Consider the following 112,551-nt stretch of genomic DNA (forward strand, 5'->3'; position numbering starts at 1 on the left):
TCAGCCATTTCTCCGGGGAACAGCCACGTTAGGGTTGTCACTTTTTCGGAATGCCCTTAAGAGGGATGAATCAATATAATTTTAATTTAAAAAAAAAAAAAGAAGAAAATTGGCCAATCGTTTCTTCTCTCTCATTTCTATCCTTTCTATCTACACCCTCTTTGTATCCCTTGCCTCCATCTCTTTGGCCTCCGCATTTTATTCTCCGAGCCGTAAAAGGTACCTCCTTTTCCATTTCTTCCCCTAGTTTTTATATATTGGTTTTGTGGTTATTTAAAGTAGATTAAGTAACGCTCATGAGGTTTTCCGTGTAGACCTTTAGTTTGACGGTGTTTGAAGGTATGGTGAAGCTTCCTCATGGATTATCGTTGAAATTTTAGATGAAGCTCTCTGTTTGGATATATTGGCTCTGGAAGTGAAGTCGTTGCTCGTCTGTGTTGGAATTTTGTCAAGATCTCTCGGGTGGAAAGCATGTTTAGGTGAGCTAATTTTAGGGTTGTATGAACTATTGGCATGTTGAGTGATCTCTTTGCTTCGAGAATGGTGGAGGGTGTTTTGAAATATTTCCTTATGACAACTGACTACAGTGACAATCTATTACCAGATCTGAACTCCTTTTTTTCGCTTCATTGCTTCTTCATACAATTTGCCCTTTACAGTTCTCGTCGGTGGTTGGTTTATCTCCTTCATTGTGGTGGCTTTTTATTTAGCATTTTGGTTCCGGTTTAGTTTCAAGCGATCTTCCTCCTCATCACAGTGGTGGTAGAGCTGGAAATTTTAATCATTGTCCGCGGGCCCCGCCCCGTTTGACCCGCCGCGGGGCGGGTGCGGGTCGAACCATTTGAAATTTTTAAATCGCGGGTGCGGGTGCGGGTCGAGATTATTTTGAGCGGGGCGGGTGCGGGTCAGCCGAATTTGAATCGCGGGTACCCGCAAATTAAAAAAAAAAAACATTTTTGAAAAAAAAAACATTTTTTCGTAAAATATATAAAAAACAATAAATATTTATATAATTTTAATTATAAATATATTTTTTTAATAGTATTTTTTAAAAATAACTATTATATAAATAAAAAATAATTATTTTTAATTAAAATAATTATTATATAATTAGAAAATAATCATTTTTAATTAAAATAACTATTTTTAATATAATTAATATTATCCGCGGGTTTGGCGGGTTACCCGCGGGTTTTGGCGGGGCGGGTGCGGATATAAAAGTTTTTGTTTGCGGGTTATGCGGGTCGAGTTTTTGAATCGAAAAAATGATTCGACCCGCGGCGGGTCGGGGCGGGTTGACCCGCGAACCCAGCACTAAGTGGTGGCAACGTTTCTTTATGTCTAAGGTTTCCAGCTTCTGGTAGACCGAATTCTAGATTCCTCTTCATTCTACTGTCTAAAAAGGGGACCATTTTAGGGTTTTTTGTTGAACTTTTTCGTTTTAGGTTCATTATTGTTCTATTTCTTTACTTTTTTTTCCTTTGTCACAAAAAAAAAAACCAAAAAGTTTAAATATGAAGACTTTAAAAATCCTTTTCTTAGCTTTCAATTTTTTTGAGAATTTTTTTCTGAACTTTCTTTAAGACCGAAAAAAATTGGATAGATATATACAAATCAGTTCCAATTCAAAAGGGGTGGAAGTATTAAGTAGGGTGTTCCAAGGATATTTTCCCACTTAAAAATTCATCTTTAAGGAGATTAATTTCTGTTTATTTTCACTATATATAGTTTCATTTTATTTTAAGAATATCTAAAATAGTTTCCGATTTTTTTATTCATCATGGCTTTATTTCAAAATGTATCAGGTGTGATTTAATCTTGTTAACAATAATATCATGAACTTTTGACTAACAGACTTAGGCCTGGGCAAAATAACTGGAACCGAAGAACCGAACCGAAATACCCGAAACCGGAACCGGACTAATACCCTCAAATATCCGAACGGTTTTTATATTTTTATACCTGAAATAACCGAACCGGAACCGAACCGAGAACCGAACGGGTATCCGAATATATAAAAATATTAATTATATATACATATAACATCAATAAATATATATTTTTAATTTAAAATTCTATTAAAAGTATCTGAAAATAGTAGAGGATAACTAAATTATTATAAAGTATCCAAACTACCCGAAAGTATCCGAAACTATCCAGATAGTTTTATCCGAAATATCCAAAGTAATCCGAAATATCCAAATTTTTTATCTAAATCATCCTAATTATTTGATATTTTACCCTAAATAACCGATATTTTATCCAAATTATCCGAACTACCCGAACTATCCAAATCCGAACCGGATCCAAATGAGAACCGAACTTTTTCCGGATATTTTCCGGTTCCTACATTTACTATCCGAACCGAACCGAACCCGAAACTATCCGAATCGAACCGAACCGAAAATAGGTCAAGAACTAAATGGATCCTCTAGCCCCTATCCGAACTACCCAAAACCCGAAATACCCGAACCGAACCGAACCGATACCTGAAATGCCCAGGCCTAAACAGACTTATGGCTGCTTATGTGCTGTGGGGGAAACTGCGAAATCCAAAACTAAGGTGGAACAAAATAGTGTAATTCAACAAATGAACTAAGTTGCAGAATCATCTTGTAAGCATATAACTAGAATTTTTCACTCTATAGTATTTTCCACCAAGCCTTTCAGTACACCTATCACCTATGATAAAGAGTCTTATCAGATGCGTGATCATAATTACAATCACATAGCATAAAATGATGTATGAGATGGATTTGACGAAGATGTTGACAATAAAACATTTAACACGATTAGTAAACTCTTCATCATGATGGCATACCATTGACCTATTTTCTTTGCGAAATATTTAACTATCGCGGACTTGACATTTCCTTTTTTTTCTTTTTTTTTTTTTTTGAAACTCTAACTTGACATTTCCTATTTGTGCAATTAGTGACTGAATCTCTCCATATTTCTTAATTTACAGATAAACGTCTTGGATTTGAAATGGTAAATGTATTCCTAGAACCAATAAGTCATTTTAATCTTACAGTTCTTTGTTTCTCTCACAGTTCACAACAACCAATCCACCATTTCATTCTCAACTCATAGCTCATAGAAAATGTCAAAATTATAACTCAATAACCGTATCAATATATTGTATTTTCCTAGTCACATCGAAAACTGCATAGGTGCACTCTTCAAATATCACCACAAAGTATGTATAGGTAGAACCAAAACAGAGGAATAAACAGAGCAAAAGATTTCAAAATAATACGTTTATTGCTTAAATCATCAAGGTTACAAACGTTTTCCATATATAGCTAAAGCCGAAGGATCTAGAGATGATACAATTGTGATCTCAGCAGCTGGCCATTAACAAAGGAGAGAATCTATTAGCTATCTGGATTGACTGCTGTATCGTACGTTGAGCACAACCTCCTTGTGCTCTATCTTTTGTGAACGTTGGAGGTTTGTCTTGTAGCTGAGACTTCACAATGGGCTTGTTATGTTGATGAACTTGAGGTCTCTTGTGTTGTTGGACTTGGACTACATTAATATCCCCTCGCAAACTCGTGGTGGGCGACGACACAACACCGAGTTTGGAATGCAACGAGTAGAAGGCCTCTTGTGGTAATGACTTAGTGAAGATATCAACAAGCTGTAACGAAGCAGGCACATGCTGAACGATCAATGTACCTTTAGCCACTTGTTCTCGAGCAAAATGGTAGTGAGTTGCAAAGTGCTTGGACTTTTTATGTAACACCGGGTTAGCAGTAAGATGAACCGCTGATAAATTGTCACAGTATGCTTCAGCTGATTTCATAGAGGGAAAGCCAAGCTCCTGCAACAGATCTCTGATCCAAGAAAGTTCTGCAGCAGTGTCAGATAAACACCTATACTCTGCTTCTGTTGATGATCTTGAGACTGAATCTTGCCTTTTAGCTGACCATGAGATGAGGTTTGAACCAATCATTGTACATAAACCACCTGTAAAACGTCTTCTCTCACTGCAACCGGCCCAATCACTGTCACAGAAAGCTTTAAGAGAAGAATCTGAGTCTGAGGTAAAGTGTAGACCCATGGTAAGAGTACCCTTGATGTATCTGAGAACTCGTTTTAGCAAATTGAAGTCAGCCACTGTTGGTTTGTGCATTCGCTGACACACTAGATTAACTGCAAACTGAAGATCAGGTCTTGTTAAAGTCAAGTACTGAAGCTTTCCAGCAAGACTCCTAAAGTATGATGGTCCTTTGAAGTATTCTTCTTGGTATGGAACCTTGTTTAGTTGCAGAGGCAATGGAGCAGGCATAGGTGAGCAATCAATCATCCCTGCCGTGTGAAGCAAGTCTGATGCATACTTCTCCTGATTCAGAAACATACCAGTGGGCGTGTATTGCACTTAAATTCCAAGAAAGTAGCTCAAAGGACCCATGTCCTTCATTCGAAACTCAGAACTAAGAGAACTCAATAGCTTCTTTAACACATCAGGGTCATTACCGGTTAATACCATGTCATCAACGTATAATAGGATAAAGATGATGGTAGTACCGTGATGATATATGAAGAGAGATGGATCTTTAACACTGCAGATGAACCCAAACTTCAAGAGAAATGTCCTGAATTTGTCAAACCAAGCACGTGGAGCTTGCTTCAACCCATAAATAGCTTTGTGCAGGAGACACACATACTCTGGATGCACAGTATCTTCAAAACCGGGAGGCTGTCTCATATAAACTGTTTCTGCTAAGTCACCATGCAAGAAGGCGTTTTTAACGTCTAATTGCTTGATATCCCAATGATTAACCGTAGCTGTATGCAGCACCATTCGAACTGTTGCTGTTCTAACAACAGGACTATAAGTTTCCAAGAAATCAACCCCTTCTTCTTGTTCATTTCCTTTAGCGACAAGTCTTGATCTCAGCTTCTCAACTGTTCCATCCGCATGTAATTTTACTTTATGAACCCATCTACACCCAATGACATGATCATCTTTAGGACATGGAACCAGACTCCATGTTTGTGTCTCATGACATGTGCCAATTTCTTCAGACATAGCTCCATTCCAACCAGGGTGACTAAGAGCCTCAGCCAAAGTTGTAGGCTCTTTAGTAACACTTTTGACTGTATGCAACACATATCTTGGGTTCGGTTTTCTGATACCATCATTTCCCCTCGTAACCATAGTATGAGTGTTGTCTTCTGGAGGAGGGGCAGGTACCTGAACTAGATTTGGTGCAGGCTCTGGGACAGGCACATGATCTTGTGAAGGAAGAGGTGGAAAATCTTCTTCTGCATACTGATAAGGAGCCGGGTTGACTGGAGGTTTATCAACTTGTCTTCGACTTCCTGTTATAACTTCTTCTTGGCTTGCTTCAGTAACAGTTTCATCTTCTGAAACAACAGTCTTCAAACCTTTGTACCAAGCCTCTAACAAAGGTGTGTTTATCTGCTCACTACTTGACTTATATATATCAGAGAATGGAAAATGACCTTCATCAAAGAGAACATGGCGACTTATGTACACACGTCCAGTAGGAGGTTGAAGACACCGATATCCTTTATGTTTCTCTGTATAACCCAAGAAGACACATAAAAGACTCTTAGGATCAAACTTGTTTTGCGCATACAGTCGGAGATATGGATATCATGCACATCCTAACACGCGAAGGGCTGAATAGTGAGGTACAACTCCATTTAACTTCTCAAAAGGACTTGTTGTCTTTCCAGTAGCAGAGTGTGGAAGCAAGTTTGTCAAGAAATTTGTTGTGAACAGAGCTTCAGCCCAAAGATTCTGAGGTAGCTTCGCTTCAAACATCATAGACAACCCGAGTTCAAGCAAGTGACGATGCTTTCTCTCAGCCAAATCGTTCTGTTCTGGAGTATGCGGATAGCATAAGTAGTGTTTGATGCCACACTGTGCTAGATGCGATGCAAACTCTGTGTTTACAAATTCTCCTCCTCCATCACTCTGAAAAATTTGTATCTTCCTTTCAAACTGATTCTCAACCATGCTTTGAAAGGATTTAAAAACGGAAAACACATCTGATTTGCGCTTAAACGGATAGAGCCAGCTGAATCTCGAGAAATTATCAATGAAAATGATATAATATCTGAAACCTTGAACATAAGTTACAGGAGCAGGACCCCATACATCACTATGAATCCTTTCTAATGGTTTCTCAGACTGAAAATTTGAAATAGAAAAGGGTAACTTGCAGGTTTTCCCTAGCTGACATAACTCACACATAGTCTTAAAGACTTTATTAACTGAAATTGCTTGTATTGAAGATATATATTGAAGAATTTGCTGGTGAGGATGCCCCAATCTCTTGTGCCATATGACATCACTTGCACACTGCTGCCTAGATGAGTAGAACGCAAGAAACTGAGGGTTCTCTAACCGGTACAGACCTTCACGCTTGCTTCCTCGACTGAGAAGTTGTTGTGTCTTTTTGTCCTTAACAAGTACATCACGGGAGTCAAATACAAATTCACAGGGATAGTCATCAGTCAATCTCGATACAGATAGCAGAGACTTTGTTATTGAAGGACATACTAGTACACCATTAAGTGGTAAGGTACATGACATAGATGGTAATGCAATGGAGCCGACATGAGTGATTGGGAGAAAGTCTCCATTACCAATCTATTCCAGAGTAGGGTTGTGAGGATTGCAGATGCTGAGTGGAGTTTGTAATGTGATGTGTAGCAGCTGTGTCAGGGTACCACTCATTGCCATCAAAGTCTGAGTCTTCTGTAGTTCTCATCACTGCATTTGCCTGAGGTAGCTGAGGCTGAAAATTCTCATCATACCTATGATAACACTGGAAGCTGAATGACCAAACTTGCCACATATCTGACATGTAGGACGGGACGAACTCTGCTGCTGTCCACGGCCACTGTTCTGACCAAACTGCTGATAGAAACCCCTGCCTTGGTTGAGTAACCTCGTCCCCTGTAGCCTCCACGGTATTGACCTCGACCACGACCAGAGTAGCCGCCTCGATTTGTATAGAACGCCTGGTGCGGAGTGATCTCAGAGGACGCTGTGTATGCTTGAACTTTGTCTTCAAAGGAGATTAGCTTGGACATAACATCATCAAGAGAAGGTGCCGGTATAACATCCATAGAGTTCTCAATCACAGTGCAGATAGACTCATAATATTTTCCTAATCCGTTTAAAACACCAAAGATCTTCTCACTTTCAGGAATCGCAGAGCCAATAGAATCAAGTTGATCACACAGAGATTTGATTTCAGATAAGTAAACCGCCATAGTTTTACTACCCTTAGACATAGTCTGAATCTTCCTCTATAAAGCTAGCTTCCTAGTGGCCGAAACCCTATTATACTTCTGTCCTAGAGCAGACCATACCTCTTGAGACGAATGGAGACCATAAACAGAACGAAGCGCGTTTTCGGAGAGAGTACCATAAATCCATGCCATGATGAGTTGATCTTTCTGTACCCACTTGAGAAACTCCGGATTTGCGGCTTCCGTGACTTGATTTCCTTCTCTGACGGTAATGGTTTGCGCAGGACGAGGTTGACCACCATTGACGTAGCCGAGAAGCAACTGAGAAGAGAGGAACTGCTCAAACTGCAGTTTCCACAAGAGATAGTTGTCATCCTTCAGCTTGAGTGTGACACACTGATTGATGGTGAGATTTGACGCGGAATGAGGGTCAGGATTGCCTTCCATGGCTCTGATACCATATAGGTAGAACCAAAACAGAGGAATAAACAGAGCAAAAGATTTCTGAATAATACGTTTATTGCTTTAGTCATCAAGGTTACAAACGTTTTCCATATATAGCTAAAGCCGAAGGACAGAGATGATACAGCTGTGATCTCAGCAGCTGGCCATTAACAAAGGAGAGAATCTATTGGCTAGCTGGATTGACTGCTTTATCGTACGTTGAGCACAACCTCCTTGTGCTCTATCTTTTGTGAATGTTGGAGGTTTGTCTTGTAGCTGAGATTTCACAATGGGCTTGTTATGTTGATGAACTTGAGGCCTCTTATGTTGTTGGACTTGGACTACATTAATAGTATGCTACTGTCCAAAATATATAGAAACCAAGTCTAATAAACCCATACGAAACAAAGAGTAACATCAATAGGATATATATATATGATTTATTTTATGAGAAGCCTCCGGATAGTTATATTTAAAAATAAACAGTTGTAAACTCAGAAGAACTATGCGGTGTTTAATTTAAAAGTAACGAAGAATCAAAGATCGGTTCAACCTAGCAAAATCGGTCCCCAGGCTGGTCGCTCATGTTAGCAGCGTTGGGTATCTCAAAGTGCCAGAGCCTACCAGCTGAATTGACTCTGTACTTCTCGCATAGGAACTCGTTGGCGTACGTCTTCTCCACTATGCGGTCAACATCATGAAGGAAAACGTGCGTGGTGCCCGCACCCTTCCGGTTACGTGCCATGATGGCTGCAGAGAATATAGCTGCCATCCTCCCTGGCGCGGTTGGGAAGTACCCTTTTGGTGCGTCCACCATGATCAGATCCCATTCGGTATCATAGAACTCATCAGGAAGTGAAGTCAAAGCCAATGGACACTTTTCGTTGTAGCGGATCGGGAAAGCATTGGCAGGTAAACACTTGGGTTCGGACCGGTAGGTCGCGAGAAGATTGTCGGCTTGAGAAAGTTGGGTCCGATACTGAACATGGTGAGCCCTCAGGGACGGTGCATCCTTTAGGACGGCCTGGATCCACTCAGGATCCTCCTCAAGGAACACAGTGGTGCCACGTGGATTGAGGGAGGCCCACATGAGGGAGTCGTGCCCGAGGCCAAAGACAAGAAAATTGCAAGGTATACGTTCCTTAAGGACGTTTAAAGAGATAGATATCTCCTCGAAGGATTGTTGAGGAACGGTCTGTGAGGTCGCGTAGTGGACGATGGATTGAAGCTGGATTGGTGTGGTTGAGTATTCGGCTATGGACCGCGCCGCGGTTTTTGCGGTGGAACATAAAGATAGAGTGCTGTCCGTAGCTCGGATGATACTTGTGATGAGCAGTGCGCCACCTAAAAGACCAGCTAGAGCAGCTATGATAAACCATGGTCGCTCTAGAAGCGTGTGCTTTGCTCCTTTCCACTTCTCTGGAATCATGTTTTGTTTTTTTTTAGTTTTTTTTTCTTGCGTTTGGCTAGAGAGGGTGATTACTTGATCGAGTTATACAAGGTGGATGGGATCGGATGGAAGGTGGAGAAATAATGGTAAGGGGAGAAGGCAACGAATATAAAGCACATTGGTCTCAGCATGCACGTTTGATTGTTGAATCATCATTTCTTTTCATAAATCTTAACTGGTCAGATATCTTTGATTATTGCTTTAGTTAGTTGCCAGTTTGGAAAAACTAAAGAAGGTTACTTTTAAGTAAACATTTACAAAACCTGACATTATAAATAGTAAATCACATAATTTGGCAACTTTGTGTTTATGGCAAAAATATCGTTACCGAAAAATTATAGTGAAAACAACACTCTACTAGAGAAATTTGGATGCCAAAGATTTTATTTACAGCTCATGTACGAAATTGGATTTTTTCATATTTCCTTATCTTTATAAATGAAATAGACAATTAATTATATCAATGTATGTATAGGAGGAAAACAGATTTTTGACCCTTTTAAAACATTTTCATATATGATTTGATATAAAATTATGGGTATAAAAAATTATAGACATTTTGAAACTATTATATTTTCAGGGTCATATATTATATTAACGTATTCTATTTGTTTTTGTTATAAATGTAAAAGTTGATAGTTGGATGACTTGATGTCAAGGATAACTTTAAATTCTAGTGTAACAAGTGGATTTTATAATTTTAGAGAAACTTCATTAGATGAGAAACTATTGTATGATGTTTAATCATATGATTAATTGTTTTATAATTTTTTGAAACCTCTCTTATTTATTTTTTTAGATATTAGAGCATCTATAATAGACATTCTATAACTTAAAATATGAAGTTTCATATTTTTGTTTGCATTTGAGTACTTACAATTACACATCACTTTAATAATTCTTAAATATTTTTTTGTTTATCGTATTAATTCTTAAAAAAATTATATCTAATAAAAATTTAAATTTTTATAAATCTAAGTTTCCAAATAAAATTAAATAAAACTTTAAAATAAAATCTAAAATATTTTAAAACTTGATTTAGACAACAACAATACAAAAGAATTTAACAACAAAAAACTTTTCAAAAATTACATGAATACATAACTATTACACAAATTTAAATATTACAACAACACTAATAGTCAGGTAAATTTGATCCGCAATCTCCAAAATCTCCAAAATATTGTCCAATTTTTTTTTGTGTAACAGAAGATGATCGTTGTTGTTTTGATGTTTTTTCGTACGATTATTTCTTATTCAGATAGAATGTAGGGAAATTGCCACAAATATCACATTCATAATACCACGAAACACTTTTCATGTCTACACTAATCATTTTTATCCTCATTTTTAATGAAAGGTAAAAGACACTTATACCCCTAGGGTTAACTAATCTAAACTTGGGGTTTATAGTTGAAGGGTAGGGTAAAGTTTTTGGAATGTGAAATTTAGGATTCTAATAAATATATAAATAAATAATAAAATAATTTTTAAAAAAATTTTAAAAATAGTTTCAAACATAATTTTCGAGTTTCAAAAAAACATTTTGAAAAAAATAAAAAAAATTCAAATAAAAAATTCAAATAACGAAAAAATTATAAAAAAGTTCGAATTTGAAAAAGTATAATTCGAAAACATAAAAAAAATATATTTTTATTTATTTATTTAAATAATAATTTATGGGAAAATTATATGTTTACCACTTTCATGCTACCAATTTTCATTAAGTGGCAAAAAACTCTTATGTCCTTGTTCTTTATATATATAATAAATAAATATTTAAATAAATAAAAATCTAAAAAAATAAAAAATATTTTTTTTAGTTTTTTTCGAATTATACTATTTCGAAATTCAAACCCTAAACCCCAAAACTCAACTCTAAACCCTAAACCACCAATCCTAAACCCTTTTTATTTTAAATACGAACCCTAAACCATCAATCCTAAACCTTTTTTTTTAAACATCAACTTTAAACCCTGAAACATCAACTCTAAACCCTAAACCCCGAAACATCAATTCTAAACCCTAAACCTTCAACTCTAAACCCTAAAACATCAGCTCTAAACCCTAAACCCTAAACTTTCAACTCTAAACCCTAAACTCTAAATGCTAAATCCTAAACCCTAAAACCCTAGAGTTGACGTTTTAGGGTTTAGATTTGAAGGTTTAGGGTTTTAGGGTTTAGGGTTTACATTTAGGGTTTAGATTTGAAGGTTTAGGGTTTTGGGGTTTAGGGTTCGAGTTTCAGAAAATATAAGGTTTAGTGTTTAGGGTTTATGTTTAGGGTTTTGAGTTGATGTTTTAGGGTTTAGATTTGAAGGTTTAGAGTTTAAGGTTTAGAGTTGATGTTTTGGGGTTTAGAGTTGATGTTTTAAGTTTAGATTTAGGGTTTAGGGTTTACCTTTAGGGTTTAGAGTTGATGTTTTACGGTTTAGATTTGAAGGTTTAGGGTTTACCTTTAGGGTTTAGAGTTGATGTTTTACGGTTTAGATTTGAAGGTTTAGGTTTAGGGTTTAGAGTTGATGTTTCGGGGTTTAGGGTTTAGAGTTGATGTTTCATGGTTTAGGTTTAGGGTTTATAGTTGATGATTTAGGGTTTAGAGTTGATGTTTTAAGTTTAGGTTAGTTAATCATAAGTTTTGTTTTGGTCAAAATTAATCAAAGAGTTATAAATGTCTTTTATCCTTCATTAAAGATGAGGGGAAAAGTGGTTAGTGTAAACATGAAAAGTGGTACTTTGAAAATGATATTTTTGGCAATTTCCCATGATTTATTATATATATAGAGAATAAAAGTATAATAGTCTTTTACCACTTAATGAATAATGTATTTTTGAAAATGTCTTTTTAGTGGTGGTAAAGATAAAAAGTGGTACCATGAAAGTGGTAAACATAAAATTTCCCCTATTTTAATTTCATCTGCTATGACTTATTTTTTAAAATTCTCATATACATTTTTGTCTAATTTGTTTGTTTTCCTAAATGTTTTATTGAAAACTAGAGTCGGCCCGCCCTACAGGCAGGAATTTATAATAAAAGCTATTTTATATAAATTTATATTAATTTTATAAAGCATTTAAAATCATTATAGATTGAAAATGATATTATAGACAAACAAATAATGATAAAAATTTTGAGATAATATTATTATTTTTAATAAATATTTTTAGTTTGAATTAAAATGACAGTATCTTTCATTATTCACAATTTTTTTGGAGAATACAAAATTAGCAAAAAATAATTCAGAAAATGTAACAATATATATAGAGCTATTATTTATATTTCAATTTGACATAATTAAAATATAAATTTTAAATAAATAATACTAAATTTATTTCAAGAATATTTAAGTTTTGAAAAACTTTTACACAAATTATTTATTTCATGATAATAAATTAGTCTATCTCCAAACTAAATCATTTAAATTTAAAATATAATATAAAATATAATATAATATCATTTAAAATCATGGTCTTTCATTATAATAAATAGTTTTACTTGTTATGTTTTGTAACTTATTATATCTTTTGTTGAACTCTGTTTAGTAACAAAGTTATTTGTTAGGAATGTTTCTCATGATATTTTAAAATATTGTTTGAAAATAATATTTTGTAAATTAATGAAATAGTATACTTCTCTAGCAAATTTTTACTTTAGTTACATACCACTTTCATATCAAATAATTTATTGGAGGAAGTTATAGTGAAGGAAAACATAACTAAAATGATTTTAATATATATTCACCACTTGTTTTTGTTATTATTATTTAAAGTTATAGGTTTATCTAACTATTAAGAAAAATTTCATTTTCAATACTGGTTTTGCCTCTATCATAATAATAAATATAATAAAATTATTCAGAAAAGTTGATATTCAACACATATTTTTTTTCTCTCGGATATAAATTTGTTTCTGAATAAATTTTACACATTTCTGTGAAATCCATTGTTTTAAATTATGCAAAAAGTTAGATACCCATCATGACAATCCAATACTGAGAATTGCTATTTTAAATATAAATGTTTGTTTGAATCTTGTCACGTACTTGAGAAATATTATGATAAACCAACAAACTCGCTGGACACTTAGGAATGTTCATGTATAATAGCACTTAGGAATGTTCTGTCTAGTCATCTAGGTTCTCTGTTCCTTCTCTGTTTCTGATTGAGTCAAGCATTTTGTGTTCTATCAAATTCACAAACTTTGAGATCTCAGCTTTGTTTAATATGTAAAACAAAAAGTTTGTATAAGAAATCTAAGGAACAATCGCAACTGAATGTAACACTTTCACTATAATCCCATCTACAATTTTGTGTTTTGTTTTAATCAAGATCTGCCAAATTGCTGGAGCATGTACATAACTTGACGCTTGCCATTCTCAAGGAGAATCTTCTTAAAAAAAGCAGGGCATATTTTTATCTTTTGACATTTTAATAAACTTGAACAGCTTTTCATAACCTTGAAGAGAAAACAATATATGAATTGGAAGATGATTCAGGGACTAAAAAGCATTGGAGCTTGGTTTTCCCACTTTGGTAAACTCAAGCTATTTGGGGATTCAAAAGACCACCCTTTTAACTATTTTTCAAACTCTACACGATCGATTATATTCAGCATAAGCATAGATATCTTGGCAATAGGGTAAGCCTGAAATATATTCTCCATGAAGTTTGAAAATGACTCGTAGAAAGTAAAACATGTATTTTTCTAAATAGCATCAATTGTGCCTGCAAAATGGAATAAATGGCAATGCTCCAAAATGAAATAAAGACATACATTTTTAGACTGAACTTGAGTTGAGCTTCCACCGTTCAAATCATCTCTTAGACCACCGTTGCCGCCCTGATAAAACCAAGATGCACAATGTTACTTTAACATACAGAAAAGCGGCATCAAATGTAGATACAAAATTATATCGACAACAAAGTCAGAGATACGAAGACGCTGGCGCTCGTCGAAGATGGGTGAGATTGTGAAAGTCTGATGCTTCGCAGTGTAACTGAAACTGGCCAGGCTGAGCTGGAACGTGTATGTCTTGCTAACAATGTCGGTAATAAACAGGGGAGCTGAATATCATATGGGTTCGCAATACCTCCAGCTTATAAGACAGAGTATAAAAACAGCTTCGTCAGCCTCATCACCAACGCTTAACTCCACAGGGTATCAAAATTCAAAATTTTCTAAATGAATAAACAGAAACAAAATAGTCTTACATTAACAAACAAAAACAAAAACAACAAACGAAACCAAAATCATCTAAATCGTTCTAAATTAGCATACGAAACCAAAATCATCATCCATCAATAAAAAAATAACAAAAAAAAAACGGAGCCAAAATCATCTAAGCTTTTTAAATCAATAAACAATACCCAAATCATCTTACATCAACAAATAAAAACCAAATCAATAAACGTAACCAAAATCATTCTGCTGTAAAAAAGTTTCAAAAGTTATTAGGATTTGTAGGGATGATGTTCACGGGATGAAGCCATACCTTTTTTATAGTTCAGATCCACCACCTGTAAGAAAGATAAGAATCATTGAATGATTGATCGTGGTGCAGTGGGTTGAAAGAGTTAAGAAATTTTTAATGGCGTCGAATCAATGCAACTTGTAACGCCTTCGAGGATAGGAGAAGAACCGCAAACGAAACGACATAAAACCGCAAAGGACGCAAAGACTACTCATGAATACTCGTCTCTTACAACCTTTCAGAACATCTATTTTTGGTTTATCGTAATCGGAGTTTGCAGGAGAAGATGAACCCTAAAGTTGAGTGGCGGCTCCACGTTGAAAAAGTTTGTGACTACGGGGCAAGCTTTAATTTGTTTATGCCTGGATAAAATTATGCAAAACCCACAAAATAATGGTGTAAGCCCAAAACCAAGCATAACAAATTGAATGATTTTTAATGAAGGGAGACACGTGTCGTCGCGACGTCGCCCGACTTATTGACGTGGATGCTGAGGTGGCGCAATAGGAGGGAGACAAACATTTTATATATATATATAGATTTATAAGAAAGTTGAAAGAAAATCTAAATATGAAGTTTATCGTATGCTAATGCAGTATTTTTTTTACATCTATTAAAATCTTGATAATTAAATAGATGAAAGGGTCTAAAAAGGGTCACTTTCATCTATTTAATTATCAAGATTTTCATGGAATTTAATTGGTAATGTAGAAGATAAAAATTGACATAACATAAAACAAAAAACTTAAATTTTAATTTATAACTAGATCTCGATCCGCGCAACCGCGCGGATTTTTGTTTTCATTTATTTTTATATAAATATTTTGTTTTCAATTCTAAATTGGTAGATATTATAATATATATGTGTCTATCAATTTTTAAAACATAATAAGTTTACTGTATATTTTTTTCATTGAATAGATTGTTTCAAACTTTCACATGTATTTGTATCTTCTTCTATATATATATTTTCAGATTATTATCTATACTATTAAAATAGAAGTCATGACTTATTTCATGTGTGATTTTTTTATTTGGACCATCCTTAAAAATTAATTAAATTTTACATAACTTAATTATAATATCTTTTTATTTATTTGAAATACTAATAAATATCTTAAAGAAATGTCTAAGAAAATCTATCAAATATTTTTTAGAATCTTTTTAAAATATATTTTCGAAATTAGTTAATGAAAATTTTAGTTAACTCAAAGTATAATTAGAAACTAAATTTTAGTTTAGTTTTGATTGCAATTTTTTTTATTAATTATGTAAAATTCTTTTAATATTTTTTATTAAAATAACAATTTTAAATTTATTTAATTTTCAAAATTAAATTTAAGATGTATTTTAAAAGATGTTTATAAAAAGAAATATTCATTTCTATTTCTAATTTAAAAATATAAATTCTTATATATTTACCACAGAAATTATGACTTATTTCATATGTGATTTTTTAAAAATTTAAACCACTTAAAAGTCACACTTTTAAATGATTTTACCATGTTTAACTAACTTATTTACACATTTTTTCATAGATGAAACATTTGATCTTTATTTATATCGTATATGTAAGACTTTACTCTACTGTTATTAACGTCTGTATACTCCCATGAGTTAAAAAACAATTGGGTTTATTATTTAAACAACTATACCAAACTGGTTTAATTAATAACTATATACCAAATTCTCTATTATATAGGTTCAACTTAATTTAATTTCCACATATGTTTCAAATTTAGAAATAAAACAAAAATTATGCAAATCAGTATTTTACATAATAATGTTTTCAAAATAAATTTTGTTACAAAAATACAAAATTTATAAATTTTATAATAGTAATATTATACGCCACACAAATATTATTATAAAATTAGATAATATACAACGCCAAATTATATTAATTTATTGATATATTTTATTGTATAATCTAAAATATTTTAGTATTAAAAAAACTCGCACGGTCGTGCGGGTCAAGATCTAGTTTTATTATTAAAATCGTAACTATATATATATATAAATATTAGTAAAATATTGTTTTATTGTCATATTCAAAGATATTGTAATATTTCACAAATTTAAAAAGTTTTTAAAAAATTAAACTTTTCGCTTCATAGATTTATATTATCGAGTAAATAATTAAACATTAAGTTTTTGTTTAACTTTTAAAATAAACTATATAGTTTTAAAAAAAAATCATTGGTTTAAGGTAGTAAATATTAATCATTGTTAGATGATATGATTTTTGTTATTTAAGAAAAATCTTTATAATTTTAAAAGTTAACATCGGCAAATATTTAAATATTTAGTATATAGAGGTATAGTATTAAAACATTAAATTATATCTATTTAATTTATACTATCTATAAATCCAATGGATCATCTATTGTTTGAATTCAATTATTGATAGCCCAGTAAAAATTTCAGGTAGGCCCAAAATTTAAATGATAAGATTATATATTAAATGTAACATGACTTTCTAGGAATACGTCCATTAGGTCTATTTTTTAAAAAATCACACATGAATCAAGGTTGTGACTTCTGTTTTAATATATAAGATTTGTCTTATTTATTCAATTTACATATCCAACTTGGTTTATTTTATCAATCGTCCCAAAACAAAAAAAAAAATATTAAAGTTTTTTTGGCCAACATTAATATTTTATTTATTGTCCGAAAATCTGGGATGAATTTAAATTTAATTTTCCACAACATTAATATTTTTTTTAATTAAAAAACTTATAAAATCCCATCGTGTACCTAAAGTCACTTCTTTTTGCTCCTCCCGTTCAAGTTTTAATCTTAGGGCAAAGGTTAAATCGCCGCCGTGCCGCCTCCTTCTCCGCTCCTCTCGCTACTTACGCAGACCATTCCGCCGCTATGTCTCAGGTACAGTGTCCACCTTCTTTTGTTGGTCCCCGTCTTATACTCTGCTGGGAGATAAATAGTATCGCAGATCTAGCTCTGAAATCGAGACGGAGCTTCTTGCGATCAATCCTACGATTCCAATTACCAGAATCACATCGCGAATCGTTCAATTTCAGCTGATCGATGACTAAATCGATCCTTGGTTTGATTGGTGAATTTGACTTATATTGCAGGTAGACAACAGAAACTCTTCAGCAGCCAAGCGTGCTAGAACTGACGGTACGGCGTTAGACTAATGGTTTTATACTAGAAACTATGAATACATATTTGTTTTTTTTTTTTTTTCAATTTATTGTTTTGGGGGTGGGATAGGGGGACGCAGGGAAGATGATTGGACCTGCCCCAGTTGTGGCAATGTCAATTTCTCATTCCGGACTACCTGCAATATGCGTAATTGCACTCAGTCTCGACCTGCTGATCACAATGGGGTATGTAGTTTGATTTGAGAATTGATTTTGCATAACAGTCATTACCTTTTTGCTATGGGGCTGAATTAGAGCATTCGTAGCCTTTATGTTATCAGACTTGGTAGAAGCACACATTTATACACAAACAGCCAGGTCGGTAGTAGTTTTAAGTTAACAAGGACTTTCAGGTGTTTGTATGAACAGTAAGAACTGAAGTGAAAGTTCAGCCTTAGTGTTCTCTATATATTGCAGCCTATTGAATTTTACTGAGCTCTGTGACATCTGCAATTCCAGCAGCAACAGCATATGTTGCTGGAAGTTGTAAGTTGATAAGAGATTTGCAAAATCTGAAGTGTTCATGCATTTTTTTTGAGTTTTGTTAGTCCATGTGGGAGTTTTTTTTTACTAATCCACTGTTTCTAGGTTTCGTACTTTGATTTCATTTAAGAAACATGAGATTTTTTTTTTTCAGATTAAGAAACTCATATCTTCCAACAAGTGCAGCTATATGCAGACTGCTAGATTAAGCATGTTATAAGCAGTTATCTAATTGGTTTTCTCTCATTATTTACTACCTGTTTGCAGAAGTCTGCTCCCAAACATATGCAATCTCCACAAAGCTTCTCATCGCCAGGGAGATATTTAGGATCTGGGGGTCCCCCTCCAGTTTATATGGGCGGGTCACCATACGGATCCTCTCTCTTTAACGGTTCTATGCCTCCTTATGACGTCCCCTTTTCTGGGGGTTCGCCTTATCACTTTAACTATAGTAGCCGACTTCCTGCTGGAGCTCATTACAGACCGTTACATATGTCTGGACCACCACCACCATACCATGGTGGATCTATGATGGGAAGTGGTATGTAATTCTTTTTATCAGTTTATTTTCTTTTGCGATTTCCCAAGTGGACGAAATGTCTTTCAAGTAACCATCGTTTTACCCGTGTCTAATTTGGCTGGTGTTTTTGTTGCAGGAGGCATGTATGGAATGCCTCCACCACCCATGAACAGGTATGGCCTTGGGATGGCCATGGGTCCTGCTGCTGCCGCCGCTATGGTATTTATAACAGTTTGATTCTTGTTACTACATGCAAATATCTTATAAGTCGTTGGACTTGTAACGGGAGCTGGAATTTAACAATATGTTGGCGCCATTTTGCAGATGCCAAGATCTGGGTACTATCCAGATGAAAAATCACAAAAGAGAGGTATTTGATAGTCTGGTTATGCTTTTCACCATTCTAGAACATGTCAGATGTTAAGTTATTTATTTTATTTTGATAGAGTCAACTTGGTATATTCATTTGTGTGTTTCATTTACAGATTCAACTCGTGAGAATGATTGGACGTGTCCTAATTGTGGTAATGTAAACTTCTCATTCAGAATTGTATGTAACATGAGAAAGTGCAACACTCCAAAGCCTGGGCCCCAGGTTTGTGCCGCTTTTTTTCTTTTTCAGTTTGACCCTATTATATATTGAACAGATACATCTATATGAAATATTAGGATTGACTAGCTAACCAAGTTGGGTATCAACTATCAAACAAACAGCTAGCTTAGTCATGTAGAAGGATTATTTGGATAAATTTTGTTTTTTGGTAATCTGACTTTTTAAATCTTGCAGCTGCAGCAAGGTGGAAGCTCAGATCAAATCTCCAGTAAGTCTCTCATAAATCTAAAATTATGTGGTTTATTTGAGGAACTTTGAGACTTATATAGTGGCATGTGTTGTTGATCAGAACAAAAGGCACCGGAAGGAAGCTGGAAGTGTGACAACTGTGGAAACATAAACTATCCGTTCAGAAACAAATGCAACAGGCAAAACTGTGGAGCTGATAAACCAGGGGATCATTCGAACGAATCTCCTTCCGATGCACCAGAAGAGAACAATCAGGTTCGTTATGCAACGTATCTATGTAGTCACATCTGTTTGTTAATTAATTGTTTGCTTCGAAAACTCGCCGATGTAACAGTACGTTTAGATTTTATGTCTAGTGAAAGTAGCGGTTATTTGTTTATGAAAAAATCAACGCAATCTGTAGAGTCCAAAATCTCTGAACGGTATGTGTTTTCAAATGTGTGGTCTATTCCAGTGAGTCTTGTTTGGGGGTTGAGAAGGGTGTCTGATCGAGCGGGTGTCGGTAATGTCAGTCAAATATTGCGTCAGGTCGTCGTCCATGTTGCAGCGGTCGTCAAGTTGCTTCTATGCATTTGTCTTTTTTACCTCTCTGTGGGTTAGCTGTGTTGTATCATTAATGCCTAAAATCGTTTGTTTTTATCTACGTTGTGGATCTTTGCTATCGTTACCTCCGTCTCTACCCTGTTTACATCCTGAGATCTTAGTTGGCACTTTTGTTTATACATTGCTTAAGTCCGCCTGGTCATTTTCTTTCTCCCTTATTACCATCTTCACAATATTAGATACACTTCTAACGGGGCAAGTGATCGGTGTGATTATAGACTAAAGTAAGTAGGGTTATTTTGTTAGTGTAGTAGGTTTGTAGGTAGATTATTAAGTAACTAACAATAGTGATTGATGAAATTATCTTTCTACACATGCATCATATAAAAACTATACTGGACACGTATCTAGAAATTATTTGTTCAAAGAAAAGGAGCATGTCACTTGTTTGTGTAATTGATATAGAAATTGTTTATGGTATCTACTGATTTGAAAATATAACATGTGGAGTATTATTAGTATTTGTAAATTTGCTCAAAATAACGAGCTTTTTTTCCATTACTACAGTTACAAATGGTTTATTTTTTCCTGTGTTGGTTGAACATAGTTTTGAGATTATTGAGATGATCTTAGATTTTCATAGAGTAATTACTGTTTCGAGAAAATTATATATAGACTTTTTTTGTTCAAAATTATATATAGAGTATTTACATGTCCAAAAACAACCCTATCAGTGAGTCTTGTGAATTTTCACCAATAACAATAACTAAAAGTAAAATTTTATAAAAAATCATTAAAGTGGTATTCACTAACACTTTAAACTTTGAAGGTATTTAACTAGCATATTAATTATTAAACTTTCAAATTGATTTTTGTATCATAAATTTTTTTAATATGGCTGACTTTTTCATCAAATCTAAAATGTAACATGTTGACTTGTAAATAAGATGACATGTCAGTTTATTTTTTAAAATATTATTTATTTATTTAATTAATAAAAACAATTAATAAGAATAAAATAGGAAACATAAATAAATTAGAGAAACTACAGAATGTTTTTTAAAATATATTAAAAAAAAAAATTCTTAAAATATTTTTTTTTCATTTTTGTAAAAATGAAACTATAGCAAAAAAAAAAATTAGGTTTTTTAAATAATCATATAAACCTCCAATTTCTTTAAAAAAATTATTTCGAACATATCACCATTAACAATAAGTTTTTTGTCATATGATTAAGTGTAACATTTTTCGTTCTATCACCAATGACGATCGCGCCATAACCATTACTATCCACATATCAGAAGTTTATAGTTTTTGAAAAAATCATATAAAACAAGAGTTTTTTCAAATAAATCATATAAAAGCTCTAAAAAATTCTTTTAAAAGAATATTTTGAATATATGACCATTAACAGCAAAAAAATTCGTTATATCACCATTAGAGTAACATTTTCTTAATTTATATATTGTTTCATTTTGATATGTTTGAACTTGTGATATATTAACACTGACAATTACTATCATATGGATAATAATGGTTTCTGACAACATCTTCATCGGTGATATGACGAAAATGTTAATTTTAATTGTGATATGACGAAAAGTATTATTGTCAATGTTGATATGGTCAAAAAAATTTAAGAGCTTTTATATGTTTTTTGAAAAATAATTTTTGCAAAAAATTGTTGATTGAGAAATGTTTTTTTTAAAATTTTTTTTTTTAAGAATTGTTTTTAAAAATCAATTTTAAAAATTTTCTATAATTTGTCTAATTTTATTTATGTTTCCTATTTTATTTCTTCTTAATTTCTTGTATTAATTACATAAATAAATAAAAATTAAAAAAAAATAACATGTCACTTTATTTATAGGTTAACATGTCACATTTTCAACCTTATGAACAAATAAGCCATGTTAAAGTTTTGTATGATACAAATTTCTTTAGCTTTTTTTTATGCTAAGAGAAGCATTTTTTTCTTGTAGTGAAACTAACTAAACTAATCTGGGCATATAAACTCCGATCCAATCAACAATAGATCAAATCTGCAATCAAAACCCTAAATTCACCATTATAGATCAGAGAGACGAGAATGAACCGGACAATAACTAGAGGAACTGGAAGAGGTATTGATGGTGAGAAGGGTGATCTCATCGACTTTGGGTCTGAACACAACGAGCTCAATGTTTCTGTTGAGCGAGAGGCGGCGACGATCGCATGGAGCGAGAGGCGGCGGCGATCGCATGGAGTGAGAAGCGGCAATGATCGCATGGAGAATACTGAACGGCACGATTGGTGCCAAAGAAAAAATCTTTCGCCGTGAAGGTAATTCCAAAAGTGAATCCATTGCAGACCGCGCGGTGGAATCTGAACAAGGCGAGTAGCATGATTTTCGTCGCCAGCAGATGTCAGGGATGACGTTAGCGCCGCCGCGAAGAAAAAACAGAGAAGGGAGAATCTAGCCATCTGTTAGAGAGTAACTCCTAAACTTCTTCTCCGTCCGATTCGTTGGACGTGTCTCGAGTAGTCAGATAAACTTTTTAACTTATGGACCTCACACTAACGGCCCAAAACTAAAAGTTTGTTTAATTTTTAAACTAAAAAAAACGTCATATTAATCCAAACAACATTTAAAATACAAACTATGAGGATTAGTACACGAACTCAGACTCTTACTTTAAAAAGGCCAAACACTAAAATTGAGATATAATAAATAAATTGTTTAGATGTCTAAAACTCCCATGTAAGAGAGTTTCTCCATGAAGTTGCTCTAAGAAATTCTGAACTGGCTAATGCTACCGGATTCGATGCATATCAACAACTAATCACTATATTTCATGATTAAGAAATTGATAAAGCTTTATGATATTAGAGAAATGGAGTTGGAAGACATTTAAAAGTTGACCTATGCGTTTTGATAAATTATGCATCATGCATGATGCGATAAAGTGTTATATATGTCAAGTTCCCACCTTTAAAAATCATAATTGATCAATTATTTTAATATATTTAAAATATATTCTCGTACATGAAAATAAAATAGGACATTCTTTGTTTGTTTTCTCTTTTTTTTTCCTTTATACTTGAAAAACGTTTGTTTTCTTCCGAATATAAATATCGAAACATACAATTATCGTCCCTAGTTTGTCGACGAGACGTCGGCAAAAAAATTATTAATGAAAAAATAGTTAAAGATAATGACAATCTTACCCACAAGTTTGTCACTGGCAAGTTGATTTTGGAAAATGATCATATGTTCTAAATTGAATTATAATCGGTTTAATATCTCAGCCTACCCAGATAATTCAATAAAAAATAAAATGAATTGGTACAATTCGGTTAATTTTTTTTTTTTGGATTTATTCAATATATTTGGGTTGATGTTTGTCGAACCGTTTGGTTTTATAAAAGCAAAATCCAAAAATTCTCAGTTTGGTTTTTGATTTTAGGTTCGGTTTATTTCGTGTGAACTAATTGCCTTAGCTCTCTCTACTCGGCCTGAACCCGTCTGTCTTACATAAGTGCGACAAGGACGTTAAGACGGGATTAATTAATATTATAGCGTATTCGAAACGTGGTTATCAACCAATCAGAGCTCCCGTTCGATAGGTAGAGCGTGATTTTGGTAAAATCCACTTAAGGGTTCTTCGTGAATATTTAACTTTTAAAAAGGAAATAAGAAACTATGTTAAGAGATATTTAATTATAATGGTAGTTTCTTAATAAATGTTTTTAACAATAAAAAATATTAAATTTATTTTCAAGCATAAAATTTTAAACAAAGATAAATTTATTTATTAAATAAAACAAAGTCAAACATAACATTTTAAACATAGATTTTAATAAAAAAACATAAAAACAAAGATTACTAAAATAAACGATAATAATTTTAAAGAGACATATAAACTCACTTGTTGTCTTAATCACGTCCAAATTTACGCCTTATATGTTTAACTAAATCATCTTTCAGTTGTTGATGTGTTTGTCTCTCACGAATTCTTGTTCGAACACCCATCTGATTGACGATATTTATAGGGATATTTGTCGAATAGGTGAGATCGACATGTGAACTTCTGCTGCCTTCTCTTTGTTGGAAATCCGAAACAATCATATTGAGTGTATTCATCTTGTTTGTCTTCTACTATCATATTATGGAGTATGATATATGCTTTTATAATCTTTCCAATCTTGACTTTATCCAAAGAAAGTGCTGGATTTTTAACAATGGCAAATCAAGCTTGCAAGACTCTGAAAGCACGCTCGATATCTTTTCGGGCAGCTTCTTGACGTTGAGCAAATAAAACTGCTTTCGGCCCTTTCAGATAAGTACCATCGGTGAGATTCTAAGTCAAATTATACTCTATTCCGTTGACCGAAAAATTCTATCTAACCATAAAAATCTATTTATTACAACTCTAATCTAACACTAACCACTTGAACAGAGAATTTATTACCAAACCTATAACAGCAGACTAAAGAGATAGCTTTTATTAAATACAACCGACCACAGAGAAAGCTTTTACCTTGATGAACAATCGTTTAGCTTTTTTTCATGTGGTCTTAGTAGAGGCTTCTTCACTCATGTGGTCTTCGTTACGCTCCAGTCTACATAACGTACATACAATAAAAATCTAACCATCAACCGCAACATAAAGCACAAGACAATGCTTTAACCAATTAAAGACAACAAAGACATATTTTTAATCAAATTCATCAGAGGAAGTTATGTCTTTTACCTTGATGTACAATCAGAACCATCACTCTCTAGTTTCTTCATCGTCCCTTAACCTTCATCATGCCTCTTGATCATTCAATCCAAAGACATGAAATATCAAAACAAATTAAGGTTCTTTACGTAGAGATTCAAATTAAGACACAATCTAAGACATCATTAATCGATATATTCAACCATAATTCACAAGACTTTGCTTTAACCAATTAAAGACAGCTAAGACATGATTTTTTTATCAAATTCAACAGAGGAAAGTGATGGCTTTTACCTTGATGCACAACCGGAACCATCACTCTCGAGTTTCTTCATCGTCCCTTAACCCCTTCATCATGCCTCTTGATCTATCAATCTAAAGACAGAAAGACAGGAAATATCAAAACAAATTAACATTCAAACATAGAGATTCAAATTAAGACACAATCTGAGACATGCATAATCGAAATCTTCAAACATAAATACATATCAACGCAGCTTTACCTTTCGATTCGGCGGAGCAGCCGATTGAGATTCACCGTTTGGTCTTCGCCTCAGAGAACCACCATGAGAGAGAGGTCGCCGGCTTCCTTGGTGGAGGAAAGCATCGGAAAGAGACATGCTGTCTTCCTTCGTCCACGAGAGCCACCAACAGAGACGTGACCGCCGATTCGATGAGAAATCACCTTTTCGCCTACGGAGAAAAAGAGAAACAGACGCGAGAAATGAGACGGAACAAGGTCTCCACCTCTCTTCTGCTCAATTGAGGCGTGACACGTGTCCCTAAACGATCGTGTCTTAATGCTTTTAATTAAGAGAAGCATTTTCTGTTTATTCCTTTTGGTTTAATTCTTTTAATCATATTTAATCTAAGAGATGCTGTTAAGATACATCAATAAACATGCTCTTATGTGTATTCACACCAAGATCACTTTACCCAACCGTCTTCGTGGCTCTGTTGGAACCCTCCTCTCTTTACAGACTTTTGGTCTCGGTTTATTAAGTCAAACTTTTACACCCCCCCCCCCTTTTTGTTTTTTTCTTAAACTAAAAAAAAAAAATACAAATCTTTTATCATCTCTATCTCTTTATCGTTCGCTCTCTTTACCGACACCTCTCTGTCTCTTTAGTTTGCGATCTTTATCTCTATCAATAATAGCGAACCCATCAAACTCATGTTTGATTGATCAACAATCCTCTCAACTCGCTATGCATTCCGGTGAGTTTCTGAACAAGCAAAAAAAAAAAAAAGCTGTCTACTTGGATGACTAAAGGTTGAATCTTTTGCCTTTTTTTGGTTAATTTAGAATACGAGATTAGGACTCTGAACCAAGAAGCTCAGACTCGTTGGTTGAAACCTCCTGAGGTGTACTTCATTTTGAAGAATCACGATAGATATGAGTTGACTCACAAGGCTCCTCACAAGCCTACTAGTAAGTTTGACTTTGGGCTCTCTTTCCTTGCTTGTTTTTGAGATTATACAGAATTTGTTTTTTTTTTTGATACAAGGGTATTCCTGTCTCATCAGGTGGATCATTGTGTCTATTCAATAAAAGGGTTCTTAAATTCTTCCGTAAAGATGGTCATCACTGGAGGAAAAAGAGGGATGGTCGAGCTATTGCTGAAGCTCACGAACGCCTTAAGGTTTGTTTTATCATCAAAGATATGGTCTTTTTGCAACCTTAGATATGGTCTTTTAAGGTTGTTAATGACTCACAGGTGGGTAATGTTGAGGCTTTGAATTGTTATTATGCACATGGAGAGCATGACCCTTCTTTTCAGAGGCGTATCTTCTGGATGCTTGATCTGTGAGTCATTTATACTCTAATTAATGCTTACACTTTCTAATTTGTTTGTGTTTACAAAATACTCAACAATGAATGTTGTTATCTTTTTTTAATCAGGGAATACGACCATATAGTCCTTGTTCATTACAGGGACGTGAGTGATAAAAAAGAGGTGACTTTCCCCTATAAGCAAACATTTTGTCATACTGAATTATAAAACTTTCAGTTTTTATTATGGTAACTTTTTCAGGGAAAGCAAAGTAGTGGAACCGTTTTGCAGTTTTCACTGAATCCTTCCGCTCTCTTTTCATCTCCAAGCTACAGTCACCACATTGGTGATTCTTCTACTGACGTACAACAGCAGCATTCAGAGGAGGGGAGTGGAAGTTCTTATGAGGCTATTAAGAGGCTTGAGGAACAACTTAGTCTTGGTGATGATAATAATGTAGTTCAAAACGAAAGTTTGGATGGGCTCCAGTTTCTGGACTTTAGTACGGATGTTGACCACCTTGTTCCACCACCAGCAACTGTACATCAGAGACCAGAGAGTAGCAGCAAACTAGGGAGATGTTACGGTGGGTATGTTGGATCCCAATACAATAATGTTACTACTGTAGGTCCACCACTCTACAGTCAAAATGAAAGTTTGGATAGCCTCCTATCTTTAGAGTACATTAAGGATATGAATCAGCTTGCTCAACCAGCAGCTGGACAACAGAGACCGGAGAGTAACAGACTTGATAGGTCTTTCGGAGGGTATATTGGAACCGAATATCATCCCAACAATCTCATGCTTCTAAATAATGGTTCAGGTAGGCCAAAGTTATAAAGCATTGGTTTTCAATATTCATTTGTTTTTTCCTTTCTATTTCCTCACTGTAGCACACTTTATAGAAGAAGGTTATTAGGAAGAGTAAAAAAAAAAGGATTCTTGTTACAGGTGGTAGTGGAGGGAGTGGCGATCAAAAGACTGGATCTTGGAAAGATGTGCTGGAGGCATGTGGGGCTTCTATAGCTCTTAACTCTCAGGTAGTTCCCTCATATAAATTAAATGAAATGTGGTATCAAACAACGAAGACTATCTTGTATCTATTAGTTAGTTTGCAGAAATAAAAAACACTTAGGAATCTTAATTAGTAGATTTTTTTTAACTAAGAAGTAAAAGTTTATTTATGTACTTTTTTTGTTAAAATCAGGGAAGCACACCAAGTCAGGCGAATGGTTTGCTACCTGTAATAACGCAGGAAGATTCTAACTGGGATTATGGCAACCAGGCTGACCAAGGTATGTTATTTTCTTTGCAAAAGATTACTGTTTAGGCTTTAGACCTTGTCTGACATCGGTCAGTGCTGATAGTTATCTTAAATTTCAGGTACATTGTTGTTGCCTCAAGAACTTGATTCTTCTTTGCAACTTCCTCCTTGTTATTCTGAGCTGGTAGCTCCTGAGAATAACGGCGACCACAGTAGATTAATGGTTGATGAAGAGCAAACCGGGCCGCCTCTCGAGCAAGTAATGAATGACACAGTTGCGTATAATCAAAAGTTTACTATCCAGGACATATCACCAGAGTGGGGCTATGCAAATGAAACTACGAAGGTATAATACAGAAAATGATATTACTGTCTTGCCTGGTTAGAAACAAAGAGTTGGTGATTAATTGGATTTTTCATTTTGACAATGCAGGTGATAATCATAGGATCATTTCTCTGTGATCCAACAGAATCTACATGGGCTTGCATGTTTGGAAATGCTCAAGTTCCTTTTGAGATCATTAAGGAAGGCGTTATACGGTGCCAAGCCCCTCCATGTGGTCCTGGCAAAGTGAATCTATGCATTACTTCTGGAGATGGACTCTCTTGTAGTCAAATAATTGAATTTGAGTATCGCGATAAGCCGGATGATAGATCTTGCCCTAAGAGCAGTCCCGATGAGCTTTTGTTACTTGTAAAGTTTGTGCAAACACTTCTCTTGGATAGAAAAGGCAACATAGAGCCAAGCACTGATGATGATGAATGGAGGCGTATCATAGATAGAATTCGAGATGGCACTTCAACATCATCAAGTACTGTTGACTGGCTTCTACAGGAGCTGCTTAAAGACAAGCTGGAGGCGTGGCTGTCTTCAAGATCCCAAGACAAAGACCAAACATCTTGTTCGTTGTCAAAGCAAGAACAAGGCATTATCCATATGGTGGCAGGCCTTGGCTTCGATTGGGCGCTCTCTCCAATTCTTGGGCATGGAGTTAGTGTGGATTTTCGTGATGGTAACGGATGGAGCGCTCTTCATTGGGCTGCACAACTTGGAAGGTGAGTATGTAGAGAGCACTAGGCCTGAAGGTTTGGGTAGCTCGGTTCGGGTAGTTTGGAATTTGGTTAGTTCAGTGTTATCAAAAAATCTTGTCGAAGTGAACCGGAAAAAAGTTTGGTTCGTTTTGGTATTCGGATAGTTCGGTTTTTTAAATTTATCAAAACTAGCCGAAATTTTTGGTTTTGATTATATTTCGGTTGAAACTTGGCTAAATTTTGGTAATTTCGGTTAGGTTGGTTTAATCGGTTAATTGGGTTCAGAATTTTGGTTAAGTCAGTTCGAAATTGGTTAACAATTTTTTTTTCTAAAGAATCGAACTAACCGATTACTGAACTGAAAACCAAAGTTTTTTATAAACCCGCTTGAACAGAACTAACCGAGATTTCAGTATGGTTCGGTTAAAAACCGCAGGCCTAGAGAGCACCCTCATTTCAACTGTTATATTTGTAGACAATAGCTTCACTTGAATCTAATAACCTACACTGTTTTCTTTGTTGTGGCAGTGAAAAAATGGTGGCTGCCCTTATAGCTTCAGGGGCATCAGCTGGAGCAGTAACTGATCCCAATACGCAAGACCCGGTTGGTAAAACTCCAGCTTCGATAGCTGCCTCTAATGGTCACAAGGGCCTCGCAGGTTATCTATCAGAGGTGGCGTTAACAACCCATCTCTCTTCGCTCACACTTGAGGAAACCGAAAGCTCTAAAGAGAGTGCTCAAGCAGAAGCAGAGATAACAGTGAAGTCCATCGCAGGAAGAAGTCATCCCGTTAATGATGATCCACAATCACTGGCTGCATTGAAAAACGCAGCTGAAGCAGCTGCGAGGATCCAGGCAGCATTTCGTGCACATTCATTCAGAAAGCGACAACAGAAAGCTGATATGTATGCTTGCTTGAAAGAGTACGGGATGTATGGAGACATGTCGAAGCAAAATGCACGGAACTACCATTCAGCAGCTTTATCTATCCAGAAGAAGTACCGTGGCTATAAAGGTCGCAAAGAGTTTCTGACAAAGCGCCAGAAAGCTGTCATGATACAGGTATGCTAACAGTTTTTACCGTGTTCTAAAAACAGGTCTAGACGAAAGGATTTTTTTAAAATCCAATTTATTCAATTCAAATCCATTTAAACCCTTCTAAATAGGTTTGAACCGTTCTAAATGGGTTTAAACCGTTTTAAATAGGTCTAAACCTTTCCAAATAGGTCCAAAACCTTCTAAATCGGTTTAAACCAATCTAAACCAGTTCAAATCGAGCTAAATTAGTTTAGCTCTGTTTAATTAAATAATAATGTTTAGTACAAATTCACAAATTTGTCTAACTTCTTTTGTTTTGTATATCTAATTTCGACAAATCATCAAAATAATTTTATAATTAACACAAAAACAAAAATATCTTATATAAATGTAAAATATATATATAGAAACACATAGGCCTAGGTCCTGGATAATCTCTCCAGTCGCTAGTCTTCTATGGACCACCTAGTTGCCGCCTAGCGATTTCTTGAACAACTTTTTACTAAGATGAATATAGTTGTTTTTCATTAGCCATGCAGCCTCTCTTTATTATCTTTCTAAATCTGGCAGGCTCATGTTCGAGGTTACCAAACGAGGAAGCAGTACAAGGTAATCTGCTGGGCGGTAGGAATGCTAGATAAAGTAATACTGAGGTGGAGAAGAAAAGGTGTTGGACTAAAAGGGTTCAGGCAAGACGTAGAAAGTGGAGAGGACAGTGAAGATGAAGACATTCTGAGAGTGTTTCGCAAGCAGAAAGTAGATGGTGCAGTGAATGAGGCTTTCTCTCGTGTTATGTCTATGACTCGTACTCTAGAGGCTCGCCAACAATACCACCGTGTGCTCACGACATACTGTAAAAAAAAGGTAACTTGCAAGATTGGTGAAGTTAGTATATGTTTGAGGTGTTTCTTGAGTGAATCATCTTTTGTTTCTTTTGTTTTTTGAAGGCTGAGCTTGGGAAAACAGAGACATTAGGAATAGGTGGTAGTGGTGATTATGAGGATGATGATGCCTTATTCGACATAGCTGATATGGAATATGACCATTTGTTTTCACTGCCTTGAGAGGGAAAGCCATGCAACAAATGTGGATTTAGAGGTTTTAATATAATAATCTGTAGATTTGTAAAGTTTTAAGAGAAAGTAGTTTTATAGAATTGCAATGAAAAAGGAGAAGCTTGTTGTTAGTAGTGAGCGACTGTAAATGATCTCTATTGTGGTCAACTTTGGTACAAATTTGGAAACATTGTTTCTTTTTGTACAAGAGAAAAAACAAAGTAAAATGACAAGGAAAATGATCAGGTAACTGGCAATGAAAACAAGGAGGAAAACTCCAACTTGTTTGGATTTGTAGATCCGATCTGCTTCGTTCATGTCTTGTTTTGTTTCTGTTAGGTTCAGAATTTGATTCTCTCGTTATTTTAATTTCTCGAAGGAAAGTCTTACATTATTAACTGAAAGACAAGTTCAGCGAATCAAACCAAATAACCAATAAACAAGATATGCAGTAGAGATTCCTAAACTCTCCCAAGCCCTCTCAGGCGCCAAGACCGTCCACCGGCCTTACCACATCTCAAGAGTCTCCTATTTATTCTGATCCAACTAGATATGACACGTTCTTTTTTACAAGGAATCAATCCAAGAGTCTGATAATCATGAATGTATTACATATGTTGTTCATGGGTAAAGTAGGAAGAAAGCTTCTTCTCTTTTAGAGTTTCATTGGCATGGCCAACAACATTGATATCTTGGGTTATTGCTTTGGTCGTGTTGCGGTTCTCTTACCCACCAGATTGGTATTCGTTCGGAAAAGTTGTCTCCTCATAGTTTCGGGCTCTTGATCACCGGTAGTAGGTCGTGTGGAGGCAGCGGCGAGGGCATCCAGACATTCTTTAGTTGCTTTGTTTGATGCATCTTGTTGCTCAAAACACTCCATTAGGTTCTGCATCATGGGCTAGATCTACAACCGGCGGGGTAGCATTAGTATCGTCATCGTCTCCTGCCATCTTCGATCTTTCTTGGTGTTACTTTCTATTTCTTCATAGATGGTGCCAATTGTTTAATTTTAATTAGATGTATACGAATTGTAAGCATAAATTTAATGGTGAGTTATTTTATTGAGAGATCAACTGTTTGATTACAACAGAAAATACTAAGAAATCGTAAAAGGTTATGAACTTATGATAATAAATCTATGGGTTTTCTGCAAAAAAATCCTCAATGTTGTTTTTTTTTGCAAATTAATCCGCGAACTCAAAAACCCACGGATCAACCCTCCAAGTGCCAGTCAAACCGCAATATAACCCTCGGCCGTATTTATGTGTATTTGACTGTGTATAATTTTAACATTTTTTCAATACTAGATCGTTTTGGCGCTAATTTTTTAATGAAAAAAAATTGTTGAACTCGTGGTTTAAAATTTGAACCTTAAATACCATGTGCATGCTATATAACCATCTCGGCCAACAAATATATTTGTTTACTTAACAAACGCAATTATATAGATTTCTAAAACGAAATAACCTTGTTTTTCTCGGACATGGGAGCTTGCGTAAATGCACAATGAAGGTGGGGTTCAACAAATTTTTTTTATTAAAAAATTAGCGCCAAAACGACCTAGTATTGAAAAAATGTTAAAATTATACACAGTCAAATACACATAAATACGGCCGAGGGTTATATTGCGGTTTGACTGGCACTTGGAGGGTTGACCCGTAGGTTTTTGAGTTCGCGGATTAATTTGCAAAAAAAAACCACATTGAGAGTTTTTTTTGCAGAAAACCCTAAATCTATATGTACACCATAGTTTTCGTGCCGGTTTCTAGTGATCGTGAATGTCTTCTCTTCAAATTAGTTCTCCTTTATTTATACCCGACTTTTTCATTTTTCTTCAAAGTCAGCTTCTCTTTTTTAACCACCAATTCAATTTATTTGATGGGATTTGTCAAGGGATATAGTTCATCTCCAACAATTATAATTACGGATCCCACTGATTTGTACATTTTGATGAAAACACACAACCATATTAGTTAACCTTATAATATTCACTTTATATCTCATGCAAACATATCTTTCTTAATAAGGTTGAATAGCTAAAAATTTCAGGAATATTTTGATATCATCTTTTTAGGTGTACAAACTATTGGCCCAAATAACTCTTTCTTTCTAAGATTGTAACTATGCATCAATTGCTATCATTACTTTGTGTACTCTTGCTGCTCCAAAAAAAAAATTCATGATCGTCTTTCTCATTTATTAACAAATGTTACATATGCATAAAATATCATCACGTCAATGTGATCATGATTATAATTTTTCAAGTAGCTTAACTGTTTCATATAAATAAACGAAATTTATAAATAATATCATAAGCAACAAAAGGTTTACAATTATTCGAAATTTGACATTTTTGTGCATGATTTCAAATTAATTTACCATTCAATAATATAACTCTTCAATTCCATAAATAAACTTACGAATTAATATATCTTCTGCATTCATCAAAGAACATCACATAATGAAGAACTCGAAAGAAATTCTATAAATGTATCAACGGGCATAATTTATTATTGTTCTATGGGTAGTTTTTAGTCTTCCGTATTGTTTCATTTAAACCATTTTTCTAAAGTGTTTCATTAAATTAGCTAAAGATCATTCTAATATCTAACAAAATCTGTCCAAAAGTCCCATAAAATTTAATCATGTTTTCTAATCTTAAAAATAAACCTTAAATCCAAACACTCAAATATATCAATATCAGTTTTAGTAAATTCTTAACAATCTTTAGAAAATCATATATACTTCTTAATTGACAATCTTTAGTAATTCATATATATAGGCTTTTAAAAAATCACTAGGATAAGATTTGCGTCCTGCGCATGGTGAATTTATATGAAAATTATTTACGAAATATTGTATGAAAAAATAAAATTTATATTCTTGATCGAATTAATATTTGTGGCCTTTAAATAATTTTTTTAAATTTTTTTTGTTAATTACTTAATTTGTTCACTGATGAGCTAATCCAATTTTTAAAAATATTTTAGGTCAAAAAATTACTTATCGCATAAGAACCTAACGGTTAGGCCGAAAAATCTCAGACCTACTATTTGGTTACAATGAAACTAAGTCAGCTCGGTTTTATATCATGATTTAGCAATTTAAAAGTTAATAATAGTTATGAGAAGTTTACGTTCACGTGCCAATCCTATCTATCTTCAATATTTTTTTCATTTTTGTGTCGTTTATTTTCATTTTGGTTATTTCTCGATATAAATATTGATTTTTGAGTTTATTCTCATTTCGTTATTTTGTTTTGGCCTGAAATTTAGAAAATATTTAAGATTTAAAATTATTAAAGAGATACATACTTAGGTTAAGATCCGCGGCTTGTACAGAATAAATATTTTATATTTATTACTTATTTTATGGTTTTCTGCATATTATGAAATAATAAAATAATAATTATATTTTAAATAACTAAGAAATCAGTAACTATTATGTAATAAATTGATGTGCTCATATAAATCAAACGACCAGTCTTGTTTATTCGCAATCATTTTAGGGTAAATAAATCAAAACAATCAATCTTATCTATCATATATATATATGATATATAATTAAATTTAAATGATATTAACATAGATATATATAGTATACTTTTAATATATATATTTATTAAATGAAGTTTCTACTCATATGCTTTTCTGATTATTTGCATATTTGTGTAACAATATTTTACACCAACAATTTTTTTAAATGTGGAATGTTTAATGGTTTCAATCATTTATAATCATTTTAAAAATGAAGATTTGAAAATTAAAATATTAACTTTTCAATATATCTTCAACGCATATATCAAAATATAAATATGTATTTTCATATGATGTATAGTTTAATTTAAACGATATGAAATATATATTAACATAAACACCTATTTAAATAAAACTATTTATTCATATGATTTTATAATCATTGTATCTTATTATAGAAAAAATTAAACTTTGATCACAAATGTTTATAGTAATTTATACTCGTTTTGAAAAATTCAAAATACAACATATACAAAAAAAATCTAAAATTTTATTATATGATTAATGTAATTGTGTAATTTATTTTAATAATTAATAATTAAACAAAAATGATTAAAAGTATACATATTGTTAGCAAATCTTTATTAATTAAAATCATTAATTGTCTTATATATTTTAATCTCATTAGTTAATTCCGTAGGTTTTATTTAAGGAAATAATATATAATAATTTCATTTTGATAAATGAATGATTCATAATGTACATACTATATAATATAACATTTTTTTAACAATTTAATTTTGGAATAACAAAATTCTCAATTGATTCTCAAGCCGCGAGGTAAGCAAAATTAGCATTTTAATTACGTGACAACTCAGCATAACACTTTTTTAATTAATATAAACTACATGTTATAACTTTTTAAATGTTTATCTATTAATATATAGGAGATATATAATTTTATAATTCCTCGAGTATTTAAATAATCAACTTATATTTTAATTTCATTTTGAACAAAATGATCAAATTTACCCCTTTAAACATCGTATTTCTGGTTACTTTTAAAACTGATATATTTTGCTTAAGCATAACATTTTGTCGTTTTGCATTATATAGTTGTGTTGTGTCCACTTAAATAAGAACAACCCTTGAGTAATGGCTAGAGACGTGAAAATGAACATTTGAAAACGATAACTCCTTTCAGTCTTTATTAGATCGTACGGGGGAACCAACTCAGGTCACATTAAAGCACCTTTTTCTTTTGACAAAACCCTAAAAAGGGGAATATGTTTTTATGTTATATACACAGTACAATTTATTTCGGATCAAGACGTTCCCAAATAAATATCTTCCTTCATAACAATTTTTTTTTTCACCCAAAATAAAAGAGTTAGAAACTTTATTTCATGGCAAGTTGGAATAATTAGTAACCATTTTGTTGGATAATTCCAATTAACTTGAACAGAAAGTTAACTCATTAAAGTGAAGTTTGATGGGTTAAGAAAAAAAGAAAACATATCGAGCTTATGAATGTTTCCATATTATTATTAGGAAAAGGTGTAGCTTCGCTCTTAGGAAAAGATGTAGCTTCTTCCTATATAAAGAGTTCTCATGGAGAGATGTTTCATCAAGAGAAACACATTGAAAGGTTTAGTTTTGAGAGAGTTTCTAAATCTAATAAGAAGAGAAGTTCTTATAATCTTTTTGTTTGTGCAACTTTAATTGGTATCAGAGCTCCAGGTTTCGAAGGTCGTTTACAAGAGGAGTTGTAACTTCGATCAAAACATGGGAGACGATTCTCAAGCACGTGATAAAGGTCTTGAGATGAAGAGGGACATACGATGTCCGATGCTAACATCGACCAACTACACCGTATGGTCGATGCGAATGAAAGTGATGCTTCGTTTATACGAAGTTTGGGATACAATTGATCCAGGGAGTAACGATGCAAAGAAGAACAATATGGCGATTGCTCTAATCTTTCAATCAGTCCCGGAGGCGCTAATACTTCAGATTGGAGAACATGATACATCGAAGAAGATTTGGGTAAGCTATCAAATCCCGTAACCTAGGTGCTGATCGCGTGAGAGAAGCAAGGTTACAAACTTTGATGTCTGAGTTCGACAAACTGAAGATGACAGACACAGACACGGTGGATGACTACGCATGAAAACTTTCAGGCTTAGCATCGAGAGCAGCCGCGTTAGGAGAGATAATGGAAGCATCAAAGCTGGTAAAGAAGTTTCTGAAGGGACTTCCAAGAACGAAGTTCATTCACATCGTAGCTTCGTTAGAACAAGTGTTGGATCTAAATTCAACGGGATTCGAAGACATTGTTGGGAGATTGAAGGCTTTCGAAGAACGCATCAAAGAAGAAACCCAAGATGAAGGTCAATCAAAGCTCATGTTTGGAAAGAATGATATGCAAGGTAGTGGAAGCCATAACAACTCGCGAGGAAGAGGCATAGGTAGAGGTTATGGTGGAAGAGGAAGAGGAAGAGGACAAGGAAGTTCTAATGGTTCTGATGGTCATAACAAAGGAGGAGAAGCTTCAGACAAGACCAAGAAGGACTACTCTAAGGTTAGATGTTGGCGATGTGACAAGATGGGGCACTTCGTGTCACATTGTCCTACACGACCAAGAGAAGAAGCTAACCTAACGGAAACACAAGAAGCAGATGCATTATATATGCATGAAGTAGTATTCCTCAACGAAGAGAGAGTGTTTCCTAAGAGGTTTGATGAATGCGATGGAAATACGAGTATATGGTACCTTGACAATGGTGCAAGTAACCATATGACAGGCAAGAGAGAGTTCTTCTCAAACCTAGATGAGAGCATCAAAGGCAAAGTCAAATTCGGTGATGGATCAAACGTCGAGATTGTTGGGAAAGGTTCGATCACGTTCATCGGAAAAACAGGGGAGAGAAGAGCACTCAAAGATATCTACTACATCCCAAGTCTTAAACACAATATCATAAGTCTTGGACATGCAACCGAGATGGGTTGTGAGGTCAATATGAAAGAAGAATTACTGATGCTGAAAGATCCCCATGGAAGGCTATTAGTACAAGTCGCAAGGCAACCAAACCGATTGTACAAGACGCCAATGGAGGTTGAATATCTGAAGTGTCTTCAAATACAAGAAACTGATGTTACATGGACGTGGCATGCACGGCTAGGACATGTGAACTTTGTGATGTGCCCTGGTTCGTGGATCAGTCCATTGGAGCCAACCAGCATGGAGATCAGGACGTTCTGAACAATTTGACCGAGGTTCGTTCATCCGACCGTACCGATCAGACTGACCGAGCCGTCCCGCGTGCGTCCCGATTGGAGCTTCGGCTGGAACCACGTCCAGACGACCTAACCGACCGAACCACAGCCCGTCTTCCCCGACCAACTCGACATTCTAAAACCCACGGTCGAGCCAGACTTAGCTTGGGTCGTGAAGAAACCAAAGACGGACATGCATTCTTATCTGGCGGACCATCCGGACAGTCCCGCAAGCGTCCTTATCTTTACCCCATGCATCCATCTGGTTCGGATGAACCTGGACAGTAGCCGAAGGGTTTCCTTGACCAGAACGTTAACCGAATGGTCATCTTTGACTAATCAGCATGAAAGACTGAGTCTTTGACTCATTAATAATATTCTAGTCAATGTTTCTATTTTCTATGCCTTGTTTTCCCACAATTCTCTTTAATTCTCTTTGACTATAAATATTATAAATATGTAGTCCCTTTGATCAATAAAATCAGTTCATTTTGGTTGTTTATTTTCGATTCTTCTTTTCTCTGAGTGAGAGAGAGAGTTCTTAGCTAGTTCATCGGTTTGAACCGGCTTGTTGATTTGGTGGTCAGCCAATCATCTTTTGTGTCGTTTGGTGGTTAGCCAACACACCTTCATCGTTTCTTAGGTGGTTAGCCTTAGATCGTGGTATATCAAGAGTCATTCCGCATCTCTTGACGATCCATTCATTCCATTCCAGTTCCAGAAGTGCCATCGCCTTCTCGGATCATATCCAACACCCGGCCAAAGCCATCCTTCCCGTTTTGGGAGTATCAACTTGGTATCAGAGCCACTTTGGCTGGTTTGTTTTCTTTCATCTTTCATCTTCTCATCTCTCCACGTTTTTTTTCTTTTCTTATTTCTTGGATCCGGGCTGTTCCTTTACTCCCTTGTGATCGCCTATTATAAAAAAAAAAAAAAAAAAAAAATCGATAAAAAAAAAAAAAAAAGTTTTGGCGTGAATCACTTCTGAAGAGAAATCCAGGGGGAGTGGTGGAAGAGAAACCCTGCTGGCTGAAGAGAAATCCAGCCTTAGGACAGTTAAGGCGGATCCATATCAAAAATCTCTTCATCTTACCTTCTCTCTTCTTTTTCTCACAAAAGTTTGTTTTGGGTTTTGATTGCTGAATTTTGACTGCCTATCATCCTTTGAACCAGTGAAAGAACTCTAAGTGACCATCTAAAAATCGTGAGCTAAACACTTTGAGAGTGTGAGGATTTTTATTTGCTAACTTTGTTAAGTGTTTCAGGATGTTTGGACTTCTCAAAAAATCAAAACCACTACAAGATGATGTCTACTTTCCTTTTAAAACTGTTGTTGAAAAGAAGCAATTGATTTTTGACAAGAGACAGTTTGCTTCTAACGAATTTGATTTTGTGCAGAAACAAAGGAAGAGACAAAACAGGTCCAATGATGAGAAGTGGGTCAGAAGTGGTGATCGTCCCTTCACCAAAGCCAAGAGAAGCAACCGTGTAGTGCTTGATCAAAACGAGCTTCAAACTTATGCTATTTTGGAGAAGATGTTGCATAAGGCAATTCATGCTATCCGACAGCTCAAAAAGAAGGGAAACACCAACACTTCTTCGGCACCAAAACAGCAATGTAAGTCTTCTTATCTTTCAAATTCTGATTTGAAAACTAATGAGATTTCTTTTGATAAAAGCAAAGCTGTGAAACCCACAAGCAAAGCTCATTCCACCAGGTGCTTCAAATGCCATAGGATCGGTCATTATGCTAACAAGTGTCAAAAGCAAAAACCGTTGGTGACTTTGGAGAATGAGAACCTTGAAACCGAGCCAGAAAAGGAAGAGCCTTTGCCAATTCAAATACCGGACCAAACTCAAGGTGAGCATTGTGCTGATTATGGTTCTTTTGCTTATAATCCTTTTCCTTTTAATGTTTCAGATTTGAGGACAAATCTTTTTGAAGAGGAAGGGAATGATGTGCCCTGGTTCGTGGATCAGTCCATTGGAGCCAACCAGCATGGAGATCAGGATGTTCTGAACAATTTGACCGAGGTTCGTTCATCCGACCGTACCGATCAGACTGACCAAGCCGTTCCGCGTGCGTCCCGATTGGAGCTTCGGCTGGAACCACGTCCAGACGACCTAACCGACCGAACCACAGCCCGTCTTCCCCAACCAACTCGACATTCTAAAACCCACGGTCGAGCCAGACTTAGCTTGGGTCGTGAAGAAACCAAAGACGGACATGCATTCTTATCTGGCGGACCATCCGGACAGTCCCGCAAGCGTCCTTATCTTTACCCCGTGCATCCATCTGGTTCGGATGAACCTGGACATCTTGACTAGTCTTCTCCATTTTCCGTGCCTTGACCAGATCTAGTCTTCTCCATTTTCCGTGCCTTGACCAGATCTAGTCTTCTCCATTTTCCGTGTCTTGACCAGATCTAGTCTTCTCCATTTTCCGTGCCTTGACTAGATCTAGTCAAATTTATATTTTCTATGCATTGTTTTCCTACATTTCTATTTATTGTCTTTGACTACAAAACACTATAAATATGTAGTCCCTTTGATGAATAAAAGCAGTTCATTTTGGTTGTTTATTTTCGATTCTTCTTTTCTCTGAGTGAGAGAGAGAGTTCTTAGCTAGTTCATCGGTTTGAACCGGCTTGTTGATTTGGTGGTCAGCCAATCATCTTTTGTGTCGTTTGGTGGTTAGCCAACACACCTTCATCGTTTCTTAGGTGGTTAGCCTTAGATCGTGGTATATCAAGAGCCATTCCGCATCTCTTGACGATCCATTCATTCCATTCCAGTTCCAGAAGTGCCATCGCCTTCTCGGTTCATATCAAACACCCGGCCAAAGCCATCCTTCCCGTTTTGGGCGTATCACTTTGGAGTCATGAAGAATATGGTAGACAAAGAGATGGTAGTAGGGATGCCTCAGGTGATACACGAGAAAGATGTCTGCAGCGCCTGCTTAGTTGGGAAGCAAACTCGGAAATCTTTTCCGCCTAAAGCAAAGTATCGAGCATCACACACATTGGAGTTGGTACATGGTGACTTGTGCGGTCCGATATCACCATCAACACCAGAAAACAATAGATATGTATTTGTCTTAATTGATGATTACTCAAGATATATGTGGACGATGCTGCTAAGAGAGAAGAGTGAAGCGTTCGATCGGTTCACAATTTTCAAGGAGTATGTGGAGAATTAAACGAAGCTACAACTCAAGAATTTTCGCACCGATAGAGGAGGAGAGTTCACATCTTCTGATTTCATTCGTTTTTGTGAAGAAAACAGTGTAACTAGACATCTCATCGCATCGTATACACTATCAACAAACGTAGACGAAGAACCAGGATCATTCAAGCTTCCTCATATTGATGTTACAGAAGAAGGAGATGGTGATGAGCATCAAGATCACCAACACCACGAAGAGCAAAACAATAATGAAGAAGAAGAAGCTGTAGACGCAGATGAACAAGAGCAAGTAGTAGAGAACAACGATGCAAACCAAGACCCGCATGTAACATCAAGATATGGTCGTAACATCAGAAAACCAAAGCGGTTCGATGATTACATCCTACTTGCTGAATTTGAAGGTGGCAGACTCTTGCTCACCATCGATGGTGAACCAGAAAATTACATCGAAGCTGCAGTGATACAAGCTTGGATCGATGCAATGAAGGCAGAGATCGAATCTATCATCAAAAATAAGACCTGGAAGCTCGTCAAGAAGCCGGCAGGTGTGAAACCGATAGGTTTGAAGTGGATCTATAAGATCAAGAGGAATGCAGATGGAACGGTGTTCAAATACAAAGCAAGGCTAGTTGCAAAAGGTTATGTGCAACAACAAGGCATAGACTTCGACGAAGTATTTGCACCAATTGCTCGGATAGAAACCATACGACTACTCTTGGCGTTAGCAGCAACTAATGGATGGGAGATCCATCACTTAGATGTGAAAACTGCGTTCCTGAATGGAGACTTAAATGAGGATGTATACGTTACTCAACCAGAAGGCTTTGTGGAGAAAGGAAAGGAGGATCTTGTGTACAAACTTAGCAAAGCACTATACGGTTTGCGTCAAGCTCCGAGAGCTTGGAACATCAAACTTGATCGTGTTCTCAAGGAGATGGAGTTCACGAAGTGCACCAAGGAACCTGCGGTATATCAAAAGAAACATAAGGGGGAGCTTCTGATCATAGCTATATACGTTGATGACTTGTTTGTAACAGGGACTTCACTCAACGTTATCAAGCAATTCAAAGATGATATGTCAAGAAGATTTGAGATGTCAGACCTCGGGAAGCTTACATACTATCTTGGTATAGAAGTAACGCAAGGAGCTGATGGCATTCACATCAAACATGAAGGATACGTGCAAGGTATACTTGTCAAGACGAAGATGGAGTCATGTAACTATACTCATGTTCCGATGCACACGAGTTTGAAAGTATCAAAGGCAGAGGAGGAGCCTGAGATTGATGCAACATTGTATCGAAGCACCATAGGATGCTTAAGAGAGAATCATAGAGAAGCAGTGAAGCATCTATACTCACGTTCTGATGCAACATCGTGTCGAAGAAATGCGATGCACCTATTAACGGTCTATGGAAGTTCATCGGAGTTCAGAAGATCAACATACCTAAGATTCAAGTTGGAATTAATGGGGAGAATGTTGGATAATTCCAATTAACTTGAGGAGTAAGTTAACTCATTAAAGTGAAGTTTGATGGGTTAAGGAAAAAGAAAAACATATCGAGCTTATGAATGTTTCCATATTATTATTAGGAAAAGATGTAGTTTCGCTCTTAGGAAAAGATGTAGCTTCTTCCTATATAAAGAGTTCTCATGGAGAGATGTTCCATCAAGAGAAACACATTGAAAGGTTTAGTTTTGAGAGAGTTTCTAAATCTAATAAGAAGAGAAGTTCATATAATCTTTGTGTTTGTGCAACTTTAACATTTATATAAAAATAAGTATATCTGGACAAAAGAATAGCAGTTTTTTTTTTTGAAAAAAAAAAAAGAAAGAAAAGCAGATCTTATATGAGACAGGGACAAGAAAAGAACTGTACATTCATCTTTGAATCATGACTCTTAAAAGCCTGGTCTTTATCATCGAAATAGAATCTCTTCACAGGTCGTTTTCTGTGGTTATTTCTGGACCATTATTGCATTGCCAAGACTTCACATGAAGGTACCTATTTGTATATGTATACGTAGTAAAAGTATATTCTACGATGATACTAAAACTAGTTAAGTTTGAGGTTAATTCCCAATATATATGCTCATTTATATAGTATAGGATCTGCAACTGGAAACCCTAAAATCAATCGTTAACCCTGTGCTAAAAAAAGTTATACTGTAATTAAGTTTTGCGAGCAGATCTTCAGCTTTTGGCTCTTGAGCTTTTTGTCTTGGTGTGAGAATTGGACGCTTACTCTCTATCTCTACCTCTCTTGTTTCTTGGTTTCTTCTTTTCTCTTTCCTGTCTTTAGCCAAAAATCTCTTTTTCATGTGAAACTTGTGGTTTTATTTCTAAAAGAAAAACTCATAGTCTTGATTCTTGATTTGTGTAGCTCCTTAAGCTCAGTGATGTCTTCTTCCAACAATGGTTACAATAATGGTAGTAACAACGGAGTGTTCCCTCTCTCTCTTTACCTTTCTTCACTCTCCGGGCATCAAGATATCATCTGTAATCCCTACAATCATCAGTTAACAGCATCACCGGGCCAAATGGTATCAGCAGTGCCTGAGTCTCTGATGGATTACATGGCGTTTAACTCAAACAATGTTATGAATCAGCAAGGTTTTGAGATTCCTGAGGTGTCGAGAGAAATGAAGAAGGCTGTGAAAAAAGATAGGCATAGCAAGATTCACACGGCACAAGGTCTTAGAGAAAGGAGGGTAAGGCTTTCTATTGGAATTTCTCGCCAGTTCTTCGATCTCCAGGATATGTTGGGGTTTGATAAAGCCAGTAAAACATTAGACTGGTTACTCAAGAAATCAAGAAGAGCCATCAAAGAGCTTGTCCAAGAAAAAAAGCTCAACAACAATGTTGAAGATTTTGGAAACGAGGGAGGTAATGTAGTACATGAAGAGGATGATTATGATTATGATGATGATAATGTTGGCGATAATAACTTTGTGTATGGTTTGAGCCCCTATTCCTTCGAAGAAGAAGTGCTATGTGAGGTCAAGAAGGCAGAGAAAAGAAAGAAGAAGACTGAAATGAGCAACACTTCTTCAAAGGGGTCAAGAGCCAAAGCAAAAGGAAAGGCTAAGGGTTTAACAAGAGACATGATCAATGATCATCCAGAAACCGCCTCTGAGATCATACAAACTGAAATAATGGACCCATTCAAGAGGTCTATAATCTTCAATGAAGGAGAAGAAATGACACATTCTTTCTACAAGGAATCAATCCAAGAGTCTGATAATCATGAATGTATTACCAAGACGAAGGTCAATCTTCCCATGAATATGGATCAAGGTTATAATCAACATTATGGGGCGTTAATGTTGAAAGATCAGGGTTCTAGTAGCAACTACAATGCCATTCTGCCTCAAAACTTGGATTGTGACTATAATCCAAACCCTTTTATTGATCAACTCTTTTGTGGAGTCACCAACACAAATTTCTTCAGAGGTATAGTTTGAATTTTAGAAGCTTTACTAACCTAAAATATGATTCATATATCTTGGCATTCTATGATATGTTTCTTTTTCTTGTTTTTATCTGGCAGGGTTCCCATAAATCCTGATAATTTCGGAGAACTATGCATCAAATTCAAACATGTAAGGCAAATAGTCCTTTATTCCCCTTGAATATAAATTAAATCTTTGGTTATCTGTGTTCTTCTGAACATGTTATCTGATCTTATATGTCATTGATCAAGATTTATTTTCTAAGATACAGTTTGTCTACCTTAATACATTTTAGCTACAATTTTCAAGTGGCATATATAACCTTTACAGTATTTCAATTTGAAGACGAATCAGCAAATTATTTATAAATTTGATGAAACCCAATCCATTCCAAGATCCTTACATAATTTTGATTAGGTACTACACACAAAATTGTTTTAAGACTAAGTAATTTACAATTTAACGTTCCATATAAAGCTCTACATTAATTAGTTCATTTCCTTAAACCCTAATTTCCATTAGGACCTACATATTACACTATGCATGATGATGACTATTGACGCTCACATATACAAGACTGTATCCACACACAAACATGTAATGTTTGACTAAGTTACCATGTAAATTGAAATGAAACTGAGCACTAGTGTGTAAACTGGAAGCGTGCCATCGAAATATGCTTAGGAATGCAGGATAGATCTTAGTGTTGATATTATTGTCTACTGATATATATATATCTATTATCTTGCTCAGATAATGATATTTTGCAATGATACATATGATTTGGCGTTTTGAAGGCATACATTAATTGATTTTATTGGCTTTTAAAGTTCGGTTTTGGACAAGAGGATTGTTAACTCCTACGTTTTTGAATATGATATGAAGTGATCTGCTTAAGTCCCTCTCTTTTGTCTACAATCTGTAAGTTCCTTAGTACTTCAAAATTATTGTAAATTTTCACAACTTCCAGATATCCATTAATATTATAACGCAATTTAGAATCTAGTCGGAAATTGCAAATGCCATTTATCCTATAATACTATCTGGAACCATATTAACTCATTTGAAAAGCTAATCGAAATTTATTAGCTGTATACTGTGTTGCCACGGTATTATATAAAAACTAAATCTGAAAATGTGAGTGAGACAGCAAAAATCAAGAGATATGGTTTCAAAGAAAATTGATGATTTAATAGTTTCTAAAGAAAGGTTCAAGAGAACGCTGCAAGATTTGAATAAGTTTTTTCTAGTTGCTGTAAATTTATTAATTCTAATAATTAGCTTTGCAAATAAGATATATACATGTGTCTGTAGTTTATAAATAATTGGGAGCAAATTTATGCTAAAATGGCATGTCTTCCGAAAAATCCCAACAGATATGAAACATTATAATTTTGGCTTAGTCAGTCTCTTCGAAATTGTTTTCCAAACTACCTAACTACACCATTAATATGCATGATGGACCACAACTTGAAAAGAACAATAGAAAGTTTAAACTCTTTCAAAAAAAAAAAATCACTGGTATCTAAAATTAATCAATCACTACGAAGCTCATGGAAAATGTTTAACCTAAGAACTAGATAAAAACTGAGTATATATCAAGAGCAGCATTAACGCAAAAGGGGGAGCGTGGGTTCTTATTTATTTTTTTGCGGGTCCCATAGCAATTAAAACCCACTAAGAGTTTACCTTAATGCTGCTCTTACATGACTCACATATGATTGTTTCTTACGTATATAAACGAGTCAATCTTAAAGCTTTGTGCGTTCATTTAGATAAAATTACTAAACAATTCTCGTTACGAACTAAAGACGGAAAGAAAATCCCTGTATATACAAAGACAAAAGTAATGCTGCTGAGAGATAAAGAGAGGGAGACCTTTTAAACTGTTCCTCGTTGCTTCAAAACAGAATAGCACTCCAAAGCAGAGAATACAACCTTGTTATGTTTGAAGAATATATAAGCAGTCAAAAGAACTTTAGTAAATATAAGAGAGAAATTAAAGCTAGAAGGGAGAAATTATTTCATTTTTGTTGCTTATTTTTGCTTCAAACTTCATCTTCAAAGCAAGTAAGAAGTGTACTGACAGACTAATATCTAGACTTGGCTAGCTGGATTAGTTAAGTTACCTACGAATAATCAACAATATTTAATTACCAAATGCCTGAAAACTGATTATCTCAAAAGATTTTGTTGAAAGGCGGAAGTAACTTTATTATATAAAATTTCATATGTCAGATCATCCTATGAAATAAATTCGCAGAAATAGCTGATTATAATATTCACATAATATCTTTCCTACATGTCTTTGTGGTACTATTTAATAGTAAAAAAAAATTAGTCTGATTGGACATCCACTGCGTCCAATCTCTAAAGGATACCAGATCCTTTCGCTACGTGCACGTAATATATTTAAATTTGTACATTTATAATTTTTATTTGTATGTAATTTTTTGTATATTAAATTATATAAAACTAATTTTAAATTTTTTTATTTTATTTTTAGTTTGAAGTAAGTATTTTTATTATATGTAACACAATTAACTAATGAAATATGAAGAATCAAGTCCGAGATTTTAGAGTTATGTAAAAAAAATATAATTATGTATATAACATAAATTATCTTAGTTTAAAAAATCGGAATCTCATCTCGAATAAATTCACGAAAAGAAAAAGTACTCCAATAACCTACTTAAAATATAAAACTCCCTTTTCAAAAAAAAAAACGTACTTAATAATATTTTTTACATGTAATATTTGAAAACTGACAATTGAATATCAATTTAGAATATTATTTTAATATATCTAACGGTAAAATATTAATTGTAATAAACAAATTTTGAATTTTGTAATATTACATGAATTAGAAGTCTCTAAAATCTAAAATTTATTTTATTAACATAATATATTTTTTATTCATTTATTATTTTGACATTACAAAATATTTCTTTAGTTTAATTTGTATATTAATTTTTAATAATTTAGTTTCTTTTTAAGTAATTTTAAAATTATCAAGAATATAATATATTTAAAATTATTTATTTAAATATATCCAAATATGATGTCTCATTTTTATGTCTGTTTGCGTTGAACATATTTATTTTTTAGTTTGTATATTTAATAACACCTTGTTGCGTGCTGTTCTATGGTTTTAATAAATGTGTTGTCATTTCATTTTTATTACTACTAACATAATTTTTAAGTGATCAGTGATAATGTAGTTTTAACGTTATGTATTATATTTTATCGTATATATTTTAACTCTTCATGCATTTTTTTTAGAATCATTTTAATTAGATAATAGGTTTAAAGATGTAAATAAAATTGTATATGTTGTAAATTTAGACTTTTTAGTGTAACTGAGCACTATCAATTATAGAAATTATATTATGATTTTATTTTACTAAATCTTTCTTTCTGTATATTTTTTGTTTTATTTTGTATTTTTACAATTTTATTGCCTTATTCTTTAATTGCAGAGAAATGCTATTTCCAATTTTTGTTTCATATACCTTAAAAGTCTTCGGTTGATTTTGTTTGTTTTCTTTCTCCAATTACAATGTACACTTCGACCGTTTTTTTTTTTTTGGATCAAACTACTAATATCATCAGATAGAAAAGCTTAAACTCCAAAAATGGAGTGAGTATTTGTTCTAGGGAAAACTGATTTACTCACTAATATAGTGAGATATTATAAAAATTAGAAGGTATGAAAACTCTTCTCTGTTGTCCTACGCTGGACATAATTAAGTTGTAGTTAATTGATTCTATATTTGTGATAACTGGAAATACACCTTTATGTTTTCATTACATCATCCTTAATTGGTTTACGGTTCGACCATTTCTAATATACTGAGAGTAACATAATATTAGATGTTGATTATCTCATTCCAATTAGGAATGCACAGAATGAGAGAAATTCAAGGTGAGACAACTTTGCAATTTTGTCCTCATATCTATATAGAGTTAGTTTATAGATTACTTTATATGTTTCAAAATGTAATCAGTTTTAATTAAAATCTGTAATATTTAAAAATTATTACTTTAGAAAACTGTTATTTAATATATAAATTTAATCAATTACACAGTAATTTACATTATTTAATTGTCCACACAATATCCAATAAATATAAAGTTACGTTGAAATATAAAAATAATTTATATAGTGAAAAAAAATACTTTTAAACCATTATATTATAAAACAAAGGGAATATTCAAATTATATTAAAACATTAGAATAGTAAGAATTAGAAAAGCTGAAATTTCAACGTCGATCATTTACGTCGGCCCTGCCTTAAACCATCTCCAATGTATTTCTCTATTTTTTTCTCTAAAATAGAAGAATTTCATAATAGAGATGGATTTATCTCCGATGTATTTTTCTATTTTCTCTCATAAAAAAGAATATTCTTGATATATTCTTTTCTAAGTTTACAAATAATACTTTTTACTTGTGAAAGTTGAAAACCAACCCAATTTATTTTAGTATTTTATAAAATTATGATATATTTACACTAAATATTTCTTTACATACTATTATGTAAATAAAAAATATAATTATATTTATATAAATAATATATTTCACTAAAAAAAATATTTTCGGTTATAATTGTTTAAGTAAAAAGTTAAAGGATCATTTTGTAAAAACAAATAGAGAAGGTAACATGGCAAAAATATAGTTTCTTATTGGCCGATTATTTTCGCCTACGTGGACACTTTATCTAAGGCTTATATCTTCTTTTTATTACTTGTTTGATCTTTGCTAGAGATGATAAATTTACAGTTCAATTACAGAAATTTTATAGAAAAGTATATCAACATCACACTCCAACTTCATCTATTTCTAAAAAAGGGTGTTAGTTAATACATTTATTAGTCTTAGACATATATATAATGAAAAATATAAAATCCATGAAAAAAGTTTGCTTCTTGATATAACATAAAAATAGAAAAATTATTGAACCAAAATTTTATTTTGTTTGTGTGAAGATGCTTTGACAAATTTATAACAACATATATATATATATATATCTGTGTGTAAATATTCGACAGTATGAGGTATCATTGAAAACGAGTTAAGTTTAACGTAAGTCAATCTAAATGGGCCACATTAGAATCTAAATGGGTCTAAAGTCTGGCTTAATCATGAAAGAGGCCCATTACGCGTACGTTGCTTGCCCAGAAAGTCGGAGAGGAAAGCTATAGAAGAAAGAAAGCAGAAGTGAAAGGAAAGGTAGGCAAAAAAAAAATGGAGTCACCGAAGAAGATAGCTCATGAGATCGGTGGTGTGAAGAGAGACGCACTTCGGTTTGGTCTCAACGGCGTTAAGAGCGACATCGTCGGATCTCACCCACTCGAATCGTCTTACGAATCCGTAATCTCTCTCCCATTGTTTCAGTTAGCGATCGAATCTGTTTGTTTCTCGGAATAGTAAGCTTGATTAGCTAAGAAAGGATAGTTTAAGGAAGCTTGATTAGCTGATTGGGTTTGATTCGTTCTTACTAGATTTCTCAATTGCAGAAGCTCTTAATAATATCTCATCAGTTACCTTAATTTTCCAGGGAAAGAGATCGCACGAGTCGATGAAGAGGACTATCATTGGGCATACCTACGGTACTGCACTTCCACTGAAGATGGATATGGACAGGCAAATCCTCTCACGGTAAAGCTTCTTGCTCTCGTCAAGATTTTTCTAATGAGCTAGTCTATGGTTTAAAGTTGTGTTGGATGATCTACAAACACTATTTGTTTGTATTGTTCTCATTTTTACTTTATAGGTTTCAGAGACCTTCTGGCCCTATTCCTTCGTCAATGCTCGGTTTAGAAGTCTACACAGGAGCCATTGATGACTTTGGTTTTGAGGATTACTTGAATGGTAATTGTCCTTTTACTCTCCTATTGCAATTTTCTCAATATGCTATATTCACTTCTCTATATCAGTGGGCACCAGTTTGATTGTATCTCAGTATGCATTAGCAGATAGATTCATATTTCTTTTATGAAGCATAATATGTTTATTTTGGTTTGCAACGGCGAATTGTCTTCAAAGCATTTTGTTCATTTTTATTCTACAAAGTTCATTCTTGACACCAATAGGCCAGGTTGTTTAATGGTTTTGAAATTTGATATTGTTCATCTGAATCTTGTAAGTATTTTCCATCTTTTGCAGATCCGCGTGACTCGGAGACATTCAAGCCTGTAGACTTGCACCACGGTATGGAAGTTCGTCTTGGTATGTCAAAGGGCCCGGTTTCCCCCAGTTTCATGTAAGGGTTGGGTTTTATTGGATGTTATGTCTTTTAGCTTTTGAATGATGAATCAAGTGAGATCGTTTTGTAAACTTATTTTGACTAATCAATATGACCAATCGATTATAGTATTTTGAGGTTTTTAGAAACTACTTATGATTCCAACAAAAGCTATCGAATCTGAAAGAATCATCAAGACCTCATAATGTTTCCTAGTGTTGAAAAAAGTTTCATTGATTCTGCTAGAAGAACTTGGGAGATACTGAGAGGAATATATAAACTTTTCTTTTGTTTTTAAATGATCATTGAATCAGATTTACTTTCTATTTCATCTTTATTCCATTTCCGAAGTCTTTCACAAGTATTTAACTATTTATCTTCTTCTGTTGACTTTTTTTTTTTGTTTTTGAAACACCTTCTGTTGACAATAATAGTGTTTGCTTCTTGAGCTCTAGCTGTCTTAAGACTCCTTTTTCTCCTTTTCACCAAAATGTAGTGTTCTCTTTATAGCTTTTTACCACTTAGTTACTATCTAGCTAAGAAGATAATTCTCAATTCTTTTTTTTTTTGAAGGGATAAATTTTTTAAAGTGGCCTAAGCTGCTCGAACCCCTTATCTCAAAGAGACTTTTGTGATGGTTTTACCAACTGGACTAATAAAGGAACATATAATTCTCAATTCTTCTGGGTCTGTTTTATGATATGATTATTTTGATTTTATGAGAGTTGTCTCTCCTTGTAACCACAGAGCGAAACCTATCTTCTTTCTATTTCCTGTCAAATAAAGCCTCGAAGATGAAATGACACCTTCTAGATTAGGTAGATGGAAGATTTGCAGTCACCGGTAATGAAGTGAATATCAATCAAAGACAAAAACGAGTAGGAAGATTTGCATCAGTAGAGCATGATTATTGGGGTATTGGGGGTTTTTAGAGTGGGGTTTTTAGCGGAATATAAGAATCCGTCTCTTAACTTTTAACTAAAAATGTTAAGAACCGGCTTTTAAAACTTTTATTTAAGAACTGGTTCTTAGCTTTTTTAGTAAAAAGTTAAGAGACGGATTCTTATATTCCGATAAAAATCTCATCTTAAAAACCCTCCAATAATCATGCTTATGCTTAAGCTCTTCCCAAGAGTTTCTCAACTAATTAAAATTTAATTTTTTAATTAAATAAATAAATAAAAACCAATCACAGCATAACAACTAAGCATAGGCAATCAGCATCGGTAAGAAACTCTCCCAATTCTCTTAAAACATAGTTTAGCTTGTTAAAGGTATCATCCACTTAAAAGTTAACAGCTGTGTTCTTTGGTTTCTTATATGGTTTCTTATAAGAAACGCACATCTCTCCAAGACCAAGCGATCTTTCGCCTCTTTCCTCTAATTTTCACTGTTTCTTATTTCTAACTATTATTTTAACGTGAGAGACGTGACGAGAGACGAGCCGCTGCACGTGTCCCAAGAGCATGATTAACGCTAGAGGAGGCGTGGATTCTTAGGTTTTTTTGTTTTTTTCCAATTTTTTAAAAAAAATTAAAAACGGATCAATTGGGGTTTTCACGTGTCAGTGGAACCTGCGAACAGTACAAAAATTCCACCAAACTCGTTTCCGGCAGAAGAGGAAGAAGATGTGGATTTTAATTTTTTGTGAGGCCCACACCCTTTAAAACCCTTTAAAAGTCGGGGTTAAAGGTGATCTATGAGCCTTTATGTGTATTTTCTTCATTGTTTCTACTTTTTAATTTTTTTTGTTTTTTCTTTAATTGGAAAGAGCTTCGGTGAATGACCACCATAAGAGCATGTTTAATAGTTAGAGCCCTTGATGGATTCTAACCATTAGTTTAATTATTAAGTGTGTACTTTATGAAATTAAGAACTCTTGTTAATATAATTAGTTTTGTGAAGGTTTAATGGGAGAACTCATTTGAGGTTCTTAATTTTTTTTTTTTTAGAAGGTGAATTATTAAATTTAAATTTTAAAAAACTTATAAATTATTGGATTTCATAAAATTTAAACAACTATGACATAAAAACATATTAAAAATAGAAATACAAATTTATAATTAAAAATTTTAAACAAACATGAAAGAAAAACATAAACGAGAAAAAACCGATTAATTGAAATCTTTATTTGTCCCAAATTTTTGCCATATATTCTCAACCAAATCAACTTTCAATTGTTGATGTATGATTTTATCACGAATTCGATTTCGAATGCTCATCATATTGTTGATGTATGGTTTCTAACTTCTTAGCCTAGAAAGAATGGTACCACATTCAATAGGATAATGCGCGAGGTGCAAGTTTCTTACTTGTAGCTGAAAATACAACCAAAACGCTACTACATTTCACTAGCTAAGCCTAAAACTCTCTCACTCTCTGTAATTCCTATGGCATAGAGTTCGGAGTAAGTGGCGTTACTTGTATCATGGCAAAGATAATGAGCACGATGAGAGCACCGAACAATAATGGTCCGAGGAAGTTGAAGTCATATCCTCTCTTAGCAGCCCAGAAGGTGTACACGGTGAGGGAAAGCACCACAACCGTTGTCAAGATCGCTGACTCTTTTTTTATCACAATCATAATCTTAAATTTAATAAAAAATTTGTAAGAAAATCTTACATCTCCATACAAGGCAAAACTGTATATACATGATCCCTATTCATAAGCATATAAATAAATAAAGCAAAGAGCATCATCATACGCTGCTAATGTTGTACCATCGTCAATCACCTCCCACCAGAAGTAGAGAATCAGTGATGGAAGACACACCGGTAAACCCATTAAACACTGAGGAAGAATACGACATGGCTATACCGCTAAACTCCTCTCTCCCTCCCAAGTTCATCCCATTCCCCGCCGACAAATCCAACGGAGTTAGTTCTGGCAATGACATGTCTCCTCTCAGATACTGTAACACCAGCCTCATACTCGGTCTGGCCCTAGGATCCGAGTGCGAACACAACAAACCAAGCTTAAAAACCATTTCAACCTCTTCAAGATCGTACCCATCACACCCAAGATTTGCTATTGCCATGGCTCTGGTTTCCCCAAATGCAAAAAAACATGTCCTGAGTTGAAGATTAGAAAAGGTTTAAATTTGTAACTAAACAAAATAAGAACTCAAGAATATAACTAACCTATCTAGCAGCCAAAAAAATACACTTAAACTTACCAAACTGAGAATCTGAGAACTCGTGGATGCCTCCACCAGACTGTAAAAAAGAATTTGAAGTCGTAAGATTAAAAGACATAGCGCATAAGAGCATCTATAGACATGTATGTATACCTTGACAGAAAAGTACCCCCACAACTCCTTTGACGATCTTAGACATCTGCTTCCAATCCAACGTCGTCTCCGGATTATTGTATAGATACTTATCCAAGATCGCTGACTGTAGAATCACTTTCCCTGTTCCAACACACAGAAACATACACTATACACAATGCAAAATAGAATCAATGTAATTGAACAACAAAGGGAATGATATTTTACCATTGGTGAAGGCACATGTCAATCCAACGACAAATGCCAGAGCCAAAGTGAACAGCCCCAAGAGTAAGTAGTTCACCGGATGTTTCTGGTGGTAATAGTACAGCGGATACAAACACTAAACCGACAAAACAACACATAGAGACGTGATTAAAATCCAAAGTCTGAAACTTGATGATCTTTGTTTACCTAGGAAGGGGGTGATGATGATGACTATGTAGAGACCTAGTCCATCGCCGGTGGTGGCGAAAAACAGAGATTCGACACTGATTGACTTGACCTCAGACACAACGTCGTCCGACACCGATTTGACATGATTGAATTGACCTCAAACACACCGGACGCATACAAATCAGAACTCATCTTCTTCTTTTAACTTTGAGACGATTGCATCTTCTCTTCTCTCTCTCCAAAGGAGGATTCAATTTGTAGAAGCAAAAGCACTTCGGAGACATCGACGAAGAGAGACCACGATGTTTTCCCCTTTTGACCTAAAAGGAATCACCCAATACACAATAAACACGTATGGGGTGCTTACCGTTTCTTAAAGTGCCATATAGATCATGTTTATTGCAGGTTTTTAGGTTGAGGTTCTTAGCGTAATATAAGATACGATCTCTTAGCTTTTAACTATAAAAAGCTAAGAGACGTCTCTTAAATAAGAGATCTAAGAGACGTCTCTTAGTTTTTTTAGTCAAAACCTAAGATACAATATCTTATATTACGATAAGAACCATAACCTAAGAGACCTGCAATAAACACGTGCGGTTCTCTTCTTTTATGTATTTTTTATTTATTTTTGTTTGTTTTTTTTAAGAAACCTTTGTTAAAGCCTCCGTTGGAGGTGGTCTAACATACTGACATCGCCTATCTACTACACAACCCCTTTTTCCTCTCCCAATTTTTCAATCTATCTCGTCGTCACTTGGGGGTTGAAGAATCCTCTTGTGTAAACACGAAAATGAACAGAAATATCACCTTTTCCAAGTAAGAGCACCATTAACCTAAAAATCCATTTAGGGTCTCTTAATTTGTTTTTAATAATAAATGTGGTTTAAGAGACCCATTTAGGGTCTTTTAGGGTCTCTTAATCCCAAGCAAGTGTCATTTTCATGAACATACGAATGTTAAAATTAAAGCAATACAATAGTTTCTCAAAAGAATGTAAAACAAGACTTATTACTTTTATATTAAGTATTTCAAAACGTTCAGAACCACATGTTCTATTTTCATAACTTCTTTTACATGCTATCAGTGACGTTACTAATCAGAGTCGGCTCAATGGTATCAAGGACCATATGACAAATTCTTTTTTAATTTCCAAACTACTTTAAAAAAAAAAAATTTGATTGATATATTTTTTTAGAATACTAGAAGTATTTTTAAAAATAAATTTATAAAAAAAAATACTTTCATATAAAAAAATTGAACCCGTTTTTTATTCTTGATATAAAAATGCATATGTTTTTAAAGAAATCAGACCCTTATCTATTAAGAAATAGGGGGCAACGGATTGGACTCAGAGCGGTCGCACCGCTTGCCTCCTATGTAAGCCGGCCCTGACGCTAATGTAAGCAATTTGAGCATTTATAAAATAAAACAATATCCAAAATATATAGACATATAGTATAATATATCATACACAAAAATGAAAAAAAAAAACAGATCAACAAGCAAAAGTTTTGAAACAGTATTTTTTCTTAACTAAAAAGACAACAACACCATGAGCATTCTTGACAGAACTGGACAAGATTGAATAGTTTCGATGTTAAAAATGGTTTTTCTGATCTGTACGATTTCTTCTACAATCATCACAACAGTAAGGGATGTACAGATTCGTCCCATGGGCCTTACCTCAAACCTCTCATAGCGAACTGCTCTTTCGCACAACTGAGAAGTACACAAAAGAGAGTTTGCATCAATATAAAAATCCCAACTTGCACGGGAAGAGTATAATTAATAAGAAAAATTAAACCAACGTAAAAGTTACCTGCAACGTGGTATGGAGCAATTGGGATCTTGGCAATGGTATGCGTGAATACGTATTACCATCGCAAAATGGGTGCAAGTTCTACAAGCTCGCTGCTTTTCGCACACTTCAGTATGATTGAATAATATTTTGGCAACACTGCATTTAGGGTACGAGCACGAACCAGCGGCCGTAGGTCTGCATGCATGTGCATGTAACAAAGCTTGCAGTATCTCCATAGTCTGCAAGTTGAGTAGTTAAAAAAAGGTCAAAAATATAAACCAAAGAAAAAGAAAGTAATATATTAAAACCTGCTTGCTACTCACCACTACAGTTCTAGGCGGTATTCCGTGAATACAAGGGACTACGGGGAAGAGATGACGCAGACGAAGGTATTTACTATTGCTATAGCATGAAGTGCAAGCTCGGTAAGATGGACAGCACAAAGAAGTGTAGTAAATCGTTGTCGAAACATCCTTTTGGCAGGCCGTGCAGGTCACTACTTGAAGGAGAGCACCACTGGATATCTGAGACTGGTGAAGCTTGTTTGAAGTGTGAAGATGGTGAAGTATCATCATAGAAGAGTTCTTGGCGCGTCGAAGAGTGTCGAATCTGTAGTTATGCTTCTGAGAGAAGCTTAAGAACATTTGTCTGCTTTCGAACGTGTTGTTTCCTAGGATGACATCATTATCTTCTGTTGTAGACTGTATGTTCATAATGGCCTGTGAAAGCGAGTGCTTCTCTTCCCCATTCATAGTATGTGTGTGTTCCCCAGGAAGCTCTTCTTCTAGATCATGACATCTGTTTGCATAAAAGAAAGGGTTTAGGTGAAAAATAAAATGCAAAAACACAGATACTGAGGTGAGAAATCATGTGAATCTCTCAAAATAATAATAATGGTATTTAGTTATATATTTACATATATATTTTTAAACAATTGAATTAATATGTGAATGTTACATGTAAAAATGATTTTTTCAAAAACACATGATATACTCTTACTTTTGAATTATTTATATTCAACTAATGGTGAAGACATGATTAGATACTATCACTGAAAATGACTTATAGAGATAGAGTACCTTTGACACAATTGAAGATCCTTGCACTTCTTGCAAAACCATCTCAAACCAGACAATATGGTCTCCGAGCAGCGTGTGCATGTATAATGCAAGTCCACCACGATGAGATCCTCCTTTTGGTTTGATATCCGTATTCCAAGCTATACATAAAACATAATAGTTAACAAATAAACACCCTGAAATGTATCCATATTCAAACTCTAAGTGCATATGAATAACAACCTTTCGCATCAGGAGAATGTTTTTAGCATCATTGGAGTCCTTAATTTTGTTGCCCTTTAGTGCTCTTCTAGAAAGTGATTTAACATTCTCGACTTCACTCTCGGTTTCTTGACTCATCAGAAGCTCAGCACTAGAGGACCAGAAAGATCCTTCAAAGTAAGGCAACCGTGCAGCTGTAATATTGCATGTCGGAACGAAGAACCGATCATACAAGTTTGTAACATTCGTCACCACGCTCTGCTCCTTGGCTTTATCCAGCATTGACACATACCTAAAATAATGTTTTTTTTTTTAATTTTAAGTTTAAATCCAATACTTCCTCACCAAACATAAAAAGGAAGAAAAGAGACTGACCATTCACGAAGCTTCTTAGTGCTGGGGGTTTGCTGAGTCTTAGGATGAGAGTACATAACGAAGTCTTCTCCTTTCTGAGGTGGACACGCCCATATATAACCCGTTGTGAAACCTCGAAACTTACAATACTCGAGATATCCAATCTATATAAAAAAAGGAAAATAAATAAATGAGACGCATGTCAATAACAGTTTAGGTCTAAAACAAAGAAAAAAATAAGGGAATAGATTGTTACCAATATTTCATGATAAACGAAAGTTCGAAGAGCTTCTCCTGAAAACGTTACTCTCTCGGGTCTAAAGTACTTGACGGAGTCGAGATAAGAGATGTATACGCTGCGTTTGTTTGGTTGGCTACATTCCGATCCAAACTCTTGGACTAACAACGCAAATATGCACACATCAACTCCTTCAATTTTCTGAAACAGAAGAATCACCTGAAACAATTCGAAACAAATTAAAATTAAAATTAAGTTTGATGAGATTCAAAACTAAAATCAATTGGTATAAGTGGACAATTTAAGATCCCTTCCAACATAAGTTGTTTTTGTCCCTAATACTACTAACTTTTTTTATTAACATGGAGTATCTCAAACCTATAGAAGAGTCTAGATTAACTTTTAAAAAGAGGTGTAGTTCACATATATACACTCTCTCTGGCATTCAAATGGACTCTAAACAATAGACATATATTCGCGTGACTATATGATAGTGTAATGAATGCTTTCGAACCCATGTTGCTTAGCAACCCAAAATTTGCTCGACAGTACACCACCATCACTTGGTTTGATACTATAACTTATTAAAGAAAAATGAATTAAGATGCACCTTCGATCTGTAAGGGAATTCACTAGGATAGTGTTCGTTGTGAAGAAAATCCGCAAATGTTTTGTTGATATGTGTGCTTTTGTCAGCTGAGAACACGACCCTGAGAGTAAGATCATCTGGTACTGATACCTGGAAAGGAAAAGTAACAAGTTCAGTATATATACAGTTTCAGACCAAACCTCAAGAAACAACATGATTCTTACATCATCGATGCTCATCCCAGTAGCCTCTGCGGTTTGGCGTCTTTCTTCTTTGAGCCGCCTCGTTAGCCTTCTCTCTATAAAGTGGCTTAGGATGGTTTCAGGCAAATCTTTCGCCTCCAAATCCGTATTGTCATGAACTCCCACGTTGTTGTTACTCCTACTCTCCTCTAACAAGCAGTAGGGACAAATGTAGTCCGAGGTTTTGTCAGTGTCTTTTTCTGGATTGTAAAGACCACATATCTGATGCTGCCATTTCCCGCAAGATTCGCAAGCAACCCACTGCTCAAACAAAACAAAGTAGCTATGTAAATGTACTGAAGAAATATATATATATATATATATATAGAGAGAGAGAGAGAGATGAAGCTTACAGCTTCTGTTTCTTGATTGTTAGCGTTATTTAATTTAAGCATATTGGCTTTTACGATATCAACTCCAGATAACGTGAACTTTTGGCGTCTACAATGATCGTAACATGGACTACAGATTTGATGTTGCGCACCGCTTATTGTTTCCTCTGGGATGTAATATAGAGATTCATCTTGGATGCGGCAGTTGCAAAGCGAGCAGTAGAGTGGTGGTGCTGGAAACAAGAGTTGGCTTTCGCCACACAGTTGACATGTTTCAATATCCTTGAGCTCAACACGTCCCTCGTGGAGACTCTTTAAATGCATTTCTATTTCTTCTTCTGTGAAACGTTCCACCAGTGAGACATCTCTCTTCTTAGGCTTTTCCAGAGGCATTGTTGTGTCAGCATTATTAGCCTCGCCCTCGCGTTTGGTGTGTTTATCAGTTTCCATCGGCTCAACAACATCCATTCCAGATCCTAGTGTCTCATCATCCTGATCAGGAGGAGGATGTGCTTCGACTCTCTGTCGCTTTGATGGACAATGATGACCACTCTCTGACGGTAATGTTTCTCTAAGGAACACCACATCCTCATCCTCATCATCATCTGGTACTCCGAGATGATAATTAGATCTTTTGGATCCAAGACACTCTTTGTTAATGTTAGCATCTGGCTGTATGCTCAACTGCTGATTAGGCACGGTGTTAAGATTTGGACGCATCACACCTTTGTTAAATTCAGGCATCGAGACTGAACTATAAACAATTGATTCTGCACATTTTTTCAATCAAAGGAACATTGACATGTCAGGATGTGCTTGAACTCTCAGAAGAAACATTAATAGAAAAAAAAGAGATGGTATCTTGTATAATCATCTTATAATGGTTTAGCTTGTTTCACAAGTTAGACTGGACTGTGAAAAAAGATCAACAAGGATACAGAACCCAGCTGAAAGGAATCAAGCAAAATCACACTCGGTTTCACAAAGCTACAAGCTTATTCATGTAACTAGGCATTGGTGTTTTACCAAAAACTGAACCAATGTTCACAAATATTTATATGGTTCAAATTATCTTGTATACGAAAAAATGATAGAACTGAAAATTCATATTTGAATATCCAAAATATAATTTATATATCTAAGAAGATTAGTTAAATTTAGTTTTGAAATAATCAATAAAAAAAAATTACCAAAAACTTGAATTATTTGAATATATTTATCAGAATATATGAAATTATCAAAATTACAAGCTGAACAACCCAGGTTAGATGATACTTCGAAATCCAAGAGCTAAACTGGAACCAAACTTGATTGGATTTTTTTCTGATGGATTAAGTTTTCTTATCAAAAACTGAAAAACAAACTAAAAACCGATTTTATAAATACCCCTATATATATATATCTACATATGAAAGATGCTAAAACAAAAGAAAAAATGAACCGCAAACCAAAGGAAGGTTAAAATGGATTTTAAATAATATATAAATGATATAAATCAATCAATTGATTACTAACAATTAGTTTTGGGTTGGAATTTCATTTAAAATATGATATCATAGCCAAATCAATGCAATCAAACACAATCCATAATCGATAAGATCCAAAGTTGGTCCCATGGATAGAAGAAACGAAGTTTTATTATATATAACTAAACTATGTGCGTGTTACTGGCAGTCTATCAATAAAACAAAACAATCCCAAAATTGATGCAACATTAAAACATCGTCCCCAAAATCTAATTTCGAAACCCTAATATTTGAAGCTACAAGGGGCGATCATGATACATTAATTAGATATGGCATCCATTCTCCGACAACACCCTAAATCGAGAAAGAAGGTGGAGACGAACCTTAATCGGTTTTTTTTTTTTGAGAAATACGAACCTTAATCAGTTTCAAATTGTTTACTCTGCTTGGCTCGCGCGCAAGTGGAGAAGACAAATAAAGAAGTTGAAAGAGAAAGTCTCTGCTCTGACTTGGTTGGTCTATGTTGTTGTTATTAGGCTTCCGGCAATTTCTTAATGTAAAAGGCAATGTAATGACTATTGCTTATTAAAATATGGCAACTGATTTGTAATAATATTCATTGAGGATTTTCCTGTCATTAATGTATTTATTATTCGTAAAATTCACTTGTTTTTATCTATTTAATTTCGGCTATTTTCTAATCGCTCAATTTGGGTTTAGTATTTTCTGGTCAACAAAATTTTACCCATTATATTTACTTACCTTATCTTCTGGCCAGCAAATTAAATTACTTAATATATAAAATTTAATCTTTTCAGTAAAGTAGAACTGTTTTTTTTTTGTAAATAATAAAGTAGAACTTTTCACCACTTACCATTATCTTCTTTTTATTCGTGTGTGATTTTCTTGTGTTTAAATTCTGCATATTAAATAACATGGTATTAGGAGATCTCATCTTTGTTTATAGAACTGATCTCATGAAGGTGAAAATCTGCATACTGAACTTATCTCTTCCTTAAAGTATAAGGATCTTAAAAAAAAAATAAAAAAAAAGTATAAGGATCTTGAGAAATGTTAATACAACTCTCCTCAGCATATTATTAATGGAAATTAATAAAATTTTAAATGAAAACATTATAATTTGATTGATAGAAAATGTGAAATAGCTAAGATAACATGCATTAATGAGTGAAATGTGAACAATTTTATGAAATAATTAAGTATATATATAATATATCAAATTTATATGAACTATAAAGTTTATGTCAAATAAAATATATAAATATATACAATTTTATCATATTATAAAGTATATACATGATAAATATAACAAATTTATATGAACTGTATATTTTTATGTCATATTAGTTAATCAATAAATTTATATTATAATTAGTTAGTCAGTAAACTTATATTATAATGTTTAGTATTACTATTTGATAAATATTTATCATATAATTAATACTCCCTCTGTTTCATAATACATGATGTTTTACCTTGATGCACAAAGATTAAAAAAATTAACTTTTTCTAAAAAGTGATTTAAAAAATATAATTTAAAAATCATTCAACCAATTATAAAAATGACTATAAAATCTAATTGGTTACATAGTTTTCAATAAAGTTAAAAATAATATAAAATATTAAAACATCATCTATTTTGAAACAACAAACATCTTTTCAAACATCATCTATTATGAAACGGAGGGAGTAAAATTCTAAATTGTATATATGATGTACATATATTATATTCATAATTATAGTTTGCACAATTATATCAGTGTATTATAAATTTATAATGTGATCTTTGTAGCATTTATGATCATTTTGTTAATACAAAAGAATATTTTTACTATTTAATTATCTAGTAAGATTTGTCAACAAAACAATTGTTGCAATCTACTCCATAGATTTTTTCTTCATTTATTATCTATATTTGATATTTAAATATCTATAGTAAGATTTGTCAAAAAAAAATTAGTTACAGTCAACATACGAATTATTTTTTCCTAATATCATGTATTTAATATTTAAATATATATAGTAAGATTTTTCAATCAAAATTATGGTGCAAGATACTCTCAAGACTTTCTCTTTTTTAACAAAAAAAAATCAAATATACCTTTACTAACAAAATATTCCAAAATGATATTTTCTTATAATAATAATATGTTTTGGAATTTATTAGAGAATATTTTATTTCATAACTTATGAAAAACGGTGGATTACGTCGACCAATCTTATTGTTAATTGAGAACACGGGTAAAGTGAAAACATTATAACTTAATTGGTCTAAAAAAGCGACGTAGCTAAGATGACGTGTATTGGTCTAAAAATGACTCTTATATTTTTAATTTGTAGATTACAAGTTAAAAATTGTTAAAATCAATATTTTTATTTTTTCGTTATTTCAACTGTTGCTTTCGTTACTGATCTTATATATCCCTTGTCGGTGCATTAATATCATTTCATCCTCAATTATCATGCATGTCGTGATTATATCATGCAATGAATCCTTCTTCCAGTAACGAGATGATCCTGCTATGATAGAAAATTTGGATTGCATGACTCTAAATGCCTGTTCAATATCTTCTCGACATGTTTCTTGTTTTTTCTGCAAAAGTTCTTTTTTTTTTACCTTGGAGAATTCTTATTGTTTGAACAAGAATTGAGTATTCAGGATAAATACCATAAACTAAATAATAATCCATGTTATATTCTTTTATTTGAATAATGTAATTAACTGGAAGAGTGATACGGTCTGCAAATTGTCCCACCCATACACTTGGACAATTTTTTCATTTCCAACATTCAAGGAAATCCACGTTTTTGGCTAATATTGAGAAGCCTTGCAACGTCTTCTGATGTCGATGAGCTGAGATACCATTCTGAAAACACTTCCACAATTCTTCGGCAAAACTTTTTTATGCATTCAATTGTTGTAGGTTCTCCTATTTTGAATATATTCGATCTGAACAAGAAAGAAGAAAGAATGGTATGAAAAACCGTTAAGAACAACAATAACAACAACCATCTTCGGCTATAGAAAATTTGTTTGGTCAATATTTTGGTAATTTAGAGGTTTCAGATCAAATTTAAATGACCATTAGTGTTGTTGTAATATTTAAATTTGTGTAATAATTATGTATTTATGTAATTTTAAAAAAAAATCTTAAGTTTTTTTTTGTAATATTGTTATTTTTAAATCTAGTTTTAAAATATTTTAGTCTTATTTTAGAGTTTTGTTTAATTTTATGTGTTAAAATTAAATTTATAAAAATAAATTTGAAATATTTATAAAATATCATTTTTAAGGACTAAAAATAAGCGACAACATATTTAAGAATAATAAATGTGAAGTGTAATTGTAAAGAACAAAATGTAAGTAAAAAATATGAAACAAAGAGCTTCATATTTGAAATTATATAGTATCTTTTAAAAATGAACTTATGTCTATAATCTAGATCAAGACTCAACCTTAGATTAGTCTTCTTTTTTGGTATATATATTTTCTTAATCTATCAAAAATGTTGTGATATTAGAGTTGTTTACTCTTCGATCAGTATACACCCGTGATTTTCTTTTTCTTTTGATGTGTCGCCAAATGTTGTAGTTGTAGTCCAAAATAATTTTTTTAAGTAAATATGACATTGAAAATGAAAAAAAAAACAAAAAGAAAATTAACATAAGAGAAGAACTTAAAAACTACAAGAGATATTGGCAACAATTATCTACAAAAGTAAGGTTGTTATCCCTTATATACTAAAGCGCAAGTCGCACGATGAATCAGAAATTGCCACGTGGAAAAATAAAAAAAAAACAAAAAAAATAATTGCCACATGGAAAATTTTCTAAAAGCAATAAAAAAAATCCGTTTAAAGAAAATATTAAATGCAAAAAAATAAAAAAAATAAAACTGTTTCGTTTCTTAAACTATTTCTGTTTGTTTTTAATATAAAATAAAAATCTACATCAAATAAAATCCCTTTTATTTCTCACACTACACCATCACGATCTTTGGAACGGTTAATCTTTCTGAGATTTTACTCACTATGGAATAAATTCAAATTTATCTTTACGTACATTCATTGCAGTTTCTTAAATTCTCATGATTCCACTTACTCTCTCTCTAAGTCTGAAGAAATTGCAATTTTTAACTAAATAGATGGATTGGTTTTTGACGAGAGTACAATTCTGGATGGACATAGTCTCTGGCTAAGCAGTTGAACAACAATAGTTTTCTAAGTTCTTTTCAAAGAATACTTAAAACCCCGAATTTCTTTGGCGAAGGTTACAGAAAAGTTGACGATGAAAGTTGAAACCCATGTTAGTAAGACTTCGTCACTCATACCATAATTTGTGTAATGTTTTTTTTTTTCCTAAACTGGTAATTTGTGTAATGTTAATTTGTTCATGAACCTTTTTTCTTCTATGCTCTCACCTACTTATAGTTTTTTTTTTTTTTATCAAACATCTACTTATAGTTTCTATTTCATTTCTTTTGTTGTTCTAGATATTGGAAAATCTACGTATTTTGATACAGTATCGTGATACCAAAGGTAAACCTAACCAATCAGGTTAATAACATTTGAAAAGTGGAATAAATTAATTCAGAATTTACTGAAATATGTTTATTTTTTTGTGGTGGTGACAATTCAAATAATGAAAGTACAAAGCTCATCTTAATGCACACTTAGTTACGAGTAACAAGGCCCCTGATAAATTTGAGAAGCACCAGAAGAAAAATGTAATGTGGTTCTTATTAAAAAAAAGAAGTAATCTGGTGTAAAATATGTGACTTAAAAACTCAGGTGGAGAAGAAACAAAAGAAGGGCCTATATCTGCTATCCAATCAAGATCTTAACCTCAGGTTCGTCTTCCATATTCATAATCTTATAAAACGTGGCTATATTAATTTGGTATACTTTTGAATCAATATATCCTTTTGTGTTTTTTTCTCAAATGTAATGTTAGCAATTTTTTATAGCAAAAATAAAAAATTCTTAGTAAATATATCACTGAAAATGAAGAAAGACAAAAAACATAAGAGGTGAACAGAAAGACTACAAGAGGTAATGAAATCAATAATCTGAAAAAAATATTAACTTTCAAAATAACATTTTTTGACATTAATAACATATTTATTGTAAATTATATATATTATATAATTTTAATATTAGTAAATAATAATGCCCGGTGCGTAGCACGGGAGACCATACTAGTCTATATTATTAAAACTGAAGTATTTTTTTGTACTGTTTGAAAACATGGATATGAGTATAAATGAAAATTGTTTGGAAACATGGATAACAATATAATTACTTTCTTTTATTTACACATTTATCTATTGCATTTACAATAAATTAATTACTTTTTTTTATTTACAGATTCTACCATTGCATTTAAAATCAATTTAAATTAATTAATTACAATTCCGAAGCTTATCTAACCAAATCGATATTCATATATTGACCATTATTAATATTGTACGAATATTAACTAAATAACATGTATTAAAGGGAGATAACATTTTTCTATATTACATCAAATTGCATAAAGTTATAAAATTTATAATATAATATTATGTACACATAAAAAAATATTATCAAACATCTATATTATAAAATAATATATTCTACTGTATATGTAAATTACAAAACATAAAAAATATACATGAGATTTTTTATAAAATCAGCATTTTATGAGTTTACATTGAACACAAGTTAAATCAAATATTCGTACGGGGGCGCATGATCAAGTTCTAGTTTTAGCTATATTCAGAGATTGATTTCCCATAATTTTGATATCCAATTATTTTTTTTGATGATTTTGGAAAAAAAATCACTATTTTACCTGCACTTTGTGTCCAATATTGGACTGGTGCAAGATATAAACATCAAATATCATTTTTTAAGTTTAGCACTAATAACTTTAAAAATGCCATATTTCATTGTAAATTCTATATTTTACATAATTTAACATATATATCGACAACTATAACAATGTCCGTGCACGGGAAATAATAGTTAAATTGTTATAAGATAAACTTTGAAATGATCCTCCACTCCTTTACCAACTTAAGCACTATGATCATTTATCTACTCACCAAGCACTATGATCACCCACTCATTTACCAAATCAAGCACCATCTTTGTTATTTTATGTATTGTTGCTCACTATAAATACCATCACTCATCTAACTCTTTTGTACACCAAAAAACAAGAAGAAGAGTTTATAAACAAAAAATCATTACATCTCATCTCTATTCTCCCTCTTCATAGTAAATATTCTCTCTTGCATATTTATCGTATATCTTCTTTCTACGGGGAAAATATTTCGCCCTTATTTAAATTTTTCGATACTATAAATTATAATTTATTTCATAACACGTTATCAGCACGATCGTTCTGCAATTCGGTAAAATTTATTGTATCATATATACCCTGCTATAATGGTCGGTATACCGCCTGTATTATTATTTATATTATGTTATAATGGCCGGAATACCGCATATATTATTTATTAATATTTTAATTAATTTATTGGTCAGCCGAGCCGCCTTATATTCTATTTATTGTTAACTGCACGGCCAAGCCGCCTTTATTTTCTGTTTGTTGTTAACTGGACGGTCGAGCCGCCATTATTTTCTGTTTGTTGTTAACTGGTCGGCTGAGCCGCCTTATATTTTGTTTATTGCTAATTGGTCGGCCGAGCCGCCGTATAATTTATTATTATGCATTGACCAGCTGAGCCATCGCATAATTTATTATCATAACAAAAAATGTTTATTCACCATATTTTTTATTTCTATCAAAATTTTATGAAATTTAATAGATTTGATTGATCGTTTAATACGATATTTTCAGACTGATTTTTGGTGCACTCGATTTAACACCAACGGTCACAAAGAAATTTTTTCAAAAATTTCCCCTTTCTCCAACGGTCATGAACAGTGATTTTCATCTATATATACAACTCATTTTCACTCCATTTCATCATCCAAAACATTTCATTTTCTCTCAAAAATTTCAAATCGCTCTCCTCCGATTTTTCATTTCAAGAAAGATGATTCGCGCACTTTTGTTTTTATGTGCCATTTTTATTTGTGTTTCTATTTATGGTTTATTCGTTGGAGAATTTACTCCAAGTGAATTTAAGATGAATATCGGTTTAATTTTATTTACATCGCTTCTCCTTGTAATTGCTTGTATGATTAATGTAAACGGTTTTTAAATTATGAAGTTCTAATAAAATTATTATTTTGTGTTTTAGAAATACAAATGGCAAACGTCGAGAAACTCCAGTTCCCGGCTCTGAAAATAACCGGCGAAAATTATGTCAGATGGGTCACAAATGTGAAACCTTATCTTGTAATAAAAAAAATAACCGAAGCGATAAAAGTCGGTAACAAATCGCCACCCGAGCATATAGCCGAAGCGATAATCTTCCTGAAGAAGCATTTAGATGAGAATCTAACTCACGACTATGGGGACGTTGAGGACCCAGCCGTACTATGGCAAGCCTTGAAAGACAGATTCGATAATCAGAAGGAAATCAATCTCCCTCACGCTCTTGAAGAGTGGAAAACCCTGAGGTTTCAGGATTTCCAAAGGGTTAGAGATTACAATTCCACTATCTTGAGGATAGTTGCACAATTAAAATATTGTGGTAACCCTGTCACCGAAGCAGAAATGCTTGACAAGACATACAATACTTTCCACAAAGAACACAACGTCTTATCCCGAATTTACAGAAAATGTGGGTACACCAAATTTTCTGAATTGATGGTAACACTCATGTTGGCTGAAAAGAACGATGAGTTACTAATCAAAAACCATAATTCCCGACCTACGGGAGCCAAGGCATTTCCCGAAGTGAATGCTACGGCGGTAGAATATTCGGGAAGGAGAAACCATACCAACCGAGGTCGTGGTCGGCGTTTCAACAACAAACGTGGAAAGCCTTACTATCCTAAAAGTATTAGATCTAACAAATGGGTTAGATCTGAACAACCTCATAAAGGCAAAGAAACCGAAGAGGATACCACAAAGAAAAGTGAGACTGTATGTTACAGATGTGGATGTAAAGGACATTGGTCCCGTACCTGTCGTACTCCCCCACATTTGTGCAAGTTATATCAAGAATCCATAAAAGGAAAGGCTAAAGAGGTGAACCTCACGGAAAACGTTGAAGGGACCTCATACCTTGAATCCTCTGATTTCGCAAATGAGTTGGACTAGAATACTCTTGAAGAGTACGAAAATGTTTCTAATAAGACTGCTGAATAGTCCTCATTTGTAATGTATAATAATTATGTTTTCAAAGAATAATGTTGTTTTAACAACAATATATGTATAATTATTTTTGTGTTTTCTTTATATAATAAATGAATAAATTTCACGTTTCACTTTTATTTAATGTTTATGATAATTTCATAAATGGATCAGAATACTAATGGAGCAAAATCCAAGAAACGGATTCGTGAAATATGCATACCAGATAGTGGAACAATGCACACTATTCTGAGACAAAAGAGATATTTCTCTGATATAAAACCGGCAAGAATTGTCGTCAATACAATATCAGGTCCTGCAGACGTGATTGAAGGAACCGGTAAAGCAAACTTTACTTTGCCGAATGGAACAAAATTTTCCATAAATAATGCTTTATACTCTCCGAGTTCTAAAAGGAATTTGTTGAGTTTTAAAGACATATATCTTCACGGATATGATACTCAGTCTGCAACTGAGGATGGAAAGAAATACATGTATGTAATTTCTGAAAAAATGTGGCAGAAAACACATATTGGAAAAGTTTCCAGAACTTCCTTCGGGATTACATCATACTTATATCGATGAGATCGAATCAAATCTTGTAGTAAAACGGAACCCAGAAGAGTTCACGTTACGGCATGATCGCCTTGGCCACCCAGACACTACAATGATGCGTAAAATCATAAAAAGTTCACATGGTCATCCATTGAAAATCCAGGAGATTTCTCAAGGGAATAAAATGACATGTGTTGCATGTTCTCTAGGAAAATTGATCGTAAGGCCATCGCCAACCAAAATCGATAAAGAATCACCAAAGTTCCTTGAAAGAATTCAAGGTGATATATGTGGACCGATACATCCACCATGTGGACCATTCCACTATTTTATGGTATTAATTGACGCATCCAGTAGATGGTCACACGTTTGTCTATTATCATCTCGAAATGTGGCATTTGCGAGATTTCTAACTCAGATAATCAAACTGCGAGCACAGTTTCCTGATTATACTATTAAAAGAGTTAGACTAGACAACGCTGGTGAATTCACATCCCAAGCATTCAATGACTATTGTATGGTAATGGGAATTGAAGTTGAACATTCGGTTGCTCATGTTCATACGCAAAATGGTTTGGCTGAATCTTTAATTAAGCGTCTGCAATTGATTGCAAGACCATTGATCATGAGATCAAAACTTCCAACCTCTGTATGGGGACATGCCATTTTGCATGCAGAAGCACTCATTCGGATCAGACCGAGTGCATACCATAAGTATTCCCCACTACAGTTAGCGTTTGGTCGAGAACCAAACATTTCCCACTTTAGAATCTTTGGTTGTGCGGTATATGTGCCTGTAGCACCACCACAACGAACAAAGATGGGACCACAAAGAAGGTTGGGAATATATGTTGGTTGTGATTCTCCATCAATTATAAGATACCTAGAACCACAGACTGGTGACGTCTTTACAGCACGTTTTGCTGATTGTCATTTTGACGAAAATGTATTCCCAGTTCTAGGGGGAGAAAACAAAAATGTTGGAAGTGATATAAAATGGAGTGTACCATCATTGTTATATCTTGATCCTCCTACTAAAGAGTCAGAACTAGAAGTTCGACGAATTATGCATTTACAGAGTATAGCTAACCAGCTACCTGATGCATTTGCAGATACCAAGACGGTAACTAAATCTCATATACCAGCTGCAAATGCTCCTGCTCGTATCAAAATGCCAAATGAACAAGAAAAGGAGGATGACACACGAGAGCCAAAAACACGCCTGAAGCGTGGTAGACCTGCTGGTTCTAAGGATAAGAATCCTAGGAAACAGAAGAAAGCTGAAATATATGATGCACCCAAAATAGCAGAAAATATTTTGGAAGAAATAAATGATAAGGACTCTGATGAATCAGAGCATCATGAATCGAAAGATAATCATGAGATTTCTATTAATTACATCCATAATAAAAGGATATGGAATAGAAATGAACAAAATGACCTTGATGATGCTTTCTCATATATCGTGTCAAGTGAGGTAAATGAAGATACCGATGATCCAGAACCGAAATCCATATATGAATGTCAAAAGAGACATGATTGGAATAAATGGAAAGAAGCAATACAAATCGAACTTGATTCGCTTAACAAACGAAAAGTGTTTGGATCTATTGTACTCACACCTGAAGATGTGAGACCAGTTGGGTACAGATGGATTTTCGTTCGAAAACGAAATGAGAAAAATGAGATTACAAGGTATAAAGCTCGCCTTGTAGCCCAAGGATTTTCTCAAAGACCTGGTATTGATTATGAGGAAACATATTCTCCTGTAATGGATGCGATCACATTTAGATTCCTGATGAGTCTAGCCGCTGATAAAAATCTTGAGATGCGTCTCATGGATGTTGTTACAGCTTATCTATACGGATCATTAGATACTAATATCTACATGAAAATCCTGATGGATTTAAAATGCCAGAAGCATTAAGTTCCAAACCTAAAGAGTTATGTGCAATAAAATTGCAAAGATCATTATATGGGTTAAAACAATCTGGACGTATGTGGTACAATCGTCTCAGTGAACATTTAACAAAAGAAGGATATGTGAATGATCCTATATGCCCATGTGTTTTCATCAAGAAAACAACATCCGGATTTGTGATAATCGCGGTATATGTTGATGATCTAAATATTATTGGAACTCAAAAAGAAATACAAAAGGCATCAGACTATCTCAAAGGAGAATTTGAGATGAAAGATCTTGGACAGACACAGTATTGTCTTGGCCTACAAATAGAACATTCACAAAATGGTATATTTGTGCATCAATCCACATACACTAAAAGAGTGTTGAAACGATTTAACATGGATAAATCAACTCCTCTTAGCACCCCGATGGTCGTTAGATCACTTAACATTGAAAGTGATCCATTTCGACCACCTGAGGAAAAAGAAGAGATACTTGGTCCGGAAGTACCATATCTAAGTGCAATTGGAGCGTTGATGTACCTTGCAAATTGTACACGGCCTGATATATCATTCACTGTTAATCTTCTAGCAAGATTTAGCTCATCTCCAACACGAAGACATTGGAATGGAATTAAACATGTCTTTCGTTACCTACAAGGGACTATTGATTTAGGCTTATTTTACCCTAAAGATTCAAATGGTCAAATGGTTGGTTTTGCAGATGCAGGATATCTTTCAGATCTACACAAAGCCCGATCGCAAACAGGATATGTTTTTACGATCGGAGGCACTGCTATATCTTGGCGTTCTCAGAAACAAACGCTTGTGGCTACCTCTTCAAATCATGCTGAGATCATCGCACTCCATGAAGCGAGTAAAGAATGTGTATGTCTAAGATCTATAAGCCAACACATTTGTTCAAGTAGTGGGATTGACAAAAGTATGGGGCCAACTATTCTATATGAAGATAAAGCGGCATGTGTTGCTCAAACGAAGGAAGGATATATCAAAAGCGATAGAACCAAACATATACCTCCGAAGTTCTTCTCATATACTCAAGAGCTCGAGAAGAATAAAGATATTGAAGTAAGATATGGTCGATCATGCGACAATGCAGCCGACCTCTTCACAAAATCACTCCCTACTTCGGTATTCAGAAAACATGTCCATAACATTGGAATGCGTCATCAGAAGGATCTATGACTGCTCAATCGAGGGGGAGCTTACGTAGTTGTACTCTTTTTACCTAACTATGGTTTTTCCCATTGGGTTTTCCTAGAAAGGTTTTTAACGAGGCAACAAAGACGTTAAGCGAGAGCGGAGAGTGACACCGGTCCCCAAAGGGGAGTGTTACGAAACTTAATTTAATACAAGATGGATGATCAAGGGGGAGTGTTATAAGATAAACTTTGAAATGATCCTCCACTCCTTTACCAACTCAAGCACTATGATCATCTACTCACCAAGCACTATGATCATCTACTCACCAAGCACTATGATCACCCACTCATTTACCAAATCAAGCACAATCTTTGTTATTTTATGTATTGTTGCTCACTATAAATACCATCACTCATCTCACTCTTTTGTACACCAAAAAACAAGAAAAAAAGTTTATAAACAAAGAATCATTACATCTCATATCTATTCTCCCTCTTCATAGTAAATATTTTCTATTGCATATTTATCGTATATCTTCTTTATGCGGAGAAAATATTTCGCCCTTATTTAAATTTTTCGATACTATATAACATAAATATATTTAAAGTGGCGACCGGCGGTTGAATTCACAAAATTCAAAATGTTTATGCCCCCACCACCACCGCCTCTTCCCCCATTTCTTTAGTAACAGAAAACGAAAAACCCTAAAAATTGAAACGGAAAATTGCAGGAAGTAAAAATGGAGAAGAGGCTCCGGTCATCTCTCAAGACATCCGCCGAGGAATTCCTCTCATCCGCCGCCAAATCAACCTTAAAATCCTCCAAACCATCTCTGAAAACCATCGTCAACTCCGTAAAGCCCTCGTCGGACCTCTCATCTTCTCTCCCACTCGCTCTCCTCCACTCCATACTCCACCACACTCAATCCTTCCAGAATCCATCGCATCCTCCTCCTCCTCCTCCTCCTTCTCCCTCTAATTCGCCTCCACCCAAGCGCCAACGTGGCAACGGACCACCCGGATCCGACTCGGATTCGGATCAGCAGCAGCACCAGATCCTCGCTTCTCTCCAGGTCCTCTCTCATGTACTCCACTTGTGCGTTCTATCTCCCAAGAAAGCCTTCTCGGCCTCCGATCTACTCCCCGCGGCACAAGCTTTGCATAACAGTCTCATCCTCTTCGAGTCGGATCCGGTTCTGTGCCTGGAGGTCGCCGGAGTCTGCGAGTCTTGGTGGAAGGAAGGGCTCATCGAGAGAGAAACTCTGATCTCTCAGCTGTTACCGTTTCTGTTATCGAGGTCACTGACGCTGAAGAAGAAAGTAGACGTACATCGAGTCTACATGCTGAGAGAAGCGTTCGCGTTGTTCGATTTCGACGACGAAGAGAGCATCGGAGATCTGAGGATGCTCCTCATGCGCTGCGTAGTTTCGCCTCTGTATTTGAAGACAGAGGACGGCCAGAGGTTTCTCTCTTTCGCGTTCGGGCTCAGCAGGCAGCTGATGAAGTCGGGCCTCGCCGTTGTTAAAGCTCAGATTCCTTTCGGGAGGAAATCGGTGCTGGAAGGGTTCGGTGGGATTCTGTTTAGGGCGTGGAGAGAGGTTGAGGATGATTTGAGAGGTGAGATTGAAGAAGGTTTTATGCAGGGGATTGTTGATTGTGCTATTCACGCCGGTTCGTCCGCCTTTGCTGCTTCTCTAAGGAAGGTTCTCGGAGGGTTTATATCCCAGAGGACTACTCAGGGCGTCGAGAAGCTTCTCTTTGGCCTTGCTGAGCCTATGATATTCCGCTCGTTGCAGGTTAGTTTCTTTAACTTGTACATACAATGTTCAAGAATAGCTAGGTAACTAGACTTAGGACTGGCCCCTAGTAGAATTATTGATTTATTTTATATACATTTTACATTTATATAAGATATTTTAATTTTTTTACATTTAGTTATATTTTTTTTTAATAAATTATCAAAATCAGATATATAAAATAAATAATTTAACAGATTTGTACTAATTTAAATCCATTTAAACAGCTTTAGAATAGTTTAAACCGATTTGAGTCTTATAAGTCAGATTTTAAGAAAATAAGGGGATTTGCCGCCTAGACCGAATTGTAGAACCTTGCCTAGACCTTAACTAGCCTGCTCTGATAATCTTTTCAGGTTGCAAATTCAAATGTTCGTTTAAATGCTTTACATTTGCTTCTGGATCTTTTCCCCATGGAGGATCCGGATGCAACAAAAGAAGAGAAAGATAAGCTGCTTGACAAACAGTTCTACTTGTTGGAGAAACTAATGAGCGATGAATGCCCAGAAGTGAGGTCTGTTGCCGTGGAAGGTCTCTGTCGAGTTTTCTATCTTTTCTGGGAAGTGATCCCGTCGCTAACAATTACCAAGATCATCACCAAGATCTTCAACGACATGTCGCATGAGTCTTGCAGCGAGGTTAGGCTTTCGACGGTTAATGGTATAACTTATCTCCTTGCGAACCCTCAGTCCCATGGGATTCTTAAGGTGCTTCTGCCGAGACTGGGGCATTTGATGCTGGATAGTGTTACTTCCGTACGGGTTGCCATGGTAGATTTGCTCCTGCTCTTGAGAGATGTTCGTACTTTCCAGTTTAACACGGTAGTGAGTTTGGATGTGTTGTTATCTGTGCTTGCTTCTGACCAAACTCATGTTGCTAAGGGAATCGCACGGCTTCTGATGCCATCGTATTTTCCATCAAGAAAGAGAGCTGAGGAGGCCTGCACGCGCTGTAGGACACTCATCAACAGAAACCCACTGGCTGGTGCAAGATTTTGCGAGTTTTTAGTATCTTTAGGAGCTACCGTTCAATCAGCACGCCAGCTGGTGGGATTCTTCTTGGATTCCATCTTGTCAGGTGATGATAAGCTAGAGGATAACCAGATTGAAGGCTTGCTTGTTGCTTCGTACTATCTCTGTAAAGATCTGGTTGCTGCTGATTCTGGGTGTATGGCCTCTCTTAAAGAGTTGTTACCTGGAGAAAAACTGAAAAGCTTGCTAGCTTCTGCACCCACTGCGCAGGCTCAGTCAGCTGTCTTTGATATTCTTGCTATGGTCTCCCCTGAGACCGTCTCTGAGGTACTAGAAGATTGCATGAATTTGGTTGTTACCTGTGGTGGTTTGCCTGGTGATGAAGGAAGACAGGTCGAGATTAGGTCTGTACACAAGTTACTCCTGTCTTCTAATGCCTTTTCTGACCTCATTGGAACTTTCACCAGTACCCTGCAGAAGACTGCGTACCGCTGCCAGATCAATTTCGGCGATGAAGTAGAGAGAAATAATGTCTACTCAGCTACGAGGAAGAAATCAAAGTCCTCTAAAAATTCATCTTCCGCAAAGTGGAAACATGTTAGCGAGAAAAATGCAATCAGCTTCGAGGACGATTATTCGGTAGCTGTAGGAATATCATGGCAGATAAAGGATTTACTTATCATGGAAGATGCTCGTAAAGCAATACTCGAGTCTTCTGATATTGAGGAGTTGTGCATTGCCTTAAAAGTAGTCTCCCAGACTAGCATACTGCAATCCTCTTGTTGTAGATACATGGACGTGTACCCTGTATTAGCATATACTTCTCTTGCTTTACACATGACTCTTCAGAATCTTGATACGGATGTACAGATGAATGATACAGAGGCAAGAACCTTTTAGCTTTCCCTCTTGATTCTTTACTCTTTATTACAATCAGATTACTAACTTATTAGGATTTTTTTTTTTTGCTTAACAGGATATTCTGGACCAAACAATGAGTCACATTCTAGGCTGTACAGAACAACTATTCCAGGAAGGTGACAATGGAACGTCAGAGACCATAGCTCTAAAGACGCACCTTAGCAAGAAATCAAAAAGAAGAAATTCAAATGACAGTGATGATGGTGAGTGGAGACGTTGAGTTCATTATGTAGCTCTTGCTTATTGTTAGTAAGAGTCAATGAAGAATTCTAACATTGTTATTATGCTTCATGCAGCTTCAGAGGGTCTTAGATCAAAGGAAGGAGGTGTACTGAACAAGGTGAAGATGCTAACTGCGATTCTCAAGTTTATCGTTGAGTCAACAGAGATGGGTCTTGCTTCTCATTTCCAAGCAAGAATGTTGAAGTTCACATCTGCATATCTCAAGTACGCCATCTCCAGTTTCGACCACCATTCAACTGGTAAGTTACAGTTTGAGGATGCAGATTTGAAGGACATAATTCTGTGTGCCAAAAGCTCGACCAGTTACGCCGGGAAGTTGATAAACCTGCTGATGAGAGGACCGTCATGCCCTTTGTTTGAAGCTTTTGACCTTGCGAACGACCTGCTTGATCTATTCACCGCGGTGGAGATATCGTTAGGCTCGGCTTATGCATTAAAACTCGTGACAGCTTTAAACCCGTGGATACCAGATTTGGTTCTTGCATTAGGACCTTGTTTCATCAACAACAACATGGAAGAAGAAGAAGAAGATTCATACACCAGCAGATTCAATCACATCAAACTCTGCTTTCCGACATGGCTTCTTACATGCGCGAAGCTTGAGCTACATGAAATGGATGACACCTCAGAGTCATCTCATCTCCAACTCCCGGCACTCAAAAGACTGAGAGATACCATAGTTTCGTTGGTGAAAGGTAGCTCCAAAGTGGTTGATGGAATCGGTTACGTTGTTTTGATGTGTTCAGCCGTGTGTATAGAGAAGAAAGATTACAGTACAGTTTTAGGGTTGCTGCACTTTCTATGTGTGAAGTTGCTTAGTAGGGAAGAAGAAGAAGAAGAAGATAGAGAGTGGAAAGAGCTTGACACAATGTTGGTCTCGCTTCCGAGGATTTACCCAATGATAGAGAGAGAGATTGGTGAAGAAAGAGATGAAGAGGAAGTGAAGAAGCTCGAGGCCGCAAGAGAATTGCTTCTACCTGTGTGGACCTACCATGTCTATGAAACCGGAAGGTTTCGCATGATGGAGGAGGAAGAAGAATAGATAATGTCGGTTTAGAGCTTTGATGTGTTGTAATATACATTCGTTAGTGTGTTCATTTGAACTCTGAATCTCAGTTTGATCCGAGTCTATGTGAATCAAAGTCTATGTGAATCAAAGTCTATGTGAATCCACACAAAGACAGAGATTCAACCCTTGTATTCTAAGAAAGAATCACACATAGCTTTTTTTAAAAACAAGAACAAGCCAAAAGGCTTAAAGAAAGATAAACTCTCTGATATCAAATAAATTTCTGTCGTTACATTGAACACAAAGCTGACAAAATAAACGCAGAATCTAATAAAAAAGAGAAATATAATAGCTTTTTTTAAGTTTTTGTACAAAAATAACTCTAAGAAAATGACTAAAATAGCTTTTTTTTTATTTTGAAAATTTTAATATTTATTTTTTAAAATTTGAAACCATATCTCCAAAACTTCACCCCTTAAGTCTAAATCTAAGTCTAAATTAGTTAGCCCAAAAATACATTTTTATATTTTAATAAAACTTATTATGGTTTTTTTTTATTTAGAGTTATTTTGTAACAAAAACTTAAAAATTGTGAGTTATCCTACTAAATTTCTCATATAGATATTCAACAAATCAATCAATACGTGATTGATTCTTGGAGGCCAAACAAGCGGGCACAAATAAAATTAAGCTGGCTTAAGCGGATAATCTTGTGTCTATATTTCAGCCTAAGAATGAATGTCATACTTCTGATATTGACTTGATAAAACATGCAATAGTAAAGAAAACAACACTGGAAGCCGCTAAGAGTATAACACATCACATAAAACATTTAGAATGACCACAAGAGAAGAGATCAAAGAAGTAGAAGAGAAGCGAAAACAGAGAGGCGAAGAGATAGAGTGAGTCGAGTTTGTCCGCTAGACCTAGGTGCTTGTGCATTGGTGAATGAGGTTCCAGGTGCCGAGGTTGGAGATTTTGCTGTAACCGGAGGTAGTGGTGGCTCAGTTACATCATCATCTGTGAAAACCGGGTTTGGAGCTTGGGCTGGAGGTATGGCATTCACAAGGTTTAAGAAAAGTCCCGGTGGAACAGGGGACATGTATTGTGGTGGTATAGTTTCTTTTGTTCCCAAACATCGATTCCCTGCACAAGAGAAAACAAAGTCACGCATTGTTGTGAGTGGGTTCTGAAAGTTTGGGGGCGGCCACTTACTTTTGTATCTTGCAGCTGTGAAAGGAAACTCTGTGATGGTTCCATCGATACCAGCTCCGCTGACATAAGAGTTTATCTCAACGGTTGGATCAGAGAAGAAGTCGAATGGTTGAGATACAAACTCGTTCTGAAACAGCTCCACATAAACCGGGAGCTTAGACTTGTGCAGCTTCTCCACAACATTGGTTTGCCTAATGATGAATCCATCATCAAATAAGGGAAAGACTGATGTTTTTACGATGACAACAGCGTTAGCGAATTTCTTTATGTCTTCGATGGCAGAGTCACTTATATCACCAATTTTTTCTTCAACTTTGTAGACAGTCTCATACTTGCTGCTCTGCTTCTTGAAGTCAACAAGAACCGAACTGTTCGTTGACTGAATCATGACCTTTGTTTTGGTGGTTGATCCATTGCTGTAACCAGTTTCCGTGAGTGTATCAAGAACTGCTTTTACCACGTCTAGCCCTTGCTTCTCTCTCAAGTACACTGCTTTCTGCATGGACGAATTTGGGCCAAGACCAATGAAACATTAGTAGTAAGCCCCAAAAATTTTATAGGTTTTTTATATAAGAATATGCTTCCAAATTATGAAAAAAAAATTTATAAGGTTTTTAAAAAATGTTTATGGGTTTTAAATTCTCAGAACCCGTCCTAACTTTCTGAAGGACACGAAAAGAAAATAAATATAGTGGCTTGGCCACAATCTGATTGTTGAAAATCTTAAGAATAATCACCTCTACACTGATCAAAACACCGGAGAGTGAAGTTGAGTTCTTTGCCAAGCTTAGAAACTCAGAAAGCAAAATAAACTTCCCTGAATTTTTCTCATTCGGATTCCTGAACATATTGTATGCTCTGTAAGGGTTTGAAATCGCAGCTGCACAAAAAAATTTGTTGACGTAACTCTCAAGGTATGTAGTTTTTTTTAACCATATACAAGTAACTTAGGGCCAAGTGAAACTTACGTTTTAAGGTCTGGATCTCAGACCATGTGAGACTAAAAGTGTATATTCCATCATTTGAGCTAATCTCAGGAACATGAGTTGAACGTTGCGCGAAAGATGTCTGGGCGATGTTTGTGATGTTCGAGAGATCTATCGAACTTGAGCAAAAGGGTTTACCGTCGCTGGACATTTGGACTGAGCAGTCGATGACATCAGCACCATCTTTGATAGCCTTATCATATGCCATGTCTGTACATCCAGGATACTCCCCACTCGCTCCATTTTTTGATATAACCAGAAAATCAACTGAAGCATGAACCATTAATAAATACTAGATTTTGACTCGCGCTTCGAAAGCGCGGGTTAGTGGGTTATAAACAAAATTGGATATGAATTCATATTTTGGGTTTGTTGTATATTATTATGTTATAAAATCGTATTATATTGAATAAGGAAATTTGTATAAAATGAATTAATTTATTTGAGATTTTCTTTTAAGCATGAAAATTTACCCGATCAAAATAATGACCCGAAACCAACACGAAATACAGGTTCAAGTCTGGGATAGGGAAAATGTACATATTAGATTTTTTGGACTCGTGAGTTTCTATTTGACACCGGATACCCAGATACCCAAAATATTGTGTGTACATTATGTATATTTGGTTATTTCATATATATTTTCAGTATATATACATACATATATATATATATATATATATATTTATTTATTTTTTAAGTTTTGGGTTCGCGTTTTGGTTATAGTTTCAAGTTTCAAGAAAATTTTCAAAATATATCTTTGGTATTTAGATAAAATTGTGGATATTTTTGGCTCCTTGGATAAGATTTTGGGTAAAATTTCAGGTCTTTTTTGATATTTGAATATTTTCAGATAGCTTTCGTGTTTTGAGTTTTACATGTTTTTGGATTCTATGAGTCTTTTTTGGTCTTAAATACCCGAACCGCCGGACCCGTCACATATCCAAATTACATGTATTTTAGATGTACTTGAATTATGGACTTGAACTGACTCGGATCCGAAAGGAACCGACCCGAACCCGAACCGAATTTCTTTCAAATACCTAGTTGGATCCAAATGTTGAGGAACCAGAGCAAATCGAATTTGAAAGGAACCGATTTGTACCCGACCCGAAAACCCAAATTCCCAAACCTAATCTCTCTCATTATATTTTGTGTGTATTTATAAGAGTTACATTTTTTGTAATTTTTCTTTCTTTTAGTTGAACTAAAAAATCAGCAAAAATTTTTGTAGGGATTTTAGTAACTTTAAACTTATCTTAAATAACAAATTGTTGGTATAAATAATTTTATAAAAATTAATTTAGCATAATATATATATATATATATATATAATTGAAAAACAAATTTGATATATATATTAGCATATGGTTTACTAAAGTGGTTTTATCAAATTTTATTTTGTTAATATTTGGAGTTATATAATATAAGATGATATGGTATAAATGATGTATCATATATGATAACTCATTTTATAATTGATGTCTAAATGTTGTAGATCCATCTTCTTTTTTTTTTTGTCAGCATGTAGATCCATCTTGAGCAAAAGATATGGTACTTAACATTATTTCATAATAACCATAATGCTGGGTGATAAAATAATTTAGAGAAAAAGTGTATCATATGAAATGCGGAGTAATAATATGATTCATTAAAAATATTTTTTTTAATTTTGTATAGATAGAGTAATTAATAGTAGGATAAAATAATAAATAGTTATACATAATTATATGGATACTTTTTTACAATACATTTTTAGAATGATTCTCTTTGGATTTTATTTTTGTATATTTGTTTCTTTTTTGGATTTTGAGTATTTTAAAATATATTTTTGGATTTTTGAAAACTTTACGTAATTATACGGATACTCAAGCCTGAACCAAACCCGCAATGTTCCAAAAATCTTAACCAAAATTTACAAATACACGAATATGAATAAGGTTTAAATATCTAACCTCAAAACACCAAAAAGTCTCGAACCGAGCCCATTTTTGTTTTCATCTTAGATATAATGAATATTTGGATAGAAAATGATTTTAAAGATATATCATCCAAATTAAATATAATTTTATATATAACTATTTCATTTAATATGAGTTAAAATACTTAAAGGCTTTTGAATTGCTAATTATATATTTATTTAATATAGGACATTAAATGATTCATTGTAACCTAGCATATAATAGGAAAGTTTGCTTTAAGTATATTTTCTGCCAAAAACCTAACCCGAGATCTTTGTTGATTAACGAATTCTTCTTTATACATTTTAAAAATAAATATGATGTAAAAATCCAAGTAAATCTCCGTCTATCAAATATTTTAAATTCCATAAATAAATTTATGCATTTATTTGTTATGACTGAGTCAATATATTTGAATGTAAATATAGTATGACCCGTGATAATGAATTTTTCGTATTTTACAATTGTTGATAAGTATTTTATGCAAATCTAGAAAATGATTTAGTATAATACTTAAATGTTTTGAACTAATTATTTGACTTAGATATTTCTAATGAATAAAATGGCATAAAAGCGATTTGGATATTTTAAAGTTGTTAGGTTGAAAGTTGAAAATATATTTTGATTTTAAATCTTTTTTTTTGGCAAAGGGCATCATTTTAAATCATTTTTGAATTATAATACATATCCAAAATTCACAAAATATAGATATGTGTAAGTTTGACATTATATAGAACCACTTCTTCTACCTAAACCGATAAACCATGAAGAGTATATAGTTTCGTGCATCCTAAGGAATCAAAATATGTTGATGACATTTTCGAAGTATTAAGTAAATCATGCATTATCAGAATCATGTGCCTTTATCATTTGAAGTTGTATAGATATTTATGTTGCAGCACCAAGCTTCAAAGAATTATTAATATACATATTTATTTAGTGAGTGTGTAGTTTATGTAGACAATTTTTGCTGAATGATATTGATATGGTTTTGGTATATTGGGTGAAATCGGTCACGTTATTGTTTCTTGTGAGTTTAAAGAGACAGGTTTAGAGATTGGTGGTGACTCAAACAAAATATAAGTTAAATTATGTGGTATTATGTTTTTCTTTACCAAATTGTTAGAGAAATAAAAGGTAAGATAAAAAATAATGATTAGTTAGTGAATAGGTCTAACAACCTTGAATAAGTAAAATTTTTTCAGAATGTCTCTCTTTTAATAGTGTAGATTCAAAGTAATTACTTTTAGAATATTTTCAATGTACTTCTATACTTTCTTCTAAAGTATAGAACTATATTATAAAGTTGATTTTGCTATAATGTATGTTTTTATAATAGTGTTTCTCTATTTTTATGAAACATATAGAAAAATGTTATTTTTGTCTCTATATTTAGCGATAAAAATAATTTTTTTATATATTTTTCTCTAAAAATAAAGAAATTCTATTATAGAAACACATACCAGAAGAAATTCACCTCTATAATAAAAAAATATTTTAGAAAAACATATAGAGTGAATCTAAAGGTGGATTAGATATTATCTTACTACCTTGTTTTGTAGCATTTCTTCCAAGATGGGAGAAGCAGTCTTGAAGAAAATACGAAAAGAAAATGATTAGAGTATTTCTGAGTAATGTTGTTTCAAGGAGATCAATAAACCTCTTGAAGAGACTTTGCTTACCAATGGATGCAGACGCAGTTATGGGAAAATCAGAGAGCACACCATCGACAGAGAAATTGCCATTGTCCACAAAAGATAGATACTCAGACACCGGATCGGAACTATAGTCGTGAGCGATATCATTATCATTGACAAAACCTGACACATATACTTGTAATCCTGCCTTGTGAGCATCTAGAACTAAGGATTTAGGAGGAAGAACCAAGTACTGATTGTCATCAAGTGGCAATATGTAGGACTTGGGAACAAGAATCCCTGAAGCAAACGTCTTGACAAAAGTCAGGTTACTCAAGATAGAATCGTAGGTTCGGTTAGTTGTCGGCTCGAAATCTTCTTTTCCAAGAAACTGGAACACGAAACTCGGTCCATTACGACCGAAACGGCCTGCAATCTTTTTAAAGAAATTCACTTCAGGGGAAGAGATGTAGTCAATGGAAACAGTTCTGGAAGCAGATATCAGAAAACTGCTCATGCTCAGATTTTGCTGCGCGTAGAACGCATCGTACTGAACATTTAACCAAAAACTTTCAGGTTTTATCTGCGTGGTTACATCTTCAACCGTCAAAATCGGATATATTCCATTAAATTTTTCTGACCGAGATAATATTCCTCTGTTCACTGCAACAGGTAAAAACAAAAAGGACACATTTTTCTATAAGTAACAAAAAAAACTTGAAATTTTATTTTCTAAACAATTGATTGAAATACTATAAGTTGGTTACCAATTGGGTTTATATAATTTTATAAATGATTATTAAACATTTATAAATAATTTAAAAATGCTAGTTTAATCTTTTTAATTACAAATTTTAAGTATTTAATCAATCCGGATATCGGTTCGGTTTAGGTTCGGTTTTTTTCGGTTTTCGGTATTTCGGTTAGTAAAATATAACTACCATTCTAAATCCATATTTAATTCGGTTTGGTTCGGTTTATATACCGTCGGTTTTCGATTTATTCGGTTTTATACCAAAAAACATAATTATTTAGTTTGAGATCATATAAAATGAATTTTAGAGTCATATTGTCAACACAGTCACTTATTAAAAATATATTACATGTTCAAATAAATGAACAAAAAAGTAAAAAAGCTTCTACCATCAAATAAAATAATCAAATCTATAATTAAAATCAGAGCCTGAAATTTTGAAAATAAAAATATGAAACAAAACAGAAACATAAAAGAAAAGTTTTTTCACTCTTCCATATTTAGTGTTCATTAAAGTCATGCTTTTTCGATTGAACACGAAACTCTGTTTGTTTATAGATAAGAAAAAAGTTATGCAAATTTTCCATTAATTATTTTCTATCAAATTTATAATCTTCATATTAATTTAGTGAATACTAAAATAAAGCAAAAAGATAAAAAAAAACTTAAAAATAAGATGTCTGAATTGCGATGTATTGTTATTTAATTATGGTTCAATTGTTTTACAAATTGTTCTTTATTACTATAACATTATGGTAATAGTTATTAACATTATGGTAATAGTTATTAACACAAATTTAACTTATATAACAAATAAATATTCATGTATTGTTATAAAATAGATACACATTTACATGTTTCTACTTTTAGTCAGTTTTGTTCGGTTTATTCAGTTTAATCGGTTATATACCAAACCATATCCAAATCCTACCGTTTTTATAAAATTATATCCATTCAGTTTATATGGTATATACCAAAACCAAATCATATTGTCTATTTCGGTTCGGTTCGGTTCGGTACGGTTCGGAACAGCCTTATAATCATAAAGTTATATCAAGTTTGTGGTTAAATTAAAATTCTGAACAAAAACTGAGTTGTGAACACTTACATTTAACGTCACTGAGATCTCTCAAGGAGAAATCGATGGTGAACCAACCCTGTGTAGAGACTCCATTAACCGAGTATGTTTTTTGGCGATTTGGATAAACATCTTCGACAGTTGAAGCGTTGTTCAGTTTTAAGTCAGGAAAGCAAATCCCAGCTCCATCTTTGGTTAGCTGAACATCACACCATAGAGCAGCACCTGCTACACTTGTCTGCTTTGCGAAACCGTAAGCAATGGAACTCGAATCTGGAAACAATCCAGAAAACCCACCACGAGCAATCACAAGAGGAGCATCACCTGGGGGTAAAAATAAAAGAGAAAGTAATCAATCACAAGTTATTTTAATAAAAGAGAATACCTATGATTATAACCAACTTCTACTACACATTTGTATAAAGAAAGCCAAGAGATATAAAGTGAGAGCACTCTCACCACTGAGTGTTTGCCATCGACTACTAGATCTTTGAGCATCGGTTTGACCAGCAAACAGCTGAATCAGAACAACACAACAGAGTAAAACTCTCGAAGCTCCCATTGTCGGATTACTTAGTTTACTTCACAGCCTTTCCAACACCACATAGGTAGAAAAACAAAAATAGTAGTCTTTTATGCACAACATTCGTAGGCACTGTGGACGAATACAGACAGACTCAAGACTCGCGACTTAAAAAAATGACTTTATTAGTTGACTCTGGAAGTCGTCGCTTCATTATTCTTTTAAACCTTTGGCCATAAATTGAGGCCGTGCAAGTTTTTTTTTTTTTTTACTCAAGTGACTTTTTTTGTTTCCTCGGATATGAATAAGAAAGTAGAAGAAAAATGAATCGCATTGGTCATTTACTAGATCATCTATGATTATTATCTTTGCTCTTCATTATTGTTTTCGTTACCATTTGTAACCCTTTGAAGATACTACTTAAAGTCAGTTCTTCTTGGAAAATGCTGAGTGGAATATGAGAGGGACTTGTTGCTAAACCTATACTACCATATTCTATCTTCTAAATGTGTTTTGTCTTCATCTCTTTAGCTTTATCGACCATATCTGATTTCGGAGACTTCAAATGTCAACATCAGAGACTTAAGTATTTCTTTTCAGTAAGTATTTACCGTTAAATAGAAAAGCATGAAGCCTCTTTACCTTTTGAGAAGTATCACATTTTTGTGGTTGTTTTTGTTACCAAAGAGATTCACAAAGTGTTGTGGTTTTTTCTTTCCTCCTGTTTTGCTTACAATCAGAAGGTGAAGAAGCAAAATGAGATGATTTATTGATTAAATTTTTCTGTATCACTTGCCAACAAACAAGCATAGAGAGCTGCCATAGAGCGAGATTAAGTGGCGGATGTATATGTCTATCTAGAGGGTGGCACTTGCCACCATGAAAATTTCAAAAAATAATTAGCTTAAATTTTTTGTAACACTTTCAATAAAATAAAATACATTCTGACTTTATATAGAAAATAAGTAATGTACAAAGTAATATAAAACTCCAGTTTATTATGAGGTTATTGAGTTCTTGTTCAAAAAACATCTATAGAACTAAACCACGACTTGGCTAATGTGTAATGCGACAAAATTGATGTTTTTATAAATAAAATAGATGTTAAAAATGAAAAAGCACTGACCCGTGACTGAACCGGTTCGGTTTAATTGTTGGCGTTAAAAGTAAGGAATTTGCAATAGATAACCATAAAAAGAAATATAATTAGGTAATTGGATAAGATACTGTTGAAACTTCAATATCCCAAAAGTGACCCTACTCTTAAGCATGCAAATGAAGCTGACCGGACCAATTGCTGCCCCTACAACTACGAAAATAACTATGACCCTACTAACTCTCTCACTTCGTCACTCTTTTTTTTCCTGGTTTTTCTTGCTCCTTCCTGATTTTTTCTTGAAGACAAATGCCTAAGACTTATTTCTCCAGCAAAAGTCTATGAAAAAGACAAGATTGTGTAGTACAATGCACTATTTAGATATTTCATTCTTCTCGTAAATATCATCTTAAAGTTTTTTTATTTCTCAGATTCTCTTTCTACATTCTTTCATATTCTCTTTATTGTGATCATTTTTCATTTTTTTCCATTTTTAGTTTGCCTTCTCTCATATTGCACTACAAGAAAACAGGGGGATTCTGATGGCCGAAATCGTCGGAAATTCGTCGGAATTGACCAATTCGGACGAATTTCCGACGAACCCGTCCGTCGGTATCGTTTCGTCGAAAAAAAAAATTCGTCGGAATTTCGTCAGAACTTCCGACGACTTTCTGACGAATACCGAGAAACGTCATTCTGACGAACTTCCGACGATATTACGATGCAGATACACGAGACCAGAGTTCATCGGAAAAACTACGTACCGACGGAGAACGTTCCTCGGACACTTCCGACGTAGAGTGTTCCTCGGTGGATTCCGACGAACCTTGTTCGTCGGAATTTACCGACGGATATATGTCCGTCGGTATATTCCGACGACCACTGTCCGTCGGTATATACCCATTTATTTTTTTAAATTAATTTTGCATTTTTATATATTTTTTGATATTAATAAATTTAAAAAATCAGAAATTTAAAACTAATAATATTATAAAATTTAAATTCATAAAAACCGAAATAGGAAAAAAACATTCATAAAGTTTAAAATTCATACAAACCGAAATAAAAAAAAACATTCCGAAAGTTTAAAAAGCTGAAATAAACTAAGATGAACTCGAAGACATCAAACGATCTAGCTTCTGCATAATCTCGGTGTTGAACTTCTTCTGGGATGCCAACTCAGCAAGGATAGTGGCATTCTCCGAACGGATAGTGGCATTCTCCGAAAGGATAGTGGTGTTCTGCTCTTCCAATGCCCCAATCCGTTCATCTTTGTCATGTAGCTCCTCGAGAATCATGGGATCGGCATACGGAGCTTGTGAAGAAGATGCCGGATACGAAGAAGCACGACGGGCCAACCCAACTAAACGGCCTCCTTTCCTTTTAGGAACCGCCTACAAAAATATTTAAAGTAAGTAAATAGGGACAAGTAAGTAATCGACATTATAAAAAATATATATTAATAAAAAAAATTACCTTTTCAACCATCTCATTTATTTGCAATAGAGACAGGTTGGTTGAAGCTCTCGTGGACTCGCCGTCATCAGAGAGAGGCTGAGATTGGGAAACTATTTCAGCTTCCACCAAATCAACTACACCTTTGATCACGGGGTCCTGAATTTGACCCGTCGTCTTGTTAGTGTGAGCCACCTTAATGAGTTGTAGACGATCAACGGGATTACCGTCATTTGCTTCGATCTAAAAAAACCGCCATTATTAGCCAAGAAATATATAAAATATTTATTTAAAAAATATAAAGATAAATAATAATAAAAAACTTACAAGTTCATCCTCCGTAGTAGACATAGAGCAAGCGCCGAGGTTGTGCACATACATACCTTTCCCGCCACGATCGCTCTTCCGGTTCCTGGAGTTCCTAGAAGACGTCTCTGCAGTTTCTTCCTTCTCCCAATGAGCTATCAACTGCTCCCACACCGACCCGTTGATGAACCGTGGCTTCTTGTTCTTCTGCCAAACTGTCTTCCACGAGTTTATCTGCTTTGTGTAAGAGTCCATGGCCTTTTCGTTGAATTTTTTACGGACTGTTTCCGTATGATCGGAGTGCCAGTTGAACTCTTGCTACAAAACAAACACAATTTAATAAGTAAATATATTTAAAAAAAAATGTTCAAACTTTAAAAAAATGAAGAGTTACTATACCGCGAATTGACGAAACCACAACTCTCGTTCGTCGGTAGGGATCACACTCCACTTTGGATATCCAAAACAGAGCATGGAGTACATCATCTGGTTGATGCTCCGGCTAATGCCATTTTTCGACTTGGTGAACCTTTAAAAAAATACAAGTTAGCAAGTTAATTAAAGGGAAAAATATAACGGTACAAATAAACAAAATACTAACCAAGTGCTATGGCCTCGTCGTGGGTTGGGTTGGAGAAACAGGAGATGCTCTCGACCTGGTTGTTGAACCAATAGATGAACCGGCATGACCCCCGGATCCTGTGGAGCAGCAGCGTGAGGGGCAGCGTGAGGGGCTGAGGGAGCTGGAGCGGGAATATATGCGGGAACCGAGTCATGAGACGATCCCGATGCACGGGAACTGCTCACCGAACTACGTCGAAGACGGGTTTGCGGGGCGGGCTTCATCCTCAGCCCTAAAAAAAAAAATTAACCCATCAAACATATTTTCAAATCATTTCTATTTTTAATGTTTTCATTTATATATTTACAAAAGGTTTTATAAACGTTTTAAAAAAAACTATTAAACCTTTTATATATATATGTATATATGTATACAAAATTATAAAAAATTTATAAATATAGAAAAATGTTGTTAAAAATTTATAAATGAAGAAAAATGTTGCTAAATATTTATATTTTTTTTAAAAAAATGTTTTATTATACATAGTTTATTAGTGGAAACTTATAAAAAATTATAAAAAATTTTAAATTTTTTATTATAGATGATTTACATATATATATATATATATATGTATGTATACAAAATTATAAAAAATTTATAAATATAGAAAAATGTTGTTAAATATTTTTAAAAAATTTTAAAAACGTTTTATTATATATATTTCATTACTGGAAACTTGAAAAACGTTTTTAAAAATAAAAAAAAACGTTTTAAAAAATCAAAAAACGTTTTTAAAAATAAAATAAAAACGTTTTTAAAAATAAAAAAAAACGTTTTAAAAAATCAAAAAACGTTTTTAAAAATCAAAAAACGTTTTTAAAAATAAAAAAAAAACGTTTTAAAAAATCAAAAAACGTTTTTAAAAATCAAAAAACGTTTTTAAAAATCAAAAAATGTTCCAAAAAAAACTAAAACAACAATCCTAACTTATATATCCTAAACTATCCATTTAATCCTAAAATTTTCAATCAAACAACCTAAAATCCGAGATCAACTACCAAAACCCTAAACAATTGATAAAAAAGAAGGTTTGGGATGATTCTTACATGATTTGGGGTTTGGGGAAGAGATATGAGGGTGAGGAGAGGATTCGCCGGTGAAGAAAGGTGGAGAAAGGCCGGAATCGCCGGAGAGGGGGAGAAATCGCCGGATTGTTTGCGTTTTGTGAGAGGGGGGCCACGGAGATAACGAAGAAGGAAGAAGGAGGGTTTTTATATCCGAGGATTCCGACGGACACGGGTTCGTCGGTATTCCGTCGGTATAATTAAAATATACCAAATGCCGATTCGCGAAAATTTTCAAGCGGTTTGGTTCTCCCGGGCAAATTGAAATTCCGACGGAATGTGTCCGTCAGTATTTTCCGACGGACACATTCCGTCGGTATATTCCGACGGAATTCCGACGACTTAGTGTTTAGGGTGTTGATTTCAAGTTTGTAAATGCAAAATCCAAATCTTTGATAATATATATAGTATTTGCATAAAGATTTAACAATAAAAATGTTTTATAACACGATTTTACACAACAACATTTTTTGTAGTTTAAGCTTATATAAATATAATTGTATAAGTATATAATGTTAAGATGAGATGTTATGAAAACAATGATATGCATACATAAATATTTTAATGAGTTGTTATATTTGAACGGTTGCGATCTAATACTATACTAAACACTTATTATGTGTTATTTTCATAGTTTTGGCATCTAAATTTATAGATTTTTATGATTGAAACTTTATAGAAACACATGTCGTCGGTATTTTCCGACGAAATACCGACGACCTTTCCAATTTTCAATGAAACCCATTGTCGTCGCTATGTCGTCGGTATATTGCGACAGATTTCCGACAGACCATTAAAAAAAAAAAAAAAAAAAAACTAATCCGAATCTTCTGAATCTTCATCAAACTCCCCAACCTCCGCTTCCGGCTCTGAATGTACGACAGCATCACGTCCAAACACAGTCAAATTCTCAACGAGTTGAACATTTTCCAAATCTTCAACTGCCTGGGCGTTGCTGGTAGACTCTGGTTGCAATGGTTCATCATCATCAGAAGTTCCATCCACTCGTCCTCTTGGGTTGATTTGCGTTACAGTAACCCATGGATCGTCTCTGTACGTCACCCGAGGGTAACTGATGTAGCACACCTATACATATCAATTATACAAGTATTAGTAAAATATATAACATTAATTAATTATATTGCTAAAAAATTATGAATAAATTGACATACCTGATCAGCTTGCGAACCAAGAATGAAGGGATCATAATATTGAAGTTTCCGCCGCGAATGAACTGATGTAACACCAAACGCATCAATCTTCACTCCTCTATCTGGGGTGGTGTCATACCAATCACAATAGAATACTACACAACGCAATCCAACCACTCCAGGAAATTGGATTTCCAATATTTTTTATGTTACCGTAGTAGACATCGTCACCAGAAGAAGATGAAACACCAGCATCATATGTTGTCTTAGAATGACCTTTCCTTGTGAATGCATATCCTCGCGTACAAAATTTAGGATATGATTTGACGACATAGTTTGGTCCCTGCACAAATTCGCGTATCCAATCATCGAACACAAGACCTCTGGCCAAACCATCATTCACCTATAAATTAAAAACATATATGATTGCAAAATTAATTAGTTTATATATATATTAAATTTAAACTAATCATTTGCATAGGGTAATATGATATATGACTCACATAACTACGAAGCCACGCAGCAAATCCGTTATCTCTAAGTTGTCGAAGCTCATCTTTTGTTGCATGCATGTGAGTCATACGCAACTCCGCCATATATACACTATATACAAAAATATTATCAATATGAAATAAAATTATTGAATATTAATCTAACAATAAATGAATAAATATTTTTACCTCTCATATTGTAGAACATCTTCACAGTTGGTGAGCAAATATGTTTGCAAATGAGCGTGCTCAGTGTCCGTAAGTCTCCGCTTCGTGAATTTTCCACTAAGTCGTCCTATTTCCTTGAACATGCTTAGGACAGTAACATGATATGTTGCTCTCTCCCCTCTATCATCATGCCGAGCAGGTCTTCGGTGTTTTGTATGCACTTCTGGTGGAAAATAATTTTCAGCAAAGATTGCAGTTTCTTCATTGATCACCTGTGCCACTATAGATCCTTCCACCCTGCTTTGATTTTTGACCATCTTCTTCAGATGATGCATATAACGCTCAAAAATATACATCCATCTGTACTGCACAGGACCGCCAAGTTCCAATTCTCTTGCGAGATGAATAGCAAGATGTTCCATTACATCAAAGAATGATGGAGGAAATATCTTCTCAAGGTTGCACATGCTGACTGGTGCGTTTGTCTTCAAATTATTAATACCCTCTTCAGTCACTACTCTGCTGCATAAGTCGCGGAAGAAAAAATTAATCCCTACATAGATAAAAGACATAATTTTCGTAAGTATTAAGTTTTTATAAGCATAATTGTTAAATATAAAAATAAATTAAATTGTAAAAATATAATATACCTGCAATTGCTTCATGAACATTACGTGGCAATAATGCTGAAAAAGCAAACGGAACGAGGCGCTGCATAATTACATGACAATCATGACTCTTCAAGCCAGTAAACTTTTCTTCGCTTCTATCAACGCAGTTCCCCAAATTTGATGCATATCCGTCAGGAAATTTCACTTTATCTGTAATCCAATCAAAGAACTCTTCTTTTCTAGCACCATCTAGCCGATAAATGGAAAAGGGGCCGTACCGTTCTCATCAACGTGAAGTTCAGAACGATCACAAATATCGACTAAATCCAACCTTGACTTCAAATTATCCTTCGTTTTACCTTGGATGTTAAGGACTGTGTTCATCAGATTATCGAAGAAGTTCTTCTCAATATGCATGACATCTAAATTATGTCGCAATAGATGACTCTCCCAATATGGCAGATCCCAGAAAATACTCTTTTTGTGCCAGTTATGTAGCTCTCCAACCGCATTGACTCGAATGTTTTCATGTCCACCTACATCTGGCGTCCTTTCTGCATCAAAATACCTAAACTGCTTCAACAAATCTTTCCCACTAACTTCCTCAGGTGGACCATCAAACACCTGCTTGTTCTTCGTAAACGAAGTCTTACTCCTGCGGTATGGATGATCAGGTGGTAGAAATCGTCTGTGACAGTCAAACCAACACGTTTTCCTTCCGTTCTTTAGTTGGAAAGCATCTGTGTCATCTTGACAATATGGACATGATAGCTTCCCATGTGTTGTCCATCCAGATAACATACCATATGCTGGAAAGTCACTTATTGTCCACATAAGTACTGCCCGCATCTGAAAGTTTTCTTTGCGCGAAACATCGTATGTCTCAAAACCATGCGCCCATAGTTGTTGCAACTCATATATTAGTGGTTGAAGAAACACATCTAGTGATCTTTTAGGATGATCTGGCCCGGGGACGAGAATTGAGAGAAACAAAAACTCTCGTCGCATGCACAAGCTCGGCCGTAAGTTGTACGGTGTCACAATAACTGGCCATAGAGAATACTGCCTTCCATGCTTTCCAAATGGGCTGAAACCATCAGTAGATAATCCAAGATAAACATTTCTTCTCTCTTCCGCAAATTCTGGATATGTTGACTGGAAATGTTTCCAAGCCTTTGCATCTGAAGGATGTCTAATCTCACCATTTGTGGAATGCTCTGCATGCCATCTCATTGCTTTTGCTGTGCGCTCACACTGATACAACCTCTTCAATCTTTCCGTCAAAGGCAAATACCACATTCTTTTGAATGGGATCGGAACTCTTCCCCTCGTCTCCTGATAACGAGGTTTCCCACAAAATTTGCATACATTCCGTGTTTCATCCGCTCTCCAGTAGATCATGCAGTTGTCAATACATACATCTATCACTTCATACGGTAGTTGAAGACCTGCAACAAGTTTCTGAACCTCGTAGTATGAACCCGGTGCAAGGTTATCCTCAGGTAGAATACCTTTGACAAAATCAGTAATCGCATCCATACATTCTTCAGCCAAATTATAGTCTGTCTTAATACCCATTAATCTAGTTGCAAATGATAAGACTGAATGACCATCTCTACAATTTTGATACAAAGGTTGTTTTCCTGCATCCAACATGTCAAAAAATCTCCTAGACTCGGGGTTTGGTTCTTCCCCTCTATAATGATCATGTACCATCTGCTCAGTACCTACACCATAATCTATATCCGTTCTAGATTCTTCTAACCTAATATCAGGCTGAGGTTCACTAACAGGCTGAGGTTCGCTAGTACTACCATATTCATAACCAGTTTCCCCATGAAGGTACCAAACTTTATAATTACGTGAAAACCCTTTCATATACAAATGAGTCCAAACATCAAATTCTTTTATAACCTTATTATTATTGCAAGAAGAGCAGGGACATCTTAACATACCACTTTTTGCATCCGGTTGCTGTTGAACAAGCCTCATGAATTCTCCAATCCCTTGAACGTATTCTTTCGTAAGCAAATTGGTGTTCGGATCCAAATGAGGTTTATCCATCCACGAACGATAATAAACTTCTGAAGACATGATTTTCACGGAATTGTTATGACTAAAGAGAATGAAGAGAGAATGAAGTGTGAATGATTTGAATGAGGAGGGGTTGTATTTATAGGAAATTGCTTACGGACCTCCGACGACTTTCCGACGGAATTCTGACGGATGTAAAGCAGTCCGTCGGAATTCCGTCGGTATTGTCCAATCTCAAACGGCTATACAACGGTCATATATATTTGTCGGCAACGGTCACATGGTTCGTCGGAATTCCGTCGGATAATACCGACGGAATTCCGACGACATTCCTGTAAATCGGAATGTCGTCGGAAATTCGTCGGTATTTTCCGACGGAATTCCGACGACTACAACGGTTACATTTTTTATCGGAATGTCGTCGAAAAGTCGTCGGAAAATTCCGACGAACCCTATTCCGTCGGAAATGGCCGACGGAATTCCGACGACTTAGTTTTTTTGGATTTGGTCGGAAATTTGTCAGTATTCCGTCACAAATATCCGACGACGTTGGTGTCCGTCGGAACCTCCGTCGGAATTCGGTGTGTTTTCTTGTAGTGTTGGTTCATTGAAAAACATATTTCATTGAAGAAAAAGAAGATTTAGCTTCAGATCTATATGTACATAGGAGAAAATCTATTGTATACACGCCTAGCACGCATACCCGTTAGATTAAACAGTGTATACTTGCGAAAATATCTCTAGGATCACAGCAGTGTTATGATTTTCACCACCTCAGATTGCATACAATACTCTGGTACCATTTTCACCACCTATGTTTTCATTTTGTGGTTTTTGTTTGGTGAAATGAGGAGCTTGGTCCAGCAAAGTCGTGGTGAAAGATCTCTTTGAAATAGGGGTGGACGTTCGGGTACCCATTCGGGTTCGGTTCGGGTCTATTCGGGTTCGGTTCGGGTCTATTCGGGTTTCGAGTTTTCGGGTTCAAAGATTTCAGCCACATTCGGATATTTCTAAATTTTAGTTCGAGTTCGGTTCAGATCTTTGCGGGTTTGGTTCGGGTTCAGATAGCCCATTTAAATTATTTAAAAAAATTTAAAATTCATTATATACTTTAAATTTCTGAAAATCTATAAACAAAACAATATATTACATATAAATTTGAATAACATATGTCAAAGTACCTAAAATTAACATATAAATTGGTTTGGTTTGACTATTTGGATTGAGAATCAATAGATATTTCAAGTATTGTTGGTGTTTTGAGTATATTTTAGCTATTTTAGACATGTACTTTTGACTATTTGTATATATTTATAAGTATTTTGGACAAGTTAAAAATATTTTATACTTTTTGATGTTCTTAATATATATTAAATCTAAAAATAATTAATATATATATATATATATATATGTATATATAAATCAATTTCGGATATAATCAGATACCCGAAATACTTTGGTTCGGATCGGGTTCGGTTTTGGTTCTCTAAATACCAAAATTTTGAACCCATTCGGATATTTAATCAATTCCGGTTCGGGTTCGATACTATTTTTTGGATCGGGTTCGGTTAGGTTTTTCGGATCCGGGTTATTTGCCCAGCCCTACTTTGAAATATGAAGATTCGATTTTGAATACCCATAGTTTTGATTTTAACATCATTCGCGTGCAGATTCAAGTTTAAACTCCATGAAGGTTTTTTTCATAACAGTCATGGTGGAGACGACGTTTGATTTTTTTCAGTTATTTATTTTTGCCTCTAAGAAGCCTTTTTACGTGGTTTAATATCCATTCATTTATCTGTAATACTTTGTAATTTCACGTTAAAAATCATGTGTACATATACTTCATTTTTTATTATAACTTATGATTTATTATCCGGTTTTAATACACATTCATGTTACAAATACAGATTTATTTGGAGGCACTCAACATTTTAAATCTCGGCTAACAAAATGATATTGATGGCTATTAAAAGATTTATCCGGTTTAACTTTCTAATATCCGGTTAAGGCACGTGCATACATATTACTTAGGGGTGTCAATTCGGGCTGGCCCGGCCCGGTCCGGCCCAAACCCGCTAAGCCCGTAAATATTTGAGCCCGGCCCGGCCCGGCCCGAAAATAATTTGGGCCTAGAATTCAAAGCCCGGCCCGGCCCTTATAGGGCTACAGGGCTTTTCGGGCTTTTGTGGGCTTTTCGAAAAATAATTTGTCATTGTCACTTCCATCGTTTTAATACATGTGAATTTTCATTAAAAAAATAGTTTCATTTTTAAAAAATAAAAAAAGTATAAAGTGAGTTTAAAATTTTCTTGTCTATCACAAATTTTTTATTTTTTCGTATGTTTTAAAAACATTTTATACACAAACCAAATTTAATAAGATTTAAATAATCAAATATCAATTAAAACAAAAAATATAAGAGAACAAAATTTATGATAAACATGGTCAAACGTTTTATACTTTATATTTTGAAAATAAAAACATGTTGTACATGAAAGAAGAATGTACTTTTGTAAAATTTAAAATGTAACACTTGTAATGATGAAACAATAAAGTGCATTAAAAACTTTTATATTTGCTTTATTAGAGTTTAGATAAAAATATTAAAATAATATATCAATACTAATAATAGTTTCGATTACAAGAAAGAAGGATAATATTTACGCTAAAATATAAATTTCGGGTTTTCGGGCCGGCCCTAGCCCAAACGGACTTAAGCCCAAAATACCCAAAGCCCAAAATACCCAAAGCCCAAATGGGCTTAGCCCGAAAGGCCCAATTTTTTTTTGGGCTTATAAAGCTAAGCCCAAGCCTGGTAATTTTTAGGGCTGGGCGGGCTCGGGCTACGGGCTTCGGCCCTAATTGACATGTCTAATATTACTCTATCTCTTATAAGAACCTAATTCAAATCCATGATGCAGATACCGGTTTATTTAGAAGCTCAACATTTTAAATCTCGGCTAACAAAGTCATATTGATGAGTATTACAAGACTTATCCGGATTAACTTTCCAATATTCGGTTAAAGCTCAAGCATACATATTACTTTATATCTTATAATAACTTAATTCAAACTCATGATGCATTAGCCAGTTATAATGCACATTCATATTAATAGAAACAAAAATCATTTCCTTGCTATTATTGTTACAGTCCGGATTATCTATGTATTATCCGGTTGTTGAATAAGTTATCCGGATATGCATATCATATAAAACGAATCCATTATCGTTTAGCATTTAAAATAAATGGTTGACAAACAAATTGTGTTTTATGAATAACAAGCCATTAACATACCTTGCAAATTTTCGGTGAACAAAATAGTTTTTGGGTTTAAATTAAAGTTAGTTTCAGTATTTAACTGTAAAATACAACACACGCTCATGTTAGTAATTATTGGGAATTTTTCAGTTCTCAGTTTTCAACGATAAAAAATATTGCTATATATTTTTCAGTTTCACCAGATTACATTTTATTTAGCTCGATAAAGTATGAAATATTTTTCACATCCAATTTAGATCAAATAATTTAGTCAACCACATATAACCGGTTATAATTTAAAAAAAACGGATACAAGATCAAATCATCGGATATTCAATATTTATATCATGAAGTTACATACGCAAAATAGGTATCATGTTACTCGATCAAAAACACATATCTAAAGGATGAAAACAAACCCTTCTTATATATATATTTAACCAGATTACTTATTGTATATTTACTACCAAAACAACCTAATCCAATGTTCAATTCTCATTGTTTTATCATTGAAATGTGTTTTTCACAAGCCATTTGTTTTATGTACTATTAGATTGTTATTTTTGCCAAGAACAAAGCTCTGACTATTTTACTGACACAAAGCGTGCCCATAGTATTTTTTATGATCGGTTTCCATCCACCATCTACGTGTGTCAGTCCACACTGAGGCTAATTTCGACATTTTACCCTTTTTTTCCAACCAAAACTGCAAATTAAAAAACAAATTCTACATGGTTCTGCAATTACCATCTTTATTTTATATATTGACCTCATTAAGCCTTATATAATATAAAAATATTACAAATCATATTATTCTGATAAAATATAAAATTATTAGTTTAATATAATTAATAACAATATTACGTTTATTTTTATCTTATATAATTTAGATGGAAGTTATTATTTCAATGAAAATTTATTTTTATGCAGATTTATATTAGATTTTTTTTAAATATATAGTTTCTATATATGAATACTGTTGGTTTAAAAAAATTATAATATAAATTATGATATTTGTAGTGAATACAAATTAAAATATAAAATGTATTTAGATATTCTAATTCATAATATTTCAATTTTAAATTTTAATTTAATAATTTAAAATATTAATTTTATTTTTATTTATCTATTCGTAACCATCTGCAATCGCAAACGTTAGCAGAAGCCATCTTCTAATTATGAAAAAATTAGAGCAACTTGAAGCAGTTTCTAACATTTTTTGTAATTGCTATAAAATGCCAACAACCGCTAATATTCGCGAACGAACCGTTTGCAGGGATAGCAGAAGAATTCCCTAATTTGTGAATAACATTTTAAGTTTATTTTACGGTTTATTTAGTTTATTCAAAATAGTTTAAATATGATTATACTGATCACATAAGTAAAAACAAAACTATTTCTTTAAAGCATGTTATCTTATTTTAAAAAATATTCCCATTTGTTTTAAACTAGGTTAAATTTATTTAAAGAATTCAATATTTAAGTTGCATATATTAAATAGTTTCAAGAAGGACACACGCGTGAAATATTAGAATATGAAAACATGTATTTATAAAAACAATACTCTATTTAGTTTACTAAAAGGTAAAATAAAGTGTCAGTGTATAGATAGTATATATATATGATATAGTCGTTTATTAAAAACTATAAGATGGGTTTTCTGGAAAATTATAATATTCTATTTTTAATTTTTGATTATTTTTAATATGATTACCTTGATAAAAAATAAAAATAAATAGTTTTATTATAAAGTAATCTACTATTAATCACTGTATAGGTTTCAATACAATTTGCATTTTTTTAGTCTAAAATATTTTATTTTGAATACATTATATTTATTTCTTTTGTTTGACTTAATTTTTTTAAATAATTATTTATTTCTTTTGTTTGACTTAATTTTTTTAATAATTCTTTTTGTAAATTGAATTTTTTTAATAAATCATTTTATTAATGATAACTTAGTAATCAACCAACCTAAAATTGATTCTTATTTAAAATTACTTTCCAAATAAATGAACAATATAATATAATGTATGTTGTAACTCCAATTAAACCTCGATATTGACTTTAGGATCTAACTGGGTTAACGCATGAATTATGAGTGTGGTTGTAGGAGTTTGCGGATATAATTGAAAGCTATTTCAAGTATTATTAAACGATTTGTAAGACTCATACTTAGTTATAAATTGGTACATTTGTAAAATACTTATGACTCATTAAATATAAGATGATGTAGCAGTTTAATAATAAACTAATAATATTAATATATTATAAAATATTAAAATCATATTATTATGATAATATATAAAATTATTCATTTAATATAATTAATAACAATCTTATGTTTATCTTTTATTTTTATTGTTATTTTTATTAGATGAAAGATAATTTCGATGAAATTGTGAACATTTATAATTTTTAAAATATATTTAGTTTGATATATATATATATATATGTATATACATTAGTGTCTAGAAAGTTATAGTGAATAGTTTTGATTTAAAGTTTTTAATATAAATTATGATAGTTTTAGTGGATATAAATTAAAATATGAAGTGTTTTTGTATACTTTTATATATAAATTTTGATTTTAAATTGTTTGCTTTAATATTTAAAATATTTTAAACATCATTTTATTTTTATTTTTATTATTTATATGTAATCGCTTTTACCTGTAAACATTAACGTAAACTAATTTTTATTTTGAAAAGTTTCAAACTATTTAAAGTGGCTTACAGTCTTTTGTGATTATTGTAAACGCCAACAACCACTACAATTTACAACCGATTACTACTATAAAACTGTCAGACCCTGTAATACTCTTGTCTACAAAGAAAATTGTTTACCCTCCCAATTTGGTACAAATGCCATATTTTACCATTCGTTCAATCTAAAGATTTAGGTGTTTGTTGGTCTCATTTAAAATGATTCATGTAGATTTTTTAACATTAATATTGATTCTTAGTCAAAGTTAATTCCTAACTCGTATAATAAAGAGAATATAATTGTATGTAAAAAGTCATATTCAACTTTCCATTCCAAATTACTCTGTATATACTAAGAAGGTTATTTGCGATCCAGCAAATATGACAACATCATAATATGATTTATCATTCGTTGAATCTAACGATTCTTAAAGATTTGGACATTTTTTTTCTTGTTTCAGTTGCTTCATGCATAGATGACAGATTTATTAACATTATTAGCAAATAGTGCAAATTTGCAAAGCTCCTAAAAGACAATTGGCTGTCAAATTATATATGTTCACTATTACATCTTTTGATAAATAACTGTTTCCTTTCTAAAGTATGTATTTTTAAAAAGAAATAATATTCTTTTAAAAATTTGTAGTCAATAATTTAAAATTTATTCTTAATCAAAAATTATTTTCAAAATAATATAATAGATGGTTTCCATTCAACTCGTTGATTTTAAAACTTATTTATTTGCTAAGAATATTACCTGTGACTCAAATAATTTGACATATATAATTTACAATTCGCCGAACCTAAATATTCATTTTTATTAGTTAGAATGCTTTAGGAATGAATTTATCGACATTATCAATTAGTGCCAAGTTACAGAACTCTTGAAAAAAGTATTTGAGATTTTCATTCGCTTGAAGCATAAGCGGAAATTTCAAGTTAGTCGGTTTATAAATAAATCAGAAACCTTAAATGTTATAGTTAAAAGTAATTGAAAATTGTTAAAAAGAAGAAATTAACAAGAAATATCAAAGTGGTGTTATTCAATCATGTATTTTAATAGAGTTTAAATCTAAAGACAATCCACTATTATTCAAATGACGATTATAAATTCAATTTTAAAATCTAGTGTTGTTCAATGAATGATTTAAATTCAGTCTTTGAAATCTAGTGTTATTCAACTTTTAAGAATTTTATAATTTTTTGTATTTTGGATTGATTTCAAATCATTTTTTATGGAGTCTCATGAGTAAATGATTGAGTTCAATGCATACTGAAGAGATTTTAGAATCCATCGACTCAAAATATCTTAAAATAAATAAATTTGATAGATTACAAAACATTAATAATTGATTTTAAATCACTAATTGAATAGCATCCCCTCAAATGTGGTGTTATTCAATCATGAATTTTAATAGAGTTTAAATCTAAAGACAATCTATTGTTATTCAAATGATAATTATAAATTCAATTTTAAAATCTAGTGTTATTCAATGAATGATTTAAATCCAGTCTTTGAAATCTAGTGTCATTCACCTTTTAAGAATTTTAAATTTTTTTGTATTTTGAATTGATTTCAATCATTTTTATGGAGTCTCATAAATAAATAATTGAACTCAAAATCCAATGCATACTGCCGAGATTTTAGAATTTATCAATTCAAAACATCTTTAAAAAAGATTTTTTTTGATAGATTACAAAACATTAATAATTGATTTTAAATCACTAATTGGATAACATCCCCTTAATGTTACTGGATACTTGCTATTAAATTATTACATGACTTAATTTACTTAATTTTTTTCTGTTCCATCTAAGTTTCCAATCCTTCTTACACATGTGGCAAAGAAAAAAATGTGTGGAACCCAAAAGGTTGCATGATAGTGAGCAACAAGAGCTGACTGCATTAATTGTGATAAAACCTCAAAATTATTCTAGGTGTTCGAGAGGCATTACCAACTAAACATGGTGAAGGGTTTATAGTTAAAAAGTTTATTTAATTAATAATTTTCACTGATTTATGAAAATAATAATAAGAAAATATTTATGAAAAACTAGAATTGAAAATCTATAGTCTCAGGTCATGCAAACTGTTGTCGACTCATGAGGTCAAAGATTGGTTTCTATATTTGAAATAAACCACTTATAGAAGTTCTGTTCTGGAGACACCTCTCAGATCATGACTAGATTCACAGAACCCTATCATGCAACCCTATCAAGAGTGTATATATAAGCACTCTCTGTAGCTTCTAACATATCAGATACAAATCCGCAAACACCTCTATCTTTTCTTTCAAAATTCTCCACTTTCTCTTGATTACCACAATGGATTCGAGTGATCAAGCAGACAGAATATCAAATCTACCAGATGTTCTTTTGGTCCTCATCATTTCATGCTTGTCTTTCAAGGAATGTGTTCAAACCTGTGCCCTCTCCAAGCGGTGGAGATCTGTCTATCTTGAGACGAGGAATGTTTCTTTCAAGGAAACCGACTTCTGGAGCCCTTCTGTCGACGCAAATCCCGTAAGAAATGCTTTGGGTAGGATTGTATTCGTTGATTACGTGCGTCATTGGGTCACTAGAATCCATGACCAACCCATCGATACGTTAGAGATCTCTATCTCGTATCCGAAGACTTACTTGGATCTGATCGAGTCTCTGATAGCGTTCGCGGTCAGAAAAAAGGTCAAGAACTTGGTTCTTGATTTCTCAAACCACGCGTGGAGAACCTTTCATGATGTAAAGTGTCAAGATTTGGTTGTCGAAATCCCACAAAGCGTCTATGATCTAACGAGTCTCGAGTCGTTGAAAGTTGCCGCGTGCATGGACTTCGACCCCGCAAAACTATCAAACCTAGGGAAGCTCAAAAGCGTCTCTTTCGGCTGGATGGAACTGAAGAATCCTGAACCTTTGCTAAAGACTTCAAGGATTGAGAGCTTAAGTATGAACGATTGTTGGGGGCTTGATTTCGAATTGGTATCAGGGGATATGAGAGAAGTTGCAATCAAGAACTGCGACTTTTTCCTTAACTGCACCTTTGACCTCCCTAGAGTTGACATACTCAAGTACTCGGGAGATATTTTACGCTTCGAGTTTGATAAAATGAATACCATCATAAGCGAAGTTGAATTTGATTTCCGGGTGTTGGACAATAAAATTGATGAATCAAACGATCCGAACACCGCAGAAGGAGGAATGCTTTGTCATCTTCTTAATAATCTCCTTGATAATGGTGGTCGATCTGCTACGACCTTAACGGTCTGTCCGTTTCTACTCAAGGTATGTCTTTAGATTTACATTACATTTTCACACATTTGGTCATTCAGTGTAGGTTCATTTTAAATTCATGGTTCTTTGAAATTTTTGAATACTTTTGCCATGTGGTAGTAATTGTTCCTAGTGAAAAGAAATTATATTGAATATTTAGATGCTGTATAAACAGATTAGATATTAGTAGTTTGTGAAATTTATTAGGTTAAGTGTGTATGTGTGTCTCTCAGTGTTTGCGAAATATAGTATTGAGAGTTTTGTAGGAATTATATTTTGATCAAAAAAAAACAATGAGATTTTTTTCTATTAAATAGAAAATAGTTTTTGCTAAATTTTTTTTTTGATATTTTCTATACTCTGGTAAATATTTTATATATTATATTTTAAAAAGTAACAACTCCTATAAAACAAACAAAATTCGTTTTTAATTAAAACTCACATAAGTTGATTTTTGGTTTTTGTTCTTAAATGATCAAACAAAATTGAAACTACTTTTCCTAAATTTTAGGAAATCTACTTATTAAAAATTTGGTTTGGCTAATAAAGTGTTTTAGAAAAAAATTAAAATTAAAACCAAAATCTGAATCTTGAATAGTTTAAAAAGTGTTTTTGAAAACCTAAAACCCAAATATGTTTTAGAATCTATAAAACAAGCAATTCCTATATTATTGCATTACATAGGAGATAATATTTCTTTCCATAGTGTTAATTAAAGTAATTTCTTAGGGAACATAGAGCTATACCCTAAAAGTTTAGCGTTAAATTATTGTATATATTGAATGTTTGAATAAAATAGTGACCTAGTGAAATTTTTTTCTTATGTAAGATGATTCCAAGATCGAATCTACATTTTCTTCGCCCAATGGAAACAAAACATTTAGTGCTGAAGACAGAATTGCATCCGAGAGAGTTCAATGGAATTAGGCTTCTTCTTATGAATTGCCCAAACTTGGAAACACTCACTATAGATTTGCTTCCTCCAAGCCCCATTGCGGTAAGTTTTCTTAATGTAAAATTATATACCCTCAAAAATGAATTATAAGTTACAATAAATAAATAAATATATATATATATATATATATATATGGATCTCTTCATATTATTAAACCAAGCGACAATGATTTCAAATTTCCCAGACGGCTTCATCATATGCTGGCATTGATCCACAGACATACTGGATGCCAAACATATCATATGAGTGCCAGAGAGAAACTCTAAAAGCAGTTATAGTGAAAAACTTCATTGGTGGCGCAAAGGAGCTGCACATAGTGAAGTTTTTTATTCGATCTGGATATGATCGTCTGGAAAGAGTTGAGCTATACATGCCATTTGATTTGGACAACGGTCAAATGGTGTTTGCGCGTGCCAAATCTGAAATGTTGCAGCGAAGTGCAAACCATCTTCAAGTTCTTGTGCACAATTCTTGAAGAGGTGATCTATTCAAGACTTCACTACCGGGTTTACTTTGCCGTTTATTTATGTTTTCGAGTCTGGTTTAATAACTTAAAGAATGGATGTTCTTGTTTGAATCCGTTTAAGTTTGTTTCGGTTTATTTGTTTTATGAATAAGAGCCTCAGGAAAAACGAGGTCTTGGTCATCTCTATGAACCAAAGAAAAACTTTGATTTCTTTTAAAGATTTGGTTATTGTTTCCTGCTTAATTTCATTTTAGTTCATATTTCGTTATTATTGTTCCTGATTAATTTCATATTTAGTTCGTATTCGATTATGGTTTTGTTTAATACAAGGAATGTGTACTATGAAGATGTATTTGCAAAAACATGATTACAATTTCTAGTTAAAACCTGTGGTTTTGCTTCTCTTATTTTTTTATTTTTTATTTCCTTTTGGTTCATCTTTGGCTTAGTTAAATTGATAATGTACAGGTGCTCTTGTTATAAAAATTTTTTATATAGTATCTTATATATTAAAACATAAGTCACAACTTTGATTCATGTGTGATTTTTTTAAAAAATGGACTCTCCCTAGAAATCATTTATCATTCATTTATTACTAATAATATGGATTAATAATATATCATTCCTAATATAACATCGACTCCTAAAAATCCGAATTGGTTAACAAAGTCACCCTGATTCATGTGTGATTTTTTTATTTGGATCATCATTTAAAATTTGTATTAAATGTATTTCCTTAATGCTAATATATAATCTATTAACTACTTAAATCATAATATAATTTGATATCTTTTAATTTAAAAAATATATATATATATATATTTTAATTTTCTTAACAAATGTGTTGAAAAACATTATAACAATATCTTAATTATCAAAAATTGTATATAAATGTTTTCACTAATTTTGTAATTAGTAATGAAATTAATGTTATTATACATTAATATATATATATATATATACACACTCAGTTATCTTTTATAAAATGAAAAAAATTATAACAAATTTTACTATTTTATAGTTATATCTATCATTTTAAAATAAAATATTATATTTAACTAAATATGATAAAATTATTTTAAACTGATAAATTAATATATTTTATTTTCACAAACATTAAAAATTCATCCTAGAAAAATAATATGTTGGTAGAACGGGTTAACATTAGTAAATTAGATAATTCATGTATAAAATTAACTTATCTTAAACTTTTACATATATATATATAGTTATTATCTTAAGTGAATAAACATTAAAAAACAAATTGATAAAGGAAATCTAACGCTTTGAATTACGGATCAAGATCATAATAATTGAATAAAAATAATTTTAAAATATATATAATAAAAAATACCAAATATATGTGATGATTTGAAATAATCAATTAACTTACAGCACGAAAATTATCAAATTGTTATATCTAAAATAATTATATATAAACACTAGGATCGGTCCGCCCTACGGGCGGGAAGTTAATAATAAAAACTGTTTTATATAAATTTATATTAATTTTATGAAGCATCTAAAAATCATGGTGGATTGAAAACTATATTATAAAAAACAATAATGAATAGAATTCTGAGATCACATTGTTAGGGCATCACTAGTGATAAAATAGCAAGTAGAGCACCTCACTAATATTTTTATTATTATTTTTTTACATAATTTAGTTATTAATAATTTTAAAAATTAAAATAAAAAAACCTGTAAAATGATACCACATGTATTCACCGATTCTTTAGAAATGTATGAAGCTCTTTCCAAAGGTACCACTTTTGCTCTCTTTTTTTTATCCTTTCTCTTTCTTCTTTTTCAGCTTTTAATATTTTTAAATTTGTTAGAGACTGATGAATTTCAACCGGTGCGAGTGCCCTTATTTTTAATAAACATTTTTGGTTTGGAATTAAAATGACAATATCCTTCATTATTCTATTTTTTCAGAGAATACAAAATTAGCAAAAAACAATTCAGAATAATATGATAATATATATATATATATATATATATATATATCTTCTTATTATTCTTAGTTCAATTTGACATAATAAAAGAAAATATTAACTTTAAATAGATAATAGGTGAAATTTCATGTTTACCACATTCATGGTACCATTATTGATCTTTACCATCATTAAAGGGGCATTTTTAAAAATATATTTTCAATAAGTGGCAAAAGACTTTTATATCCTTGTTCTTGATATATATATAACAAATAATTATTTAAATAAAAAATATTTTTTTTTATGTTTTCGAATTATACTTTTTTAAAATTCAAACTTTTTTATAAATTTTTTTTTGGAATTAAATTGGTTTATTTTATTTTATTTTTTAATTCTACAGATATAAGATATGTTCGGTTATTTATAAAATTTGATTCAATTCTCGTTCAGATATTTTGTTTTTTGGTTCAGTTTGGACAACAAAGTGGGGAACCAGCCTAATATCAAAAACAAAATCGGTTCTCTTTCGGTTACAGGCGTTTCAGGTTATTTTGTTAATTTGAGTAAATTTTATTGATAAATTATTTTTTGCCAGGAAAAAACAGGTGATTTAAGTTTTTTGGATAAATTATCAGGTAGTTTATATAATTTTAAATAATTTAGGGAAATGGTATTCATATAATTCATTTTGGATAGTTCAGTTTATAAATAATAAGTTTATGATATTTGTTACTGTAAAACTAAGTTTATTTAATATTTTAGATTTGTAAATTATATTTCAAATTGAGATACTTATTGATTTTGGTTCGGTTCTCGTTTGTTTTTGATATTTTAGTTTCAGAAAAATATAGATACATGATATATAGAAATATACCTGATTTATGAAATTTGATTTAGTTTCGATTTTGTTTTTTATTTGGTAAGGTTCGATTCTTCAGTTACGGGTAAACACATGGCTAATTTCATGTGTGCAGAGCTTTGTAGTACTGGTTAACGGCACATTGATTTTAATGTTTGATCTCAAACCTCTCGTCATTCTATTTATTTATAAATTAAAATTAGGATACAATTATTAACCATATATTAACTTAGAAAAATAAATTGGCGGATGAATCAAATCTATTTTTCATTTGCTAGTTGACTATAGTAAGAATAATATTATTGTATAGACCCAAATCAAAGTTTAGAGTCATAAATAATAGAGCCTAAAGAGACCGACAAATAATTTAAGTGGTAAAGTAGTTTACGATGACGTAGATTTTTTTTGCTATCTATCTATATATAATTGATTACGGCTGCTGATTCAGAGGTGGACTTTCTGGGTTACCGGACTTGAAAAATTAGAGTTGTATAAGGCCCAAAATTTATAAGTCTGAAGCCCAAATAATGTTGTGACGGACACGTATCGCCTCTGCAGCGAACGACTTTCCACGTGGCAAAGCATGAGAGATACCAACATATTTATATATATATAGATTTAAATATATAAGTAACTTAGAAAATATATTCTAATTATGTAAAATATATATATATACATGAAAATTAATACCCGCACGGTTGTGCGGGTCCAAATAATTGACATCCTGTCTCGTTCATATAACTTGAACTTTCTCCAAAAAAAAATTTATGGCATCATTTGAACTTGAATCAGTTGCAAATGAGAATATATCTTGTGCTTTCATATGGCCAAAAGGCTCTTCACGTACAGATAATCCTAGATGCCTAATCATTTGTCCTTCCTCCATGAGAGTCAGCTTGTCTTCTGTCTAGCATGAATCAATTACAGCCTCTCATATAAGAAAAAAAACCCAGATTTTCCGTTGTTGTGATCTCCTTCCTGCTTCTATCTTAGCTTTCTTCTTTGTGTTTTCTTTTGAAATTTAAATCTGCACACATTGGTATGTAACAGCCAATACAGCCAAGGATCTTGTTGCATTTGTATGTAGTTTTCCAAGACAAACATCACACGCACATATATATTGTCTCATAGCTGAGCTCTAATTCCTTCCCCCCATGAGCTGCCTCAAGCCTCTGGTGTAATTCTCAACACTACCCAAACATATCCACTTCCATCTTTTTTTCCTGAAAATGTGCGTGAAACTCTTTTCTAGAAAGAAGCTTGATACATGCAGCTGAAATCATGGGGTTCTCGCTAGAATGTGTTTCAGTACTTTGTTTCTTCAATATTTTATTGTATAAAAAGACAACAATTACTCGGAATTGTAAAGAGAATGCCAATGTCTTGTACGTAGATAGGCTTCGACTTGTCAAACTATTATCTGCAGTCATTGGATGCTCAGTATCATCTACTCATTATTAAAAGCATGTACCTTTTTTTAACACACAACAAGTCTAATGAATGATGTTGAATCTGAAAGCGTCTGCTGTTGATTCGTGAACTAGCGAGATTCGCCGCAGAGTTGTGTGCGATGTCTGTGCTGATTCTTCAATCAGGCCAGACGAGCATGTTCTTGAAGGTTAGTCTCTATTTCTGCATACATGTCTTCTTCTCTTCAGACAAGTTTTTTAGGAGTCGCGAATGTAAGAGCATGTTTATCTCTAGGATCTCACATAGTTTCTTAAGTACACTTTAGTGACTATCTCTAGGATCTCACATAGTTTCTTAAGTACACTTTAGTGACTATTAAATTAATAAATTGTAGTTAAGGATCTTAGTTAAGAATTCCATAATTTTGGAGCTACTATATGTTCGGTTTACTAACAATAATGAAGAGATTGTGTGTTAAATGATAAGGGAAAGATAATCAACGTACGAAATTTGTAAACTGTTTACATAAAGAGATTTAATGCATAGAAATCAAGAATCAAGAAAACATATAAATCATGAAAACAGAAATAAATGATAGGAAAATGAAAGTGGGATAAGTTACTATATAACCGGATATATTTATAAGATTAAATAACTCTCTAATGAGATATCAAGGTATACATAGTATTAACCAATCCTAAAAATATCACAACACTACATATATTTAAAACATGATCTTAAACACTACACTAATCCTAATTCTTAATTGTTAATCCCTAATTACTAAATACTAAACTCTAAACACTAATCCTAAACCCTAAAAACTATCCTAAACCATTTGGTTAATCCTAAATCCAAGGATTAACCCTAAACCTAAAGGTTAACCCTAAACCCAAGGGTTAACCCTAAGCTCTAGGGTTTAGGATTTATAGTTTAGGGTTTTTAGAGTGTATAGTTTAGATTCTGTGTTAAAAAATTTAAATATTTTTTTTAACTGTCTTCTATAGCAATACTTTAAAGTTGAAATATATTATTTATTTTAAAACCGGATACCATTTTTAATATCTATTTTAAGTAATATTATCTATTAAAAAAAGATCAATAGAATAGCTTTCTCAGTTGTAAATTAAGTGTCTCAAAATTATATTTATATTCAACCAAATGCTACATAACAGAAAAATATTAAGAGAGGGAGATAGAAGAAAGCTCACTCTTTATCTTCAATATAAATTGTTGTGACCAAATCTACCTGCAACACATCGAATGTATGTTACGTTGCTCCGACTTTATGTGGAAACCTGCAAGTAAGTGGCGTTACCTGAAGAAAGGGGTTAGGGAGAATCCAAGAGAAGCGTTTCTTGTAGCTGATGATTGATGTCGGCGCCGAAGCGGCGCTTGAACCGTATGTAATCAGCGATTGAATAGGATACAAACTCTTAGAAACTCAGAAAAATCTGAAACAAAGAGATGCCAAAAAAGAAATAGGCCCACATGTTCTTGGAGCGTGCGAGCGACAACAAGATCCAAATTGATTAGACTCAGATTATTGAAGGGAGCTCGAGCGGAGGAAGATGGGTAGGTATCTCTCTAACCATATTTGATCCGCTCTCATCATCCACAGCCACCGCCACTGCCGTCTCCGCACCTTCCTCTCCTTTCTCGCTTCCACTACGGATTCTGAGACGACACCGGTTTGGCGATCCTTCGGCAACCGCTTCGTTAATCTTGATCAGCGACGTTGCTAGCGTGGTTGTTGTCCTTGTCCATAGCCATGATTGTTAGCTACGATTTTCAAATCACGATTTTTGTGGGAGGGGATGGAACAAAAAGAGGGATTGTGGTGTTGGAGATTTGGTATCGAATTCCTGAAGAATCTAAAGGTAAATAATGGTTCAAATCTAAATCAATTGAGAAACTTAATTTTGTATTAATTAAAAAAAAACTCCAAATCCTAGTTGATACTCTAAATGCTTTCTAAATTCCTTTTCAAAGAATTCTAGAGCATCTAATATAAAGTATAGTTTAATTTAATGGTATCACATTATTTCATAATTATATAACACTACAGAATATTATATTAACCTAAAATATATGAAGTGTGTATTCTTTCCTTAAATAAAAGCTACGGAATTACTTAATATGATTTACATATATACGAGAATTAATGATTATAAATGATAAAGATTTGATAACAATTTTTGCGTCCTTCTTCATTTTTGTTTAAATTTATATTATTAAAAAAACTTAAATAATCACATTAACCATATAATAAAAAAATTAGATTTTTTTTTATATGTTATATTTTGAATTTTTTAAAATGACTTTAAATTACAAAGATGAGGAAACCTTTATATGTTATATATTTTTTTAAACGACTTTAAAATACAAAAATGAGGACATCTTATATGTTATATTTTTCTTATACGTTAGAATTTTCTTATATGTTATATTTTGATTGTTTTTAAAACGACTTTAAATTACAAAAATGTAAGTTTTCCTTAAGTATACAACTAAAAACATTAAAATGACATGTATCAATTCGATGGTTGATTTGAAAGCTTTCAAAACCATATGGAAGATAAAAGTCAAAATAATTCAACTGTGGAAACAATACTGTTCACTTTTTTCAAGAATGTGTTCGCTGGAAAAATAAGGTTTTTATGTCATAATTTGTTTAATGTCCACTAGAGAACATTATATTAACCTAAAATATAAGAAGTGTGTATTCTTTCCTTAAATAAAAGCTACATAATTACCTAATATGATTTACATATATATGACAATTAATGATTATGAATAATAAAGATTTGATAACAATTTTCGCATCCTTCTTCATTTTTGTTTAATTTTATATTATTAAAAAAATAAACAATCACATTAACCATATAATAAAACTAATTTTTTATTATATGTTATATTTTGAATTTCTTAAAATGACTTTAAATTACAAAAATGAGGAAATTTTATATGTTATTTTTTTTTTAAAACCGACTTTAAAATACAAAAATGAGGACACCTTATATGTTAGATTTTTTCTTATATGTTATATTTTGAATTTTTTAAAACAACTTTAAATTACAAAAATGTAAGTTTTCCTTAAGTA

At 33.4% G+C, this 112,551-nt stretch overlaps 11 protein-coding genes and 2 long non-coding RNA genes across 16 annotated transcripts in view; 9 read left to right on the plus strand and 4 right to left on the minus strand.

The window, feature by feature from the left end:
• LOC106426208 overlaps window positions 1–629 on the plus strand; it is a 1,602-nt gene extending 973 nt beyond the window's left edge. Inside the window, exons 1-2 of the long non-coding RNA XR_001285279.3 lie at window positions 1–219; window positions 315–629. The exon at window positions 1–219 is cut by the window's left edge and continues 973 nt beyond it. This is a non-coding gene — a long non-coding RNA (uncharacterized LOC106426208). The remainder of the gene's footprint in view (window positions 220–314) is intronic.
• Window positions 630–8,090: 7,461 nt separating this feature from the next.
• Window positions 8,091–10,301, minus strand: LOC106426258 (probable methyltransferase At1g27930). Its single transcript, XM_048760182.1, has one exon. It carries the CDS (start codon window positions 9,110–9,112, stop codon window positions 8,237–8,239), a length of 876 nt encoding a protein of 291 aa, XP_048616139.1. The 5' UTR covers window positions 9,113–10,301; the 3' UTR covers window positions 8,091–8,236.
• Window positions 10,302–17,343: 7,042 nt separating this feature from the next.
• Window positions 17,344–20,324, plus strand: LOC106426217 (ranBP2-type zinc finger protein At1g67325). The gene is made up of 10 exons (XM_048760183.1): window positions 17,344–17,493; window positions 17,706–17,751; window positions 17,845–17,960; window positions 18,525–18,798; window positions 18,914–18,996; window positions 19,102–19,147; window positions 19,263–19,372; window positions 19,565–19,598; window positions 19,680–19,834; window positions 20,034–20,324. Exons 1-10 carry the CDS (start codon window positions 17,485–17,487, stop codon window positions 20,034–20,036), a joined length of 876 nt encoding a protein of 291 aa, XP_048616140.1. The 5' UTR covers window positions 17,344–17,484; the 3' UTR covers window positions 20,037–20,324.
• A 5,516-nt stretch (window positions 20,325–25,840) lies between these two features.
• Window positions 25,841–31,240, plus strand: LOC106426277 (calmodulin-binding transcription activator 4). Its single transcript, XM_013866998.3, has 13 exons — window positions 25,841–26,043; window positions 26,132–26,257; window positions 26,353–26,468; window positions 26,544–26,632; window positions 26,729–26,783; window positions 26,862–27,423; window positions 27,552–27,640; window positions 27,808–27,895; window positions 27,984–28,210; window positions 28,298–28,920; window positions 29,425–29,959; window positions 30,506–30,799; window positions 30,883–31,240. The coding sequence occupies exons 1-13, from the start codon at window positions 26,034–26,036 to the stop codon at window positions 30,997–30,999; spliced, it is 2,931 nt and encodes a 976-aa protein (XP_013722452.1). The 5' UTR covers window positions 25,841–26,033; the 3' UTR covers window positions 31,000–31,240.
• A 7,611-nt stretch (window positions 31,241–38,851) lies between these two features.
• LOC125588635 lies at window positions 38,852–40,315 on the plus strand. The gene is made up of 2 exons (XM_048760184.1): window positions 38,852–39,603; window positions 39,664–40,315. Exons 1-2 carry the CDS (start codon window positions 39,009–39,011, stop codon window positions 40,068–40,070), a joined length of 1,002 nt encoding a protein of 333 aa, XP_048616141.1. The 5' UTR covers window positions 38,852–39,008; the 3' UTR covers window positions 40,071–40,315.
• Window positions 40,316–42,890: 2,575 nt separating this feature from the next.
• LOC106426262 (transcription factor TCP1-like) lies at window positions 42,891–46,726 on the plus strand. Its single transcript, XM_013866974.3, has 2 exons — window positions 42,891–44,381; window positions 44,479–46,726. Exons 1-2 carry the CDS (start codon window positions 43,328–43,330, stop codon window positions 44,487–44,489), a joined length of 1,065 nt encoding a protein of 354 aa, XP_013722428.1. The 5' UTR covers window positions 42,891–43,327; the 3' UTR covers window positions 44,490–46,726.
• Window positions 46,727–49,548: 2,822 nt separating this feature from the next.
• On the plus strand, window positions 49,549–50,759 carry LOC106426218 (cyclin-B1-2-like). The gene is made up of 4 exons (XM_048760187.1): window positions 49,549–49,754; window positions 49,942–50,042; window positions 50,158–50,255; window positions 50,550–50,759. Exons 1-4 carry the CDS (start codon window positions 49,629–49,631, stop codon window positions 50,648–50,650), a joined length of 426 nt encoding a protein of 141 aa, XP_048616144.1. The 5' UTR covers window positions 49,549–49,628; the 3' UTR covers window positions 50,651–50,759.
• A 377-nt stretch (window positions 50,760–51,136) lies between these two features.
• On the minus strand, window positions 51,137–61,802 carry LOC106426248. 4 transcript variants are annotated; one of them, XM_013866961.3, is made up of 5 exons: window positions 54,347–61,802; window positions 54,125–54,239; window positions 53,918–54,040; window positions 53,804–53,843; window positions 51,137–53,699 (listed from the first exon to the last, which is right to left on the minus strand). In XM_013866961.3, the coding sequence occupies exon 1, from the start codon at window positions 59,870–59,872 to the stop codon at window positions 58,946–58,948; it is 927 nt and encodes a 308-aa protein (XP_013722415.2). In that variant the 5' UTR covers window positions 59,873–61,802; the 3' UTR covers window positions 51,137–53,699; window positions 53,804–53,843; window positions 53,918–54,040; window positions 54,125–54,239; window positions 54,347–58,945. The 4 variants fall into 4 exon arrangements, with proteins under 4 accessions (XP_013722415.2, XP_013722414.2, XP_048616143.1 ...); XM_013866960.3 differs by having other exon boundaries at window positions 54,311–61,802; XM_048760186.1 differs by having other exon boundaries at window positions 51,137–53,669; window positions 54,125–61,802.
• Window positions 61,803–67,875: 6,073 nt separating this feature from the next.
• On the plus strand, window positions 67,876–68,971 carry LOC111203427. The gene has a single exon (XM_022697321.2). It carries the CDS (start codon window positions 67,876–67,878, stop codon window positions 68,833–68,835), a length of 960 nt encoding a protein of 319 aa, XP_022553042.2. The 3' UTR covers window positions 68,836–68,971.
• Window positions 68,972–73,070: 4,099 nt separating this feature from the next.
• On the plus strand, window positions 73,071–77,582 carry LOC106426251. Its single transcript, XM_013866964.3, has 4 exons — window positions 73,071–74,287; window positions 74,644–76,143; window positions 76,235–76,382; window positions 76,476–77,582. Exons 1-4 carry the CDS (start codon window positions 73,232–73,234, stop codon window positions 77,462–77,464), a joined length of 3,693 nt encoding a protein of 1,230 aa, XP_013722418.1. The 5' UTR covers window positions 73,071–73,231; the 3' UTR covers window positions 77,465–77,582.
• Window positions 77,583–78,132: 550 nt separating this feature from the next.
• On the minus strand, window positions 78,133–85,769 carry LOC106426253 (glycerophosphodiester phosphodiesterase GDPDL3). The gene is made up of 8 exons (XM_013866966.3): window positions 85,522–85,769; window positions 85,093–85,386; window positions 83,276–83,893; window positions 83,144–83,182; window positions 79,615–79,899; window positions 79,384–79,526; window positions 78,647–79,142; window positions 78,133–78,577 (listed from the first exon to the last, which is right to left on the minus strand). The coding sequence occupies exons 1-8, from the start codon at window positions 85,622–85,624 to the stop codon at window positions 78,288–78,290; spliced, it is 2,268 nt and encodes a 755-aa protein (XP_013722420.1). The 5' UTR covers window positions 85,625–85,769; the 3' UTR covers window positions 78,133–78,287.
• A 14,757-nt stretch (window positions 85,770–100,526) lies between these two features.
• Window positions 100,527–104,354, plus strand: LOC106426270 (putative F-box/LRR-repeat protein At1g56400). The gene has a single exon (XM_048760188.1). It carries the CDS (start codon window positions 102,877–102,879, stop codon window positions 103,840–103,842), a length of 966 nt encoding a protein of 321 aa, XP_048616145.1. The 5' UTR covers window positions 100,527–102,876; the 3' UTR covers window positions 103,843–104,354.
• A 4,476-nt stretch (window positions 104,355–108,830) lies between these two features.
• LOC106426246 lies at window positions 108,831–111,510 on the minus strand. Its single transcript, XR_001285282.3, has 3 exons — window positions 110,767–111,510; window positions 110,660–110,697; window positions 108,831–109,670 (listed from the first exon to the last, which is right to left on the minus strand). It is a non-coding gene; the product is annotated as an uncharacterized LOC106426246 (long non-coding RNA).
• Window positions 111,511–112,551: the final 1,041 nt, after the last annotated feature.

This window comes from Brassica napus, chromosome C6 (assembly GCF_020379485.1).
Source record: "Brassica napus cultivar Da-Ae chromosome C6, Da-Ae, whole genome shotgun sequence".
In the NCBI taxonomy this organism is placed as follows: Eukaryota; Viridiplantae; Streptophyta; class Magnoliopsida; order Brassicales; family Brassicaceae; genus Brassica; species Brassica napus.

Bases quoted from the DNA above. Each gene is read 5' to 3' on its own strand.
- LOC111203427 (XM_022697321.2), top strand. From the start codon at position 67,876: ATGGCAAACGTCGAGAAACTCCAGTTCCCGGCTCTGAAAATAACCGGC.
- LOC106426253 (XM_013866966.3), bottom strand. From the start codon at position 85,624: ATGGGAGCTTCGAGAGTTTTACTCTGTTGTGTTGTTCTGATTCAGCTG. The intron at 83,894-85,092 runs GTAAGTGTTCAC...TACCTGTTGCAG, and splicing joins AGATCTCAGTGACGTTAAAT to TGAACAGAGGAATATTATCT. The intron at 79,143-79,383 runs GTGATTATTCTT...TCGTCCATGCAG, and splicing joins GTGTTTTGATCAGTGTAGAG to AAAGCAGTGTACTTGAGAGA.
- LOC106426218 (XM_048760187.1), top strand. From the start codon at position 49,629: ATGGAGTCACCGAAGAAGATAGCTCATGAGATCGGTGGTGTGAAGAGA. The intron at 50,043-50,157 runs GTAAAGCTTCTT...TTTACTTTATAG, and splicing joins GACAGGCAAATCCTCTCACG to GTTTCAGAGACCTTCTGGCC. The intron at 50,256-50,549 runs GTAATTGTCCTT...CATCTTTTGCAG, and splicing joins TTTTGAGGATTACTTGAATG to ATCCGCGTGACTCGGAGACA.
- LOC106426270 (XM_048760188.1), top strand. From the start codon at position 102,877: ATGGATTCGAGTGATCAAGCAGACAGAATATCAAATCTACCAGATGTT.
- LOC106426248 (XM_013866961.3), bottom strand. From the start codon at position 59,872: ATGCCTGAATTTAACAAAGGTGTGATGCGTCCAAATCTTAACACCGTG.
- LOC106426251 (XM_013866964.3), top strand. From the start codon at position 73,232: ATGGAGAAGAGGCTCCGGTCATCTCTCAAGACATCCGCCGAGGAATTC. The intron at 76,144-76,234 runs GCAAGAACCTTT...TTTGCTTAACAG, and splicing joins TACAGATGAATGATACAGAG to GATATTCTGGACCAAACAAT. The intron at 76,383-76,475 runs GTGAGTGGAGAC...TGCTTCATGCAG, and splicing joins TTCAAATGACAGTGATGATG to CTTCAGAGGGTCTTAGATCA.
- LOC106426277 (XM_013866998.3), top strand. The intron at 26,784-26,861 runs GTGACTTTCCCC...TAACTTTTTCAG, and splicing joins ACGTGAGTGATAAAAAAGAG to GGAAAGCAAAGTAGTGGAAC. The intron at 29,960-30,505 runs GTATGCTAACAG...TAAATCTGGCAG, and splicing joins AGAAAGCTGTCATGATACAG to GCTCATGTTCGAGGTTACCA.
- LOC125588635 (XM_048760184.1), top strand. From the start codon at position 39,009: ATGTTTGGACTTCTCAAAAAATCAAAACCACTACAAGATGATGTCTAC. The intron at 39,604-39,663 runs GTGAGCATTGTG...TTAATGTTTCAG, and splicing joins AATACCGGACCAAACTCAAG to ATTTGAGGACAAATCTTTTT.
- LOC106426262 (XM_013866974.3), top strand. From the start codon at position 43,328: ATGTCTTCTTCCAACAATGGTTACAATAATGGTAGTAACAACGGAGTG.
- LOC106426258 (XM_048760182.1), bottom strand. From the start codon at position 9,112: ATGATTCCAGAGAAGTGGAAAGGAGCAAAGCACACGCTTCTAGAGCGA.
- LOC106426217 (XM_048760183.1), top strand. The intron at 18,799-18,913 runs GTATGTAATTCT...TTTTTGTTGCAG, and splicing joins TGGATCTATGATGGGAAGTG to GAGGCATGTATGGAATGCCT. The intron at 19,148-19,262 runs GTATTTGATAGT...TTTCATTTACAG, and splicing joins TGAAAAATCACAAAAGAGAG to ATTCAACTCGTGAGAATGAT.